The sequence below is a fragment of the Cervus canadensis genome, chromosome 2 (genome assembly GCF_019320065.1).
Source record: "Cervus canadensis isolate Bull #8, Minnesota chromosome 2, ASM1932006v1, whole genome shotgun sequence".
In the NCBI taxonomy this organism is placed as follows: Eukaryota; Metazoa; Chordata; class Mammalia; order Artiodactyla; family Cervidae; genus Cervus; species Cervus canadensis.
Window position 1 is genome coordinate 42,642,745 of NC_057387.1, and position 144,179 is coordinate 42,786,923.

The window sequence follows — 144,179 nt, forward strand, 5'->3', positions numbered from 1 at the left end:
AAGAGTGCTGGGAGAAATATCAATGACCTCAGATATGCAGATGATACCACCCTAATGACAGAAAGTGAAAAAGAACTAAAGAGCTTCGAGACAGGAGTGAAAGAGGATAATGAAAAAGCTGGCTTAAAATTAAACATTCAAAAATCTAAGACCACAGCATTCAGTCCCATCACTTTATGGCAAAGAGATGGGGAAAAAGTGGAAACAGTGACAAATTTTATTTTCCTGGGCTCCAAAATCACTGCAGACAGTGACTGCAGCCACAAAATTAAAAGATGCTTGCTCCTTGGAAGAAAAGCTATGACAAACCTAGACAGCATATTAGAAAGCAGTCATAATTTTGCCTATAAAGGTCTGTATACTCAAAGCTATGGTTTTTCTAGCAGACATGTATGGATGTGAGAGTTGGACCATTAAGAATGCTGAGTGCCGAACTGATGCTTTCAAACTATGGTGTTGGAGAAAACTTTTGAGAGTTCCTTGGACAGCAAGGAGATCAAATCAGTCAATCCTAAAGGAAATCAACCCTGAATATCCATTGGAAGGACTGAGGCTGAAGCTGAAGCTAAAATAGTTTGGCCACCTGATGTGAAGAGCCGACTCACTAGAAAAGACCCTGATGCTGGGAAAAACTGAGGAAAAGAGGAGAAAAGGATGACAGAGGATGACATGGTTGGATGGCACCATCAACTCAATGGACATGAGTTTGAACAAACTATGGGAGATGGTAAAGGACAGGGAAGCCTGGCGTGCTTCAGTCTAAAGAGTTGGACATGATTTAGTGAGTAAACAACACACTTGCACACACACACATATACAATAGAATATTTTTGACCATAAAAAAGAACAAAGTACTGATCAATGCTACAACATGAATGAAACTTGAAAATATTATGTTAAATGATAGAAGCCAGTCACAAAAAAAAATCACATATTATATGATCCATTAATGTGAAATATCTTGAACAAGCAAATCTATAAAGACAGAAGACAGATTAGACATTCCTTAGGCCTGGAGAAATGGGGAGAGGGGCTGTAGATATGAAGTGGTAACCAAAATGTATAGTGTTTCTTTTTGTGGTGAGATGGTAAATTAGAAGCAAAGTAAGTAGCTGCAAACAACAAAATGGCTCACAAATCACTACAGATTCACAGCATGACGTACTGTGCAGCCATTTAAAAAGTGCATAAGAGCTTCCCACAAGATACTGTGAAATAAGAAACAAAAGGCAAAATAGTAGGTATAATATGACTTCATTTTTATAAGAAAAAGCTATAAACTGCCTGTGAGGGAGTGTGTGTATGTGTGTGAGTCTGTACAGGATACTGTAAGTATCCTGTAAAGCAACGTATGGAAGGAGATATACAAGTTAACACATGTAACCTCTGTGGGCATATGGTGTGTATGTGGGATGTCACTCATGGATAGAATGAGGGACAGAAGAGAGGAAAGATATGCAGAGCTAAAGGTTTATTGAGGTATAATTGATAAACAACATTAAGTTTAAGATTACAACATAATGATCTATTTATACACTAAAATGACTAACACAGTAAGATTAGTTAATATCCATTACCTCACACTTGCAACCAAAACCTTGATGAGGATTTTTAAGATCTACTCTCCTGTCAACTTCAAACACACAATACAGTATTAACTACTGTCATGCTGTGCATTACATCCCCAGATGTAATTTATAGTTGGAAGTGTGTACCTTCTGACCACCTTCACCTAATTCCCCCACCCCTACTTCCCTCTGGCAGGTGTTCTAAGTTTTCTATGTCATTTAACAGGCTGTTAACTGGAGACTATTACCTCCATTTGAGTTCTAGATTATTCTCTCTGGATGGGGAAATGAAGTTTGGAGTGGCTAAACAGTTTGCAAAACAATACAGTTGGAGCCATCCTGATAAATAGGAAGGCTTCTCAACCCAAATTTGTTTTCGATGTCAAGACCAGTGGTGGCACAAACACACAGTGTATGAAAAGAGTTATCACATAATGAGGCTTCCCCATTACAGTTATCACATAATGGGGTCACAGGGCAGTCCTCTTTGAAAATGACCTGAGACCTGGGAAAGAACTGGCTTGGGGTTTTTATGATAGTTAGAGATGAGTCCCTGTAGACAGGGAGGAGGCTGAATGGTTTGAACTTCCTGTGAGTGCTGAAGGAGGGAACATTCTTTTGGCTTTCTTAGCAGCTTGTCCAGACATGGGGCAGGAGAGCAAAAAGCAGGTGAAGCTTAAAAGTTGTCAGCAGCCGAACATTAAAAAGTGAAGGCAGATTCTTCACTACAAATGGTTTGAAAATTGTACATGTCAGTATTTAAGAAAAAATGTTCAGTTTTATATCTGTATAAGTGATTGTGTATCTCTTCTTTTAGTTTGTTGTTGTTCAGTTGCCCAGTCATGTCCAACTCTTTGCAACCCCATGGATTGCAGGACACCAGGCCTCCCTGTCCCTCACCACTCACCATCTCCCAAAGTTTGCCCAAGTTCATGTCCATTGCATTGGTGATGCCATCCAGCCATCTCATCTTCTGACACCCTCTTCTCCTTCTGACCTCAATCATTCCAGCATCAGGGACTTTTCAGTGAGTCGGCTGTTCACATCAGATGAACAAAGTACTGGAGCTTCAGCTTCCTTGCTTTGGTTAAGATGATTTAAATGTCTAGTTTGTGTGTGTGAGACATTTATTTAAATGCTAATAACCAAATGATTAAAAATAATAAGCAAATTCTGGGATACAGTGAAGGACAGAGAAGCCTGGCAAGCTGCAGTCCCTGGGTTGCAAAGAGGCAGACATGAGTGACTGAACAACAACAGCCGAATGGTACAAGTCATACATGTAAGGTAATACACATACCTCAAGCTTCACTCCAAGTCTTGAGAAATGTCTATTTACAAAAATTAGCAAATGTTAGATAACTAACATATTCAATTTTTACATGGCTATAAAATGAATATAAAATCATTTTGTATGATAAGTATTACTAGACTGTGAGCCTGGAGAATGAATTGAGGTGTAATGTGTCTTTATCTCTGTTATTGTAACTTGTGTCTTTAACTTTGTTACCGTAAGTCACCTGCACTTGTGACTTAAAACAAACAAAATGGGAGGACAAATTTGATAAACACTGTGTACATTAAAAAATAAAGCTAGATGTGAATTGCAAAGAGTATGTTAAAAAAAAAATTCCCCAAAACATAAAGTTACTAGTGGGAAAATGACTGTATGAGTATTTCTAAATAATAACTCAAAAATAATTTATATTTATTTTGGTAGCCTTTAAACAATTTTTTAACTTTTAGCAAACCAACTATCAAAGTTATCTTTAATTGTTAAAAATATTTAATCTGTTTTGCAAATTTACTTTGAATTCCTAATATCAAAGTAAATAGTATTTCAGAGAAAATTATGATGAAATAAAGGTGAATATACAGTATACTTATTAATATACACTGGATTCATATTAGAATCTGTTTCAGAGACTTGAGTTACTAATAGGAAAAGAACACACAATAGTCAGTCATTTCATAATAAACTTTTTATTAAAACTGAGTCTTTACAATATATTTAAAATGACATGTTCCACAGACAAATATTTAAGAAAAAAACTATTTTATGTATAATTATTGGCATACAAATTTAAGAACATAGTTAAAACTAAGCTAAATATTTATATGTATGTATATGTGTGTGTGTGTGTGTGTGTATATATATGTATATCCAAATTTATATCAATGATCTGGCACACCTGAGCTTTAAGTTGTTGGTTTTCCAGATAGTGTGAAATACCTTTCATCCACTTTAGAAAGGATCCAGCCCATTGAGAAAGAATAACTTTGGTTAACAGACATTATCTTCCAAAGATCACATAGAGGTCTTCAATGAGATTACAATTTATCTTCAGAGGCTTCTTCCAAGTGGAGATCTGTCTGTGATGTAAGGAAGGATTCCCATGTAGCAAGGCACTAAATAATGGAAACACACCATCAGGAGATCAACAGTAGTTCACTTTCACTGTTAGAAAAAGTAGTAAATCCTTATATAACTGTTCTGATAGCAACGTGTCCAACTCCTTTCTCCCATTGGCTTGCCAGGATCCCTGTCACTTTTTACATATTTTAACTCTTAATGAGGGAAATTATTGCTAAATAAGATGAAAAGATAAAGGTTAAAAAATTAGCATGGATTAGTTTGTTGAAAAAATCTACTATTTCCCCACTGTCAGGGCAGAAAACAGATCTAAATCACAGAGGAAAAGATGGACCATTTGGATATAAGGCAGCATTAAGCATCTAGACAGAGGAGTAGTGATACAAGCATGGTTAATCAGATCTGAATCCTACTATATCACATATGTTTCTGCAAGTTGATTAATCTGTTATAGTTTCTTCAGTTATAAATTAGGTTAATGATAATACCACAAAACCAATCGTGAAAATTAAATTTACATAGTCTGTATAAATTTTTATGCAGAATGCCTGGCTCAAAGTAAATATTCAAAAATCAGCAATTATTATATTATAATGGTCTACCAAGACTAAGTAGTGAATGAAAGTGAAGTGAAGTCACTCAGTTGTGTCTGACTCTTTGTGACCCAATGGGCTATAGCCTACCAGGTTCCATCGTCCATGGGATTTTCCAGGCAAGAATACTGGAGTGGGTTGCCATTTCCTTCTCCAGGAGATCTTCCTGACCCAGGGATTGAACCCGGGTCTCCTGCATTGTAGGCAGATGCTTTACCATCTGAGCCACCATTAACGTGCCCAGGAAATGAATCAAGGTGATCTAATTGAGAACTATAGAACAAAAGAGAATACATATTTTTTTTCTATGTGCACATAAAACATATACCAAAACTCACCATATTCCAGGATATACAATAAGTCTCAATACACTTAAAAAGAGTAAATCATATGAGGTTTGTTCTCTGTGCATAGTGAAATTAACTTGGGAATCAGCAATTGAAAAGTATCTGAAAAATCCCCAAATATTTGAAATCTAAAGAAGAAAAAACCAGGTAATCTAGAAAGTATTTTATTTTAAACTGAATGAAAATGAAAACATAATATATTATAAAATTTTGGGATGCCACTAAAGTAGTACATAAAGAGAAATTTATAGCACTAAACACCTATTTAAGAAAAGAAAAAGGTCTTAAATGACTTCAATTTCCATCTTAAAAACTAAAAAAGAACAAATTATACCAAAAGTAAGCAGTAGAAGGAAAAAAACAAAAAAGATAGCAGTGTGAATCAATGAAAGAAGAATCACTGGATCTTTGAGAAGATTAACAAAATTGATAAAACTTTTAGCTAGACTGTTCATAATAGAAGAGATGACATAAACTACCAACTGTTAGGATTAAGACAGGTGACATTAGTCTAAAAATTATTGAAGGAAAAGTAAATATTATTGAAAACTTTATACCTATACATTTGAGAACTTGAATAAAACCAGTGAAAAGATACACACTACCAAAATTACCAAAACTCACTCTAGAAAAAATAATCCAAATAAATCTGAATGTTTTGTTAAATATCTTCCCATAAAGAATACTCCAGGTATAAATGGCTTCCCAAGCGAACTGTATCAAAAATTTAATGAACAATCATATTAATTCTACACAAACTTTCAGAGAACTGAAGAGAAAGGGAAGGTGTCCATCATACCAAAGATATTACAAGGGAAGAAAACTATAGATTGCTACCCCTCATAAATACAGATGTAAAAATTCTAAACAAAATTTTAGCAAATCATATAGAAATCTATATACATACATACATATATACATACATATACATATATATACATACATACAGAAATCTATAGAAAGAATTATACATCATGATCAAATGGAGTTTATCCCAAGAATGTAAGATTGGATTAATGTTCAAATCTATCAGTGTAACTAACTGTATTCAATGTAATATCATCTCAATTGACATGGAAAGACATTTGTCAAATTACAAACGTCCATCTCTTAGTTTAAAAAAAGTTCTCAGCAACCTAGAAACATATGGACAAATGTATTAACTATTAGCTATTATTAGTATTTTCTTTTGAATGCCAAGAAAAAAATTTAATTCAGCTTTATACTTAAAAATCTCTACCAAATTTTAAACATAAAAAAGGAAATAAGAAATACCTAAATATATATAATGTTTAAAAATCTTTATCCACAATGTATACAAAACTATGGAACTGAAGGGCTAATAGATAGCAGAATCATAGTTCACCTTTGTAAAAAGTTCTGTTTCCTATGTGAAACTCATTTCTGGCCTCTTCTGCAAATTCATACATAATCTACTATCTGGTAACCCTGCAGGGTAGCCCAAAGCAATTACTGCGCTCAGGAGATATCATATCTTTTTGATAAGTCTGCCAAACTATTATTTAAATAAACTTCTGAACATTCTCAAGGCAAAATTCAATGAAAATGTGAGCAGTCTACTCTATTTAAAATTCCTGTCAAATAGATCCGAACTGCACCTAAAATGGTATTAATCCTAATGTGGAGAAGCTTCTATCATTGTCATATTCTTCAACTATCCTAGTTTAATAAATGTCTAAGGGAGATCAGCCCTCCATGCTGATTACTGCTGTGAATTAATGTTTCCATTTCTAAAGAAAATCCTCAGAAGGACAGTGAAATGTGGTAAAAGAAACAAACTAACTCCAACATATGAAAGGCAGAAAAACAATTTATGTATTTTGAAATATAGATTATAGAACAGTAGCATAGAAAAACAAGTGAAGTATCATGACAGCTGCTGAATATCTATATGAATACTCGAAGAGGCATCATTATGGTTGTTTATCACATATTGGGGCTTTCCTTGTGGCTCAGCTAGTAAAGAATCCACCTGCCATTCAGGAAACGTAGATTCAATCCCTGGGTTGGGAAGATCCCCTGGAGAAAGGAAAGGTTACCCATTCCAGTATTCTGGCCTGGAGAATTCCACGGACTGTATAGTCCATGGGGTCGCAAAGAGTCGGACACGACTGAGCAACTTTCACATTTGACTATCACATATTACCTTCTTTAAACTTCACAGTGATGATTATGAACCTTATTTTACAGATGAGAAAGCTAAGTATCAATGGTTAAATATGCGATATTACAAATCTAATAAGAGGTACAGCCATTTAATAGCAAATGGAAAATAATTAATATCTTGAATGATCACCAGCGTACATTTAATAAGTCACTGGGCCATCAAGATGAGATACCTTTCTTTTACACAATGTAAGAAGAACCATTTTGGAGGAGAAGAGGGTAAAAAAAATGCCTGATTGCAGGTGGATCAACTTTTACGAAAGAGTATAAATGCAGGTTGCGTGTAGAAACTGATTCTTTACATGTCTCTTGGAAGTTTTTCCAGGTGTATGTACACTCTTTGAAGATGACTGAGTTAATAACATGCCAGGCAGGAAGTAAGTGTTCAGTAAATGCCGAGAGCTTAGGGAAGGAATGTACTCAACTGCTGATGCAAATACACGGGTCATCAGAAACACTGCATTTTTCAATCTGAATATTAATCAACTGACATCCTGGCTTCTATTGATTACTAAATGTGTTAATGTTAAGTTTTGCCATAAAAACCTGATCCCCAGTCAGGGTGCTGACCAATCAGTTTTCTGGGTCTACAAAGCTGAGACATGGCCCTGAACTATAACTCCTGATGCTACCATTCATCTTTTGGAATTTTGATAGCAGATATTTTTACTAACTAAATATGCTAATTGCCCCCTCCTGCCAATGTTTAATATCAACCTGTTAATATTGATATGTTGCATATTTATCCAGTTAATGTATATAAGTCTAATTTTTAAATAATCAAAGATAATCTCTAATGTTCTTTAAATCTATCTTTTTTTTTTAGCATGAAAAATGAAGTGAAAACTCAAGAAATGGATTTTTTATACCATAAGCAATTGGGATAATTGAATGATACAAAGAATCATCAAAACAACAACAACAATCTCAAAACCCAGTGTGACACTTGCTCATAATTGTAAATTATATATATATTTTAAAGTATTTCTATTATTTGGCTTCTCACTGTTTTCTATCAAGGAACTGATATATTCCCATTTTTAAATCATTATATTTAGTAAAGCAAGCTAATATCTATTAAAATTAAAGTAACAACAAAAAATACCCAGTGTCACAGTTGACTTGACCTTTAATTGTACCCCTTAGCTCATCAATGGCAACCCACTCCAGTACTCTCGCCTGGAAAATCCCATGGACGGAGGAGCCTGGTAGGCTGCAGTCCACGGGGTCGCTAGGAGTTGGACATGACTGAGCGACTTCACTTTCACTTTTCACTTTCATGCACTGGAGAAGGAAGTGGCAACTCACTCCGGTATTCTTGCCTGGAGAATCCCAGGGACAGGGGAGCCTGGTGGGCTGCCATCTATGGGGTCGCACAGAGTCAGACACAACTGAAGTGACTTGGCGGCAGCAGCAGCTTAGCTCATTCTAGTTTGATTATCATACTGTCATAGAGAATCAATAACAATTCCACATTTAGTTGAATAATGTGCATATTTTTTGTACATATTATTTTATTTGATACAACAATACTCTGACAAACTAGTAATTGCATCTTATAGATGAGAGAACTGATCTATTGAGTCCAGTATTCTTTTCTAATGCCCTATGCTTCTCACTGCAGTAAAAGAAAGCCCATAAACATGTTGACCATGCTTTTAGGCAAGATGTGGGGTGACTGGAAAGCAAGTTTATCACAGACCCTCATTAATTGAGAAGCCAGTGCACATTTTTTTTTTTCCCCTAGGTGGCTCCAGTTTGTAGCCAAAGACCAAAAACTGTAGCTTCTCTTTGAAGGCATGACTGGGAAAGACTGTACAGTTAGCAAAGTGAGCCAGAACTAGGGCAAACAGACCCAAAAGGTAAATAAAAGCCCTTTGTTCTGAAACATGCTTAAAGACTTCTCAAATAAACAGAATATGTAGAAAGTAAGTTTTAATTACAAAACTAGTCTTGAAAGTAAATCTCTTGCTACCTCAGTAAAAGCAGTGATGACATTTTGCCCTAAGAAAAGGTAAATGTCTCTTTAGCTCTCAAAAGTGACAGTGATCCACAAGTAGATGTGATTAAATTTTCTAAAGAATGAATGATAACAAAAATGGGGTTTCTGTTGGTATAACATAGCTTCCAATGAAAGCTTCCACATTTAAGAGTCACTATTTTCTCAAAATGGTAGGATATAAAGAGGTTCTGTCCCACAGTCTGAAAACATTCAAGCAAATGTTTTCACTTTTCTGGGCCGATTTACCCATTCACAGAAGAGGGGGCTTAAACCATGTGCATGCATCAACTTTCATCTGAGAACCTAAAATGGCCAACACAAAAATAAACAAATGCAACCTAGTTATTAACTTAAAAGCTTTTGCACAGCAGAGGAAACCATAAACAAAATGAAACGACAACTTACAGAATGGGAGAAAATATTTGCAAATGACGTGATCAACAAGCAACTACTCTCCAAAATACACAAACAGCTCATACAGCCTAAATATAAAGGAAAAAATCGAAAAATGAGCAGACATTCTAAATAGACATTTGCCCAAAGAAGACATACAGATGGCTACATGAAAAGATACTCAACATTGCTAATTATCAGAGAAATGTAAATCGAAATTACAGTGAGGCGTGACTGAGCGCACACACATCACCTCACACAGGTCAGAATGGCCATCATCAAAAAATCTAAAGCAATAAATGCTGGGAAGGGTGTGGAGAAATGGGAACCCTCCTACACTGTACAGCCACCATGGAGAACAGTATGGAAGTTCCTTAAAAAACTAAAAATAGAATTACCATGTGATCCTACAATCCCACTCCTGGGCATAGATCCAGAGAAAATCAAAATTCAAAAAGATACATGCACTCCAATGTTCATTGCTGTACTACTTGGAAGAACCAAGGCATGGGAGCAACTGAAACGATCACTGATGAAAGAATAAATAAGAGGTGGGATATACACACAATGGAATATTACTCAGCCACTATTCAGCCAAAAATGAATGAAATAATGCCATATGCAGCAACATGGATGGACCTAGAGATTATCATACAAAGTGAAGTAATTCAGACAAAGACAAGTATCCTATGATATTGCTTACATGTGGAATCTAAAAAAAAAAAAAAAATACAAGTAAACTTATATACAAAACAGAAAGAGACCCAAAGACATGGAATACCAATTTACGGTTACTGAAGGGGAAAGCAGTGGGAAGGGAGGGTAAATTAGGAGTTTGGGAATAACATATATACATTCTATATCATTACTATATATTTAACAGATAACCAGGAAGGACCTACTGTATAACCCAGGGAACTATACTCAATATTCTGTGATAACCTATAAGGAAAAAGAATCTGGAAAAAATAGATATATATGTAGGTACAAGTGAATCACATTGCTATACACCTGAAACTAACACAACACCGTAAATCAACTGTACATAAATCACATTTTTTTAAATTGGCAAATGAGATCACATATAATTGATAAATATGCCTTGCTCTATTTGGCTTAAGAGTGTGGAAAGGCATCAAATATAAAATTTCACCTCTTCCCTCAGTATTTGATATTTATAAGTTAATTGTCACTATAAATAATTTCTGAAGATTCAGAAATACATGAGAAATATTTTCAATTACTACTATTGCTATTAATAGTCTACATTTTTTGAAACCTTATTATGTGCTAGATTATTGTACTGAATTAAGAACTTAACATATATTTTACTTACTTATTTACTTATCCATCTATCTAGCAGCTTTGAAACATTTTCTAAATTGGCAATTTCAGGCTCAAGTGAAATAAGTAGTGGCTTAAGGGATAAGCTAGTTGAGACTCCTGAAAAGGTAATGAGTATGAAAGCTTCAAAATAATTTATTTTTAGTGACTTACTAGGAATATTAAATTTTGCCTCTAAGACTTTTCCTTCATCTTTATTTTATTATGTACATACATGTAAATATATATTTTAATATCAAATAAAATTTATGATGTGTATACTATTATTTTCAGCACTTTACAGAAGAAGATACTGAGACTCACTGAAATAATGAAAGTGTCTGAACTTAAAGTCACAAGTTACGCCTATCCAAGGCATGTTCTTAGTCACCAGGTGACAGAGCCAACATAAAGTCTGACATCTCCATAGGTAATGCTATGACCCTGTTCATGGAACAGCTGGTGGAAAACCTAGTCTCATGCAAATTACCATAAGAATCAAATTAATAAAATATTATCTATATATCTCTGCTAATGAAGTAAAATAACCATAAATTTGCCTAAAACAATAACAATGATATGTACTAATATAAAATATGATAAAAGCCAAACCTTACCATGTACTTTTTTTTAAACCAGAAATTTCCACATTAAGTCTAAAGTTGTGCTTCTAGTTTTCCTATTAACCCCAATGAAATAATAACTGTATCTCTCTTAAATTAGAGCTGAGAAATATGACTGAGCATCCTTTACTTATTTTAATGCTATCCCAACTATCTTGGGCACAGATGACATCATCTACATGTGAGGAAACACTGAAGCTCAAATATGTAAACATCTCCATACTAGGCCAATATCAATGCAAAATAAATTACATTGGGAAAATTTGTAGGCCAAACCTAAAATGAGGGCAATGGGGTGTGCAACATTTTAGTAACTGCTTTTTTAATCACCTAGACCTAAGAGCCAAATAGTAATGAAAACTTTTAGGAGCTGCATATTTAAACATTTTCCTGAAATATAACCAATGTAGAAAAAAATTAGAGATGATGTTATAAAAGGAAATCAACTTCTATTATTTTGCAATGGCTCAAAATTATTCAATAAATTTCATTTTTGGAAAAGTCTAAATTCAGAATGAACTGCTAATTTATAATTTGAGAAATATCAGTAACTTCAAAATGACAAGATTTGCATTTTTTTCTAAAATTAGTTTTACATATCAAGACTATAAGTAATAAGTCTGCACTTGTAAATACTGCAAATACTTAAATGATTGCAACAGTTAACACAAAAAAACTCATTAGCTACAAACGCCATCTTGTGGTCCTTTTAAAAATTATTTTGTAGTTTGTAGATCTCTAACTCAAGATCTTCTAAAGATAGAAAGAGCCTTAGATACAACCAATTCCATTTCTCTCATTTTTACATGTGGAAAAGTTGGGGCTCCAAAGATCTAATACACTGGAAATCTTTATAGAGAGAATACAAGAGCCAAAATTTTCACATTTTCAACTCATACTTTTATATACGGTATCATCATTCTTTTTTTTTTTTTTAACTAGTACCAAGCCAATTACATGAAGTCTGTCTGGTTTAGTACCAGAAACTTCAAACACTGAGCTGATCTCGTTCATCATACATGAAAATACAGTAAGCTAAAAGAAGAGCACATTTGCTTTTGGATTACTGCAAAATTATCAAGGCACAGCTATGATAAAGCACATTATTTTAAAGCATTTCACACACTTTCTAATTTTATTCTTCTAAAAACCTGTGAGGGATGTGTGTGGATAGTGGGCAGGGGCAGATGAAGACCACTGGTTTTCACCTTTTGACAGATTAGAAAGCTAGGCATAGAGAAGATATGACCAAGATTTTACATTTAGTGGCAGGCATCCTGATATCCAAGTTTAACTTGTGTCATTAGGCAATCCACCTTCTTTCTTCAAAGTGTTACAACATGCAGTGTGTGCATGTGTGTTTTAAGTCATTTCTTCCTTTTCTTTACAGGAACTATTATATCGGCCCATAGTACAGCAACTTACACAGTAAGTTGTAAGTTCTTGATTCAGAATCTAGATAATTTTAGAAATGATTTCATTATAAAATGTAATCACCTATTTAAATGTTTGACTAACAACTACAGAAAAACTACAGAAAAAACTCACCTCATTCAAAAGTTGGGAAAAGACAGACTGTCGATACTATGGTATAACTATCACTTATACGCCTAAATTCAACTTCACTTGTATAAATAATTGAGAAATAACTATATCTCAGAATATAAGAGATTAATGAAAATGTTTTTAATGTAAGTTTTTAAGAAAGAAGAAAACTACAAAACAACAAAAGCTTTAAAACTTACATGAACTATAATAAAAAATGTTCATAGTTGTTTGGAAACATGAACTATAGCTTTGAACCATGCAATTCAGCATAGAACTCATCACTTAATAAATAAAACAACACAGTTACATGATACTTTTGAATTCTAAAAATGATAAATATTTCATTTTTAAGGTTTCCTTAGAAGTATATAAAAGTCAGACCTTGTTGCCTTTAAACTGAATTCTATAATTAATCTTGCTTTATATACATTATAATACTTGAATATTAGTCAGATTATACATTTTAAATGAGAAAAAAACACTACCTATGTTAATTTGAAGAGATAAACAAACTTCTAGAAAACAGAAGGAACTTTATTTATTTTTTTTTTTTAGAAGGAACTTTAGAGCAGTGTTTCTCAAACTATCTGTGGTGAAGAAAACATCTTTTGTCGGCTAAGAACCATTAGTGATCCTACTGAGCTGACTAGTTCGCACTTCATGCCACAAAAGTCATCACAAAAGCTGGACAATACCCCAACTGGCCTATACTTGATTCAACAAAAGAAGTCTAATAATCACCTGGACATCATGACAATATCTAATTGCCCTAGAATATTTCAATTGGTTATATTCTATTTCTGAACTTATCATGTTGTAAATCTGTAATAAACAATTTATGAATTAGGCATTAGTCCACACCTTAAGTAACATAACTTTAGAGATCGATATAATTACCCAAGCTTTCCTAAATTGTGTTCCACGACAGGCTAATGCTATAAGAAGAAATGCTAACCTAGTCAAAGTTATGTCTTAGATTCATAAACCATTTAAGAACCTGTGCTAAATCACTTTAGTCGTGTCTGACTCTTTGTGACCCCACAGACTGAAGCCCTCCAGGTGTCTCTTTCCATGGAATTCTCCAAGCAAGAATACTGGAGTGGGTTGCTGTGCCTTCCTCCAGGGGATCTTCCCAACACAGGGACTGAACCCCAGTCTCTTACGTCTTCTGCATTGGCAACTGGGTTCTTTACCACTATCGCTACCCGGGAAGCCCATATAAGCACATAAAAGGTTCTAAGAACTTCTTTAGTAAATATGCCTATTTAATTCAAACTTATTTGACTACAGAATCTATCTTTTCGATCAAGATAAACACCCATTAACATTACAAAAACAAATTTCCTATAAAATGCATAGAGAAATTCTAGTTTAAACAGAACTTGCTGATGTACATTATTCAACAACTGCTTTAAAATTCCCAGTGGCAGAGAACTAATTTCTTTGCAATGCAATTTAATATAATTTAGAGAATTATAATACATAGGATATAATTCTCTTTTTGTGATTTCAAATTATTTAACTTCCAAAAGTTAGTTCTAGATATGCTTTCTTTTTTAAAAAAAATTTCATTGGAGTATAGTTGCTCAGAACTATGTAGTTTTTCCAGTAGTCATGTACAGATGTGAGAGTTGAACCATAAAGAAGGCTGAGTGCCAAAGAATTGATGTTTTTGAACTGTGATATTGAAGATGACTTTTGAGAGTCCCTTGGACTGCAAAGTCAAACCAATAAATCCTAAAGGAAATAAACCCTGAATACTCATTGGAAGGACTGATGCTGAAGATGAAGCTCCAATACTTTGGCCACCTGATGCAAAGAGCCAACTCACTGGAAAAGACCCTGATGCTATGAAAGACTGAGGACAAGCAGAGAAGGGAGTGACAGAGGATGAGATGGTTGGATGCCATCACCAATTCAATGGACATGAGTCTGAGCAAACTCTGGGAGATGGTGAAGGATAGGGAAGCCTGGCGAGTTGCAGTCCATGGGGTTGAAAAGAATTGGACACGACTGAGTAACTGAAAAAAAAACATAGTTGCTCAGCAGGTAAAGAATATGCCTGCGATGCAGGAGATGCAGGAGACAGGAGATGCGGTTTCAATTCCTGCGTCAGGAAGACCCCTTGGAGAATGTCATGGCGACCTGGTCTAGCATTCTTGCTTGGAAAATCCCATGAACAGAGGAACCTGGCAGGCTACAGTCCAAAGGGTCACAAAGAGTAGGACACGCCTGAGTGACTAAGCACTAAAATCGCTCTACAATGTTGTGTTAGTCTCTAATGTACAGCAAGATGAATCAGCCATACATGCACATTTAGCCCCTCTATTTTTCTTTTGGATTTCCTCTCCATTTAGGTCACCACAGAGCACGGAGTCGAGTTCCCCGTGCTATGCAGTAAGTTTTCATTAGTAATCTATTTTATGCACAATATTAATAGTGTATAGATACCAATCCCAATCACCCAATTCATCCCACCTAGATAAGGTCTCTGAAGCAACAACAAAACATGAACTCCCTCCATGACTGCCCTCCAAATACCTTTCTTCTTTTCCAATTCCTTCAATAAACATGCATCTCAAAGACCACTATCATCATTACCACCTTATTCTGAATACATCACAGTTTGTCAGTATTACTCCCAAATGCATCATCTGGACTGAATTCAGTATTCAGAAAAGCTACTGAAGAATGGAGATCATTACTGTGTTATAATTTTTTTTTTAAAGTGTCTTCTAACATAACAAGACCTCATGAATCTTATAAAACTTCAATTTTGAAAGAAGCAAATTTCAATGTGGTGACCAAGACAAAGACCTAGTAAGTTAAATGACTTAAACTTGACAAAGTACACTATCATTCTACATGCTGAAAATAATCTTTTTGCAAAGTATTTCTGGCTTGAGTATAAAGATTCCTTGGTACTAGGGTGCGGGGTGGGGGAAACCAGTTAGAAGTAGATTTACAACTTGGAATATGAAAGGACTTTGTCATCAATATAGAGGATAACATTTACCTTATTTGCTATGAGAGAGAAGAATCACTGAAAAGCTGTATCAAATTATTGAGGTGAAACTTTAAAGTAAAAACTTTAAAGGTAAAACTTTAAAAGGTAGTTGGCTAAAACTGAGCAGTTTTTGTTTTTTTTTAAGACAAGTGGAACTGAAATTTACTCTGTCAAGAGTTCATAGCTACTAAACATCTTCAGATGGTTTTACAACAAAGGCTTTAATGAACATTAGAAGTCTTACATTTTAATCAGTTTCTTAAGTATTTTCTAGACAACAATTCCATAGATATTTCAGATATGATCCCATAAATGACTTCTGTGAACAAATAAATCTGATATCTTAAACAAAGATGAACATAGTTTTTTTCCTAAGGAGTTTCTTAGGAATTTAATGTGCTAAGATGCATTGCAACCTTCTTCAATAAAATGAAACAGCATAACTTAGGAAGGCACTTGGCTATGAAGTTGTCATACCCAATAACAGCGAAAGTAAAATAAATGGGAGCAAATGATTGTGTGATCAAATATATCCTCAAATAAACAATTAGAGACTCAAAAACTATGCCCAGGGACTTCCTCCAGCATTTGTACTAGTTGATTTTAAAAACTTACAAAATGTCTTTAATGTAGCATTCCCTCAGCTCAGTTTATAATTTCACCTCTTCACTCATCCAAGATTCCTGGTACAATCTGAGAAGGCAGCTTCCCAGCCTCTGTGGTTGGTATTCTCCATGGATGCCTCTCCCATAACCAAACAACTAATAACAGAGGACCATAACAGCATCCCATGAACAGCCCAAGCAAGAGTTTATTGAAGATTTTGTTTCTATAAGCAGTGGTGAAGCCTCTCATCTGAGAGTAAGAATAAAAAGTTTTAAAGTCTTAGGATGCACAAAGTTATTTCTTCTCTGCTTCCCTTGTTTTAAGCATTATTATTATGTACCTTTAGATTCTATTTCAAATAGGAATTAATTGCTTATCAAAAAAAAAATAAAAGATTTTGATAGCATAAATGATAAAAAGGACAAGATTAATCATTAAATAATCAATAGTGTCGGTCTTTTTTATAAAAATACAAAGGGAAAAGCTCCTAGGCATTCAATGGAGCATTATGGCATTAAGAAGATGAAAACTTGGTGTTTTGATGAAGATGAATGTCCCTAAATGAACTGGATGGTCCCTAAACATGTGGTGTACTATAGCTTGAATTTGTTAATCTTGACATCAGGCTTCTGAGTACCTTTCAGTGAGTAAAAAAGTCAATAACGTGGACAAAAGAATGTAATGAATTGGAAATTCTAACTGGCACAAAAATGGTCAGGTTGAGTAAATATCTAAGCATCTTAACCTCTCAAGATGGTAGCAAGTTTACTTTTCAGGAAATCTATCCTACCCATTAATGGAAATCTACTGAATTCACTAGGGTGTATAATGTAGTTCTGAAACATTCTTCCAACAGTTCCAAATAGAGACTTGTATTTTCTGAAGGGTTGTTTTACCACCATCAGGAGATCTGTCTTCCTGAGTTCTAGAGATTAGGTAAGTTACCAGTTTAAGTAAATGTTATGAGGCATGATTGTAAAAAGAAAAGTACCCTGATATGGATTCCAAAATCCCTGTCCTAGATAACACTGAATTATTCTAGCTCTTTGTTCTTATGATTTTCACAGGGAGTTGAGACACACATTAACCTTAAAGAAAGTATCTATTTACTCCATTTTATCTTAAGAAACTGTCAATATAAAAATATAATTTAAATTGCTCGACATAGAGCAACTATTATGCCTCTCTCCCAACATTTAAAAGGAAAACTAAGAAACAACAGGTCCTTCTTTGTGACCAAAATGATACTAAAAACTATAGTTGAGTAAACCTTCAATCACTTCCATCCTTCTCTCTACAAGAGATACATAATACTGATGCTGAAATTAAACTTTTTTGTAAATTTTCAAATCACTTTATTAAATTCTAGGGAATATGGCTAGATAGCCAGGGTTTCCTTCCTTTCCTTTTCTTTGACTCCCAGAATTTCAAAATAGTACTTTGTCATCAAGTTTCTGTCTTGTTACATAACAGCTCCTCTTTGTTGGATGGAGTTAGATCTTGGGAAAGTTAGTCTCCCTCACTGCTCCTTTCATTTAATGTAGATGAACAGCAAGTCCATAATTTATCTGAGACCCAATTTTTAAGAAAATAATGAAATTTCAGACAGATACATAAATTCCACTCATCAGAATCTTCTTAGCTGGCAGTTTTATTACCATTATCAACATAGATTAACCTCTTAAAGTCACAATGTTTGGGAGATACTTTTACTTGGATCACGGTGTTTTCTTCACGAAAATTTTAAAAAATGTTCCAATGTATGTAGCACACCAATGAATGGAAAACAAAAAAAAATCCTTCGCCACAATTTATTTTACTCTTCCCCAATATAACAAGGAATATATTTCTAAATAAAAACAACTATACCTGAAAACTTCTAGGAGATTCAATGCTTATCTGTTACTTTGTAAAAGAACTTCTATGATGTGTATTTTTAAAATTTTCTCTGCTTTTTGAATGGTTTATATATAGCTGGACTTGGATTTCAGAGAAGCATTAGTTGTGTTATTGATTTGGCTAGATTGTGAACTCTTAAAATGATTTTTCTTTTCTTCTTTTATCTCAGAGAAAACATCCTATACTAGATGCTTTTCTGCTTCCTAGATACCCACATAGATATAAATATTTTTATTATTCAATCATGAGAGAACCCTTCTACTAAGTCAGTTTATTACGATTCAACTAAAAAAACTAATTCTAATACTCTTCCATTAAAAAAGTAATATATTATAAAGCTGTATCAATCAAATGAAAAATACATATACTTATTATTCTTCCCTAAGGGGAAGATTTAAGTTTGAATTTGAATGCTGCTTAGCATAGGGGTTTGATGTTAATAGAATCTAAAAGAATGATTTACATGAGGCAACTAACATTCTTAAATAAGACTGATAGCATTTGAAATGAAGTGACCTCTATCTTGGCTATTTCTTGAATATCTTATCAAGAAACATCTTAAGTCTAATGTTCATAATTATTTTAAATAGTATTGTTTATGAGAGCAAAAAATTTACATAAATGTTCAATTATTAGTAGTTATCTTCACTAATAAAGATATATGAACATTATGTACTATATAAAGATCAAGTTATACAGAAAAATGTTTAAACAAATGAAAAATATAGAACTCAAAATAATACATATCCACTGTAGTCATCATAACACAAATAAGTAATCATGTTTTTATGTTGACATATTTGGAAATGCAGAAATTTTTAAATATTTTGATCTGCATAGAGCAAATTATTTTTCTATAAATGCATTTCAATATACCCCTCTCTAGGAGATAAGGTTATGGGTGTTCTTTATTTCCTCTTTACACATTTGTGTACTTAACTTTTGTCATTTTTTGTTTGTTTTTCCTGTACATGTATTAATTCTAAAACCAGAAAATGAGGCCAAAAGACTTCCATATATTAACTCTAAAATAAATTATGCAAAGAAATAAGTTTTACTACTTCAAGTATTACATTCAGTTAACTACCAAATGATTTTATTTGGCATTAATATTATGTGATCTTTTCATGATTATAACATTAAAACTAAACTTTAAAGAGCATATTACTTCAGTTTCTGATATTTACCAAGGAGTCCCTCCTTTTAAATTTCTTCACCATCATCATACTTATCAGCGTCAGCATCATCAACAATAAAAACACTATTTTGTACCTTGTGTTGCTGTTTATTCACTAAGTTATGCCTGACCCTTGCAACCCCATGGACTGTAGCCTGCCAGGATTCTCTGTCCATGGGATTTCCCAGGCAAGAATACTGGAGTGGATTGCCATTTCCTTCTCCACGGGATCTTCCCAACCCAGGAATTGAACCTGCATTTCCTGTACTGCAGGCGGATTTTTACCACTGAGCCACCTGGGCAGTCTTATTTTGTACCCACTAGAGAACAATTAGAAAATGTCTGTGCACTTTATCCAACATGTCATAGTTCATAGTTTTAGCATCCCTTCATGTTTTAGCAAGAAATAACTTTCTTTGGTTATCTGGATACTAATATACTTTGAAATTATTCACTTTGAAATTTTTCACCGACGTTTAATGGGATTTTTGGTTTTATTGCTTTGTTCTTCTTATTTTTTCAAAAAAGATTCAAGTTTATTCTTAGCTACTGGTCATATAGAACACAATTGGGAATAGCTTCATTTTACCTAATCAGAGTTTATTTCAGATCCTTGTTTAATATTTGAGGTCAACTGTCTCTAAGTAAATTCACACATCTAAGTACAATATTTCAGTTAGACAATAATTGGCCTTTGATACAGACATATCTCATATCTACAAACTGCTTTTCCTCTGTCATTTTAATAGTTAAATTTTAAGTTATAAACAAGTTGTGACCATTTCACTTCATCAAAGTCCAAAGACAAATGTTTATACCCTATTTTTTCTATCATACTAGAAGCAAACCCCTTTGGGGGTTTATTATTTTTTTTTACAAATGTTGATGAAAAAAGAAGTATTTCCATAATAATGTTATTAAATTAAAAAGGAAATGGAAAGATTCTGAAACATCTTACTTCCTTATATATTTGACATATTCTGAAGTTAACAGATAACAGCAGACTGTTGCTGTTTCAGGCCATACAGTCTATGTGTTAATTAGGAAGCCTTGATTATATAAGGGCTTCAACTTCCAATTATGTCTGGAATGATGTGCCAAATCAGTTAAAAGTTATTCACTCAGGAAAAAACTCAATCAATAACTTGAGCTGTAGAGACCTTATGAAGCTATTATAAAGAAAACCAATGATTCCTCCAAACATCTCCATCTAAAATGCCATACACTTGATATAATTTTAGTAAGATTTAGAAATACAATTCACCTGGAGGAAAGAGTTAAAAACATAGATATAAACTGCTATGAGGGACAAAATTTGCAATAGGGCAATATGGCACAGTGATGCTAATTTAACTATTTCTTAGAAGATAGTATTTTGTATAAACTGAGCGCAATCTATGAAAATAAAAAAAAAATGTGCATTTATGTGAGAGGTATAGTCAAAATCTGAACATTTCAGTTGAACTTCAATGGAACTACTATGAACATTTTCTCTTAAAAAAATTAAAAATCCAAACTTAGAACTAAGTTTTACAGACATTATCATTGGGAGGACAACATAGTATGAGTGTTTGTCACATGATTTTTATAACCTAATATGTTTTATAATTGCAATCACATAGTATAATGTATATTCTAATTTTCTTAAAAATTATTTCAATTATTAATTGTCATAGCATTCCTATAATGTCAGTGTGGCCATGTTCTATCATAAAAGAGAAATGAAGTTATTTCTGTGGGTTTAAAACAGAGTTGTAAAAAAAAAAGCATATAGTGACATACGTGCTTTAACAGAAATATTTTAAATCATTTCAAAATCTGAGACTTATGGGGAGTTCCTTTTAGATATTTTAATTTACTTAAGGTTGTTAATACAGAATAAAAAGGGAATGTAGAAAACATCCTTTCCAACCCCACTTGCTAAAAAGAAAATCATTTAAATCTGTCCTCCAATCTCTAGCCTGCTGCCATGAAACCTCTATGTCAGTTCACCTCTATGTCTTTGTTGCCACACTTTCTAACCAGGCTCAATATGTTTCGTTTTGCTCCACTATGACCCATATACAGCCTGGTGACCATTCTAAAAGGCAAGTCCAAATTGTCTCTTCCCTGCTGAAAACTCTTTAATGGCATTTCCCATTTCCCTTAGAATGAGAAATAAAAGACAAAGCTTATTAAGGCCCTCTTCAGCCTAATTGGGTTCAGGACATACTAACACAAAATATGACACGCTGGCATATTAAGATGAATGAGTTTGAGAAATAGAAACGGAAAGGTCACTCTGACCTTCTTCCAACCCTTATCTCCTGAGGCAAGTCATAAAATCCTCAAGTAAGAGGTGGGATCCTCACCCCCAGAGGAAAGGTGCATCCTTGCCTCTGAAGCCAAAGGACATGAGAAGACTCCTAACAAAAAGGCCTTGCTAAGTCTCCCTCAGTTTACTGTGCTTACGTTATACTCCTTAACCTACCCCTCTCTACCTAACAACCTAATCTTCATCAAACCTGGCATAAAAATACTCAGATCTGTTTCTTCTGATCTTGACTTGTTGATGAAGGCTCCTGTGCCACAAAGAACTTACATTCATTCAACTTGTGTGCTTTTCCTCCTGTGAATTTATCTTTGTCAGTTTCACTTTCAGACCCAGCCAGGGATCCTATGAGGGTCGAGGGACACATTTCCCTCCTCTACAAGCCTCATTTTTCAATTCAACGCTATCTCCACTCCACCATTCTCCCAAAGGAACCTCGGTAATTTGAACATGTTCTCTCACCTCTCTGCTTTTGTGCATGTCTTCTCTGCCTGGAACTCCTCACATCTAAACCTCGCTACCTCTCATTCATTACTCAGGACTCAGCTTAAATATATCCTCTGAGGAATCTTCCTCTTTCCTTCTAGATTAGGTTAGATGCCCCTGCAAAGTCTTCCTGTCCTGGATCTCATTATACTTTTTACTATAATGTTTTGTGTTAATTGTAACATGAGGAAGAGATTGTGTTTGTCTTGCATACTGTGGTCTCTCCAGGACCCAGCACAGAGGCTGGAGGTTGTAGGGGCTCAGGTATTTCTTGCTGAATGAAAATATCAGTATCAGTTAGATAATCTTGCAAAATATAAAGTATTTTACAGTACCTTTAACCTGGCAAGCACTACGGAGTACAAAATATAGTTTTCTTAATGTATCAATTTCAAATAGTCATATATTCAGACAGAAATAAGGTTAAAGATGTATTTTAATATATACCTTCTAAGAAAAGTATGTTCAGAATATGCTAGGTAAAGCAAGCAATAGCATAAAATTCACTGAAAATAAATACTACTGTGTTCAAAAAAGACAATCATTTGAAAAGCAAAATGTTGATTAGGCACTTTTCCTAAGGTAAACAAAGAAAGAAAGAAACAAAACCAACAGAACTAAACTAAGGTGAACTAATGCTCTTTTTTGACCTTTTGAATAGCTACAGAGGAAAGGTGCGGATGGAAGGGACGTAAGGTATAAGCTCTGAACTAATTTCCTGCTCATTCAAACTTCTCTTTCTTTCCTGACTTTGCAAACAATACAAGAAAAGGAGCATGCATGCTCAGTGGCTAAGTCATATCCAACTCTTTGAGACCCCATGGACTGTAACCAGTCAGGCTCCTCTGTCCATGGAATTTTCTAGGCAAGAATACTGGAGTGGGTTGCCATTTCCTTCTCCACAGAATCTTCCTGACCCAGGGATAGAACCCGTGTTTCCAGTGTCTCCTGAATTGGCAGGAGGGTTCTTTACCACTGAACCACCTGGGAAGCCCGGGTAAGAAAAGAAGAGGAAATGAAATTTTAATCAGATAGGAGAATCGTTAGGAAGCCTGATCAAATGATTTTTGAAGATGTCAGATCCTGCCAAAGCAAGAAACTGAAGGGAAGACAAACAAAACAAAATGGTAGCACTTAATTTTTTTTTTCATATATCAGATTCTGTTCAGTTTATTTGTATTGTTTAAAATTAGGGAAATAATAGACAAGAAACTGAAGGGAAGACAAACAAAACAAAACGGTAGCATTTAATTTTTTTTTCTTATATAAGAGTCTGTTCAGTTTATTGGTATTGTTTAAAATTAGGGAAATAATAGGAAAATAAGAAAATAAAAAAATCAGTGTTTAAATAAGCTCAGTTGTAACATTTAAAATATTTGTAGCTTTTTATGTAATATATTATGAAACCATTTCAACTTGGCACTGGTTGAAACAACTTCAGTATAACTGCTAAAAGTCATGAATACAACTCATGGTGGTTTTTATATTTCTTGTCTGCTTCATTAATAAATATTACATTTGGGTTTTTCTTATGGCTACTTCTTAAACTTAAATCGCTTCCTTTCATCCTGAGTCTTAATCTTGAAAGTGAAAGAAAGTGAAGTCGCTCAGTCGTGTTCAACTCTTTGCGACCCCATGGACTGTAGCCTACTAGGCTTCTCCATTCATGGGATTCTCCAGGCAAGAATACTGGAGTGGGTTACCATTTCCTTCTCCAGGAGATCTTCCCAACCCAGGGATTGAACCCAGGTCTCCCGCATTGTAAGCGGATGCTTTACTGTCTGAGCCACCAGTGCAAAATGGCATTTACTTCTTTTCCTTTCTCCTATATTCTGAGTTTTACATAAAGATAGCAAAATTCTCTCTCACATCAAGCTCAGCTCAAATTAGGCACATGGGCATGCTGTGGAGGAAGGAAAGCTCATCACCTTCTTACAGGTAAACACAGTAGTGTTGGTGCGTGGGTTTAGTGATGCTCTATTAACTGGCAGCTCCACTGGCACTGAGCCACCAAAGAGGATTTTGAACGTGACACTTGGTTCCTGAACAGACTCTTTCAATACAAGACAAACAGAAAGTGAGAGAGAGGATAACTTTTTAAAAAGAAAGCAATACCGCATATCACTAATTACCTGTTCATAATAGAGGATGTTTTCCTCAGCCATATTTGTAAATGCTGACTTGATATCATTTTGCATGTTTTGTCTCCATCTTTCCCAATCTGCTTTCAGGGCATTATTAGCACACTCCACTTTATCTTCCAGTTTTCCAATCTCTTCCGTAAGCTGTGTTAGATCACAAAGAGAGATCAGCTGATCTATGCATTCCTGCCACTAAGTGAATTCTTTGAATCTAAGATGAATATTATATTTTTTTAAAAAAGCACAAGAATATTTTTTTTGAAGAGTCGCCAGTATAGTCAGAGATATCATGTAGAGGTCTAAGGTCTGCAACCAAAGCACTTGACTTTGGATAAATCTCTCAAACCTTGGGCCTCAGTTTCACTATTTATAAATCAAAGGAAAATGAACTACAAGTAATCTCAAAATTCTTTTGCAATAACTCTCTCTTTACCACTGTTTGTGGTGATAATATTTATGTTAAAAGATACAGTTTCACATCTTCAGCTTTTCTTTCCTGCTTCTCACTTTTCAACTGTTTTGAGCAGAATGCTCAATTAACTGACATGTTATAACATCCATATAGATTATTCAGTCCAGCCTGGAGGCCCAGGGGATTAACTGGCTACATTCCATTCAGCTGGTAACAGAGGCAGGTTTATATCTCAAGACACGTGACACCTAGTCCACACTCCATTAGACAAGCTGTATGTGACAGTCACACCTCCTCCCAAGTCACCCACCAACATTTGAGCATGGAACCCATCAATGTATTGCTTTAAATTTAACACATTATCTTTATACAAATTTTAATATATTTATCCATATTTTATTTATTTTTATATTCAGCATACATGTATTTACTAAGTGACTTCTCTGTATCAGGCATTCTTCAAGGGCCTGGAGATTCAATAATGAAGACAACAGACAAAAATTCCTGCTTTTACCAGAACTTATATTCTATTGGGAAAGACAAACCATAAGCAAGACAAATGAAATATCTATCATTTGATAATAAGTGCCAAAAAGAAAAATGAAGTAGAAAGGTAGATAAGGAGTATAAGAATAATGCAATTTTAGATAAGATGGCTGGGGAAAATCTAAGTAAGAAAGTGTCATATATAAAGTTGATGTTAGAGTGAATCACGCAGTTCTTAGCAGGAAAAGCATTCCTGGCAGAGGAAAAAAACAGGGCAATGGTCTAGAGGCAGAAGCATGTTTGGATGGTCCGAGAAGAGCAAGGAGACCAGTATGACTGTAGCAGATGGCAGAGTTAAAAAAGAGGGAAGATCCTAGGAGATGTAGTCAGAGAAGCAGCTGGGTGACCAGATCTTACTAAGCCATGCAGTTCATGGTAAAAGCCCTAGGTTTTGCTGAGTGAGACCAAAGGCAGGGACAATTAAGCAGAAATAACACCATTTCTCCCATGATTTATTAATAAAAGGGGCATTATACATTACCTTGACTCCAAGTATTCAAAAGAGGCTGTCATTAAGAAGGTCCCCATTACAGACATGTTAAAAGCTAAAATGTATGTCTTAGAATAAAAAAAAATGTTGTTTTACTTTCAATGCTTGCTTAAAATATCACTTTTTATTCATTCATTTTGTTATGAAATTTCACTCTGACTTTATTTCATTGCAGCCATATTTGCTTTTATTTCCCTCAGACTAGATGTTTGGTATTATATAAACCTTTTATTATCTGCAAAATGTAAAATGTTAATCGCTCAGTCGTGTCCAACTCTTTATTATCTATGGGAGATCTATTTCATATGTAGGGTTGGTTTTCATGGTTTGTGTGTGGTGGGAATGTGTAGTTTGTTTTTTTTTTTTCCTTAACTTTCTTGTTTTGTTTGTAAACTATCTCAGGGAGGCCATTTATTACTTTTACGGGTACCTGTGACTCTATGGGGTAATTATTTTGCTAAATCATAGAGGATGTCTAAAAGGGTGTTGTGTTGGTATGCATGCTCAGTTGTTTAGTCATGTCTGACTCTTTACAACCTCATGGACTGTAGCCCACTAGGCTATTCTGTCTACAGAATTTTCCAGGTAAGAATACTGGAGCAGGTTGCCATTTCCTACTCCAGGGGATCTTCCCAACCCAGAGATCAAACCCATGTCTCTTACAGTTCCTGCATTGGCAGATGGATTCTTTACCACTGTGCCACCTGGGAAGCCCAATAGGGCATTAATGGGATTCTAATGGTAGATTTTGGGAATAAGCTAAGGTAAAATTACTGACAGGCCAAACTCAAACAGGATCCATAGAAAGCTCATGTGCTGGTTACAAAACCTCATTTCCATGGGTTGTTTGATCAAACCTTCCCATTTTCACAGCCAGATGGAAATGATTAGAAAAGTGTCTTTTTTATATCTAGGATCAAGAAGTAACTACACCAACAGTATCTACACTTTTTCTCCTCTGCTTAGGTTCTGCAGGCTAAAATGGCCCTGCACTGGAGCGGGATGACCTGCAAAATTCTTTATTGAAAGTAGCTTCAGGAAACAGTATCTAAATCATATGTTCTAAATCTTGCTTCCCCTCCTGATAGAGCTTAAAATGGTGTCACTGCCATGAAGGCTTTACAACAAAGTCATCTCTTTACCAACCTGCAACCCCCCATCTTGCTAGCCCTTGTTAGTGGTGGTTAGGCTGGTTGGTGCTTCTGCTCTGGCCCAGGGCTACTGCACTCCTAAAGAAGTCCTGTCCTGTTCTCTGACATCACTCCAATCCACAGAAAGGTTTGTAGCCTCATCAGCATGGCACTGAGATTATGTGACTAATGATAGGTTGAACTGATCTCAGCCTCTGTATTGGTCTTTCACAAGCTGTATGACATTGGGTAGACTACTTTTTGAAGGCTTAGATTCTTCATCTACAAAATGAACATAAAAATAATGATACCTATCTCATAGGAATTTTTATTTAAAATTGCCTGAGATAATGAACACATTAACTGATGTTCACAGTGTCTGACAATTTATCTACTAAATGTTATCTATCACAACCATTACCAGCTGGTGAAATGGGAGCTGACTGCCTCTCCTCTTCCATTATTTTAGTCTCTGGAAATATGCTATTCCTCTGCCAGGATCTAGGTATGAATTTCCAGTGCAATTTCTTGATTTATTCTTACCAATGTAGATGATAATATATCCAATTCTATATAATTCATGCTAAATATATATTACCAATGCTTATTTTTGCTGGCTATATATTGACCATTTTTATTGATGACTCCATCATGACTCTAGTTTGAAAAAAAGGAAAGTGATATTAGGTATTTCCTCATACTGAATCATCTTCCCATAATTTTAATTTTTAGGAAACTCAACTGATAATAAGCACAAAACACTTAATTTCTTTCCTACCAATTTATAAAGACATATTATTAGATCTCCCTTCTTTTAGTTGACTGCAATTTTAGCAAGTTCTTGCTAAACTATGGACAGTACAAGAAACCGTCCATAAAGATGGCACAGTCAAGGTTATGAACATAAACACTCAATATAATTTCACCAAAGTGGGAAAATAACATGTTAGGTGCCTGGCAGACCAAAGAAGCTCCTCTAACCACGTGGCAAACTTTCAATAACTCTAAAAGTAGGAAATTCAATTCATAATTTCTACTGCAAAACAACATAAAGACTGAGTTTAAAAGGATTCAAGTTTGAATCATTCATTTCACAAATACTGGAAACTTGGCCCTCTGTTGGTGGAAAAACTAAAGAAGTAAACAGTCCTTTTTGCCAGGAAAATGTTGAAATATCAGAATAAGTAATAAAAGAATGTAACATAGTAAAAATAATGGTTTTGATTTAACCACAGGCTAATGTGGTAATCTCTAGCTTCAGTTATATTTGGCTAAAAAGGAGTCACACGATTAAATGAAAACCATTAATACTAAGAGCTCAGGAAAACAAAACAATATCCTTCTTCAATACTTTAATACTAGGAACAGCAACAATAATAATGAGCATTTATTGTATTTCTGCCACAGGCCACCGTATTAAGCTATATGCTTTACATACATTATTTCATTTAATCTGCATTATAATGTTGCACATTTTGTAATATTGTCTAGCTTCTGGGAGACATATACAAAGGAAAAACTGGGAGAAATATACAAAGGAGATCACATAACTTTCTGTGGCATCACAGAGATTCAAACCAAGTCAAAACACCTGTTCTTTCCAGAGTGACTATATAGCCCCAAGTTACCTTGCCTGTAGCTACCTGTAGCTGAATAGCCCCAAGTCACTTTACCTGTATGCCAAAGCCTTTGACTGTGTGGATCACAACAAACTGAAAAATTCTCTAAAGAGATGGGAATACCAGACCACCTGACCTGCCTCCTAGGAAATCTGCATGCAGGTCAAGAAGCAATAGTTAGAACTGGACATGGAATAACAGACTGGTTCTAAATCAGGAAAGGAGTATGTCAAGGCTGCATATTGTCACCCCGCTTATTTAACTTATATGCAGAGTACATCATGAGAAACGCTGGGCTGGATGAAGCACAAGCTGGATGAATCAAGATTGCCGGGAGAAATAGCAATAACCTCAGATAGGCAGATGACACCACCCTTATGGCAGAAAGCAAAGAAGAACTAAAGAGCCTCTTGATGAAAGTGAAAGAGGAGAGTGAAAAAGTCGGCTTAAAATTCAACATTCAGAAAACTAAGATCATGGCATCTGGTCCCATCACTTCATGGCAAATAGATGGGAAAACAGTAACAGAAGTTATTTTTGGGGGCTCCAAAATCATTACAGATGGTGACTGCAGCCATGAAATTAAAAGATGCTTGCTCCTTGGAAGACAAGCTATGAACAACCTAGACAGCATATTAAAAAGCAGAGACATTATTTTAACCAAAAAATGTCCATCTAGTCAAAGCTATGGTTTTTCCAGTAGTTATGTATGGATGTGAAGGTTGGACCATAAAGAAAGCTGAGCACCAAAGAATTGATTCTTTTGAACTGTGGTGTTGGAGAAGACTCTTGAGAGTCCCTTGGGCTGCAAGGAGATCCAATCAGGCAATCCTAAAGGAAATCAGTCCTGAATATTCATTGGAAAGACTGATGCTGAAGCTGAAACTCCAATATTTTGGCCACCTGATGCACATCTCCTGCACTGGCAAGTGGATTCTCTACCACTGAGCCACCAGGGAAGCCAAATCTAACAGAAAATAGATATGCAAAAACAAAACAAAAACCAACGACAGTCATTCAAAGCAGAATGTGATATATATAATAATGGAGGAAAAAAATTAAATTAGAATATAGAAAGATACAGAATGGAGGATTAATTCTAACAGGGGTAGGGGACATTCCAAGTGTGAAACTGCTAGGCAATGAATGGGTGAGGGTGTGGCATGATTAAAACCACAGGGATGTTATGGTATAGAGCATGATAAAAGAATGGATAAGAGATAGGTTTGGAAGTAGTCAGGAAGAAACATGGGCTTCCCTGGTGGCGCAGATGATAAAGAAGCTGCCTGCAATGTGGGAGACCCAGGTTTGATCCCTGGATTGGGAAGCTCCCCTGGAGAATGGAATGGCTACCCACTCCAGTATTCTTGCCTGGAGAATTCCATGGACAGAGATGCCTGGTGGGCTACAGACCATGGTGTCGCAAAGAGCTGGACATGACTGTGAGACTAATACACGCATAAGATGAAACATGGGAAGTACAGCTGGACAGGCCAACTGAAGACTGACGACTAGAGGGTATAAGTGATAATGAGCATAGAATGCATTCTGTAGGAAAAGGCAAGCCACTGAGAGATTTTGGCCAGTAGGAAAGGAAGGAGGACAGGAAGAAAGAAACCAATTAATCTGCACAGGAACTCTGGAAACAGCAAGCAAAATTATAAGGATTTGGCTCACTCCCTCTCACTCATCCAGCAGCACTCACTCAGCATCCATCCTTACTTCCTGTGTTAAGAACCAAGATGAAGGGTGAAAAAACTGACTCTGCCCCAAGAACTCATGCCTAAGGGGAAAAATAAAAACAACTAGATAAAATGTGATATACATCTCATGTAAAGCAAATAGGGTGTACAGTCCTAGAAGCAAGTTTACTTTGAAGTTTCTAAAAAATGCAAGTGGTTTGTCAAGGTTTGTACCTGGAGTGTGAGTGGGAGAAGAGCAAAAGAGGAAAAAAGAGATATTACTTTGCCTACACAGGTCCATATAGTCAAAGCTATAGTTTTTCCAGTAGCCATGTATGGACGTGAGAGTTGGACCATAAAGAAAGCTGAGCGCCAAAGAACTGATGCTTTTGAACTGTGGTGTTGGAGAAGACTCTTGAGAGTCCCTTGGATGGCAAGAGTCCCTTGGATGGCAAGGAGATACAACCAGTTCATCCTAAAGGAAATCAGTCCTGAATATTCATTGGAAGAACTGATGCTGAAGCTGAAACTCTAATACTTTGGCTACCTGATTCGAAGAACTGACTCATTTGCTGAGAAAGACTGAAGGCAGGAGGAGAGGGGGACAACAGAGGATGAGATGGTTGGATGGCATCGCTGACCCAATGGACATAAGTCTGAGCAAGCTCTGGGAGTTAATGATGGACAGGAAAGCCTAGAGTACTGCAATCCATGGGGTCACAAAGAGTCAGACACCACTGAGCATCTGAACTGAACTGAACTGAAAAGAGGAAAAAGACACATGCAACTGCCAGATACTAAAGGAATTTCCCGGGGGGGAGGGGGAATCTGGATTTTTAATTAAAAAAAAAAAGAAAAAAACAAGTGGAATCACTGAAGAATTTTAGAGAAGAGGACCAGGAAGGGAGTGTAACAATCAGGTTCCAGATACAAGGGGATGCTGAGAGGAGGAGACCCTGAGAGACAGAATCAGTAGTGGGTTGACAAGTAATTAAGTGTGGGCATTGAAAGAAAAGATCATGTGATCTTTTAAACTGGATAACATTCACTGGAAGAACCGGTCAGGTAGGGTGAGAGGAAATGAAGGCCTAAAGACAACAGTAATAGTCATGCAGAGTGAGGTCACTCCAAAACAACTTTTGGAGGTCAACCCTGTGACATATTTCGCTAAAAATTTACTCCAACTCTTACAAAGTGGAAAAAAAAATACTGATCCCTGAGAAGGGACAGGGTCACAGAGGAAAAAATAATGAAATAACAATGGGGAAAAAAAGATCGTGCTAAAAATAATCCACCATTAATATCAAGGCTTCAACAAGGGCTTCCCAGGTGGTGCTAGTGGTAAAGAACCTGCCTGCCAATGTAGGAGATGTTTAAGAGATACAGGTTCAATCCCTGAGCCTGAAAGATCCCCTGGAGGAGGAAACAGCAACCCACTCCAGTATTCATGCCTGGAGAATCCCATGGATGGAGGAGCCTGCCAGACTACAGTCCGTTGCAAAGAGGGGTTGCAAAGAGTCAGATACGACTGAAGCAACTTAGCACGCACACAGTATAAACATATTACATAATTACTATACTTCATTATTTCTCATCCAGAAAAGTACAATCTAAGAGGTGGGTGTCAAATCAAAGAATAAAAGATACATGAGGTTCATGTCATAGCCCATCAACTTGGAGGTATCCTAGATTCAGGTGAAGGGTGTTGCTTCTTGTTTTGTTTCTTTGATTCAGTTCAAAGATATCTAGAGAAAGACCTGATGGCTAAAGAGCCAAGAACAGATGTACTGGTTCCATTCACATCACTTATAGCTCTGAACCGTGGTTATATCACATTATGCATGTTTGTCACAGGTCAAGTGGGAAAGTGGCTAAAATGATTTGCACGAATCCACCCAAATCATTCATTATTGCTAGGAAATAAAAGCTACCTTCTAAGGGATAGCCCTGGGAACCATTAAACAGGTATAAACCATTCCACTATTTTTAATAGTTACTCAGTGTTTGAAGTACATGCCTGCTAAGGCATGCATCTGCTAAGGCAACCACAGGTGCAAAGTCCCTCAATCCCGATTAACCACCTTGGAGATTTTCCTCCTTATTCCCTCAAAGCTGACTTTAGAAAGTGAAACCAAGAAACCTTATAGAATTTTCATAATTTTTGTTAAAATAGGCCTTTTGTATATTTTATTGTTCTATTACATTCAAATTTGTAAGAACATACTTTCTTATAAGTACAATCATCAGAAATAGATCTAATTTTATAGAAAAGTTATATAAATCCATGCAAATATAGTTTATTACCTTTCTTCAACAAATGATTACAATTTTTCACAGAAATTTAGTATTTTATTAACTTAATAAAAAAGATACATGATAGAACATTTTAGAATCCCACAATAAAGATATTTAAATTTTTTTGTGACAAAATGTGGTCCTGAAAATTATATCAGAAATATCTATTTATAAATAAAATAATATAGATGAGAACTGTATGATCAGTTAGGCTAATGAATGAAATAGGATATAATCAAAGTTAGGGAAGTGAATAAAACAGGATTGCAAATAAAATATGAAAAAATATTTTAAAATATTGCTGAAAAGAACATATTCCACACAAATAAGTTGCCAAAAATATTTTATAATAAAGCTTGGACACAAATTTTATAAAATGGGATCACCCATGCAGTCATGAAATTAAAAGGCGCTTACTCCTTGGAAGGAAAGTTATGACCAACCTAGACAGCATATTAAAAAGCAGAGACATTACTTTGTCCACAAAGGTCCATCTAGTTAAGGATATGGTTTTTCCAGTGATCATGTATGGATGTGAGAGTTGGACTATAAAGAAAGCCAAGCGCAGAAGAATTGATGCTTTTGAACTGTGGTGTTGGAGAAGACTCTTGAGAGTCCCTTGGACTGCAAGGAGATCCAACCAGTCCATCCTAAAGGAGATCAGTCCTGGGTGTTCATTGGTAGGTCTGATGTTGAAGCTGAAACTCCAATACTTTGGCCACCTGATGCGAAGAGCTGAGTCATTTCAAAAGACCCTGATGCTGGGAAGGATTGAGGGCAGGAGGAGAAGGGGACGACAGAGGGTGAGATGGTTGGATGGCATCACCGACTCAATGGACATGGGTTTGGGTGGACTCCAGGAGTTGGTGATGGACAGGGAGGCCTGGCATGCTGCGGTTCATGGGGTTGCAAACAGAGAGACAGAGCTGAACTGAACTGAACTGATATGCTCATAAGCTATATGAGAGGTATTTACAGTGTATCCAGTGAGTATGTGCTCAGTCGTTTCAGTCATGTCTGACTCTTCAAGATCCCATGGACTACAGCCCGTCAGGCTCCTCTGTCCATGGGATTTCCCAGGCAAGAAAACCGGCATGGGTTGCCATTTCCTCCTCCAGGAGATTTTCCTTACCCAGGTATCAAATTTGCATCTCCTGCCTGTGTCTCTTGCACTGGCTGGGGGATTCTTTACCACCTCAGCCACCTGGTAAGGCCCCATGTATCCAGAGTGTATATATTTGATCTAATACTAAACATTTGAAAATAATTAGGCTTTTCTTCTTAGAGATTAAAGTGTGCTTAAAGATGATTAAGTGGGACTTTTGCTCTTAAGATTTAAGGTGATATTTTGATGCTATTTCTTTCAAAGTTTTTCCAACACAGAGGCAAGAACTTTTATATTTATCAATAGAGACAAGAATTATTTCACTGGATTTGCTTGGCTATACCATGGTCCAACATTTTGCCAATAAAGGTCCATCTAGTCAAAGCTATGGGTTTTCCAGTAGTCATGTATGGTTGTGAGAGTTGGACTATAAAGAAAACTGAGCACGCTGAAGAATTGATGCTTCTGAACTGTGGTGTTGGAGAAGACTCTTGAGAGCCCCTTGGATTGCAAGGAGATCCAACCAGTCCATCCTAAAGGAAATCGGTCCTGAATATTCATTGGAAGGACTGATGCTGAAGCTGAAACTTCAATACTTTGGCCACCTGATGTGAAGAACCGACTCATTAGAAAAGACCCATATGCTGAGAAGATTGAAGGCAGGAGGGGAAAGGGATGACAAGAGGATGAGATGGTTGGATGACATCACCAGCTCAATGGATATGAGTTTGAATAAGCTCTGGGAGTTGGTGATGGACAGGGAGGCCTGGCGTGCTGCAGTCCATGGGGTTGCAAAGAGTTGGACACAACTGAGTGACTGAACTGAACTGAAACATGCAAATGGACTTTTTCCTCCTACATTTGAACCATTTCCTCCTACAAATGGACTCTGAGATCTCATTAGGACTTTCTGGTAGGGGAATGCAGGTGTTAAGGAATTACTTCTGGGCTTCCCTGGTGGCTCAGATGGTAAAGAATCTGCCTACAATTCAGAAGACCCAAGTTCAAACCTTGAATCTGGAAGACTGTCTGGAGAACGGAATGGCAACCCACCCCAATATGCTTGCTGGGAAAATCACATGGACAGAGAAGCCTGGCGGGCTACTGTCCCTGGGGTCGCAAAGAGTTGGACACCACTGAGCACCTTTCACTTCACTTAGAAAGGCTTTAGATTCCACAAGGACTATGAAAGAAAGCAATTAACTTTTGGAGGGATGGCACAAAATATGTGTGACCACCTAGCCAGTCAGATGAGTGAAGTCACTGTTGTTATTAAGGAGATGACAAACAGCCCTGATCTCCTTTATATTTTTGCTGGAAAACATTTGGTTATCTTAGTTTTCTTTGTCTCTAACACTATCAAGAATGGTCTGATCGCAAGAAAAGGAGGGATTTACAAGAAGTGGCTTGCAGCTATGGAGGGGAGAGAGTTCGGGAAAGGAACTGTGTTTGTGTGTTTATGTTGCACATTCGCAATACCTGCCTGCTCACTTAACAATGCTGAGTTCCTTCTGTGATCAAGTCTGAAGCTGCATGTCACATATAGCATCTCATTTAACTTTCTCTATAACTCTTAGAGGTAGGTTTCTTCCCCTCAGTCTAGCTGGTTCAAGTTTTCATAATGTTAACAAACTCTGCAGACGATGAATCTGAAAAGCTTTAACATCCTTCGGCCAGTTCTCAGTTATGTATTTCTTCTTCTGAATTGTTTGGCAAACTCAATCCAAGTTTTTCTTTTCTTTTATTTTTTTAATGTTTCCTGGCCCCTTCCATTTTAATTTTATTTATTTGTACTCCTTAAACCTCTCTTCTCCTCCAATAGACAAATATAGTACAAAATATAAAATAAGAGTATAAAAATAAAATATAAAATACAAGTAGAATACAAATAAAATACAAATAGAGTATCAAAGTAAACATTTATTTAACAAATCTTTAAGTTCTTACTACGTGCCAGGCGCTGGCGTAGGCACATGAGCAAGGACATAGGGATGAATACGAGAGGGGAGGTTACTATAGCTGGGGGCTACAATCTAGGAAGGGTTTCAGATCCACACTGCATTGGGCATTCCCTCTGTGTCATCTGACCAACTGCCTTAGAATCTATCAGTGAGTCTGTGTTTTGCTCTGTTTCATAAAATAAGGAAGTACCTTCCAAACAAAATCTGAAGAAATCAAGGCCATCTAGACTCAAAGTTTTCCCTAAAAGAGGAAATCTAGCTTTATATCCAACAAATAACCTTATTTCATCTTTTTTAGTTGTCTTAGAGTATGGATAAGTTGTATTTGGCTCCTCTCCTTTTTTTCCTGAAATTTAATAAATTCATAATCACACACACTCTAAGCGATCTAGAGGTTGGGCTCTGAAGTCCATGGATGGGAATCCTGTGTCATCTTAGCTAAATTTAGTTCCTTGATAGGTTGCAGTTTCCTCGTCTATAAAATGAGGAGAAAGAAAGTACCCACTTCATAAGACTGTGTTGAATAACGTGTTAGCAAAGCGCCTGGGACTTAAGCACTGAATACATGTCAGGGTTAGAGTGGCACTCTGATGTGATTATGAAAGGATTATTGCAGGGTTCAGAAATGTCCTGACTGAATCTGCCAGTTTACTTCTACTAAGTTAGGGATTCCTTACTGAGGGCAGGCATGTAAAAAGAACAACTTTGGAGAAACAAAGAGATGGTAATAGGTCAGAAAGCTCCCCAAATGTCCCCAAGATGTCCAGGAGTGTTGGTGACTGAAACGGACAATGTAGTCAGGCATATATAGTCTATGCAAGGCCATTCCATCAGGCCCTTCTCCAAATCAGATGAACAAGACCAAAAAGACCAGAAATTACCTCCATTTTGAGGAACTACGTTATCACATCACATCAATACATTATTCCACTCTAATACAAGATATATTAGTATCTTGCTAATTATGGAATGATAAATCCTAAGATAAAAAATGCAGGTGTGGACCTTAGTCTAACTGACCTTTAAAGTATACTACCTCGTAACTAAAAAAACCTGTCCAGCAACTTAAGAAGACCCCCTGTACTTCGAAACATTCTCTTAAGCTTTTAGTTTTTCTTATTTACCAGAGATTAGTTTTTAGAAACTATATTAGTTCATTCAAGAACTATTCGTTGAACATCAGCTGTGTGTCAAGAGTACCTGCTAGGCACAGTGCCCCTATGTGAATGATTTCTTTTTTCTCACTCAATTTTTGGCATACTGATGTCACAAGGGTAAATCTTCACTTAAAGTGGAAAATCCTCCCAATTCGGATAGTTTCATGATGAGACAAGTTACAGAATGCCTTGATGGGTGTTTCTTAAATTGGGATTTCTATATCCACATCAATACTCAGTGATAATCTAGAGGATCATCAATGTCATAAATAAACATGGCATAATCTTGATATAGATATTTTATGGAGATCAGAGAAAAATACTTAACACAAACATAAATATATTATGGAACAGTGATACTTATATGAAACTTTAATAAAACAGGAGATCGTAAAGAAATTTTAAGCTTGCATTGGTCATAGATGTGTCTCTAAGACTACTGGGGTATACATTCCAACTTCCCTGTACCAAAGAAAATAAACACTTTTGATAAGAATGTTTGAACTACACACTGCATTACAATGTGTTAGAAGTAAATCTGCTTGGTTGCTGAACTACATACTTATAAGGAATTAATACACGTTGGCATGGTAATTCTAGGTGAGTTAACTGCGAAGATTACCAAGTTTTATCAAAATATCATTAATAAAAATTACAGATTGAGAAAGAAGTTTCCTCACAGTCTATTTCTTCAGGAATAGTGGCCAGGATGATAGAAGAAAAGCCAAACTTTTTTCAACTACTTTGATCTATTACTGCTAAACAGCAATCTAGGGAAAATTCCACTTACCTCTCTAAGAAAAAACCAACTTCTCTATTTAGTCACTCACCCTTCATCACTTATCCCTGATATTACTAGGATAGCAAGTAAGCATCCCTTTTCCTCACCCTGTGACTGTCTCTATCCAATACTATGACTGAGCTCCTAATATCTGAACACTTAAAAGGCTCTGCTCCTAATGCATTATTGGAAGAGTTCTCTTCCTAATGAATAATCACAACGTCACACAAATTACTCTAGCATGTTGAAATTAAGGAGGATAGCATGACCTTGATACAAAAACTCACATTTCTAATAGAAACAATGGTAATTACAAATCATTCTTTCCCCTGTTCCCCAGCTTTATTATGGGGCGGAACCGGGGTACAACTGACCCCAGAAAATGTATAAGTTTGAAATACACAACATGATGACCAATCATTCTTATTCAGAAATGTAAACACAAAAGTCCTAAATTTTAAGTTGAGCTAGCCAAATTGAACAAGGGCCAATTTGAATTTATCTCAGTGATACAAGGATGGTTAAAATGAGAAAATGTCTTAGTGTAAATCACCAAATTAAGTGAATAATGGTGAAAATCATACTACACTAGCTGGTACAGGAAACCATTCAATAAATTTCAACACCCACTTATGAATCAACCTGTTATCACATAGGAGTAAATAAAAACTGCCTCAGCCCGATTAAAAATATGTAATTTTCAAAGTTTAGCAAGCATCATTACCAATGGAAAAAATCCCAAAAAAATTTACTTTAGCCTCAGTAAACCAGTCAATTCTAAAGGAAATCAACCCTGAATATTCATTAGAAGGACTGATGCTGAAACTGAAGCTTCAATATTTTGGCCACCTGATGTGAAGGGCCAACTCACTGGAAAAGACCCTGATGCTGGGAAAGATGGAAGCCAAAAGGAGAAAGGGGCAGAAGAGGATGAAATGGTTAGATAGCATCACTGACTCAATGGACATGAATATGTGCAGCTCCACGAGACAGTGAAGGACAGAAGGGCCTGGCATGCTGCAGTCCATGGAGGTCGCAAAGAGTCAGACATGACTTAGCAACCGAACAACAGAAACAACAACATAGATAATACAAGGGTGTCCCATCACTAATAGCTTTATAATGCATCTTTTAGCCAGATCAATAAGAATGAAGAATAAATACAAGGTATAAAGATTGAATAAATAGGACAAAACTATTAATATACACCCATAAGATTTTCTACATAAAAAATTTCAAATATTATATAAAGAAATTATCAAAAATTATTATAAAAATAATTTAGATATTGCTGATAAAAGATAAATTGAAAAAGTAAATTATATTTCTATACTCTAGCACAACCAAAGTTAGAAAAATTTTAAATACGTAGTAATAATTTATGACAAATACAAACAAAATATAAAATACTCTGGAATAAACTTATGAAAACTGTAGAAGACCTTCTTGAAAAAACATTCTAAAACTTTATTGAGAGATATCAAAGAAGACAAAAAAAAGCATGTTTTATAAAAATTATTCTACCTTAAATCTTCTATTGAGTCCCTCCTTTAATTTCAGATTAAGTACCAGTTCCTCAGGTAGTTCTTATCAGAATAGCATTTATGTACAATGTAGGTATTTTTTCACTACTCTTTCCATCTCAGTCCACTGTTCCTCTCCTTAACATTGATTAGGACAATCATTTTATGTATGTTTATGCACTTTCCTGTTACAATATAAGTTGTAACATGAGCCATGTGTCTATCTTTTGACCATTCTATCCTTAGTACTCACTACTTAGAAATGTGATAAATATTTGTAGAATAAATTAATGATTTCAGAAAGGTGAAATATTAGTAACAAATCTAGTCTTGTTTCACCATTCCTTTCCAAGGACTGTTTCATTACACTGTGAAATACCTCAGAAACTTACAAGCTGCCTGTACCTTATCCTAAAGGTATGTATCACCAAAATTTCTGAGCAAAACAATACAACTTGAGGATAACAGCTATTCTTACTTAAGAGTATCTTCACTTTTTTCTTTTTAAGTAGCTTCTCTATTATTGCCTTTTATGGGAAAAAAAACCATTCAATCTATTTATTCAAATGCTAAAAATTTCTCTTCATAATCAGAAAAGCTGAGGAATTATCATTTTGAAAGTACTTGAAAATAATATACCTAAATAAAAAGATTTAGATTGCCACTCCATCAGAAGACAATAGAAAATTCTAAAATTCAGTTCTAATCTGACAGCTACCTCTTCTTAACAAGTATTAATTAAATTGCAGGGGAGGGAGAAGAGGGCTCTTAACAATAAAATTACATTATTTTCTGATTTGTGAGAGAGGTAAGATGTGTCTGAAAAATTAGATGCTTGATTACACAATGCTGCTCAAGCATACATGTGATTACTACACGTGCGTACCTTTTTTATATACTCTATAATACACACTTTTCTTAAAAAGTAGAAACCTCTCTTCCTGAAATTCACTGCCACTTTTATTATCCAAATGTAACTTGTTCAGTAAAACACAATGCATTCTCTTAAAATGACAAATTAAGTCATAAAACACCCACTAACGCAGTTGACACATCACCTTTCAAGTCAGTACCTCCAGCACCATTAACATCCTTCAAATAAGGAATAATCATGACACTGGGGGCAACAGAAAGCCGATTATTTAAACAGCCCCATTTTAGGAAGTATAGTGATCTCTTCTGCACAACAGAAGCACAGTAAAAACATACAAGACAGAAGAGGACTAATCTTTTTTCCTACTGCTTCCCTGAGCCCTATTAATATAAATCTTTAAAAAAGAAATGATATGGCTCCTGAAAAAAAAATTTTTAATCAAGTCTTTTAATTCTTTAGGTATAATTTCCTATATTTGTTTCCAAAGAACATAATTGAAGCCTAGAAAGATGATATGCCATACTATCATTAGGTTTCAATAAAGTTAATAATTGTTTCAAAGCCAAATCTAAGCATGTATTTTATAGACCTTCACAGGTCATCCAATTTTCTGCCATTAAATATTTTTATTCACTACTTAACCAAACAATATCTCACATATTATCTCATTCAATTCTCACTATACATCCATAATATGAATATTATTTTCCCCATTTTACTAACAAGAAAAAGGAATGCTTATTGAAGTTTAAGTTACTTTTTTGTAACTTTCTCCCAGAGTTTCCAGGTTCCCTAATTTGTTATCCAACTCTACTATATTACAAAATTCCATAAGGGGTCCATAAATTTCAGGACATATATCAGATAGCTCATAGGCTACATGAAGGAACTTCCATTTATATTTAACTCTTTTTTATTGGGGGCTTCCAGGTGGCTCAGTGGTAAAGAATCTGCCTGCCAATGCAGGAGACACAGGAGATGCAGGTTTGATCCCTGAGTCGGGAAGATCTCCTAAAGAAGGAAATGGGAATCCACTCCAGTATTCTTCATGGAAATCCCATGAACAGCGGAGCCAGTTGACAAAAAACATTACATTAGTTTCAAGTGTTCAACAAAATTATTTGATATATGTACATATTGAGAAATGACTACCACAATATGGATGTCTAGCTAACATCCATCACCACACATATTTACCATACTTCTTTCTTGTGATGAGATCTATTGAACTTTTAAGATTTACTCTCTTAGCAATTCAAATATACAATAGAGTATTATTAATTATAGTCACCACCCTACACATTACATCCCCATCACTTATTTGATAACTGGAAGTTTGTACCTTTTGACCACCTTCTATTTAACTCATGTAATGTTTTTAACTTACATGCATAGTTTATGATAAAGATAAAATATATAAGTATAGTAGTATAAGTAGAGATAATTAGTAAATTTAAAATATATACATGTGGGGAAATGTGCTCAAAAATATTTAGGTGATAGATCAAAAAGTCTAGTGACCGAAATGTTATCTTTGCTGATGTAGTGTGTACATTAGACTTTTAATCAAGTGAATTCTTGAGGTTTTTTCAGACATTAATTTCTTTTCCATCAGAATCCCTATCAAAGATAAGAAACAAAGTTGACAAGAAATTAGCCAACTTGTTCAAGACTGAACAATTAATAATGAACTATCAAAACTGAATAGTCTCTGGTTCAGCAATTTCATTTTTAGGTATTTATTCCACAGATCTACTGGCACATTCACAAATAATGCATGCACAAGGTATTCACTGAAGCGTTGCTTAGAGTAGCAAAAGGTTAAAAATAAATTTTCACCAGTAGGAATCAGATTAAATAAATTTTGGTACATGCATATATCAGAAGATCATGTAGCTATAAAAGACTAACAACTGGAATGATATAAGATGTGTTATATTAATAAAGCAAAGTACAGAAATCTTTATAGCATATTATTACATTCATTAAAAAGTAAAATCAGAATGCATATTTCTATTTGTTGCACATCCATAAAGTAAACTGGAAGGCTACAAAAGTAACAGACGGCAGCATGCATACAAGTGGGGAGTGGGAATTGGGGAGACAGAATATAAGACAGGAAGGAGACTTCATTAAATGTGTGTTCTAAAATTTATGAATATTGAACCATGTGAATTTATTACAAGCTTTCCAGGTGGCTCAGTGGTAAAGAATCTGCCTGCCAAAGCAGGAGACGCAGATTCGATCCCTGGGTCAGGAAGATTCCCTGGAGTAGGAGATGGCAACCCACTCCAGTATTCTTGCCTGGAAAATTCCATGGACAGAGTTGCAGGGTAGGCTATAGTCCATGGGGACGCAAAGAGATGGACATGACTGAGCACGCACACACACACACACACACACACACACACACACACACTATATGATATGTTCAAATCAATCATTTTGGTGGGTTTTAAGCAACATGCTAATTGCTTATGTTAGAGATCAAGAAATACATTTTTGGGAACAATGAAATGTTGACATTCCTAATGTTCTACAAATGAGAACTGGTGGTTGGAGACAACATTTGAAGGACACATACAGGGACTAAAAATGAGACAGAGACACAGAGACTCAGCTCCTTCTTTCTGGTTGTTGAAATGTATAACCATATCACTTCTTCCACTGAAAAGAGAATGTTAGATGACTCAAAGGGGTGTTGAAGATGCATGTGGAAGTGCAAAAGGTGATATTTCTACATTAATAAGTCATTTAATGTGTAAACTGAATTACACATTCATATATGTATGTGATCTTAAATGTGTATAAGTAAGTTAATCTAAACATCACAGCTAAAAATTTGACATTGGATGAAAGTCTTGTCTACTGGTGTGGAATCATCTTTGGGAAATTTCTGCCAAGGTAACCTTACATGTGGACTTCCCTGGTGGCTCAGAGGGTAAAGCATCTGCCTTCAATGCAGGAGACCTGGGTTCGATCCCTGGGTGGGGAAGATCCCCTAGAGAAGGAAATGGCAACCCACGCCAGTATTCCTGCCTGGAAAACCCCATGGATGGAAAAGCCTGGTGGGCTACAGTCCATGGAGTCACAAAGAATCAGACATGACTGAGTGACTTCATGTCACAACCTAACGCGTGCATTTCTACATGTGATAGTGATGACCCTATGTGGTATACATGCATGCCCTGTTATATCCTCATTAATGGAATATGAAGAATGTGTCCAGCATTTTCCTGATGCGAGGGACTGTGAAAGGTCTTTTAATGCATTAGAGATTTGTTCTGAATGTATTTTTTTGTCCTTTCTCTTACTCATTTTAGATTAAAAGCTTCTCTGTCAAAGGGTTTCAGTAGCAACAGAACCTGCCTCCAGGAAGGACAGAACCTCTGCAAGTTTGCAGTTTATTTTGAAACTGCACCTGGGGATCCAAAACTCTTACCCTCCTGCCCAGCCACGCTGCTACTAGAACCACTGACATACACTATGCCTCCTTAACTCATTTCATATTCTCTTCTTTTTTTTTTTTACTGAGAGATAAGCAAGGCAGGTCAATTTACTCTAAATTTCATACCATTAAAACTGCCAGCTCACTATCACAGAACATTTCAAATCACCAATAATGTCCTGTAGCAGGCATGGCAACAAGACTTTACATTGAAAACTCTAAATGATCCATATTCGTCATCTGAAGCATGTGATAAGGATCTTTTCAGAGGTTACCTCAGAATATAGTTTTCAAGTTATTGGCACAATTTCTGGAGTCCTGCTTCAACAACCTCTACACATGCAATACTGAGCCAGTAACTTTTCTCTGTACCTCAGTTTTCACATTTGTAAAATGAGGAAAGTTATACTATCTATCTCATTGCATTGTGTGAGACTTAAATAAGGCATTTAGAGTACTTAGAACCCTGCCTAGCAGATGGTAAGTGCTTAAAGAATATTAGCTCTTATTATCATCATCATCACCCATTAGTTTTAGTGTAACTAAAACTACTGACTGGTTAAAATAAAATTCTATATAATAATTCCTTGAAAGAAGGGAAAAAAAGAATTTCAGCTTTCTGAAATCACAGCTCTACATGCTCCAAATGTGCTTCCAAGTTGCAATTTCTGATTTATTGTGATTCTAAATATATATATTTTTTGAAGGGATTAAAAAAAATCACTAGATTCTTAAAATTCCTTTTTTGTTTTGATCTTTGTAGAATATAATTATTATCTGCCTTCATAGTCTTACACCCTAATAGATTTCAAACCCATCTATTAGGGGGGTAAAGGTATTTATAAGAGACCAGGGAGAACAGTGCCAGGTTATAGTTCTTGTTCTATTAATTAACAAACTGTACAACTGTGGACAAATCACTTAACTTTTCTGATCAAAATCTCCCTACTATCACCTTGGTTTATGCCATCCTCATCTCCTTCCTATCGCACTGGACTCAATAGTTTTTTTGCTTCCCACGCGGAAAACAAAGTGAGCACCTGAAAGCAACCATCAGTTCTTCCTCTCCCCTTTCACTTCCCGAACAATTCAGTCCTAAAGCTTATTTGGTAATGCAGAGCAAAGATGGTGTCCATGCTGGGGGAGGAAGGGAGGCAAAGGCATGGTGGCCCAGAGCAGGATGTGAAGGTGTTGGCAAGATGGTAAGGTCGTCCCTGCAAAGAGTGGTCCGGAATGGGACGTAACAGCCCAGTCAGGGGGAGAAAGTGCATACTCCATGTGGGCAGCATGGGGGAGCCGAGGCAGCGTGGAACAAGATCCTAGAGTAGAAAAGAGGATGCCCCTCTCCCTCGTGGTTGTGGTCCAGTGGGGTGAGGTGAGGAGTACCTCCACTTAGGAAAGAAGATGACATGAGTTATGCAGGATTGCTTACAAACAGAAAATCAATCAAATAAGTTGATATGCAAAGGATAATGAGAGTCTGTTTATCATAGTCAGAAAAGGAACTACAAATATGGAAAGAAAGAAAACTAGAATGAAGTCTCATGCTACCGGGTTTAAGTTGGAGGTGCTGGTATGAAATTGCTGTTTTTAATACATATAAATAGACAATATAATATAGATATAAAAATGTATGATTATACAGAAATGTTTTGTATCTATGTCCACTCAGATCTCAGAATAATGATATCTAAAAAGCAATGAACATATCTAATGGCAAGATATTAATACTATGTCCTAAACATAATTTTTTCCAAATATACTAACCAGGGCTTGTTAGAGAAATGGCTGATTCCAGTGCTCAGGCAAGAAAAGTGCAAGAAGAGCCTAGAATGTCTTGTTATACCAGAAACAAGCAAAGAATGATGGGAATGTGTCAAAAGGTAATAAAAATGTTTGAAGATGGTTCCATTTGCCAAACTGGTCCTACTAGTCAAACACGCAATTAATATATCAAAATACATAGGGATAGTAATGGACTAAAATCCACTGACTGAAATAGAAAATCAACACACATACACTCACACAAACATATCAATTTAAAGTTTAAAGTAAGGTAAGGAATGAAATAATTATACAGCCTCAAAGGTGCACCCCACAAAATGTTTACTACTTATAAAAGGAAAGGAGTGATTTTACAATGGAGAAGCTAGGCACACATCACCTTAACCAAGTGGAACCAAAGAGTATATTGTTCAGTCATGTCCGACTCTGCGACCCCATGGAAGGCCTCCCTGTCCATTATCAACTCCTGGAGTTTACCCAAATTCATGTCCATTGAGTCGGTGATGCCATCCAACCATCTCATCCTCTGTCGTCCCCTTCTCCTCCTGCCCTCAATCCTTCCCAGCATCAGGGTCTTTTCAAATGAGTCAGCTCTTCCCATCAGGTGGCCAAATACAGGAGTTTTAGCTTCAACATCAGTCCTTCCAATGAACACCCAGGACTGATCTCCTTTAGGATGGACTGGTTGGATCTCCTTGCAGTCCAAGGGGCTCACAAGAGTCTTCTCCAACATCACAATTCAAAAGAATCAATTCTTCGGTGCTCAGCTTTCTTTATAGTCCAACTCTCACATCTATACATGACCATTGGAAAAACCATATCCTTGACTAGATAGACCTTTGTTGGTAAAGTAGTATCTCTGCTTTTTAATATGCTGTCTAGGTTGGTCATAACATTCCTTCCAAGGAGTAAGCATCTTTTAATTTCACAGCTGCAATCCCCTTCTTGCAGTGGTTTTGGAGCCCAAAAAAATTAAGTCTGATACTGTTTCCACTGTTTCCCCATCTATTTGCCGTGACGTGATGGGACCGGATGTAATGATCTTAGTTTTCTGAATGTTGAGCTTTAAGCCAACTTTTGCACTCTCTTCTTTCACTTTCATCAAGAGGCTCTTTAGTTCTTCTTCACTTTCTGCCATAAGGGTGGTGTCGTCTGCATATCTGACGTTATTGATCTTTCTCCCGGCAGTCTTGATTCCAGCTTGTGCTTCATCCAGCCCAGTGTTCTTCATGATGTACTCTGCATGTAAGTTAAATGAGCAGGGTGACAATATACAGCCTTGATGGACTCCTTTTCCTATTTAGAACCAGTCTGTTGTTCTATGTCCAGTTCTATCTGTTGCTTCCTGACCTGCATACAGATTTCTCAAGAGGCAGGTCAGGTGGTCTGGTATTCCCATCTCTTTCAGAATTTTCCACAGTTTGCTGTGATCCACACAGTCAAAAGCTTTGGCATAGTCAATAAAGCGGAAATAGATGTTTTTCTAGAACTCTCTTGCTTTTTTGATGACCCAGCGGATGTTGGCAATTCAATCTCTGGTTGCTCTGCCTTTTCTAAAACCAGCTTGAACATCTGGAAGTTCACGGTTCACGTATTGCTGAAGCCTGGCTTGAAGAATTTTGAGCATTACTTTGCTAGCGTGTGAGATGAGTGCAATTGGGTGGTAGTTTGAGCATTCTTTGGCATTACCTTTCTTTGTTAATGGGACAAATAAATTTCATGTGCTACCAAACACATAGATCACAGCATCACTTGAATAATATTCCTGTCAAATATTGACAATTCAATAATAAGGAAGTATCAAACAAGTTACTATAACTGGCCTCAATCTTCAGCATAAAAGGTCACAAAAGCCAAGGGAGGGAATTCACAACTCTTGGCTGATTGACAATCTAGGCCTCTATTTTCTCATATATGAAAATGAGACTCAAGTATGAGACTCAAGACCTTATAGTATTATTCATTGTATGCATGTGTGCATGCTAATTTGCTTCAGTGTGTCTGACTCTTTGCAACCCTATGGACCAGGCTCCTCTGTCCATGGGATTCTCCAGGCAAGAATACTGGAGTTAGTTGTCATTTCCTATTCCAAGGGATAGTAAATGTAAACTACTGGCACAGTGCCTGTCATATAATAGGGACTGAACAAACGCTAAATATGCTTCAGAAAGGAAAGCAAGAGAGAGAGTCTAGAACCTCTTTGAAAATTGAATGGAACTTTGATTGGGGCATTCCCCACTAAGTTCGCTTCCCTATTGACTAAGATTTAGTAAGAATAAAAAGTTTACTCTCCAAAACTGAGAAATATAATAAATCAAAATGCAGTTAATTTAGTCATATGGCACTGTACAGAAGAGGATTTCTAGTTCTTTGTAGAAATAGGCTTTTTTTAATTTTTAGAAGTATTATTTAGAAAAGATTCATACTTTAAATAATGTTCTATGATATCATTAGATATTTTGTAATACATTAGTCTTTTATACTTTCTTCTTCTAACTTACCAAAATTTTTACTGACACAAGCTCTAGATTTATAAACATTAATTCATCTTCAAAAAAAGTTTCTTCAAAGTAAGCATTATTTCTGCATGTTCATGGGTAAAGAATACTAAACGTGTGATTAAAGTCACAAGTTAAGTAAAAGCAAATCAAAGCCCTCTGCAGGCTTCAGACTCCCAGTGTGTTCCTGCTCTAAGCATAATCAAATATTTATTGATGCCCAGGCAGGGCTGGGAGTGAAAGAGATATGTAAGATAGACCCTTAGGACACACTTCTTATTAACAAAAAGTCTAAATTAAAAGGAAATTGAATCTATTTTGAGTTTCTATATGGGACAGCTATTTAAACTATTATATCTATGGTAGGCAGAACTCCACAAACCAAACCACAATTCCACAAGGACACTATACATAGAATTTCTTAAATCCTGTGAAGAAATGACTGGAATTTTAAACTATTCCTTTTACTTATCCATCTGTTATTTTTCTGTTGCAGTCAAGACAGTGGAGAGGAAAAAAAAAATGTTCCTACAGAAAGACACAGAGCTTACAACCCTCCCTTAAAAGTCATTTACCATAATGTTCCACTGCCTCTCTTTCATTTTCTCCTCCACCAACTCCATCCACCCTCACCCACCACAAAGGTACACAGGCCTTATTCATCAAGACCATAAGTTTATATGTTCCATTTTCAAATCAGTAAACCTTAGTAATGCAATAACTTCCCTAAGCAAATGTTATGGGTAAAAATTTTGGAAGTAGTACAATTTTTTCACTTCACCATCAGACATCTCCTAATTTTCTGGGTTAATACTGTTAACACAAGTAGTTTGATGTTCAAGTTTGTGTTCACATCAGATATGCTGGGGTTGGAGGGTTCTTAAAAAAATAAGAACACATTTTGGAGGTGGGAGGTCATAAATATGTTTTTAAAAGTGTGATCTTTGAAATTATCTGGAACATTTTACTTCAGTCATTAAATTTATTATTTCTGCTCCATGTTAGATTTAAGATGCCCTCCACAACTAGATCCTACAACTAGTTTAAAGGAGTGGCGAGCTGCAGCTGAACAGCGCTGGAGCTGCTGGAGCAGCAGAGAGGAGATAACCCACGTCCGAGGTCGGGAGCAGCAGCCGAGAGGAGATAACCCACGTCTAAGGTCAGGAGCAGCAGCCATGAGGAGGTACCCCACGTCCAAGGTCGGGAGCAGCAGCCAAGAGGAGATACCCCACGTCCAAGGTTGGGAGCAGCAGCCATGAGGAGGTACCCCACGTCCAAAGTCAGGAGCAGCAGCCATGAGGAGGTACCCCACATCCAAAGTCAGGAGCAGCAGATGTGCTTTGCTGGACTGGCTATGAAGAGATACTCCACATCCAAGGTCAGAGAAACCCCAGTAAGATGAGAGTAGGGGCAAATTTGCATTTAGCCTCAAACCCCATTCCCACCAGAGACACTGAGAGGACTCAAACAAACCTTGTGCTCACGAGGACCCAGGGACCCACAGAGACTGAGACAGAACTGTGTGTGAGCGTCTCCTATGGAGGTGCGGGTCAGCAGTGGACTGCCACAGGGACAGGGGCTCTGGGTGCAGCTGACTTGGGTATGGCATAAGCCCTCTTGAAGGATGCTGCCATTAACCCCACCACAGAGCTGCCAGAACTTACATAGGACTGGGAAATAGACTCTTGGAGGGCACAAACAGAACCTTGTGCACCAGGATCAGGAGAAAGGAGCAGTGACCCCACAACACACTGACCCAGACTTGCCTGTGAGTATCCAGGAGTCTCCAGTGGAGGCATGGGTTGGTGGTGTAACAGTACATGCATGAGATCTTTTGAAGGAGGTCACCATTATCTTCATTACCTCCACCATAGTTTGGCCCCAGGTAAATAGCAGGGAAGGAACATAGCTCCACCCAGTAACAGAAGTGAAGTGAAGTGAAGTGAAGTCACTCAGTCGTGGCTGACTCTTTGCAACCCCATGGACTATATATAGCCCACCAGGCTCCTCCGTCCATGGGATTCTCCAGGCAAGAATACTGGAGTGGACTGCCATTTCCTTCTCCAGGGGATCTTCTGGACCCAGGGATTGAACCCAGGTCTCCCGCATTGCAAGCAGGCACTTTAACCTCTGAGCCACCAGGGAAGCCCATCAACAGAAAATTGGAATAAAGATTTACTGAGCCCAGCCCTGCCCATCAGAACAAGACCCAGATTCCCCCTCAATCAGTCTCTCCCATCAGGAAGCTTCCATAAGCCTCTTATCCTTCTCAATCAGAGAGTAGACAGACTGAAAACTACAACCACAGAAAACTAACCAGTCTAATCACATGGACCACAGCCTTGTCTAACCCAATGAAACTATGAGACATGTCCTATAGGGCCACTTAAGACAGACAGGTCTTGGTGGAGAGTTCTGACAAAATGTGGTCCACTGGAGAAGGGAATGGCAAACCACTTCAGTATTCTTGCCTTGAGAACCCCATGAACAGTATGAAAAGACAAAAGGATAGGACACTGAAAGATGAACTCCCCAGGTCAGTAGGTGCCCAACATGCTACTGGAGATCAGTGGAGAAATAACTACAAAAAGAATGAAGAGATGGAGTCAAAGCAAAATCAACTGGATAGTTATGGATGTGACTGGTGATGGAAGCAAGGTCTGATGTTGTAAAGAGCAATATTCCACAGGAACCTGGAATGTTAGGTCCATGAATCAAGGCAAATTGGAAGTGGTCAAACAGGAGAATGCAAGAGTGAATGTCGACCTTTTAGGAATCAGCCAACTAAAATGGACTGGAATGGATGAATTTAATTCAGATGACCATTCTATCTACTACTGTGGGCAAGAATCCCTTAGAAGAAATGGAGTAGCCAGCACAGACACAAAAGAGTCTGAAATGCAGTAGTTTGATGCAATCTCAAAAACGACAGAATGATCTCTGTTCGTTTCTGAGGCAAACCATTCAATATCATAGAAATCCAAGTCTATGCCCTGACCAGTAATGCTGAAGAAGCTGAAGTTGAATGGTTCTATGAAGACCTACAAGATCTTTCAGAACTAACACCCAAAAAATATGTCCTTCTCCTTATAGGGGACTGGGATGCAAAAGGAGGAAGTCAAGAAACACCTGGAGTAACAGGCAAATTTGGCCTTGGAGTACAGAATGGAGCAGGGCAAAGGTTAATAGAGTTTGGCCAAGAGAACGCACTGGTCATAGCAAATACCCTCTTCCAACAACACAAGAGAAGACTCTACACATGGACATCACAAGATGGCCAACACTGAAATCAGATTGATTATATTCTCTGTAGTCAAAGATGGATAAGCTCTATACAATCAGCAAAAACAAGACCAGGAGCTGACTGTGGCTCAGATCACGGAACTCCTTATTGCCAAATTCAGACTTAAATTGAAGAAAGCAGGGAAAACCACTAGACCATTCAGGTATGGACCTAAATCAAATCCCTTACAATTATACATTAGAAGTGAGAAATAGATTTAAGGGATTAAGATCTGATAGACAGAGTACCTGAAGAACTATGGACAGAGGTTCCTGACATTGTACATCCCCAAGAAAAAGAAATGCAAGAAAGCAAAATGGCTATCTGAGGAGGCCTTACAAATAGCTGTGAAAAGAAGAGAAGCCAAAAGCAAAGGAGAAAAGGAAAGATATACCCATTCGAATTCAGAGTTCCAAAGATAGCAAGGAGAGATAAGAAAGCCTTCCTCAGTAATCAGTGCAAAGCAATAAGAGGAAAACAATAGAATGGGAAAGACTAGAGATCTCTTCAAGAAAATTAGAGATAAGGGAACATTTCATGCAAATATGGGCACAATAAAGGACAGAAATGGCATGGACCTAACAGAAGTAGATGATATTAAGAGGTGGCAAGAATACACAGAAGAACTGTATGAAAAACATCTGCATGACTCAGATAATCAGGATGGTGTGATCACTCACCTAGAGCCAGACATCCTGGAATGTGAAGTCAAGTGGGCCTTAGGAAGCATCACTACGAACAAAGATAGTGGAGGTGATGGAATTCCAGTTGAGCTATTTCAAATCCTACAAGATGATGCTGTGAAAGTGCTGCACTCAATATGCCAGCAAATTTGGACAACTCACAGGACTGGAAAAGGTCAGTTTTCATTCCAATCCCAAAGAAAGGCAATGCCAAAGAATGCTCAAACCACCACACAATTGCACTCATCTCACACACTAGCAAAGTAATGCTTAAAATTCTCCAAGCCAGGCTTCAGCAATATGTGAACCGTGAACTTCCAGATGTTCAAGCTGGTTTTAGAAAAGGCAGAGCAACCAGAGATCAAATTGCCAACACCCGCTGGATCATCGAAAAAGCAAGAGAGTTCTAGAAAAACATCTATTTCTGCTTTATTGACTAAGCCAAAGCCATTGACTGTGTGGATAACAGCAAATCGTGGAAAATTCTGAAAGAAATGGGAATACAAGACCACCTGACCTGCCTCTTGAGAAGTATGCAGGTCAGGAAGCAACAGATAGAACTGGACATGGAACAATAGACTGGTTCTAAATAGGAAAAGGAGTCCATCAAGGCTGTATATTGTCACCCTGCTCATTTAACTTACATGCAGAGTACATCATGAGAAATGCTGGGCTGGAAGAAGCACAAGCTGGAATCAAGATTGCCGGGAGAAATAGCAATAACTTCAGATATGCAGATGACATCACCCTTATTGCAGAAAGTGAAGAAGAACTAAAGAGCCTCTTGATGAAAGTGAAAGAGGAGGGTGCAAAAGTTGGCTTAAAGCTCAAAATTCAGAAAACTAAGATCATGGCATCTGGTCCCATCACGTCACGGCAAATAGATGGGGAAACAATGGAAGCAGTGACAGAATTTATATTCTTGGGCTCCAAAATCACTGCAGATGGTGACTGCAGTCATGAAATTAAAACACACTTATTCCTTGGAAAAAAAACTATGACCAACCTAGAAGGCATATTAAAAAGTAGAGACATTACTTTGCCAACAAAGGTTCGTCTAGTCAAGACTATGGTTTTTCCAGTAATAATGTATGCATGGGAGAGTTGGACTATAAGGAAAGCTGAGCACTGAAGAATTGATGCTTTTGCACTGTGGTGTTGGAGAAGACTCTTGAGAGTCCCTTGGACTGCAAGGAGATCCAACCAGTCCATCCTAAAGGAGATCAGTCCTGAGTGTTCACTGGAAGGACTTATGTTGAAGCTGAAACTCCAGTATTTTGGCCACCTGATGTGAAGAGTTGACTCAGCTGAAAAGACCCTGATGCTGGGAAAGACTGAAGGTGGAAGAAGAAGGGGACGACAGAGGATGAGATGGTTGGATGGCATCACCAAGTCAAAGGACATGGGTTTGGATAAACTCCGGGAGTTGGTCATGGACAGGGAGGCCTGGCATGCTACAGTCCATGGGGTGGCAAAGAGGTGGACATGAGTGAGCAACCGAACTGAACTAAACAAAGTAGATAAAGACAATAGCACAAAGGGAAAACAAAAGTAGGGGAAAAACAAGGTAAATCCAGGAGTGAGTTAGAAACACAAAACACATTGGCCAGATAGAAGTAGATCAGAATTGGGGTTCTCAACATTCTAGAAACTAATGTAAAGAGTGGGATAAAGAATGGGCTAGGAATAGGTATAAAACCTAAGATGTGCACACACTGAAAACAAGTTAATGGCTCCAGAGAAATTAAATCCTATTGCTGGTGCTGATACATAAATGAATCTTTTCTCAGGGGTCCTCATAAAGGAAAACAATTAGAAAGTAGTCAGTGATGCTGATGCTTATAAGAAAGAGATTAATGGTTCTCTTTTTTAAAATGTCCTTTAATCAATGGTACAATGCTAAATGCTGTTTAGTAAAACAACTGTTTGGAGTAAAAATCACAAACTTTTTAAGGGTCAGTATATATTCATATACATTTTAAATTATATATTCAATTGCCTAGTGATCAGGTGGGGCAACGGGAGCAGTCACTATTTAACTCAAGATAATTACTACGTCATTTTTTTTTAAAGCAATGTAAAGATCTAACAAGCAGGATTACAGTTACCACTTTCCAAACTTTGAATGAGACATCCAATATATATTTCAAATACAAAATATTTACAATCTACCTAGCTAGATACTGCACTCATAGTATTCACAGGCTGACTTAACAATACTCTAAGGAAGGTATAACCCACAACTTTTATAGTTGAGGAAACTAAAGCAAGGAGAATGTAAGTAACTTGTCCTAAACTACAAAGGCACACAATGCTATGGCTAAAATCACATGCAATTCTACAACTGGGTTTAAGATCTTTTATTAAACACTTTTCAGATACTACTCTACTTGCAATGCCATGAGATAAATAACAGAGGAGAAAAGTAACCTGGTAAAATTTCAAATAAAGATCTAGGCTCAATAGGCTCTTATTCATAGAACTGACATGATTCTTTGCTTTTTAATCAAATACTTGTTATTACCCTCTACAAGATATATAAATAGCAGCAAACAGTTTTTCTCCAACCATTTGAACCAATGATGCCCTAAATGAGAGGCTTGCCAGTGATGGTTCAGAGGGAGAGGGATTCTAGGCACTGCCTGGTACTCTGTTCTGGGAGGACAGCTACTGAGGGCTTTCATCACTCACTCACCTGGATTCCCAACCAGTAGTGTGTCTACAACTCCAATGTACAGCTACACTGTGTATGTGAGGCACATATTTATTAACTATTTACTTCAAATCCATTCCCCATTCTCCCTCTTACTACAAAAAGCCCCAGTTTGTTCGTTTTTATTTTTTAGGTATTTGCATCAGAGGGCAGCTTCAAGCTGGTCTAATTCAGTACTGATGGTCACATTTCTACTCCAAAGTACTAGTTTGATCATGGACTCACCATGAGATGGGAGAAAAAGTCTGTTGGATATCTTCTAGGATAAACTGATAAAAGGAAACATACAAAAAGAAAGTCCTTTCTTCTTTCACTGTATAACATCATGTCTTTCACTGCTGTGTGAGTGTGTACATATGTACATATGCATATCATCTGTGTGCATGAGAAACCCAAGTAGAAGCAAACAGACACAAAAGAAGCAGAGAGAGAAAAATAGACACTAGAAAATGAGGCCTATAGAAAGGAATAAATCTGTTAAAAAATCAGAAGAGAGAAGTGAAGTAACAAATATGCAAGAAAAGGTAGAGCCAACCTCTGCCCTGACTCCAAAAAAAAAAAAAAAAAGCTATGTCAATGTTATATCTTTAAAGTTTAAAAAGCATTTAGTACAGTATCGAGAACATTTCAAGATTAATAACCACAATTTCAGTATAGGAGTAAAAAACCAGTTCAAAAATAGCAACTCACATGAAGCAAGGACCAGATTAAATAAATTTGGTGTCTGTTTGTATCTTCTGAATGTGGCTATATGCAAATCCAAACTGTAACGATCTTATGAAAATGCATTTTTTATTTTTGCTCACATAAATATACTGCTAAACGGCTATGGCATATATCTAGATCCAACTCTCAGATTCCATGCACATATTGCTAAATGTCAAATGTATTCATATTCATTTATATTTGAATGCTGCTTTGAGTGGCAAACTATAAATCATCCATTCAAAAATAAAAATAAAAATAAAATGGATATGCAGCATTATTTAGCAGCACAGATGAACCTTATTTATCTTACAGTTAAACAGTGAAATGAATAAGCATTTTCAAACAGAAGCTCTGACTCTGAAAACTTATAACTAAACTGCAAAAACCACAAGTTCCTCCAAATATTTGAGTTTTCCTCAAAATCTCAGTTACTGTTATACCTTCATCACAGGCAGAGATTTCCTTACTTTGACTGAATATCTGTTTTTTAATATCTTCTTTATCAGAGCATATAACTCTCAGTGTCTATTAAAATATCTTACTATCTACACTTACCTTATTCTGTATCAAATTGTTTTACAAATACCTCATAAACATGAAGTGATTAAAAAAGCTGAATGACCCTAAGTAAATCTGTTTGAAAGTGAAAATGCAAGTCGCTCAATCATGTCTGACTCTTTGCAACCCCATGGACTATATAGTCCATGGAATTCTCCAGGCCAGAATACTGGAGTGGGTAGCTTTTCCCTTCTCCAGGGGATCTTCCCAACCCAGGGATCGAACCACGGTCTCCCACATTGCAGGTGGATTCTTTACCAGCTGAGCCACAAGGGAAGCCCAAGTAAATCTGTTTAGTTCATCTTATTGGTCAAATTATCTACCCCCAGCCAAAGCTATATAAATTCCCTTTCTTTCTCATAACTAGCCATCTCATCTCTGATTTTTTTTTTTTGCTGGAATATATCACGGCTCAGTCCTATGAAGTCCTGGGGCCTCTTTTTCTCATCCCTTAGTGATCTGAACAAATGTCATGGCTTTAACTACAACTTATCTGCTAGTAATTTCCAGCTGGGTCCCTCCCTGACCTCTGGATTTTTATACAGATTTCCATATGTCCCTGCTCAACACGTCACTTGGATTATCTCCAGGTACACCAACTTCATACACTCAGATCTGATTTACTCACCTTCTCCATGTTCTTCCCAAAGTCTTTGCCATTTCAGTGCCAACACTTAACTCCCACTTGCTTGGTTTGAAAACCGTGGTATAATCCTTGTTCACTCACAATTCATAGCACAGCAAATAGCAACAGCTGTATCTGCAAAATATCCTCAGCACCTGACCACTCCACACTGCTTCTGCCCGGGTCCAAGCTAGGGTGTGCCCTGGGATTGGAAGAGCTAGTCTGCAGCTCTGGCCTCCCGTTCCATGCACACCCCACATTTGCACTACCTTTTGTCTTTCCCAAGCACGGTAGTCATTTTAGAACAAGTCTCACCAGGTCACTCCTCTGTTCCACTGTGGTCTTCCTAACTTGTTGAGACCAAATCTTACAATCTTACATGATCTGACCCCTGCTTACCTCTCCAACCTCATTTCCCACAGCTCTTCTGCATCCTCATTCCACTCCAGCAACACTGGTCTCCTTGCTTTGCAGGAAACACACAGGCATAACTCCACTTTGCATGTACTGTCCCCACTGCCTGACATGTTCTGCTAGGTATTCATGAAGCTCAAGACCTCAACTTTCTGGGGTTTTACATAAACAGCTTCTTAGTAAGACCTTTCCTGACCCCTAATTTTAAATCACACTGCTCCCCAACACTGCCTCTTCTCCACACTTATCATATATGACAATACACTATAAATTTTATTTGTTGCTTTTGTCTCTGTCTCTAGAATTTAGGACTCACGAGGGTCTTTCTTCACTATTTTCTCCCTAGTGCTTGGATTAGTATCTCTTATATGTTAGGTATCCAACAACATTTGATAAAATGTTTCGTTGAATATTCTGCCTTAAATGTTGTCTCATCATGACATAAAGTTCCACATCTCCAATTTTCTTCTTCCCTTATATGCTACAGTTCAGTTTATTGAGCCACAATCTGCTTTCCTTGCGAACTAGAAATGTTAAGGGTCACTGAGAACTTGAAACAAGGGCCACCCTCATTCTTTAAGTGTTTCAGATTCTATCTCCCACCTACGTCTCTCTCAAATTTCTCTTCTCAGCAACTCTGGAACCACCACTTCAGGCCCTTGCTGGAACCACACAGTCCAAAGTATAAAGCCCATATGCTTCATCCTGACAAATCAGGCTCCTCTCTGATCTGACTGCAATCCACCTTTAGAGCGACATCCTGCAAAGGATTCTTCTGCTCCACATTCTCTGGCACCCTGCTCACTACATGTCAACAGGGTTGCTCACACTTGTTTCAGCTTTTACTACTCTTCATAATTGCCACTCACTAGTCTTCAAGGAACAATTCCTTACTCGTTTTACAGGACCCAACTCAAGTGTTAAATTGCTGTAAAGCCATCAAAATAACTACAGCTAACAATCACTGTGCGCTTTCTATTCACATGACCCAAGTAACTGACTTGCATTTTATCACTGAATCCTTAACAAGGCTATTAGAAAAGCACTAATAATCTCCCCCTTTATACAAAGATAAAATGAGGCTTTAAAATGTTAGCAAGTGTGTCTTAAGATTTAATAAGCAAATAAGACAGGATTTGATATTAGGTTTATCTAACCCCAAAGTCTAAGTGACAAAACACTAAATGAACAGCTGAACTGACCTTCACATGACTATTCTAGTCTTTATTAAGTTGAGGTCATTTTGAAACCATTAATTTTATTGTTGTGAGACAAGAAGTACAAACCGCAACTCTAAGAAGCAGCCACTTTACAACTACTCAGGTAATAAATCAAGGAATTCACTCTAAAACATTATTTTGGTTTGCAGGAAAGCATATAATTTTTGTGGGCATATTTATGTGATGAGAAAAACTAATAATAATGCCATAATTGCCAGTTTACAGCACATACAAAGTTACAGGCAAGATAAAAGACAAGAGCCTTGCATTCACATGGCACATAGGCCACATAAAGATCATCTGATATGTCTAACATGACCTCTGAAATGTTAGTTGCATCAGGGCTCTATTTCCACCCAATAATTATAATTCCCCTAGTCTTTGCCCTCCTTGGCAGAGGTTCATTTCACTATCCTTTGCATTACAAGCTGCTTCGTCGGGTTTGCACATAGCATCCCACCCAAAGGCGACTTTGATGGAGCCTCTGAAGGCATCCCCAGCAGGTCTCCAAAGAAATGGCCCCAGGGTTGTCTCCAAAGTGGCCCTGCTTGAGTTGCCATGGTAAACAACCAGGATAGATTGCTCTATTCAGTTCTCTGCCAGGGTCGCCATGGTGACTGCAAAGGAGGGATCCTTAGAAGGACCTCACAAGGGCACGTTTCCATGGTGACCCTATCCTGCATATTTCTAAGCAACTTCCCTTTGGTTGTTCCATGACCAATCACAGCAGGTTCATTTTGAGAGTAACCCTGGAAGGTTGCTTCCAAAGATATCATCATAACACAGGTATTTCAAAGTGAGGTATATAAACAAACGACATGAAAATGTAAGTGGAACCATTCACAAATCATCAAATTAGTGCCTGTGCATTTTAGGGTCTGTTTTTGATAGGTAACAAAAAAATACTTGTAATGTCTTTGATAAACATCTCTTTTTCAGATCTTAATAAAAATTATCTTACAGAATAATGCAGATAATTAAAGCTTCAAATTTCTCCAATCTCACAGCATAGAATCTAAGTAGGTAAAAAATACTTTATAGTGGACACGTCTCTCTCTCACACACACACAATGAAAGCAAAAACACAGATGGCTCATCAGGTTATAACGGGATATCAAGGAAATTTTTATAGAGCAAAAAGACAAAATATTTGCAAGTCAAATGAAAAGAAAAAATGTGTTTTTTAGTTGAGTTGGGAAAGCCTAGCCATATTTGGGCCTAAGCTATTTTTTCCTGTATTTCTGTGGTTGGAACAATCCCAACTACTCTTCCTTTCAATTTAAAATACGAATATAAGCCATTCTGAACAGATGCTTGGTTTTTAAGCCATTTTACTATTCTCCTGAAACTTTAAAATACTGTACTTTTTTCTAGTATCTAGTCAAGGGCAAATTTTTATCTAATCACAAACTTCAACATCTCATGAATTTAAATATCTTCAAAAACTATCTAACAAATTAAAAAATTCTACAGTTCCAATGATACAATTATAATTTTGTATTACATGTGCTCACCCATTTTTGTTCCTTCCAGTTGATCCTTTAAGTTAAAAAATATATATGCACATATATACATATATATATTGCTTATTGTAGAGTTTCCCAACTGGTACAGTGGTAAAGAATCACCCTACCAATGCAGGATGTGCAAGAGATGAGTGGGTTGCAGGGTTCCATCCCTGGGTTGGGAAAATCCCCTGGAGCAGGAAATGGCAACCCACTCCAGTATTCTTGCTGGGAAAACTTCAAGGACAGAGGAGCCTTGTGGGCTGCAGTCCATGGGGTTGCAAAAGGTCAGACATGACTGAGCAGCTGAGCACATCCCTTATTGTATTGAAAAGGTTAATCTTGGTTTTCCTCTTTTTTTTCCTTTTTGTTCTCCTCTGTTGAGGTTAAAGCAAATGATTTTCCCCTCAAGCACTGGTTTCATTTGTTCTACATTTTGTTTCTCTCTTTCACAGATTCCATTCTCCTACTCTGTCCATAACAGCGTACCACTCCCCACTCAGGTTCTATTCAGGAGAATAAACTTGAGTTTGAAAAATAAAGATAGTTAAGAAAGATGAGGGTAATTCACAATCATTATTTAGTGAAATCTCAACATTTAACAGAAAGCCTGACTTTGTAGAGACATTGTCTCAAGCCTTCAACACGTTTTATCAATTAGAGCAATCACTGCAATTCTTATTTGTTCACAATTATTTATTCATTGTCCACCATGTACCAGACATTGTTCTTTTGGCTGAGAATGCTTCAGGAAACAATTAAAAAATTCCTACCCTTTAAGTATTTAGATTATGGACAGGGGAAAACAGGAAGAAAGAGAAGATAAAAGGAAAATCAGTAAGACTATCATCTTTTGTGTCAGAAAATTATTAAAGCTAGAGAGAAAATTAGAGCAGGGAGGAGAGAGGTTAAGCCCCAAGCCAAGTTGGGATGGGCAGTAATAGTACTATGGATTAACAGGGAGGGTTTCAAGGATTCACCCACTCAGATGACAGAAGTGTGCTCTAATTTCTTAAATTAAAAATAAAATTAGGGAAAGCTCTTCCATAGAGAATTCAATGAAAGTTAACAGGGTAATGAGCAATTTTTCCTATATTTATACTTGCTCTCCAAGAGGCAGCATGGTCTGAGGCAGGTAAGTGATCCCATCACCTCCAGTGCCACCACTGTTTCAAGAACTGTACAAATTTGGACAAGTTACTCTACCTTTCAAGCCTCTATCTCAATTTTAAAATGATAATAACAATTCTGATTGGATAGTATTACTGTGAAAATACACAAAGACAATAAAATATAAATACTAACCTATTCTGGGTGAAAATATAATGTCTGAAAATTGCTTTTGAATATTTCAAAAAAAAATGAGAAAAGAGTTTAAAAAAATAAACAGGCAAAATGTTGGGAATTAATGAAACCCAGTGATAGATATATGAGTTTATTATGTTATTAGATCTTTTTCTATGTTTAAAAATTTCCATAAAAAAGTATTTTATGGAAAGAATTAAACTTGAAAACAAATATACTTCCTTTGTAAAGATGTTTATAATAACTAAAAAATATATATAAGAACACCAATTTAGCTTATAAAATTTTCTTATAAAGCTAGTAAAAAATAGATTTATTTACTGAGTACTTACTAACCATCTGGAACAATGTTAAGTTCTTTTTTCCATAGCTTATTCAAACATTCTAATTTTACAAAATTAACTTCATACTTTACTCACTGTAAGAAAAAAATGTAAGACAGAAAGGCAGAAAAGCATCTTAAGTTTACAGACTCACATGGTATGCAATGTATAATCAATTTTCGGAAGGAATTTTAGCATCAGTTACTGAATGCTTAAAACAAGCATGTAATGGAGCTAATAAAATCTTAGACAATGAATTCTACACGATTATAACAGGAAAATTAAAAACTTACCAGATCAGTATCTGCCTTTTTGGACGTCAAAGCTTCAACTTTGGAATCCAGTTCTGCCTGTATTTGGTCTCTTCTTTTCATGACAGCCTTTGTATTAAAACACAGGAAGGAAATAGGCTGTACTTTGTTGTAATAATCTTTGTATAGCAAAAATATACATTTGCGAATAGAAGTAGCATCTCTTCCCCAGGCCATCAGTCATCTGGGGGTATAATGCCTTAAAATGTTTTTAATCTCTAAAAGCTAAACAGATAGCAAGTACTTAAAAGAAACTTGTTCATAAATCTTCTCTTCGTTTTCGCAGTGTACATCTTACTAATTTAAGTATTTCATGTACAAAATACAAATGCTTTGGTGGTGTACTCAAGGCACATATAGTTCTTCAAAAAGACCAAAGAATAAAACAAATTAACAACAACAACAACAAAAAAATCAGTAGAAGCATTGAGAATACATGCTATGGTGTAAACTAGTTGCAGTTGTGAAGGCATATGCACCACGCATCTGAAAGTATCTACAATCAGCCTTCTTACTGGACTCCAAAAGCTAATAACTAAACAAAGTCAATTACAGTGGGGAATCAAAATGGAAGTGTGCATTCACATCTTAAGATTTTATTTTAGCTTAAAATATATAAGTGTTAACCAATTAGCCAAGCTTTTAAGGAAGAAATATGGCCTCTACTCTGACTGATAGGAGTTCCACCTTATTTACTCGAATAATCATGATTATATGTTTCAGTTAAAACACCCCTGTGAGGGCTTTTAAGTACAGAATTCATCTACATCTTTTACAATGTTTTCCAGCATTTTACAATGTCTTTCCCTTGGTGACTCACTTTTCTTCTAGACAGTCTACCTGGACTTTGCAGATGCAAAGACTGTACCCATCTTTCACTGGTTTTCATAGTATTAATTAAATAGCGAAATTATAATAATGAACACAAGTGGCCTAAACAGTTCAAGGCAAAAATAAACTAACTCTGGGTAAGCAAACAGTTCAACCAGAAGAGTGGAGTTGTAGGAAGTATAAGAGAAGAACCTTAATGCGGTACAGGTCTTTTGAGTGTTTTCAGAGGAAGAGAAGAACCTAAACCGCAAATCAGTTAAATGGAACCAAACAAGCTCTATAGAAATTGTATGAAAATTGAGTCATTAAGGATAGAAAGCTGACTTTGCAGGTGGCGCTGGGGGTAAAGAATTTGCCTGCCAATGCAGGAGATGTAGAGATGAGGGTTTGATCCCTAGGTCAGGAAGATCCCCTGGAGGAGAACATGGCAACCCACTCCAGTATTCGCGCCTGGAGAAGCCCTTGCACAGAGGAGCTTGGTGGGCTACAGTCCAAGGGGTCGCAGAGAGCTGGACAAGGCTGAAGTGACTGAGCACAGCACAGCACACAAGGATAAAAAGCATCCTGAGAATAACTCACCCTAGTTTTGTGCCTGGTGGAGTCACTCTTAAAATGTTCAAAAGAGATTAACATCTCTCTTGTGTTCAAAGAAATGAATAGAAAATTCAACTAATTGTGACAAATTCTCTTATATTTACTTAAATGTTTAATTGCCATTAATGTCAGGAACTCCTTCCTTTTTCTAACCCAAATGGCACATACAATAATTTAGACCCATTAAGATCTGTTTCCATCAATATGAAATACTGTGCTTCATATAGATAGAAATATTTTAAGTAAGAGGTGGCTTCCGAAGACAACTAGTGAAAACAGCAAAAATTTAATCCTTTTGTCAGAGCATATACTTTTCATTATTTTAGCTCACACTGAAGAAAATATTCCAATATAAAACAGAAACAGATCTGCAATGTAAGTCCTACTGATTATACCCTAGGAACCTACAAAATAATACTATCAAATGAGGACTTATAAAATAATTCAATTCTGGTTGCTATTATCATTTTTCCACACCTTTAATGATACATGATTTAAACTGCATAATTTCCATCTTGACATAATAAACAGCAAAACACATCTAATTAAGGGAAAATAATACTATATTTTTAATGATAAAAATCAGATCTCTTTTGAATAGCCACACAAGAGGGAGATCAATAATGAAGTAAACCAATGGAATGTAGCCAAGGGAAATGAAGGCAAAGAGGAGGTGCCTCAACAGTGAAACACTAGAGGGCTTTGGGAAGCAGGGAGGATGTGCTTATAGGAGGACCCCAAAAGAGTCAAATAACAGCAGAAGCCTGAAATACCTTCAAAATATTTAATGATTCTGTGAAGGAAAATCTAAACATAATAAACATGAAAGAGGCAGATATTATGCTGAAAGGTTGGGAGAGTTTTTCTTACTGAGACAGAAACAAAAAAAATTTTTAAATCCTCCTAAATCAAGAGTACATGAAAACAGAAACCAGACATAGATTCAAGCATAAATGGCAAAAAAAAAAAAAAAATGGATTACCAGTGAATGCAAACTGACTTCTTCCACCACTGTCACCTACAACACCAGAAAGCTGAGGGTGTCAGTTCAACTGTGTGAGGTATTAGGCAGAGAATACAGGATGAAAAACATTAGCTTTGCAGATAACATCACAAAATCCCAAATATCTAGAGACCTAAACTTGAACTTAGGAGGCTACATGTAAAACTTTGATATAAAAGGAATAAAAGCCTTTTCAAGTCATGAAAGAAAAACATGGTAATTTGGAGGATTTCTTTTTAGAAGCATCCAGAAGATAGAACAAACATCAAGATCCTTCTCAAGTACTTTCTACATAACCATACAAACAAAACAAAACATACAAAATCCCTATATTATAGGGATTTTCACACAAATATGAAAACAAAACGTAAAAAATATGTATATTCATATAAATCCCTATGTTATAGACAATAAGAAAAGACCTTATTTTTATCATTGTGCACATGCTCCTGTACATGAACATTAAGAATGTGGATATCATCCTTCAAATGTACTAGAAGCAAGAAAGCAACTTGTCCATGAAAATAAATTTCTAAAGTGCTGAAAATTCTTAAAGGAAAATTTTAAAATGCTGGAAAAACTAATCAAACTCTCTATGTAAATCTTGACTGAGGATGCTTCAAACCTATGTTATAAACTGCTGTTACTACTGTTGAATATGCCTGTCTTTTATTAACATATTCTTCCACTCATCAATTCATTCATGCAGTAAACAAATATTTATGAGCATCTACATGCAAAGTATCTTTCTATGAGAGGAAGATAGTGGTGAACAAACAGAAACAGCAGCTGCCTTTATAAAGCTTATAAGCAAGTCAGGGACTCAGGTGGAAGTATAGTTAGGAGTCCTTACCATTAACATTTCACTATAAAGCACATACTCATGTACAACGGGAAGCAGAGCCTCTGAGAGTCCAGACATCCGTTTTTCAGTGGCCTTACTGCATTTGTCAATGCAGCTGGCAACACTTTTTAGAGTATCAGCCAGATCTTCTTCCGATGCCGACCACAGAATATGAATTGGGCCATATTCTTTCATTTCATCTAAATACTCTAAAAAATAATAAGTTCTTCAATTTATAATATGCTCTTTCAATATATACGTCAACATAATTTCAATCATATACTTAAAATATATTAAAATTCATAAATTTATAAGTTTCAAAATCCCTATATTATAGACAATAGGAAAAGACCTCATTTTTCTCATTGTGCACATGTTCCTGTACATGAACATTAACAATGCAGATATCGTCTTTCATTAAATTGACCTGTCCTCCCAGTCTGCTCAGACCAGTCCCTGAATAAAAGCTTTCCAGGCATAATCAATAACATGCTTTTCCATTGTCAAAAGTATCCTGGCTTGGGCAATAAATTATATGATCACTGTATCTATTGTATCATGGACTACTGCCTACCAAACAAACTATACCTGAGTATCTCATTGGCAACATGATGTAAACAAAACATGTCTTCTTTTCTTCTTCTCCTGTTTACATATCCTACTTACTGGTAATTGCTTCCAGAGATCTAAGCAAAAAATGTGGAGTCATCCTAGACCCTAAACTTACACCTACAAAGAGACAGTCAATCACTAATTCCAATCTTTCTAAATCTGTATCTATTTATCTACCCACCCATCCATCCATCTACCCACCCATCCACCTATCCTCATTTGTAGTCATCAGCATCTCTAACCTGCACTACTGCAAGAGACTTCTAACAATTCTCCCTCTCAATTTTTGACACAGTATATGAACATTAAAGCCTCTTAGCTGAATTAGAAAGTCCTTTAAGTCCTTCAGTCCCTACCTCGCCTTTCCAGGTCTAACTCCTGAAAATCTCCCTCACAGGTATTTTAATTCAAGGCAAAATAACAGCTCATTCATGAATATCATGATTTCTCCTAAGTTAAACACTGCATATGTCTTTTAGTTGCCCTCTACCATTTCTATCGTCTGACAAACTACTTCTAACACTTTAAGTCGTAACACAAGTAAATCTCTTCTGTTTCTGTTCCAAAGGATTCATAGATGCTTTGTCCTCAATGAGTGTCATAATTTTATAGTTCTATTAAAGCCTATCATAATTTAATACTATTATCTCACTCTATTATAACTGCTTGCATAACTCACATACTCTGAGGCCATACGCTCATTACAATAGGGCAAAGTCATTATTTTTTTAATCTCAAAGTCTAATACATAATATATTCAATAAATATTTTCATATCAATGAAAGAATGAACAAAAGACTATTCAGTGCTTGATAAGCCATTTATCCAAAAATTTGGATTTCATTTTAAAATCTGAATATTTTTATACGTTTGCTTTCACACTATCAATGTTTAATGACAGATGGCTTTTATGGTAGAGGATGCATGAATAGTGAGAATTTTTGGTCTAATATCCACATAAGTATAATTAAATTCTCTATATTTAATCATCTTACTAGTCATTGGGGTTAGTTGAAATATGTCATATTGCTCTAAATTAAACTTTTTTACTAAACTATTAAATTTTTCAAAAGCTTATATGATCAGGTAAAGTAAAAAAGACTTAAAAAATTTAAAAACAATAGAAATACTAGTTATCACCTAAGGAAGATACTAGGTTTGAGAACCACTAGGATCCTTCCACAGAGGAGGCAGTGGCACCCACTCCAGTACTCTTGCCTGGAAAATCCCATGGACGGAGGAGCCTGGTAGGCTGCAGTCATGGGGTCGCGAAGAGTTAGACATGACTGACCAACTTTACTTTCACTTTTCACTTTCATGCACTGGAGAAGGAAATGGCAACCCACTCCAGTGTTCTTGCCTGGAGAATCCCAGGGACGGGAGAGCCTGGTGGGCTGCCGTCTATGGGGTGGCACAGAGTCGGACACGACTGAAGTGACTTAGCAGCAGCAGCAGCAGCAGAATCCTTACAAATCACCTCCTGATCTAGGCCTATCTTTTATTTTAGATAATGGCCATGTGACACTATCCCTTCTCCAGGGGATCTTCCCTTTGGACCGAACCTGGGTCTCCCGCATTGCAGGTAGATTCTTTATTGTCTGAGCCACGAGGGAGGCCCTGATATTTCTAGAAAAGAAAACATTCTCCTTTATTTCTTTTCTTAATTTCTGCATATATCAAAGTGTGTTGTTTACCATGTGAAGTATTTATTTTAATATAAAGAGCTTCCTTGAAATTCTAAACTGTGGTTATATAGCACTCAAATTGCATCTGTATGGAAACACTTAATGAGCTGCACTGTAATTTGTCTGTTAATATATCTGTTTCCCCAACTAGACTGTGAACTCAGGGACAGCTACTATTTTAACCTTCCTTCAATTTTTAGCACAAAACATTAGCACATGATGTGGTCAATACAAATTTGCCTGATTAGGGAACACAAAACAAAGTCACAGAACAAAAAAAATAGAATAAAAAGCAAGTCAAAAGAGAAATGACTCATTATGATAACCAAATTCTTCATGATTTAAATATGAAAGAAATGCCTTATATATCTTAGACTCCCAGAACTCAAAAAGAAAAAAAAAACCATCATTTTAAATGAAATCTTGATAAATGAGCTTTACATTTGAAATACCAAGAAATCCCTTAAATTTGTGCCAGTGTGCCTCCACTCCTTGAAACTGAGAGCTCAAATTTATAAAGTCCACCACAAAAACCCAGTTTTCCTTTTGAGAATTTCACAAATACTAGAGCAGATTAGAGATTTGAAAACTAGTCCCTTGCACCAGTAAATATAACACATAATGATGATATTTGATATTCTACAAAACTCATAAATGTCAAGAGTTTCCAGAGGTCTCTTTGAATTGCCATACCACTTAACTATCCATCAAGAATTCACTGAATAGAATTGGAATCACTGAACCTAGTTAAAACAATTATCTTCTAGATTTTTTTAAAATTACAAATGGTAAATACAAAGACAGACCAAAAAGGCATAAATCAAATTATTGTCAGACTTCGCCATCTATTTTAAAGGTAGGTGAATGCAATTTTAAAAAATTAGCAAAAACTCATCATAGAATTTACAGAATTCAGAGAATCACGAAATAAAATCTAACTTGAAATAGGAAAAGAGATCTATTTTAAATCTCTCTGCCATTGCTTGGACAGGTCTAATATAGTGTTCCTGAACCTCCTCCCCCGCCCCCCGCCCAAGTAAATGTGGAAACCCTATTTCCTGAAACATCACTTCTTTGATTAAAATGATGGTCCATGTTGAATATTTGAGACCGACTGCACCCAAAATATTAAGCTCTTTATCCCTATTATTTATAAATGGAAATAAGAATGTGCGTGTGTGCTCAGTCATGTCCTACTCAATGCAACTCCATGGACTGTAGCCTGCCAGGTTCCTCTGTCCATGGGATTCTCCAGATAAGAAGGCAAGAATAGTGGGGCAGGGTGCCATTTCCTCCTCCAGGGGATTGTCCCAACCCAGGGATCAGACCTGGGTCAGGTCTCTTACATCTCCTGCATTGGCAGGCAGGTTCTTCACCACTAATGCCACCTAGGAAGCCCCTGTGTACTATGTCATGCCAGTCACGTCTGACTCTACAGCCCCAGGGTCCGTAGCTTTCCAAGCTCCTCTGTCCATCAGATTCTCCAGGCAAGAATACTGGAATGGGTTGCCATTTTCTCCTCCAGGGGATCTTCCCAACCCAGGGATTGAAACTGCATCTCTTACGTCTCCTGCATTGGCAGGTGGGTTCTTTACCACTGGCATACCTGGGTATACTCCAATAAAAATTTTTAAAAAGAAGAAAGAGAGAGGAATGCCCAGCCAATGCCCAGGTTGGGAAACTGAAACTGTCAATGATGAACTGCTGGAGTCTTAGTATGGACAATTCAAGGAGTTAAAAACTCCAGAGAAACCCAGCCATGGGTGAAATCCCACAATATTGTGAGATTTACCTCCAAAAGCCTGCACAGTAAATATTAGGTAAAATTACTTATGCTTCCTGCAGGAGGTGAGAAAATAAGCCATTTTGTAATAACCAGGGTACTCTACCTAATGGCCAGGGTTCTTCTTTTTTTTTTTTTTTTTCAGGGTTCTTCTTAACAAGGCCTTCCCTCGTGGGAAACTGGCTACCCAGAGCATAACCTGCTGGGGTATTATCAGAGAGCCTAACTGACCTGGTAGCTTCCCTGGATGACCCAGTGGGCAAAGAACCTGCCTGCAATGTGGGAGACCTGGGGTCGATCCCTGGTTGGGAAGATCCCCTGGAGGAGAGCAAGGCAACGCACTCCAGTATTCTTGCCTGGAGAATCCCCATGGACAGAGGAGCCTGGTGGGCGACAGTCCATGGAGTCACAAAGAGTCAGACACGACTGAGCGCCTAAGCACAGCTGAGCTGGAGGAAGGGAAACACCTAACTTGAGCCCACCCTGGTCATCCTGTCTCAACTAAGAGGGGGAAGCAGAAACCCTGAACTTCTGTGAGGCTCACAGTGGTCCAGAGGCACAGACTCACGAAAGGACTGAGACCTAACCACAGGTCTCCAGAAAGCTTCTCCTCCCCACACCTCGCCACCACATTACTAAAGGCCTGTTCACTTTTATGAGTACATCATGTCTGGCTACCAGGGGGGAAAAAAATTACAAGACATACTAAAAGGCAAAAAACACAATTTAAAGAGAGAGCAAGCATCAGAACCAGATGTGGCAGAGATGCTGGAATGAGAGCATGATTTTAAAACAACTATGATGAATATGCTAAGGGCCCTAATTAGATACAGTAAACAGCATGCAATAACAGATGGGCACTGTAAGCAGAGACAGAAATCCTAAGAGTGACCAAAAGAAATGCTAAGTTGATGCTGCCTTACCACACCAGCAAATGGAAAAGATTCATCAGAAATGCAACAACTTTGAGATCACAGTTCAGCAGTTCTACATACCCCGTTCTTCCTTGTAGATTCTCTGAGATATTTTATCTATCAAATTTATTTTCTGGCTAAATATTTCAATGAAGTTATTCATTTCCATGAACTCCTCAGGGCGACTTTTAACTCCTCTCATTGACAATGCAACCGCTCTGACTGACTGTCCCATCCTGCTGAGTAATCCAGGCCCTTGCTTCTTGTGAGAAGAGAATTCCTAGGAACAAAAAAAAAAAAAAAAAAAAAATCAGTGATGAAGCAAACAATGATATTCTAAGATCCAACAACAAAAAAGAAATCTAATCGGAAGAATAAAGATGATAAAAAGGTTCCATATACATCTTTTTTATTTCATGTTAATTTGAAGCAGATGAGTTAGGGCACACAGTCTTTTCTCTAAGTCTCAGTCTCCTCGATAACATTCCTTTCCAAAGTGCTCCTGTAAAACATGTAATCATGTTTTCTCAGATCCTTCAATCAGCAAGGTATAACAGAGGGAACTGCACTTACAAAGATACTGGAGAAGATACGAAGAATGATATGAGATGAAACCTGTATTTTATTAACAGGAATTTAGAAAAATGATTGAGAAAAATACCTCTCAGGGTCTAAGCTACTCCCTAGGAAGAAAAATTGGGAAACTTTGTTAATCCTTTAGTTATAATAATGGCTAGCATTTATGAAGAGCTTAATGTTATTGGCACTATACCTGCATGTTTATATACATCACTCACAATAACACAATGAAACAGGTTCTATTATTATCCTCATTGTACAGAAGAAAACAGAAGCAAAGGAAGGTTAAAGAAGCTTGCTCAAGGTCCAAGAGCAATGAATTGGTGGGTAGGGATTGAAGTCCTGGCAGTCTGACCCCAAGGGCTTCATTGCTAAGCACTAACTGGCTCTGCTTTCTTAAAGTCACTGGAATAGTTGGGAAATAAACTCCCTGACCATAGCTCTGCAACCAACTTAACTGGATAAACTGTTATACTTTCTCAACTGACTGGCTGTCTTTGGAGAAAGATTTTTAATAAAATATGTAATAGATGGTTCACAGTTAATTTAGGAGAGTCAGCTACAGATTTGCAAAGTAGAAATGTTATAAAAGGATACACCGCACAGAAGTATCCCTTCAGAAGTATGGCCTACTAAAAAAGAACACCAAGAAGGACAAGGGATTCTGACAATGGGTACAGCACTTACTGAAACATAGGTTTGAGATCAAAGACGATCTGGAAAAGATAATGTGTTATTTAATATCTGGATAAATAATACATAATAATATTTTTATCTGTGGATTTGGCAGTCAGCATTGTTACTGAAGAGTAACAATGTCAAAGTGTAACATAAACATTCACACAGGTACAAAAATCTATAAATAATAATGCTGACTACCAGATCTATAGATAAAAACAATATTATGTAATAGTCACCCAAATATTAAATAATATATTATCTTTACAAGATCTTCTTTCTTGAAGGTCTTACCCAAAATAACATATAAACTTGCTAATTTCCAAGTCAGTATGATTTTGTGTGCAAAGAATATAATAACAAATGCCACCCTTGACCAGGCACTACGTCTATTCAGGAGGGCTACTGCATCATTTGATAGAGTAAATATTATCAGAAAGAGCACAAGTCACAACTAGCAAGCTGTTACTGCAACTGCTGACTGTAGAGAATGTTTCTAACAGCTTCTAAGGGTCTGGAGTCAGGCCACAAATTCTTCTCACATAAGTCACACAGGGCTTCCAGACACCAAGTACTGTCAAAATTGAGATGAATCACTTCTTTAGCTTCAACACTTTGGCAACAACTGAGAGACAGAAAACTCAACATTGGTCATTAAGTATTTGATATTGACCGTCTGTCCTACCTATCATCTTTCGTGGTGAATTATATCTTAATAGAAGGAAAGGAAAAAAATAAAAGGAATATAAAAGGAATCTGTATTAGAAATTAGATCCTCTAAAATTAGGTAATTGAAGGAAAAGTAAGAAAATTATAATCATCCATCCATCTATTAATAAAAAACTTTTAACTTGAAAAAAACTGACTCATTACTACTCAAAGCAGTGTCAATTTTTAAATGTTTTTATATTTTCAGTGTTAGCTATATGCAAGGAGTACCCAGGCAGTTTAAAAAATATATCAGCTACCAAGAGAAATATGAGGATGTATATGTGAGAAAGGTATATTATTTTCATAATGTTCGTATGTAGGCCTGATACAGGGTTGTATCTGAAGGATATTTCTTAAATGTTTAAAACTCCATCTTAATTCAAGGTTACTACTACCTGATTTAAAAAGGTAAATAGAGGAAGTATACAACCTACTACATGTACAAATACTGAAGGATTATATGAGTATAAATTAAAATTTTTTACCCAAGCTTCTGCAGTAAGAAAAATTTTAAAGTCTTCATTAAATGTCAGAGTCGGATGATCAGCAATTCGGTTCAAAAATTTGTGCAATGCCTTCCTGCGAGTCTCAATGAAGTCATCATTAAAGCGTTCCACCATTCCTTTCACTATAAACTTTTCTGGCAATGGCTAGGGCAAAAAAAAAATTAAAAGGTATCTGAGCATTTTGTGGCACAGGATTATAAGGAATTCTACACTTTTTCTTTTTGGAAGACTATTTGAACATGTGATCATTTCCTATAAAAATAATTTTTCAAAATTCACAATGCTAGAGCCAAATACCAGAAAAACTTAACACATTACAATAGTTAAAAAAAACAAATCTGTACATAGATTGAAAAGTTTAAAAACAAATGTTTCCCAGATAAACGAATTGCACTGAATCAAAGGTCTGAAATTGGGTGTTAAGATATTCTAATGATTCACAAGACAAAATGGCAGCTATTCCGTGAAAAAAAAAAAAAAAAAAGTAAACGTACTGGAATAATCAGAGTTGGGTGTGCTTCTTCAAGTTTTTCTTTCAACCAAAGGAAATCTTGATAACGTCTCCTAACTTCAAATTCACTGGAGTCAAATTCCCCACGAGATGTCTGAAGAAAGTAGGAAAAAATAACAGCACATGCAATATAAGACAGAAGACATTTGCCTAATGTTATTTTAGACATTCTGAAATAAATGGGTCTCTAAGAAAAACTAACAAATTCTAATTATTCAGTGTTTGTCAGCCTGTACATTTTTTTTTCTTTTGCAGTCATCAATTCATGTAGCAGAAGCAACAAAGCAAACTTTCCAGTATTCCCAGAAAGAAAGCAAACATCACGCTCAAATTTAAAATCCAAACTGAAAAATCTGTCTCAGAGCCACCATCTGTCTTCCACAAGATTTTAACTACTATTATCTTTGGCATGACTTTCTTGCTAACAAGAAAGTGTGTTCTGACTTTAGGTTTCCAATATATTTCATTTCTCAAGATGATCAAAATTCAGAATTTGAGGAAAGTCCTATTTTTGCAACTTGGAAAAATAACCTGAACATAACTGAGAAAAAAAATGTTTCCTTGGAATATGCTCAAATGAATTGCTTTGCTAAAATTTGCTTTTAGTATTTGAAAATTCTAACATTAACCAGAGTGATTTTACCACTGTTTAAAAATGTTATTAATGGAAATTTAATGTGAAAAGCAAATCTTTCTGTCATTTCTCAAGGAATTTTGAACTATATGCCTAAACTCCTAAAAGTTAAGCAAACACATTAAATATCTGTTCTCAACAAACCAGAATCTATTCCAACACATATGACAAGAAGAACATGGGCACAATATCAACCTCACCTCTATTACCTGAATTACAAGCCAAACACAAAAATAGCTTAGACAATGCACACTCACCTCTTATAAGAAAAAAGTCACTTAAATCGTTTTTAAGAAAATTACACAGAAATATTGTTTGAGATTTTCCTGGAGGAGTAAATATGGAATAAATAACACATTACATTATTTCACACTCACCAGAAATATCAATCACCCACACAGATGAACACAATTGTAAAATTAAGCAGTTCAAGTCAAAATAAGATGCAATCTTAATTGTCATAAAATAAAGTTCACAAAAGCTACACTTGCCAAGGTTTATTCTCATAAAGTGAATGTTTAGAATATCATAAAATATATCTTAGCAAAACACTCCCTTTTTAGTGGGAAAAAGTAGAGGTAAATGAGATGCAGAAGTCTAAGGAACTACATGTTCAAAAAAAACTACAAAATCTATTATGCAAAATGGTACAAATTGTGGAAGTGGTAAAAATAGGCCAACTAAATCTAGTGGAAACACAGTTTAACAATATATATACAAGTTGGTATGTGTACATATATATGCAAATACACACACATGCATACATACCCATATACACAAAACATGGTTAAAGTAACTCGTTAAACAATACTCACTGACACCTATTCAAACCAGGTACATGTGTACAGGTTTACTACCAATTTCCAAGAAAAAATAAGTTGCCATAATTAACAATAAAAACACTTAAACACTGTGAAGTTAAAATAAGACTGAACATTACATGTCCTTAAGAATTCCCAAAACTTCAAGTTGACACAAAAGAAACTTGTATAAATTCCAGCAACAGGAAGATATAAAATCATGTCAAATAATTGGTTGCTTCTGTCCTCATCACCCTGCCAGTGACTTAAGAGTTCTCTAACATACCACAATAAAGAGAAGAAAGAAGAGAATAAGTACAAACCTTAAGGACAGTGCATTCGTTCTTCCTACTGTAAGACTTCATTGGACTTCTAAAGGGTTATAAGTTACATATTATTTGTCCTCCAAAACAACTTTTTAGAACACAAATCCTTTCTAAGTTGGAAATTTGTCATCAAATTTTCCTGTTGTTTGGAAGCTTTATCTCTTTTCTAGTCTAGAACACATTTTCCCATGGAAGGTAAACCGTAAATGGTGTTAAATTTTTCATGTCTGACCATAAGAGCCTGAGTACTTGAAGTTTAGGACTAAAAGACTATACCTCAAAATGCATTTATTTAGCCAATACTGACCTTCAGTCATGGGCAAATAGTTACTCTAAAATCTGAGGATTTCGAAAACTATTTTTCTGAGGGAAATGAATTTAGAATCAAGAATATACTTTAATCACCAACTACTGACACAAGCCGGCAGGCATTTATGAGTTTGTCTTCATGATGAGGATGTGAGAGGGCAAACCTTTATTAAACCTCTTGAGTTCTTACTCCCACATGTCCTAAGGCAAGGCACATCTCTAGATCTCTGAAACTGAAAGTATTTCTTCAGAGCAGTTACTTTGGATATTTCAACCTGGAGAATCAGGGTCATTTCTCATAAGGGGATGCCAGGAACGTGGGCTTCCTGATACAATTATTTACAGTCATGGTACTCTTAAGTATTCCTAAGTAGGGACTGCCAGTGTACATGTAGGCACAAGAGTATGTGCATTTATCCTTATGATCTTAGTGTCCATGAATATAAATGTTCATAAAATGAAAACTTTCCCAGGGTAGCCATCCTTCAATCTAATTAGATGGAGTACCTGCTGTGAAAGCCAACAACAACCATGCTCATAAAATTCTGTATTTTTCTGTCACAATATTTATAACTATAATTAACTAATAAGAGATACAGTTGTTTAATATCCATTGTCAACGCCATGCCCCCTCATACTGAAAACTCCCACAAAGGCAGAGGGTCTGTCTCAATCGCTGGCATAGTCTCAACATACAACATGGTGCCTGAAACATAACTGGCACTCAATAGAATTTTAGTAAATATATCAGTAAATAAGTGATACTAAGTAAACAACAAAGAAAAGACTACTTGCTAATGCAATATACATCTACCAAAAGTTTATATTCTTGTATCTGTAATACATATTTTAGTATATATAGGTACAGTTTATAAACTCAGTTCAGTTCAGTCGCTCAGTCGTATCCAACTCTTTGCGACCCCATCAACTGCAGCACACCACGCCTCCCTGTTCATCACCAACTCCCGGAATTTACGCAAACCCATGTTCATTGAGTCAGTGATGCCATCCAATCATCTCATCCTCTGTCATCCCCTTCTCCCCCTGCCCTCAATCTTTTCCAACATCAGAGTCTCTTCAAATGAGTCAGCTCTTCGCATCAGGTGGCCACAATACTGGAGTTTGACTTTTAACATCAGTCATTCCAATGAACAGCCTGGACCGATTTCCCTTAGGATGGACTGGTTGGATCTCCTTGCAGTCCAAGGGACTCTCAAGAATCTTCTCCAACACCACAGTTCAAAAGCATCAATTCTTCTGCGCTCAGCTTTCTTCATAGTCCAACTCTCCCATCCATACGTGATTACTGGAAAAACCATAGCCTTGACTAGACGGACCTTTCTTGGCAAAGTAATGTCTCTGCTTTTTAATATGCTGTCTAGGTTGGTCATAACTTTCTTGCCAAGGAGTAAGCATTTTTTAATTTCATGGCTGCAGTCACCATCTGCAGTGATTTTGAAGACCAAAAAAATAAAGTCTGCCACTGTTTCCCATCTATTTGCCATGAAGTGATGGGAACAGATGCCATGATCTTAGTTTTCTGAATTCTGAGCTTTAAGCCAACGTTTTCACTCTCCTCTTTCACTTTCATCAAGAGGCTCTTTAGTTCTTCTTCACTTTTTGCCATAAGGGTGGTATCATCTGCATATCTGAGGATATTGATATTTCTCCCGGCAATCTTGATTCCAGCTTGTGCTTCATCCAGCTCAGCGTTTCTCATGATGTACTCTGCATATAAGTTAAATAAGTAGGGTGACAATATACAGCCTTGACGGACTCCTTTTCCTATTTGGAACCAGTCTGTTGTTCCATGTCCAGTTCTATCTGTTGCTTCCTGACCTGCATATAGGTCTCTCAAGAGGCAGGTCAGGTGGTCTTGTATTCCCATCTCTTTCAGAATTTTCCAGTTTATTGTGATCCACACAGTCAAAGGCTTTGGCATAGTCAATAAAGCAGTAATAGATGTTTTTCTGGAACTCTCTTGCTTTTTCAATGATCCAGTGGATGTTGGCAATTTGATCTCTGGTTCTCTTTTCTAAAACCAGCTTGAACATCTGGAAGTTCACGGTTCACATATTGTTGAAGCCTGGCTTGGAGAATTTTGAGCATTACTTTACTAGCGTGTGAGATGAGTGCAATTGTGCGGCAGTTTGAGCATAATTTGAGCATTATCTTTCTTTGGGATTGGAATGAAAACTGACCTTTTCAAGTCCCGTGGCCACTGGATGCAGTAAAATTAACCAAGTGTATAACAAAGGGACACACTTTATAACAGTTAAGCCGAAAGATAGTCTGCCACAATCACATACAGATGCACAAAAGTATAATGAAAATCTATATAGTTTTGTTGTTATTGTTGTTATTAAGTCATGTCTAACTATTCGCAACCCCGTGGACTGGAGCCTGTCAGGCCCCTCTGTCCATGGGATTTCCCAGGCAAGGATACTGGAGTGGGCTGCCATTTCCTTCTCCAGGGGATCTTCCTGCCCCAGGGATCGAGCCTGCATCACCTGCCCCGCAGTCGGATTCTTTACTGTTGAGCCACCAGGGAAGCTCTCTATATAGCATAAAAATAAACTGTCTAGATTTAAATCTCAGCTCAGCTAACGACTATGTTGTGTAACCTTTGGCAAGTTTTAAGTTTCAATGTCCTCACCCACAAAATGGGGGTAAATCATAAGATCTAGGATTGTTGTAAGCTTCAGATGAGTTAATATTAATATGTATCAAGTGGTTAGAACATTGCCTGGCACAAAGAAGTCCCACAATAAAAGTCAGTTTAACACACTATAATCTTCTCACTATCACTACTACTACTATAAAAGCAGCACATTTAAAGCATGATGCAATACAGATAACTCCTAAGAATAGTATGTCTGATCAGAATGAAATCCATAGGATGGCTTATAAAGTGTCTTGCTGCAAGAAATAAATGAGGGGGAAATCATTCAGTCACAAAATCTTTGCTAGGAAGGATAATGAAAATGGATGATTACAATTATAATAGCAGTAACAGGAGAAATATGGCTCTGCTCTTAGCAGTGTGTCTGTAGTAACACACGGAATATTCACAAAGATCCTGTTAGGTTAGTGTTATTGTCTTATTTCCAAACCAGTTAACCAGCACACAGAGCTTAATTAAACAGCAAGAAAAGGTGACAAGAAGGTTCTACTTCATGCTGTCCTGCTCTGTAGCCTTTCGACAGGGCTCTGACACCATAAATGTCTTCACTCATCCACTCACCAAAAGGTTAAATGACTTAGGTGCTACATCCCAAGGACTGTGTTCACAATTATGGATAATTTAAGATACGATTACCTGCCTTGAGAAGCTCACAGACTCAGTGGGAATAAATAAAAACCACACGTGTTACTGACATACACACAGGCAGGTAGCAAATACTGAATACTTATCATGTGTCAGGCACCCTGTTAAGGGTTTCACATTGAGTACCCATCCTAAATGAATTCTTACAGCAACTGTACAAAACCAGGTCCTATTTTCAGTTCAGTTTTAAAGATTAAAAAAAAAAAAACCTGAGGCTTAGAAGGATTAGGCCTAGGCTTTTCATTTCTTTGCTGCACTGTCATATCTTATTTTCTTTAGGAGTTCAGTTAGAACAGTGTGAGCAAACAGTAGAAAGAGGATTTTTAGCTTGTGGGAGCAGAGGGGGTGAGCATCGTTTCGAATTGCATCTTGAAAAATAAACAGTAGTTCTTCTGTCTGAAAGTGGGAAGGGCATATCAGACAGAAGAAGCAGCATATGCAAAGTTATGACAGCAAGAAATACCCTAGAATATTCAGATAAAAGAGGTAGTTGTATGCGAGTGAAGAGCAGGGGTATTAAAAGTAGGCAGTAAGAGGCGAGTCGTATATAGTAGGCTGACTCCAGACTGACAGGGTCTCTGAATGTCATACAAAGGAGTCTGCACCTTATTCTGTAGGAAATGAGGAGTCAAGGGAAGATTTTAAGAATCTGAGTGAAGAGCTGAGATACACACATCTTAGTGCAACATAATTAGCAGGCCGTACTGAAGGAAGTGATTGTATGTGGAGGGTCCAAAAGATTTTCAGCTACAAAAGGCATGCACTTCCAGAGTCAGAGAGTGAGAATTCACAAACAAAATGTTATAACGTATAAACAGAATTCTTAAAGGCTGCTGTTACACAAAGATTATAATCGCAAAAAAGATTATACTATTTGGCTGTTTTGTTAGTGTAAGCTGTCATTTCACAGAGCCTTGTCTGAGGATTAAGGAGACTTGGGTTCCAGATCTGTTCTGCCTTTGCATCACTAAACACCTAAAAGCATCTCATATATAAGAGAAAGAAATAAAGTAACCATTTGCTTTTTTTTTTTTTCTTTTTGGCTTTGCTGGGTCTTTGCTGCGGTACATGGGCTCTCTAGTTGCAGCACATGGGCGTCGGTGCCCCACAGCATGTGGGATCCTCGTTCCCTGACCAGGGATTGAATCCATGTCCCTCTGCACTGGAAGGCGGTTTCTTAACCACTGGACCACCAGGGAAATCCCACCATGTGCTCTTATTTGGAAAACAAATGAAAAAAATTTTTGTAATCTTCAGAAGAAATGTGAATACAGAATACTGAGTTACGTTTTGAACCAGTTGTTTTCTTTATTAGCAAGTTCTTTCCCAGATATGTTTCTTTATAATCTTTAAACTAAAACATTAAGATGTTCCTATTTTAAGAAGCACAACTGCTAAAATACAAGTGACTGGTACCCAAGTTAATCCAAATTCATATAGGACAAGTGACGGATAGATAAGATGCAATGTCTTATTCAAAATGGCTGAAAGACCAGCACTTAATTCTGCTAAAATTCTCTAACTTGAGTGTCAAAGTGAACAAAAAGTAGTTCTAAACATTCAAAGAAGCAAGTATGGTCAAGAAAATGTTCGTTAAATATTTACCTTAGTAATAATCCTATAAGTAATAAAAGTTTCAATTGTAGTAACATGGCTTTCAGGTTCATCAACTGTAATAAAAAGATCTTTCAAATCTGGCTCATCTTCAAACTTGACTTGGTTTATCATTGATAAAGGGGATGTCGGCATCAGAGGGCTGAAGGAATTCATGTCCATCAGTGAGGCATCCTATGAATAAAACATTCAAAAATTAATGTTTAGGCGGAAAAGAGTTGAAATCCTCTTTTTCTTAGACACCACAAATACTAATCAAATATGTCAAGAACAAAAAGGATAGCTGGACTCCTGCTTAAATAAAGTATGTGGAAATATATGTTTATTTGTTTCCTCACAAAATCCCACTTTAAAAATGACAGTAAAGAAACAAACAAAAAACAAGACAAAAATCATAAAAAGGTACTAACCCTCAAAGTAAAAAAATAAGCTAAGCATGAAGTAAACTATCTTTTGGAGACTGGAACTCTGATGGTTGAGTGGTAACTGAAAAGCTACCACTAAAAAAAAAAAAACAACAGCTAAAGTAAACCTAGGATAGGATGGTTAACTGGGAGGAAGGAGGCATACTGATGACAGAGGATCACATATAGACTCCAGAAGCAGAGGCACCAGAAACCTGTGGACACAGAACGCTGGGAGAGCTAAATGAGAGGACTGGCTGAAAAGCTCACAAAAGAAAAGAGAGTTGGCACCTCAGATTCCCTCACACACCCCATGCAATCAGGTGACTTTTCGTTCCCAGTTTTGCAGAAAACTGGAAATTTACCGGAGTGCCTCTGATTTCAAGGACACCAGGTAGGGTGGAGGGAGAGACAGGCCCATGGGAGTGTCTTACATACTAGATGGAAAGATATCCAGTCCTTTCCCGTCATTTGGCCCCAAGAAAGGGGCAGCAAGATGGAAAACTGCACATAATAGTTGGAGATTTCCTCTCTTAGCTGACCATTCCAAGAAAAAACTGACAGCCGCAGTGCCCTGGGGAATCAGCCAAGCCTCTGCATGCTAATCCCACAGGGAAGCCCCTTCCTGGCAACACGCTACTGTCTACTTGGCTTTTCGTTACCTGGTGCAGGAACCACCAAATATCTCAACATGTGGGCAGGCTCTGAGGCGAAAGATTCACAAAGAGAATACGAGAGGCAGACAGAACAGAGAATAGAATGCTTTACCAACAGAGGAAAGCATGAGAGGGAAGAATGATATCAAACTCATAAATGAAAACAGGTGTTATATTTTTTAAGAATTCAGAGAACAGCAGAGAAACCAAAAAAAGAGGAGGCTTATGAAAGCTGAAATATGACGAAAGGTTAAAAACTCAACAAAAAGTTCCAAAGATAGAACTCAGGAACTAAACTGGACCAAAAGAACATGAGAAGGAAAAGAAGATATTTTTAAAAATTAAAGGATCCAGGCAGATAGAACCTGAGTGAAAATAATTCCAGAAAATGAAGAAGGTAAGTCCAAACTGAAGTATTTCCAGATTGACAGGGTTTATCAGACCTCTTCAAAATGAACAACACAGTGGTGGGGTGGGGAATGCTCCCACAAGTTTCCATTACCATGACATTTCATAATTGTAGAGGTTTTTTAATTCCTAAAAGCTTAGGGAAAAAATTTAGGAAAGCCTAAATTCCAGAAAGAATATAAACAGGCAAAATACAACAGGAACATCAGGAATCAGAACGCCTTCAGATTTCTCAAAATGATAATAAATTAGTATCTTCAAAATTTTTAGAGGAAAATATTTTCTACATAGAGCTATTTATACCCAGAAAAAACAGTCATTCAAGTATACAGGAAAAATAAAGCCATTTCTGGTGTGAAAGATTTCAAAATCTGACTTCCCATGCATCCATTCTTTAGAAGACTTCGCTTTTCCAAAATAAGGGCATATACCAAGAAAGAAGAAATAGGATCTAAAAGTAGGAGATTCAACAAAGAGAATTAAAGGAAATTCCTTAGATGACAGTGGAAGAATGTCCCAGGTTGACAGCTTTGCAGCAGACTTAGAGAACAACCTATACAGACAGGAGCTGAAAGACTTCAAGAAAGCAAGGTTACAAAGAGGAAATAATAAGAGAGGGAGGAAGGAAAGAGAAAGAGGAAAAGAAGGAAAGAAGGAGACTGACAGAATATCTGCTACATCTAAGCAAAATGAAAGGAAGCATGCCATGTTAGACTTTGTAAATCAAATATGATTGATGTAAAAAAAGTGAAAAGGAAGAGAAAACAAGACAGGGAGAAAGGGAGGGCCTTAAAAACATGAATAAATGAATGAATGATGAACTCTAAGGAAAACAAAATGTAAAGAATGAAAATGTAAAATCACAAGTCATCACAACCCTTGACTGTGAATAAAAATAAATTGTTCTTAATCCTAAATTTAACTAAAAATGGTGATATAGTTAGATTAAGATAGTAGGAAGAAAAGCATTAATATGTTTGAGAAGAGGAGACTTGCTAATACCATGACAGAAAAGAAAGAAGACAAACCGTTCCAGACTGCTGATGACCATCTAAGAGACAACCACCATGCAACACATGATCTTAGACTGGATTCTGTACCAAAGGAGGAGAACCTTTGAGAACCTTTGTTTTTTTCCTCTCTAAGAGCTATCTTCGGTACAACTGGAAAGTTTTGAAAGGGTCTGAGGATTAGAATATATTAATAGTATTATGTCAATGTTAATTTCCTGATTAAGATACTTACACTGTAATTATGTAGGAGAGCGTCCCTGTTTTCAAAAATACACAGAGATTTAATTATGAGAAATAAAATATGTTTCCAATTTACTCAATTTACAGAGAGGCAGAAAGCAAATGTTGGGAAATGGTAAACAACCAACAGACCTAGATTCTTTGTGGCATTCTTGCAAGACTTCAAGTCTGAAATTATTTCAAAATTAAAAAATATATTCATAGTTTTCAAAAGTCAACTCATTCGACAAGGCTTAAAATAAAATGTAACAAATTAAAAATAAAAATGCAGTATACCATGTTGTGGTATTGCTATTACCAGTTCATACTCCTTAGAATTAAATTCAGAACTCTTGGCTATATTTGTTCCTTGCTACATTCTTTATTTCAAAATAACACATATACTCTTTTTCTAGTTTTTCAATTTTGATATTATCAGTAGATTTCCTACTAAGGAGGACGAAGAGTATTTATTTAGCCAATTAATTATGAGTATAGACTCAGAGACCTACTTTACTCAGTGGATTATAATTCATTAATATAATTCATTGTAATGCTCTAAGTGTCCAAAACTTGCCTAGTAGGAGTCCCTTAAAACTGGCATCTGTGTGTTTTTGATGTCTTCATTACTCCTTGAGCACTTTATTTTCAGGCATATTAAGATATTTCAGATTTACCTTATACTTATTTTCCCTGCCTTCAGTCATGGGATCAGACATTTATCCAAAGAGCTCTGGTTCCTTTAAGAGGAGACTGGTACTTAAAATATAAGATATAAATGCTAGAAAATATATGCATGTTAGACATGATTTAGACCAAGGAATAGAAAACAAATCACAGTTGGGTTGATCAGACACACAAAAAACACGGAGATAATAAATGTCTTGCAACAAAAGTTCAGTGAGATAAATTACAGTATATCCCTATGATAGAATACAATAAAGTCTATCCATGTAACAGAATACAGTAAAGTGATTAATGTATTAGAACAATATACAGAAACTTGGGAAAAGGTTCACAGTATGTTATTAAGAGAAAGCAGCAGCTTATAAAATTTGTATTTAACTAGATTCTAATGCATGCATGTGGGCTTATGTGTTTATGACAGAGGGGGGCCAGAGGGTATGAGAGGAAAAGTAACAAAGAGTGACTCATAATATGCATGTGCTCAGGAACTTGGAAGTTATACCAAAAAGTTAACAGAAGTTATTTCAAGTGTTGGGATTCCTCTTGAGCTTAATATTTTCCTGTCTGAGTTTCTATGTTTACAAATATTCTAAAATAAATGTGTATTATTTTGCAAAATGATTTTTAATTGTTGAGAGTCAACACTGTATCTAATGTGTTCATAAACAGTAAGAACTATTGTAATAAGTTAAAAGAGTATCTAGGGCCATTTTGGCAGAAGACCTTGAATTACACATTTAATTGTATGATTTTTTTTTCTGAACTCATCAAAATTGTATAGTTAAAAAGGAAATTTAAAAATATGCCCAGAATCACAAGAAAATGGGATTGTCAAAATTATGGGATGCTAACACAATGGAATACTAAGCAGCTATTACAACAGAATTTAGAGGTTCCAAATAAACATGCTATCAGCAAGTACAAAAATCTCTCTCAATATTCATTTCATATAAATAATAGTTTTCTAAGCTGACAAATTTTAATTTGATGGGCAAATGTGCTTTAAATTTCACTGACAGTGCATACAACCATGCGCTCTGGCATTCTTTGTAGTCACCCTCTTGACTTACCACAACCCACTTCTTTTACCTACTACATAATTTAGCATTCTATTTCTTCTGCTTAAAATGCATCCTTTTGTAGCGTGGGAAAGATCTGCATGAATTTACAAAGGCTCACAATTCCAATGAGTGTAGTGTGGTGTCATAAAAATATGCTTCAATATCTAGCAAAGGAAGAAAATTACAGGCTGAAATTTAGCAACCTCCAAGATTTCAGTAGAAAGATTTAAATTACTATGAATCACTCAGAAACATTCTTGAAACCTCAATAAAACTGACTGTTCAAAGAGTTTTCTATTCACTTCAAAGAAAAAGGAAAGAAAATACACTGACGATACTTAAAAGATTTACATTTGGACATGAATAAGGGAAGAAAATAAGTGTTTGAGAAGATCCAAAGAAGTAATTAACCAAAAAGAACTCCATTTAACCTTTTGTGGTTGATGCTTTTCAGGAGAAATGGATCGTTAAAATTTGTTCTTTCCAAACAAAGGTCTCACCTCCAGGATAATGCATGCCTCTTTCTCCTGCTAGTTCTCTCTCTTCCATCCCCGGCCCTCAACTTCATTTATACATTTGTTCATTCTTTGTATTTGGTTATATGTCCTTTATCTTATGATATTTCAGACAGTGAAAATACATCTTTTCATTTTTTTTTCCTTCAAGAGATTAAAGCAGAGCGGAAATTATTTGCATGCTTAAACTTCTTAAATAACACTGAATACTTATAGCTAGCATAGTGAACACACACACACAGGAATGCACCGAAACATCTAGGGATGGTTTCAGGCTAAAATCTGAATATGCATAATAGAGAAGTCAGTCACATTGTTGCAGAAAGTCATTGCCTGTTTTTCTCTCTCTCTTTTTTGATAGGTCCCACCCACCTTTGGAGGATAACTGCTTTACAGTATGTTGGTCTCTGCCATACATCAACACGAAATCAGCCCCAGGTATACTTACGTCCCCTCCCTCCTGAATCGCCCTCCCACCACCCACCTCTCTAGGTTGTCACAGAGCTCAAAAAATAGGTGGAAGACCTAAACAGACAATTCTCTAAAGAAGACATACTCGTGGTTAGAGAAATGCAAATAAAAACTACAATGAGGTATCACCTCACATCAGTCAGAATGGCCATAATTAAAAAAATCTACAAACGGATGCGGAGAAAAGGGAACCCTCTTGCACCATTGGCAGGAATGTAAATTGATAGAGCTGCTATGGAGAACAGTATGGAGATTCCTTAAAAAACTGAAATAGAATTACCACATGACCCAGCAATCCCACTAACGGGCATATGCCCTGAGAAAACCATAATTCAAAGAGACACATGCACCCCAGTATTCGTGGCAGCACTGTTTACAATAGCTAAGACACGGAAACAGCCAAGATGGCACTGCCTTTTATCCTTATTCCAATTAGTACATTCATAATAAGAAAAACTATGTAAATAACTTTCCTAAAATAAACGGACATTAGCACTGTGCTAGCATCATGCTGCAATTTATTGACAAACTCACTTATGAAATAAGGGTAAGTTTTCCTTGTCGTTACTTTTGTTTTATTGTAAGTATCTGCTGTGAGTTGAACCATGTCCTCCCAAAATTCATATGCTGAACTCCGAACCCTGCCACCTCAAAATGTGACCTTATTTGGGGACAGGAGCTTCACAGAGGAAATAGAGTTAAAATGAGGTCATTGAAGTGGGTCCTGATGCCATATGACTGGGATCTTTACAAAAAGGGGGGGATTTGGACAAAGACATGCATGTTATAAGACACAGGGAGAAGACAGCCATCTATAAGCCAAGTGGAGAGGCAGGGAAGAGATCCTTCCCTCACACATTCAGAAGGAACCAACCCTGCTGACACCTTGATTTCAGACTTTTAGCTTCCAGAACTGTGAGAAAATTAATTTATCTTTGTTTCAGACACTTAGTCTGTGGTACTTCATCATGTCAGCCCTAGCAAATGAAGAGCACTTCTGTATACAGAATGGCACACAATAATTGTGTAAAGAAGAAAGGAAGGGTAGAAAGGAAGGAAGGAATTCTAATTAAAACATTACATCTTTGATCCATTCATTTTTTTTAACCAGTTAATAATCAACTTCAATAATTTCTGAGAAATGTTTTTGCCTCCCTCCTTTAATGCTATTTGATGGTTCCAAAGTTCTACTACGGAAATAAATAAAATACACAGCTGAAATTTAAAACAATGGCCTGCCAATATTTGAGTGCTCAGGAGATGAACTCCATAAGAAACAGGCTGAAAGGTGAGCTATGACCTCTCTGAGAGGTGTCCTTCCTTAATATCCCTCCCTAAGATTCAACTCCAGAACATCTCATAAATATAACATGAATTACTCTGATAATACTAAATTGCATCCACCATCTGTGCACAAACAGCTATTTTCTTTTTACAACAGAGGGGGGAAAAAATCAATGTGAGAAGTGTGATAAATCAGAATACTGGCATGAAAAGGCCATGCAAATAAAATTGCTGATGTACAAGAAACATGTACACCAAGAGACATCTGGTAAAATGCAACTTGCAAGGAAGGAGTTTGAGAAACCATGTTGTTATGAGGGACACTCATCTTGATGGGCCTAAATTTAGACTTACCAGCTGTGTTTTGGTTTACAACTCCTTCCAATCTGCCTGCTTATAATAATAATAAAAATTAGAAAGGCCTTCTGTGGAACACTGTTGAAAATGTGATTGGGGGAAAGCCAGCCTGTGTTGGGTTCTATAAAGGGGCATACAACACTCAATAATCTTGTTTGATATAATTTCTAGTGCGATGCAGTATATATACCCTTGTATGCATATATCATAATTTATTTATCCATTTTTTTTTCTATTTTCTAACAGTGTTGCCTTGAATATACTTGGGCTTTTTCAGTTTTTGCACTATAAAGTTAGAGATTAACCATAGAAATGTCACAAATAGTTTTATTTGATAAAATTTTCCCCTCTGGACAAAAAGAAAAGTGGTAATAGAAAAAGGCTAGGCAGTCAAGGTGTTAGTCGCTCAGCTGTGTCCGACTCTTTGTGACCGCACAGACTGTAGCCCACCAGGCTCCTCTGCCCATAGGATTCTTCAAGCAAGAAAACTGGAGTGGGTTGCCATTTCCTCTTCAGGGGATCTTCCCAACCCAGGGCTCGAACCTTGGTCTCCTGTATTGTAGGCAGATTCTTTATTCAAGTTTAGACATATACTAGCTGTGTGAACCTGGTCAAGTATTGTTACTTTTCTGAGATTCAGTTTTCTCCTTTGTAACCTCAGAGAGGTCATATCTCACCTTGGATTCCAGATGATCAAGAAGAGGATAAAAAGGGACAAATAAATGTGATGTATATAGACACTGTCTGCTTGAAGGCTTTATGTGAGTTATGCAAACATTACCACAATCCTGTAAGATATGTGCTATTTCTTCCCTTTTTTTAAACTAGGTAACAATACTACTGAGGAGCTGCTATTTTACCTCTTGTTTTCAAACGAGGAATCAGGTTAAATCACTTATTCAAACTCTAACTGCTATTTTAATAAGTAGAGGAGCCAGCATTTGACCACCCCCTAACTGCCAGTGGGCTGATCTTAAGGGAGATCAACCCTGAATGTTCACTGGAAGGACCGATGCTGATGCTGAAGCTGAAGCGCCAATAGTTTGGTCATCTGATGCAAACAGAGGACTCTGGAAAAGTCCCTGCTGCTGGGAAAGATTGAGGGCAGAAGGAGAGCAGGGCATCAGAGGATAACATGGCTGGATGGCATCACCGATGCAATGAACATGAACTTGGGCAAACTCTAGGAGATGGTGAAGGACAGGGAGGCCTGGCAAGCTGCAGTCCATGGGGTCACAAAGAGTCGGACACGACTGGGAGACTGAACAACAATAGCCAGTAAGTCAAATGTACTGGGCATCATCACTGAATTCACTTTTTCAGTTTCCCATGAAACTAAGTAGAAATCTAAAACAAGAATACAACAATCTCTATGGTTAAAACATTGTCATGTGGTACGTACAACCTAAGGCACTACAAACATTCAGGGCAGCCCAGAATAGATAGATAAATTGTGGTATGCACACAAGGTTACATATAATACACAGCAATGAAAATCAACCACAGGGACTTCCCTGGTACTCCAGGGGTTAAGAATCTGCCTCACAATTCAGGGTACATGGGTTCAATCCTTGGTTAGCAAACTAAGATCCCATGTACCACAACTACTGGAGCCCGGCACCACATCTAGAGAATCCTTGCTCCACAATGAAAGAACCTACATGACACAACAAAGATCCTGTTGCCACAACTGAGACTCAATCCAGCCAAATAAACAAATGCAATCTTTTAAAGAAAATAGGAAATCAACTACAACTTCATATAAGGCCATTGATAAATATAAGCTAAATTATAAGCTAAATATTAGGGAAAAAAGCAAATCAGAGAATTCATATAGGACAACATCATTTTTTAAAGTCCTAAACCATACAAGGTAAAAATTCAGAAAAATCTTTAACAGATGTTGCTTCAAATACATACAGATCTTCCTCAACTTACAGTGGGGTTACATCCCTATAAACCCACTGAAAATTGAAAATACTGTAATTCAAAAAGTATTTAATACACCTAACCTTCTGAACATGACAGCTTATCCTAGCCTATCTTAAATATGATCAGAACACTTACATGAGTCTACAGTTGGGCAAAATCATCTAATACAAAGCCAATCTTGATGAAAGTGAAAGAGGAGAGTGAAAAAGTTGGCTTAAAACTCAACAATCAGAAAACTAAGATCATGGCATCTGGTCCCATCACTTCACAGCAAATATATGGGGAAATAATGGAAACAGTGAGAGACTTTATCTTTTTGGGCTCCAAAATCACTGCAGATGGTGACTGCAGCCATGAAATTAAAAGATGCTTGCTCCTTGGAAGAAAAGTTATGACCAACCTAAACAGCATATTAAAGAGCAGAGACATTACTTTGCCAACAAGGGTCTGTCTAGTCAAAGCTATGGTTTTTCCAATAGTCATGTATGGATATGAGAGATAGTCATGTATGGATATGAGAGTTGGACTATAAAGAAAGCTGAGCGCCAAAGAATTGATGCTTTTGAACTGTGGTGTTGGAGAAGACTCCTGAGAGCCCCTTGGACTGCAAGGAGATCCAACCAGTCAATCCTAAAGGAAATCAGTCCTGAATATTCATTGGAAGGACTGATGCTGAAGCTGAAACTCCAATACTTTGGCCACCTGATGCAAAGAACTGAATCACTGGAAAAGACCCTGATGCTGGGAAAGATTGAAGCCAGGAAGAGAACAGGACGACAGAGGATGAGAGGGCTGGATGGCATCACTGACTCAATGGACATGAGTTTGAGTAAGCTCCGGAAGTTGGTGATGGACAGGGAAGCCTGGCATGCTGTAGTCCATGGGGCCTCAAAGAGTCGGACGAGACTGAGCAACTGAACTGAGCTGAATCTTATAGTGTTGAGTAGCTCATGTACTTTATTGAATGTTGCCTGAAAGTGAAAAACAGAATGGCTGTACAGGCACAGAATGTTTGTAAGTGTATGGTTGCTACCCCTGTGATGGTGTGGCTGGCTGGGAGCTGTGGCTCGCTGCTACTACCCAGCTCCAGGAAAGCTTATCTCCTACTACCCAAGAATAGATCAAAATTCACAGTCTGGTTTTACTGAATGTGTAACACTTTTGCACTGTGAAGTCTAAATATCATACGTCAAACCATTTTGCATTCAGGACCATCACTTTTATGAAAACCAAATGAAAACCAAATGAATGAAAAAAACAAAACCCAAATTATTATTTTCTTTTAAGCAGGAGAGAGACAGGATCTTGGGAGGACCACACAGAGAATGCAGGTTTACCTCATTTTATCTTGCTTCACTTTACTGTGAAGCATGTTTTTCACAAATTGAAGGGTTTTGGCAAGTCTGCATTGAACAAGTCTATAGGTACCATTTTTTCCAACAGCATTTGCTCACTTCATGTCTCTGGGTCACATTTGGGTAATTCTTGCAATACTACTTCAAATGTTTTCATTATTACTATATGTTATGGTAATCCGTGATCAGTGATCTCTTATTGTAATTGTTTTGGGACACCACAAACCACGCCCATATAAGATATGAACTTGATAAAAGTTTCTGTTCTAACTGCTTTCCCCTTTGGTTGTCCCCCCATTTCTCTCCCTCATCTTGAGCCTCCCTATTCCCTGAGATACAATATTGAAACAGGTCAAATAATAATCCTACCATGGGCTTCCCTGATGGCTGAGTAGTAAAGAATCTCCCTACAAAGCAGGAAATATGGGTTCAATCCCACATTCGATACCAGAGTCAGGAAAATCTCCTGGAGAAGGAAATAGCAACCCAGTCCAGTATTCTTGCCTGGGATATGCCATGGACGGAGAAGTCTGGAGGGCTACAGTCCATGGGGTCACAAAGAGTCGGACACAACTCAGTTCAGGAAGCCATTAGTCCTTCTGAAGTGAAAGGAAGAGTGTCAAGACTCAATTTAAATAAAAAACCAGGAGTAATCAAGCTTAGTGAGGAAAGCAAGCTGAAAATCAAGATGGGCTGAAAGCTAGGTCTCCTGTGCCAGTTAGCCAAGTTGTGAATGCAAAGAAAAAGTTCTTGAAGGAAATTTAAAGTGCTACTCTAGTGAACACACAGATGATAAGAATGCGAAACAGCCTTATTACTGATACAGAGAAAGTATTAGCGATCTGGATAGAAGATTCAGCCACAACATTCCTTTCAGCCAAAAACTAATCCAGAGCAAGGCCTTAACTCTCTTTAATTCCATGAAGGCTGAAAGAGGTGAGGAAGCTGAAGAAGAAAAGTATGAAGTTAGCAGAGGCTGGTTTATGAGCTTTAAGGAAAGAAGCCATCTCTGTAACATAAAAAAATACAGGGTGAAGCAGCAACTTGCTAATGTAAAAGTTGCAGCAAACTATCCAGAAGGCCTAGCTAAGTTCATTAATGAAGGTGGCAACACTAAACAACCGATTTTTAATGAAGATGAAACAGCCTTATATTGGAAGAAGATGCCATCTAAGACTTTCATAGCTAGAGCACAGAAGTCAATGTCTGGCTTTAACGCGCTTCTCAGTGGCTAATGCTGGTGGTAACTTTAAGTTGGGGGTCAATGCTCGTTTATTATTCTGAATAGCTTAGGGCCCTTAAAAATTATGCTAAATTGATTCTGCCTATGCTCTATAAAAGAGATTTTCCCAGTAGCTCAGTGGTAAAGAATCTGCCTGCAATGCAAGAGACACAGGAGACAAGGGTTCAATTCCTGGGGTGAGGAAGAGCCCCTGGAGGAGGGCATGGCAACCCACTCCAATATTCTTGCCTGGAGAATCCCATGGGCAGAAGAGCCTGGTGGGCTACATATAGTCCATGGGGTCGCAAAGAGTCACGACTGAAGCAACTGAGTATGCAAATGCTCTATAAATGGAACCACAAAGCCTAAATGAGAGCCCGTCTGTTTACAACATGGTTGTAAAGCTCACTGTTGAGACCTACTGCTCAGGAAAAAACATTCTTTTCAAAAGATTACTGCTCATTGACAATGCACCTGGCCACCCAAGAGCTCTGGTGGAAACGTTCAATGAGATTAATGTTTTCATTCTTACCAATACAACGATTCTGCAGGTCATAGATTAAAGACTTCCAAGACTTCTCAGACTTACTACTGAAGTACATTACTGAAGCACATGTACTGAAGTACATTTACATTCAGTACTGAAGCCTACCTTTCACAAGGCTCTAGCTGCCATAGACAGTGATTTCTCTGATGGATCTGGGCAAGGGAAAGTGAAAGCCTTCTGGAAGGATTTCACCATTGTAGATGCCACTAGAACATCTGTGATTCATGAGAACAGGTGAAAACATAAACATTCACAGAATTTGGAAAAAGTTGATTCCAACCCTCTTGGATGACTTTGAGAGGTTCAAGACTTCAGTGGAGGAAATAATTGCAAATGTGGTATAAATAGACAGAAACCTGGAATTAGAAATGGAGCCTGAAGATGTAACAGAATTGCTACAATGTCATGATAAAACATGAGTGGATGAGAAGTTGTTTCTTATGGATGAGCAAAGAGGTGGTTTCCTGAGGTGGAATCTATCTCTGGTGAAAATGCAGTGAAGATTGTTGAAATGACAACAAAGGATTTAGAATATTACATAAATCGATACACTTAATGATAAACCAGAGGCAGGGTTTGAAAGGACTGACTCCAACATTGAAAGAAGTTCTTCTGTAGGTAAAATGCTACCAAACAGGATTGTATGCTACAGAGAAATCATTTGTGAAAGGAAGAGTCAACTGATGTGGCAAACCTCATTCTGTTGTCTTATTTTAAGAAACTGCCACAGCCACCCCAACTTTCAGCAACCACTACCCTGATCAGGAAGCAGCCACCAAAACTGAGGTAGGCTCCTCAAGCAGTAAAAGGATTATGGTTCATTGAAAACTTAGATTATGGTTAACATAATTTTTAGCAATAAAATATTTTTAAATTAAGGTATGTATATTTTTTTGCACACTTAACTGACTGCAGCATAAACATAACTATCATATGTACTGCAAAAAACCAAAAACTGGGTGGCTCATTTCATTACAATACTGGCTTTATTGTGATGGTCTGCAACTGAACCTGCAATATCTCTGAGGCATATCTGTACCAAAATTTGAGATTACGCTTTATTTCCTAAGCTAGTGGTGGGTGCAATGTTATTATTCTATTACTAAGAGTCTGCAAATATTTTCCATAAAGGGCCAGATAGTAAATTTGGGCCTTGCAGGCCATCTGGTCTCTGTTACAATTACTTACCTTGGGCACTACAGTGTGAAAATAGTCACAGACAACACATAAATCAATGGGTGTGGTTATATGCCAATAACCTTTATTTGTGAACAAAATGCAGACTGGATTTGGCCACACAGGCTGCTTGCCCCTGTAGATATTGTATTGTTATAGATATTATATAAATAGTTATATTACCAATAGTGATGGATGTAATATGGATACATATGTATATACACATATTCTTTTGTATACATGAAAATATTCTATATTAAAAATAATTTTTAAAGTTTTATAAAAGGCAGTTCAAGTAGGATAAGGATATATTCTTGATTACTGAAAACTGTCCACTAATTTTCTTTTCACAATTTTCTCATCAAACTTAAAACTAAAAATTAAATCCTTTTCACCTTTAGTACATATATGCTAAGTCGCTTCAGTCATGTTTGACTCTTTGAGACCCCATGGACTGTAGACTGCCAGGCTCCTCTGTATATGGAATTCTCCAGGCAAGAATACTGGAATGGGTTGCCATTGTTTACTCCAAGGGGTCTTCCCGACCCAAGGATCATACCCGTGTCTTTTGCATCTCCTGCATTGGCAGGCAGATTTTTTACCACTGTGCCACCTGTGAAGCCTATTGTATAGCAGACACACAAAAAAATTTTAGTAAGATTTTTTTCTTGCAAACAGCCATACAACCCAGGGATTGAACCAGCATCTCTTAGGTCTCCTACATTGGCAAACAGGTTCTTTACCACTAGCACCACCTGGGAAGCCCTTTGGTAGGTAGGTAGAAGTCAAAAGAAGTTTCAGATTTTTAGCATCTTGATTACTACATATGAAACAAGGACAAGTAAAAAAGAAAGAAAAAAATAAGTAAAACATTAAGACTGAAAGACCCTTAAGAATCTGCCCCTGTGTCCTTCAAATCATAGGTGCATTTATATGTATGACTTAGAGATATGTCACATCATTCCATGTAAAAGACATTTAAAGCCATGAATGTCAAATCCATAAATGATAAGAGTCTACTAAATTTGTTTTAAAATAAGTCTGTGGTAATGGATACATATATGAAAGAGTGTCAGCCAACTGCTGCTACTACTAACCTACTATTGTTCTACTATTGTAGATTCCTGTGATGGCTAACTGGAAGCAGAGCAAGCCAAGAAAAACCAATTATACTAATCAGAACTCCCAAAGAGGTTGAAAATATGTCCCACGGGGATATAACACTGCACACCCAACTCAGGGATATACTGAAAAATGGTTCCCAAGAAGTGCACTAGTTGGCTAAAATGGATTTTGCATCCTCAGTTGCTTCAGTAACTGAAGCAATGTATGACTCTGTGCAAACCCATGGACTGTAGCCCTCCAGGCTCCTTTGTCCATGGGGATTCTCCAGGCAAGAACACTGGAGTGGGTTGCCTTGCCCTCCTCCGGCAGATCTTCTCTACCCAGGGATCAAACCTGAGTCTCCAAGGTCTCCTGTATCGGCTGGCAGACTCTTTACCACTAGTGCCACCTGGGAATCCCGTAGTATAGGGATAATAATTATCTCCAAATCACTTATTTCTTAATTGGAAGGGCCAAGAATTGGCCGCCACCAGCCATATGCACACACAAAAAGCACCGAGCGCAGCAGTATTATTTCATTTAACAAAGATTCATAGAATGTCAACAACGTGTTAGGCACTGGGCTGGGGATTCTATAGTGGTCAAGACTGGCTGCCATGATGCCTTCTCTCATGAAGCTTACACTGTAATTAGCAGGGTGGGTAACAGATAATAAACAAATAAAACTACAGAAAAATAAATAAGTCCAGATACAAAGAAAGAGCGTAAATTCCAGAGAAAGCAGAGTGATATGCTGGAGTGTTTAAGGCAAGGAGCGAGAGGAATGCTTTTGAGAGAGCTATTAGGGAGGGTGTCTTTACGGAGGTGAAGTGAGAAGGAGCCAGCCATGAAAGACAAGGAGGCAAGTGGATTCCAGTCCAGGAATCCAATAATGCCTACGGCAGGAAAGCACTTACAAAGCTGAGGGACCAGAAAGGAGGCAAACAGGTAGAAGAGAGGATTTGATGAAGGTATAACCAACAAAACTTAAATTGACATTTACTGTGGCAGAATTTGAAGTATTCACATTTTCATCTGATAGGTCTTGAAAAAAAAGGGAATGGAGAACTCCAGGATAAATGAATGCTGCACCTGAAATCCAAAGTAAGGCGCCAGCTGCACGGCTAGAGGTTGTTAAGGATCTGTATGATCTTCCCCAGATTATTCATGAGCATTAACCAATTGCAGGATATTAATCATGACTAATGCCTTTCCATTTATCTCAATTATGTTGAGTAATTTCTTATCTAGTGGAAAATTGTCTTGCTTGTATTTAATATGCTATAGAAAAAAATTCGCTTTCCTTATTCAGAAAGGTTCAACACACCATTTACATAGGATTTGCCACAAAACCTTTGTGGAAGATGGCATCACTTCTTCAGTCTTGATCCCCAGATGAAGTAGATCCAAAGCCTGGACCAGACTCACAGTCAGTCACAGTTGACATATACACGAGGAAAAAAAGAAGTCTTTCTTGCAGATAAGCCACTAAGAACTTGAGGCTGTTTGTACTACAGCATTATCTAGTGGAGCCTGACCAAAAATACCATTCAAACTTCATTCAGGTTAAATACAGATGTATTCATGTACATATGTGTTATGTATGTATGCACACAGATGCACACACTTAACCTTTTCAGAGTTAGTACAAAAGAATGAATGAGGGACTTTTTTCCCCCAATTTTGAAAACCAATATAACAAGAGTTTACCTTTTGTTTTTGGTCATGCATAATAAGGTTTTCATTTTAATTCTTAACAGGATTTCTATTCCTAATGTTTCATTTTAAACGAACAAGCTCTGATTCTCATTTTAGAATAAAACTTCTATTTCTTATAGCAAAAAAATTTAAATGATTAGAAAAATAAAATATTATGCTAAATAAAAGAAACCAGACACACAAAAAAATGTATGATTCCTTTTATGTGAAATGTCCTAAAAAGGCAAATTTACAGAGACAGAAAATAGGAGATTAGTAGTTGTCTATGGCTGGGAGTAAAAATGGGTACTAACTGAAAATGGAATGACAGATTTTGGGTAGAAAATGAAATTGTTCTAAAACTAGTTGACAGTGATGGTTGTACAACTCAGTAAATTTACTTTAAAAAAAAATCATCTACCCAAAATGGATGAATTTTGTGGTATATAATTACATCTCAATAAAGTCAGTTAAAAACAATTTTCAAAGGGTATGTCATACCAAAGAATTTCTCAAAGTCAAAAAGAATTATTTCAGTATCAGTTTTAACAACTGCCAATTTAACCTTCTGTTCTATTTTATCATAGGTGTGTTTTATTGATTTTTATATCAGTATTTGCTAATAATTTTGGTTGTCTGACATCCTTTTTTATTAATAGTACAAGCAACACTGCATTATCCAGGGTGACTAGATATATGTAGTGTCAGAGTTAATCAAATATTTTGTTTAAAACAGACAAAACCATTCAAGCCTATAAATTTTTATTTGTTCATTGAGACAACTTTAAAGTATCTTCTTAAAGTAACTGTAAATGTTTAACTTTTAGTCTAATATCCTCTTTGAAAAGTGTTTGATACAATTTTAAAATGCATAAAAAAATAAATTTTGAACACTACAACTACATAACTATTGAGTCTGTGTTTTATTTTGATCATACTCAGTTCAGTTCAGTTCAATCGCTCAGTCGTATCCGACTCTCTGCAACCCCATGAATCACAGCATGCCAGGCCTCCCTGTCCATCACCAACTCCCGGAGTTTACTCAAACTCATGCCCATCGAGTCAGTGATGCCGTCCAGCCATCTCATCCTCTGTCGTCTCCTTCTCCTCCTGCCCCTAATCCCTCCCAGCATCAGGGTCTTTTCCAATGAATCAACTCTTCGCATGAGGTGGCCAAAGTACTGGAGTTTCAGCTTCAGCATCAGTCCTTCCAATGAACACCCAGGACTGATCTCCTTTAGGATGGACTGGTTGGATCTCCTGGCAGTCCAAGGGACTCTCAAGAGTCTTCTCCAACACCATAGTTCAAAAGCATCAATTTTTCGGCACTCAGCTTTCTTCACAGTCCAACTCTCACATCCATACATGACCACTGGAAAAACCATAGCCTTGACCAGACGGACCTTTGTTACACTAGCCACTTGTAAAAACTAGCAGGCTATCAGGGTTACACTAGAACATCCTATCAGAGCCCCCAAACTGCAAAAATAAAACGCCATCTTCAAAACTCAATGGAATAAAGTATATTAAATTCAAATCTGGTCTTCTAATATTATTTTCCTGAAATGCTTGTAATAATTTTCTCCAGTGCCACTGACCAATAAACAAAATAATGTTATCTGCACAAAAGAAATATATAGTTCTTCTCCCTAAAGGTTTTCATGGATTTTATTTTCTTTTAGCTACACAACATCCAATCTTATTTCCAAATATAAAACTGGGTATAGATTCTGCTGTTTCCCTGGTTGGTCAGCAATAAAGAAGTTACCTGCAATGCAGAAAATGCAGGTTCAGTCTCTGAGTCGAGAAGATCACCTGGAGAAAGAAATGGTAACCCACTCTGTTACTCTTGCCTGGGAAATTCCATGGACAGTGAAGCCTGGCAGGCTACAGTCCATGGAGTTGCAAAAGAGTTGGACACGACTTAGCAACTCAACAACATAGATACTTCTAGAGCCTGCCCTTTCCTGTATCTGCATTTCCAGCCTTCAAATCTACTCTGCGAGCTACTATTTCATTCTTCCTGCCAGAGCTGATTTCCATTGCTTGCAACTAAGCCCCCTGATTGAGACAGGTGTTATTGGCTTAACAGGATTTATTTTTCCAAATAAAAGGTTTCTAAATGATTTCCTTGGGTTTTTAAATTCTTTGTGTTTATCTCTCCTAATGAAATCTAAATAGGAGATTTTGTTAGGACTGATGCTCAACACAGCTTTGTGTCATCCATCAATAACATTTACTCACCATTTATCAAGACAAATTTATTTTAAATTCTATTTGGTCTAGTAACCTGACTGGAAAGACCAATACAATACAAACCAAATTTACTGAAAACAGATCAGTGGCAAATTACTGTGATAACTGTGTCAGTCTGTATGAAAAAAAAATGCACAGGCCATATAATTCATTAATGTATTTATTCCATTAATATTTAGAGTTCCTATTCTTCTACCTTCAAGGAGTTTAATTTATTGGAGCTAGACAGGCAATCAAGATTTTAGAGAGGAGAAATAAACATACCTTTTTATAAGGCAAAACATATTCTCATATTATGAGATTCAGAACACTATTACGGGAAGACCAGAATGGGAAGAAATTAATTCTAGCTGGAGAATGAAAATGTCCTTAGGAAAGAGGTCGCTTTACAATGGACCATAAAACAAAAAGGATTTTGGTTTGTTGAGACCCAACAGTAAATTGTAAGGTGCAAACAAATCACTGAGGAATCCTGTTAAAATACTGATTCTGATTCATTTGGTCTGGAGTGGGTTCTGAAACTGCTATCCTAACAAGCTCCCAAGTAACCCAACAGACTCATGGAACATATTTTGAGTGCTAAGGAGAGACAGAAAGGTAGGTGGGTGAGGGAAGAGGCAAGGAAAGCCAGGGTGTAGCCTAATCACCCAGAGCCTGGATGACACAATGTGACAATATATTCAGTATGTTCAGAGCTGTGTGCTCTGGAAACATCAGTTCTCTGTGAGGATGTAGGTCAGCCTACAGGCAAAACATCAGAAGAATGAGGACCTTCTGAGGCTATATTAATGGTTCTCAAAGTGAAGTGAAGTGAAGTGAACTCGCTCAGTCGTGTCCAACTCTTCGCGACCCCTGGACTGTAGCCTACCAGGCTCCTCCATCCAAGGAATTTTCCAAGCAAGAGTACTGGACTGTGTTGCCATTTCCTTCTCCAGAGGATCTTCCCAACCCAGGGATCGAACCCAGGTCTCCGGAATTGCAGGCCAACGCTTTAACCTCTGAGCCACCAGGGAAGCCCAATGGTTCTCAAAGGTAACCACAATTCTACTTAGGGTTGGAGCACCGGGAGTAAGAAGAAGGCACTAATTCCAGAGATACCAAGAAGATAAAACCAAGCGGGATTTCTCAGATATGTAAAGAACAGAGAGAGTGAGTGAAAGGCATAATTAGAAGATAAGACATAGCACTGATATTTTATCCTAGATAGCTAAGAAATTGCCACACCATTAACAGAGAACTAAATGAAAAAGATAACAGGTGTGGGAAGAGAAATATTAGAATTAGGGAATTGTAAAACACAGGCGCAGAGTTGACTCATTGGAAAAGACCCTGATGCTGGGAGGGATTTGGGGGCAGGAGGAGAAGGGGATGACGGAGGATGAGATGGCTGGATGGCATCACCGACTCGATGGGCATGAGTTTGAGTAAACTCCAGGAGTTGGTGATGGACAGGGAGGCCAGGCGTGCTGCAATTCATGGGGTCGCAAAGAGTCGGACATGACTGAGCGACTGAACTGAACTGAAAACATAATTTAGTTTGGAAATTAAGCTGCACTGATTAGTTGAAGGGATGAGTAGGACCACCTATGTAAGGTTTCCTGTTGCTCTCATGGTTAAGTCTGGCAAGTTTAAATTCCATTTGCAACAGCCTCTTAATAGTGGGAAGGGATTGTGCAACTGTCACGTGCTCGTCTCCTCTGAGACAGTTAATCATTCAGTCTGTCCTAGAGCAATTACAGTGACAGAATTTATGGCCTAGCTGAGTATGACTTTTATTCTGGAACCTTCAATTAGAAAACTATTCCATCAACTGACCTAAAACTGATCTCCATATACTTTGACCTAAGTTCTAGTTGTGCCCTTCAAACCTATAAACATTTAATCCACTAGAAGAACTCTTCATAAAGTTTGTTTAAAAAATCAGCCCAAGTCTTTTTCCAAGCTAAACTACATTTTGCTCCTCCCAGCCTTTCTTCAGGGGCCATGGTTGCCAGAACATATCCCCAGTGAAAGCCCTTAGTTTATTCTCCTTGGCGATGGCAAATGTACAGTGAGACTGTCACTACTGCAGCCGCCCGCCCCACTCCTTCTGCCAGTGACAGTGCTGGTGGATCCAAACCCTCTTCTGCCAAGCCCAGACTCAGTCTAAGACTCTCTTGCAAAACAGTATTCCAAACAATCAGGTCACTGGTAACCACAGAAGACATAATATCCCTTTGCTGTTTTCTGACACAGACTATCAACTCTCCTTTAAAATGCAGAAGGTGGAATGGAACTTCAGCTGCATAGACAGTTCAAATTACAGTACAATTAATACTCCACATGACCTTGAAAATATGTTATTTGTTCAGAAACTGTGTCATCTGGGTATATTATCATTCAGTCACTGGAAACCACTAGGAAAGCTTGAACATAAAATGATCCTCTACACAATCTATCCAAATTTACCCTGCAAGTTCCTCATTTGTTTTAATTCTATTGTTGACCATATATGCTCACTCATAAGGAGAACTTGAGGATTTTTCATCTTTCTACTTCATTCACCTACTCTTCCTCCTCTGGAAGGCATATAAGAGTACTTAACATATAAGAAGGCTGAGCTGGTAGACAGTGGAGTGTCTACAGGGAGGAACAGAAATAGTTCTGGATCAGCCCTATTTTCCTTTATCGGTTCCTCTTTATTTAACCATCAAAATGCTAAGGCTCATGGAGGCAGGATCAAGATGAGGGTCAGAGAAAGGGGAACACGTGACTTGCCTGTTGTGATCCTGTATTTATCAAAAGATCCGAAAGACCAATTATGTTTTACAGACTATTAGCTTTTATTATAGTTTCTACTGCTGAATAACAAAACAACCCAAGATATTTTGTTTTTATATTTCATTATGCTCAGTGGTTTATTGGGTCAAGAATTCTGACAGGATACAGCAGAAATGGGATGTCTCACCTGCATTATGTGCGGGGCCTCCGCTGAGAAGATAACATGCCTCAATGCTAAGGACTGACATCATGCTAGACATCTTTACTCACAAGCTAGTCATTTAATGCTGGATGTTGCCTGGAACTTTAGCTGAGGCTAAAGTGATTTTACACACACACACACATCAGAGCTGAATGTCTCAACAACTATAGCTTTTGGAAAGCTAATTCTTTCCAAAATAACCTTTCCAACCAAAATGTGAGTGATTTCTTCGTTTGTTCAAATAAACATATACACTGCTACACTTCCTCCCTGCTTTGGGACCACACTTCAGGCACTGGAACATTTCTAGCTTCATCTCTGTGTCAACACAGCTCATGTGGAAGTGGCCCCTTCTACACAGCTTGGGTTCCAGCAACACTATTTCCATTTCTCTTCCCTTTAGAACTAGGGGTTCTAATGGCTTTTTATTACTGCAAGTCTGTAAATGCCTCAGTATCCTTTCTTTGTTCCTGAAACTTGCCCAAAATGCTATAAATAGTCCTTGCATTAAACTCTTCATTTAAATCAATGGAGAGAATTCTGATTCTTATCATGATCATGACTAATAGAGGCAAACAATAGGAGCTAAATAAAGATGGTTCCGAGAACATATGTGAAAAATTAATAACCAGACTTCCAATATCTTCTAAGTATTTGATAGAATTGTTAAATAGTATAATTGTCCCTCCATTGATAAAGATTATACACACACACACACACACACACATATACACATACAAACAGACACACATATCAGAGCTGGAAGTCTCAACAACAGAGCTAATGATTCTTTCAAAAATAACCTTTTCCACAAAAATATGAGTATTTCTTTCAAGCTTTTGAAATAATATATACATTGTTATATATATAACATATACACTGTTATATACATAACATATAATATATACAGTGTTATATATATAATATATACAATATATATAACAATATATACATTGTTATATTTCTAATTTACTATAAAAATAATCTTAGTTATCCACCATTCTCATTAAAAATGATCTCCTTCTTTTCAAAGTGTTTATACTAAATATACTAGATAGTTCTGTTGCTTTTAAAGCTTTGTCAGAACTTGAAATTAATTCTGTTTGTCTGTACCTTCCAGATGGAGAAGGAAATGGAAACCCAATCCAGTATTCTTGCCTGGAAAATCCCATGAACAGAGGAGCCTGACAGGCTACAGTCCATGTGGTTGCAAAGAGTGGGACGTGACAGAGGACACACGCGCACACCTTCCAGAACCTTTTTTCTGCCCCATTATTTTTAAGAAGAATTTTTACCTCAGAAGTTCCAGCTTCTGAGCACTAAGCCTACATACCATGACTTCTCGAGGTCTACTAGTGGTGATGACAATAATTACATCTGTAAATTCCCTGATTATCCTAAATAATATAGATCTTCACTGTATTAGCTATTATATACTGAACTATTATTTACTGAGTAACACATGAATATCTCAGTGTTTCACTGTGACATATTCACCTATGCTCTGTTTCAACTCCTATTTCTTCTACACATTACAGTATTTAATAAAAATAAAGGCAATTTATTTTAATATATTCTTTTCCCCCAAAAGAACTTTTTCTTTTATACATGGACAAGTTTGTCCCTATTCTCTAGGTAAATTGTTTGCAAGTCTCATCTTATTTTGGCCCAGTTCTAAAACTATTGCTATACTTTTTATCCTTTTCTTATCTTTTTTTTTTTTTTTTACAAATTATCATTTATGTTCTCCTACCTTCCACATCTATTCTTGTCCTTTTAAGTCAATATCCTCTGCATTCTCTATGTTCTATTGAGAGCTGATATCATTTTCTCCTAACTGGATTATTTGAAAACTTAGAACAATACTTTGTTTTACTTTCCTATCTCTCTTGATGTATACTGTCATTTAGAGTTTCTGTCAATCTTCCAGCTGAACTCCAAGACTGTGATAACAAGATATGAATCTTGCATTTCTTTGTTCCAAAGAATCCTTAGCATAGCATCTTACACAAAAATATTTAACAGGTATTAAACAGGTACTTACTTGTAATGCACTGAGAGAAAAAAATAAATGATTATAAGCCAAAGAACTTACTCTTTAAAAAGCTTCTGATCTGCAAATGTATCCCAATAAACCACATTAAAGACTTCCTCAGTGACTCAGCAGTAAACATTCTGCCTGCAATGTAGAAGCCTCAGGAGACAAGGGTTCAATCCCAGGGTTGTGAAGTTCCCTTGGAGAAGGGCATGGCAACCCACTCCAGTATTCTTGCCTGGAGAATCCCATGAACAGAGGAGCCTGGTGGGTTACATCCCTGAGATCACAAAAGTCAGACATGACTGAATCAACTGAGCACAGACACGAACCACATTAACAAAATGAAGAATGAAAATCATATGATCATCCCAGTAGATAAAGAAAAAGCATTTGACAAAATTCAACATCGATTTATAAGAAAAATTCTCAAAGTGGGAATAAGGGAACATACCTCAACATAATAAAGGCCATATATGACAAACCCACAGCTAACATATACAGTGGTGAAAAACTGAAAGCTTTTCCTCTATGATCAATAACAAAATAAGGTTGTCCACAACAACACAAGAGAACACTCTACACAGACATCACTAGATGGTCGACACCAAAATCAGATTGATTATATTCTTTGCAGCCAAAGATGGAGAAGTTCTATACAGTCAACAAAAACAAGACCAGGAGCTGACTGTGGCTCATATCATGAACTCCTTATTGCCAAATTCAGACTGAAATTAAAGAAAGTGGAAAAAACCACTAGACCATTCAGGTATGACCTAAATCAAATCCCTTATGACTATACAGTGAAAGTGAGAAATAGATTCAAGGGACTAGATCTGATAGACAGAGAGCCTGATGAACTATGGATGGAGGTTTGTGACACTGCACAGGAGACAGGAATCAAGACCATCCCCAAGAAAAAGAAATGCTAAAAAGCAAAATGGCTGCCTGAGGAGGACTTACAAATAGCTGTGAAAAGAAGGAAAGGGAAAAGCAAAGGAGAAAAGGAAAGATATTCCCATTTGAATGCAGATTTCCAAAGAATAGCAAGGAGAGATAAGAAAGCCTTCCTCAGTGATTGATGCAAAGAAATAGAGGAAAACAACAGACTAGGAAAGACAAGAGATCTCTTCAACAAAATTAGAGATACCAAGGGAACATTTTATGCAAAGATGGGCTCCATAAAGGACAGAAATGGTAGGTACCTAACAGAAGCAAAAGATATTAAGAAGAGGTGGCAAGATACACAGAAGAACTGTACAAAAAAGATCTTCATGACCCAGATAATCACGAAGGTGTGATCACTCACCTAGAGCCAGACATCCTGGAATGTGAAGTCAAGTGGGCCTTAGGAAGCATCACTATGAACAAAGCTAGTGGAGGTGATGGAATTCCAGTTGAGCTATTTCAAATCATGAAAGATGATGCTGTGAAAGTGCTGCACTCAATATGCCAACAAATTTGGAAAACTCAGCAGTGGCCACAGGACAGGAAAAGGTCAGTTTTCATTCTAATCCCAAAGAAAGGCAATGCCAAAGAATGCTCAAACTACCGCACAATTGCACTCATCTCACATCTAGTAAAGTGATGCTTAAAATTCTCCAAGCCAGGCTTCAGCAATACGTGAACGGTGAACTTCCAGATGTTCAAGCTGGTTTTAGAAAAGGCAGAGGAACCAGAGATCAATTTGCCAACATCTGCTAGATCATCGAAAAAGCAAGAGAGTTTCAGAAAAACATTTATTTCTGCTTTATTGACTATGCCAAAGCCTTTGACTGTGTGGATCACAATAAACTGTGGAACAGTCTGAAAGATGGGAATACCAGACCACCTGACCTGCCTCTTGAGAAACCTGTATGCAGGTCAGGAAGCAACAGTTAGAACTGGACATGAAACAACAGACTGGTTCCAAATAGGAAAAGGAGTGCGTCAAGGCTGTATATTGTCACCCTGCTTATTTAACTTATATGCAGAGTACATCATGAGAAACGCTGGGCTGGAGGAAGCACAAGCTGGAATCACGATTGCCAGGAGAAATAGTAATAACCTCAGATATGCAGATGACACCACCCTTATGGCAAAAAGTGAAGAAGAACTAAAGAGCCTCTTGATGAAAGTGAAAGAGGAGAGTGAAAAAGTTGGCTTAAAGCTCCTCTTTAACGAAGATCATGGCATCTGGTCCCATCACCTCATGGGAAATAGATGGGGAAACAGTGGAAACAGTGGCTGACTTTATTTTCTGGGCTCCAAAAACACTGCAGATGGTGATTGCAACCATGAAATTAAAAGACACTTACTCCTTGGAAGGACAGTTATGACCAACCTAGACAGCATATTAAAAAGCAGAGACATTACTTTGCCAACAACGGTCCATCTAGTCAAGGCTATGGTTTTTCCAGTGGTCATGTGTGGATGTGAGAGTTGGACTATAAAGAAAGCTGAGCACAGAAAAATTGATGCTTTTGAACTGTGGTGTTGGAGAAGACTCTTGAGAGTCCCTTGGACTGCCAGGAGATCCAACCAGTCCATCCTAAAGGAGATCAGTCCTGGCTGTTCATTGGAAGGACTGATGTTGAAGCTGAAACTCCAATACTTTGGCCACCTGATGTGAAGAGCTGACTCATTGGAAAAGACCCTGATGCTGAGAAAGACTGAGGGCAAGAGGAGAAGGGGATGACAGAGGATGAGATGGTTGGATGGCATCACTGATTCGATGGAGATTGAGTCTGAGTAAACTCCAGGAGTTGGTGATGGACAGGGAGGCCTGGCATGCTGTGATTCATGGGGTCACAAAGAGTCGGACACAACTGAGCAACTGAACTGACTCTCATCACTTTTATTCAACACAGTATTGAGAGTCTAAGCCACAGCAATCCGACAAAAAGAGGTAAAAAGAATTATAAATTGAAAAGGAAGAAGTAAAAACTATCACTGTTTGCAGATGACATGACACTATAAAAAGAGAAAAAAAAAACTCCACCAAAAAACTACTACAATAAATGGATTCATTAAAGCTGCAGGATACAAAAATCAACATACAGAAATTCGTTGTGTTTTTATACACTAATATGAACTATCAGAGAAATAAGAACATAATTCCACTTACAGTAACTTCAAAAAAAAAAAAAAATACCAAGGAATAAATTTAACTAACAAGGTAAAAGAGCTATACTTTGAAAACTATAAGACACTGATAAAAGAAATTGAAGACAATATAAATAAATGGAAAGATATACCATGTTCATGGACTGAAAGAATTAATATTGTTAAAATGTCCATATTACTCAAAGCAATCTACAGATTCAATACAAGCCCTATCAAAATATGAATGGCATTTTTCACAGAAGTGAAACAAATAATCCTAAAATTTGTATGGAATCACAAAAGACCTTGAATAATCAATGCAGTCTTAAGAAAGAAGAACAATGTGAGCAGTATCGTGTTCCCTGGTTTCAAACTATGCTAAAAAAACTATAGTAAACAAACAGTATGGTACTGGCACAAAAACAGATACATAGATCAGTGAAACTGAACAGAAGTCCAGAAATAAACCCATGCTTACATGGTCAATTAATTTATTAAAAGTGGTACAAGAATATATAGTAGGGAAAAGACAGTCTGTTCGATAGATGGTGATGGGAAACCTGGACAGCGACATGCAAAAGACTGAAACTGAGCCATTTTCTTATACTAAAAAAAGAAGTAAACTCAAAATGGATTAAAGAATGTAAAAAAAAGAAAAAAGAAGACTTAAATGTAACACCTGAAACCATAAACTCCTAAAAGAAAACAAAGGCAGCTGCTCTTTAACCTTGGTCTCAGCAATCTAAGAATTTGTCTCTTCAGGCAAGGGTACCAAAAGCAAAATTAAACAAATGGGACTATATCAGCTAAGAAGCTTTTGCATAGCAAAGAAAGCCATCAACAAAATGAAAAGGCAACCTACTGAATGGGAGAAGTTATCTGCAAGTGATATACCTGATAAGGGCGTTATATCCAAAATATATAAAGAATTCCTTCAACTCAATATAAAATGAATAATCATGAAAAAGAAAATAAGCAAAGCAAAAGAAACAACCCAATTTAAAAATGAGTAGAAGACCTGAATAGACAGTTATCCAAGGAAGACATAAAGGTGGTCAGAAGACAGAGGAAAAGAATGTTCAATGTCACTAATCACTAGGGCAATGCAAATCCAAACCATAATATGGCAGACATCACCTCATACCTGTCTGAATGGTTTTTATAAAATGAACAACAAAAAACAAGTGTTGGTAAAAATTTGGAGAAAAGGAAACCCTTGTGGACTATTGGTGGGAATGTAAATTGGTGCAGTCACCATGGAAAACAGTATGAAGGTTTCTCAAAAAATTAAGAATGATCATATGATCCAGCAATCCCACTTCTGAAGAAATGAAAACACTAATTTGAAAAGATATACACACCTGTACATATCTTCGGGCTTCCCAGGTTGTGCTAGTGATAAAGATTATGCCTGCCAATGCAGGAGACATAAGAGATGTGGGTTTGATCCCTGGGTTAGGAAGATCCCCTGGAGAAGGGAATGGCAAACCACTTCAGAATTCTTGCCTGGAGAATCCCAATGACAGAGGAGCCTGGTGGGCTATGGTCCGCAGGGTCACAAACAGTTGGACACAACTAAAGCAACTTAACATGCATGCATGCACGCCAGTGCTCACTTGCTTCCCTAGTGGCTCAGACAGTAAAGAATCTGTCAGTTCAGTGTCAGAATCTGCTGCAGTGCAGGAGACCGGAGTTTGAACCCTGGGTCAGGAAGATCCTCTGGAGCAGGGAATGGCTATCCACGCCAATGTTCTTACCTGGAAAATTCCATGGACAGAGGAGCTTGGCAGGTACAGTCCATGGGTTTGCAGAGAGTGGCACAGAACTGAGCAACTAACACTTTCACTACTTTTTTTCATTCTCACAGTAGCATCATTTGCAACAACCAGGTTATGGAAGCAGTCTAAGTGTCCATCAATAGATGAACAGACAAAGATGCTGTGTATATATGTACACAACTGAATATTACTCAGCCATAAAAAAGAATAAAAATTTGCCACCTGCAACAACAGGGGTGGACCTAGAGGGTATGATGTTAAGTGAAATAAGTCAGACAAATGTTTTATTATTTCATTTATACACAGAATATTAAAAAAAATAGAACAAATGAACAAATAAAACAGAAACAAGATCCATAGATACAAACTAGCAGTTTGGAAGAGGGAGGGAGAAATAGGTAAAAGGGATTAAAAAGTGCAAACTTTCAGTTATAAAACAACTAAGTCACAGGTATGTAATATACATGTAGAGAATATAGTCAATAATATTGCGGTAACATTATGATGGTTACTAGACTAGAGAAGGAAATGGCAACCCACTCCAGTGTTCTTGCCTGGAGAATCCCAGGGACGGAGGAGCCTGGTGGGCTGCCGTCTATGGGGTCACACAGAGTCGGACACGACTGAAGCGACTTAGCAGCAGTAACAGCAGACTTATTATGGTGATCAATTCATAATGCATATAAATGTCAAATCATTACATTATACAGCAGAAACTACTATACTATTGTGTATCAACTCTACTTCCATTATAAAATGATTAAAAGAAAAAGCACCTGGACAGGGGTATGGTATATATACTCATAAATAATATAAGAAAATAACAGATACAATTATAAATATAAACTGAATATGAAAATTGTCAATCTCAAAGTTCTGAAGGGTAAAGTTAGTACACTTCAAAAGCAATAGCTGACACCACCTTAGGGTATGCTGGACAGTGGCAGTACAGAGGAGCAGGCTAAAAAGGCAGCAGTAGAGATAGCAGGACAAATGAAGACGAGTTTCTTAACTTTGCTTGTCGAACTGCAGTTAATGGTTGCAAAATTCAACTTACTAAAATATAATCAAGCAGGACTCACACATGTGGATCCATCCTGCTTGCTAGTGTTGTACTGGACCCATAGAAAAGTTAAGGCCCTCTTCTATAGAAGCCAGACACATAGGTTAAGGTAAAGATACAATATTGCATATTATTACATGCACTGCTGAATAATGCAGTGGTTAAGTATATTGCTGAAACTTACATTCTTTTAAAACAGAATACACAATTACAAAACAAAATTAGCTGGAAAAACAATTGTTTTATTTAGAATGAGAAAAGAAAGCTCAACAGCTGCTTGGAGTTACAGAGTTCTAGATTCCTTTCTTCTGAGATGGCTTTAAGCAATTCACCAGAAATGCTTCCTTAGATATGCTTCTGGCTACAATCTGTCATTCCTGTCCCACCTAGAACCTGTACTACTCCCAGTATCTTACATTTTCCAGAGACCTAGGCAAAAAAACAGCCCAAACTCAAATTTCATTAGCTTCATCTAAGAATGGCCTCAGACTAAAAGAGGCTCATTAAAACAGTGATTCTTGGTGGAGGTCAGGACACTTAGAATCTGGGGAAAGAGAAACCACAGGACAAATGTAAACCATTCCAGATGATCCCACTTGCCACTCTCTACACACTCCCTGTACTCATCCTCCCCACCCCAAGCTTCACAGTGCAGAGCCCCAAAGGCTAACGCTCCAGTGGTAAACAATCCTCCTTCAAAGCAAGAGACACAGGTTCGATCCCTGGGTCAGGAAGGTCCCCTGGAGAAGGAAACAGCAACCCACTCCAGTTTTCTTCCCTGGGAAACCCCATGGACAAAGAAGCCTGGTGGGCTATAACCCACCAGGTCCCAAAGAGTCAGACATGACTTAGCAACTAAACAACAGTGGTATCTTAGAAGGCAATATAAATAAGAACTGATCAACTGTCCTTGATCTGAACATAAAGTATGTGTGGAACAACAACAACAGCAAAAAAAGTCAGTGTAAACTTTTTACAAGTAAACAAAAAATAATTCCACTGTTTTACAATTTAAACACACTGAAAGGTCACGTGATTTCATCAAGGGTATAAAGCAGATACTCCATCTGAACTTCCCCAATACACCTGTGCCTACCACTTCACTTAATCCTAAAGGGAAAAAGGGAGCGAGTTTTGCATATTCCTCTTCGGGGTCTGAGTATGCTTGTTCACTTTATAACTTTTCTCCCAGAATAAAGCAGTGGTGAAGTCTGTTGCTTTGCTTAACACCTCAAGGTAACACTTAACCTACTGCGCAGGCTTCTTAGTCATGAATACAATGTTCCCATCTCAACTCTTCTACCAGCAGCAACTCAGAGAAGCTGCAGTGGCACTGAACGGCCGGCCTCGCAAGAATGGTATTTTTCTTTTCCAAAACAAAATTACAGCCATCAGCTTACGGGCACCACAAGTCTGCCAGTCGATTTCTCTCCAAATATCCTGCAAGTTCAGAGGGCCCCTTGGTCTCTGGGTTGGCCTCGGGTTAGGTTTAAAAATGAAAGCGCCGGCGGTGAGTTGGGTGGCAGGAGCTAAAAAATCCTGAGCTCCGCAGCGCAGGAGCTTCCTAGTTGGACACACGAACTGTTTTCTCCTGAAGAGGGATTCCCTCACGCCTCTTCCCACTAGACTTAAGACTCACCTCCGGCGCCACCCAAGTCTCCAATCCAAAACCAGCAACAACACTAAATCAAGAATAATTTCCCTAGACTCGGGTGATTTCGCTCCCAGGGTTCAGGGCTGGCTGCGCCCTAAAAGAAGCTTCCAGGGGCGGGGGCACTTTCGGGCCACCGCCTCCCCGGTTCCAGCACTGTCCCTGGAAATATCCGCGTCAGAGAAGGAAAGAGGAGAAAAGTGGGCAATGGCACTTTGCAGACTCCACGAAGCTATGGCCCTGCCGAACGCAAGGTCAAAGTGCAGAAGAGTGAACTGCTGCAATTCGGGACCTGCTGGGAGTCAGTCCCGGGGGCGGCGAGCAGCCAGGCAGGATCAGGCGGCCTGGGCAGACCCACCCACCCGCCGCTCCGAGCCTCCAGCGGGGCCGGGGGAGCGCGCTAGGGCGGCCGCCGTACGGCGGGGCCAGCTCCGGGAGTTGACTTGGAACTTTCCCGGGACGCGCCGCCCTCACCTTACTGAACACCTCCAGGTCGTCCTCGTCCTCGTCCAGATCCAGCACCTCGGCCTGCAGCAGGGCGGAGGAGCCGATGCTGCCGGGGAGGGGGGCGTCACCCCCCGGGCTGTCCCCGCCGGCGCCCCCAGCCGGGAGGCCCCAGGAGCGCGCCTGAGACGCCCGGCACTCGCCCTCCATCCCCAGAGTGCGAGCCGGTCCGGCCGTCGCCGCCAGCCCGGCTTCCCCGAGCTTGCCCATTGGCTCCCGCGCATCCTGCGCCTCCCCGGCCGGCCCCGCTCCAGCCCCACGTCCGCTGCGCAGACGCGGAACTGCTGGAGCGAACGCCCGGCCTGGGCTCGTCCCCACCTGGCTTGGGGCCTGCGGGAGGCGAAGGGGTGGGACTCGGGGGCTCTGGCTAGGGTGGGACCTGGGACGCGACCCCCTGAAGGTAGGGAGTGGGACCTGGCTGCTGAGCTACGCTGCGAGGGCTTCTGCCGGGGCGCAGGTCTGGGCAGAAGCGACAGAGCGAACCGCGAACTTCAGAGGATCCACAGCGGGGCTGGAAAGCAGTCGACCCATCTCGCCAAGAGAAAAAAACCATTACTGTATTTCCTGTAGTTTAATGGTTGCTTTTTTCCTCCCCGGTTGTGGTTTTCGAGTCCGTTTTTTACTAAGGCTAATGCAAAAACTCTTCTGTTTTGTAATTGATTTTTGACCCAGTGACCAGACTGTGTGGTCATTTCACTATCAAGCCAGGAAAGTTGGATTTTAAAACTATTTTCAGCCACTTTCAAATGTATCTTTACTCCTGGAAGTCTTCCTGAAGTCAGTGAGCAAGAATGTTACTAAGGGTCAAGGACAGCAAGCGTGACTGGACATTGCCATCGAGAAATAGTCTTCAGTCTTTACACTGCCAATGCAAAGCCATAACTGTTTAGTTGTTCGCTGCTTTTTATTAATATTAAAAATAATTAAAAAAAAGAAATTCCAAAAATAAAGGAAAATTGAATGTAAATCGATATATTTGGAACTATGTTCAGGTTTTATTACTTACTCACCTCCGCCCCAACACTTTGCTCCCATCAGCCAGGAAAGAATAACTAAGAAGTTTGCACAGAGAGCAGAGGCTAATTCAAACTTGGTTTCTAAAATGTCTGTGGCAAAATGTTTAGCCTAATGTTTAACATGTTTAACTTCAGAAAAAAATTTAGACGTGTAAGAGAATTTCTCTGATTAGAAGACAAGGCCTTAGTAATATGTGCCTCTTAACCAATCATATTGGTTTCAGTTCATAAACACACTTCTTCAAGCAAGCATGTCTCCCTGCTGGTTGAATATCCAGGCTCCTTCCTATGCTTTATGGTTCCTGTACCCAAAATGCCATCTCCTGCCCATTCTTCAGGAATTAACTGTAATCCCATGTCTTTGAAGAAGATTTTCTGATTGACACTGTCTGTTGCCAGTTTAGCGTTTACTTTTATTTCATGTAATAGATTGCATTTATTTTATGTAAATGCCTTACATTCTTTATTAGATTATAACATTTTAAGATTAGAGATCACATTATTTATTAATAAACCACAGTAGCAGATGTACTCACTCAAAAAGGCTCTCTGCTAAGAGAATAGGAAGGATACAAGTTATTAAAAGACGTTTTCCTCTCTAAGCTCACACTGGCTAGTGAGAAAGATTCAAGTTTTTCGAACTGCAGTCTGAACCAGGAAATTCTTAAGGGTACTGTGACTCAGAGGATTGCCAGAAAGCATAGAGATAGGCTCAGAAAATGGACAGAACATACCAAGCTTGTATCACGGCCAAACTCATACCACGGAATTAATACAGCAGACCTTGCCACCACCAATACTGAGCCCCAGATAGCACACCGCCTCCGCGCACTGCCACGGACAGTGACATCACTGAGTCCACGTGCTGATACCCACGACAGTACCGCAGCTGTCTCTGAGAACTTCTTTGCTGTTACACCACAGAAGTGCCCACAGCCCTGTTTCTCTGCTAATTACTCTACTTCCAAAACCCCAAAAGGGGGTTAAAAGACAAATTAGACATTTAAAAGACAAATTAGATTTCTAAGCATATTAAGTCCAGATTGATACTAGTCAGCCAAAGACAAAAAAACAGTCCCTACTATATAACTCACTCCTTTGGCCACCCAACATTAAAATCACAGTTCCTCACATACTTTTTATTTTTTTTCCCAATTTCTGCTACATACACTTCAGCTATGCTTCAAACTCCTGGGAATATAGTCCTCAGCTCCCCAAAGGAAGAAAATCCAAACCTGCTCACACCTGGGGTAGCTCTAAGTCTAAAGGGCTTCCCAGGTGGTGCAGTGGTAAAGAATACACCTGCCAATGAAGGAAACACAGGTTTGATCCCTGGGTAGGGAAGAGGTCCTGGAGAAGGAAATGCCAACCCACTCCAGTATTCTTGCCTGGAAAATCCCAAGGACAGAGGAGTCAAGTGGTCTAAAGTCCATGGGGTCACAAAGAGTTGGACCTCACTGAGCACACACATGTCTAACATATCTATTCTTCCTGTGGTTCTGCTGTAACTCTGTTAATATTTTATACCTGATGGACTACATTTTAGAGTTTAATTACCAACATGCCATGCCTATGTATTCAGTGGCATGGAAAATACTAAATTGCCACATAACAGTCCCAAATTCCCATTAAATAGGATGATCACTGGGTCCTTTAATGAAAGAGTTCTTAGTTGGGTACTAAACTCTCTGAATCATTATAGTACAAAACTTTAAATACAGATATAGTACTAAGAGAAGTCCTACCCAGTTTTGTCCCTTGGTTTTGGGACTCTTCTTCTGATTAATATCATATATTAATTTTTGGTTCTGAGAACATACATCTTGTCAAAAAGCTCCCTCTTTCTCATATTTTCCAGGTAGGATCTCCAGAGACCATAACTGCCTGTTAATATGCCATTCAACCGTTCATAAAGTCAGCTGTTTCTGGTAATGAGACCCATGATAAGACAGGTCACCCCATGAGCATTGCTTGTTTTACTGGAGGTGATTTAACTGATCAGGAAAAAATGTGTTGTGCAAAATCTAATGGGAAATAAACCAGTCAGTAAGTTCATGGATGATTGTGTTGGGAGAAAAGCAGGAGAAGCAAACCCAATGTATCTTTTCCACAAAGGACAAATCATGACTTCTGCCAGATCTTGGGGCTTCAGGAGGGAGGACCAGGAGTAGTAGCTGCCATGGCAAGTTGAGATTTAATAACTTACCCAAGGTAAATAATAACTGGTAAATAAGACTCACTGAAAGAAAGTGTTATGCATGTTGCCTTAAAAAATAGAGGAGAGGGCTTATAAGGATATTTGGGGACTATTGGTTCTTGGATTGTAGCAAAATATATAATTCTACAATCCTTCCGCTAAATATCCTGACAAACTATAACAAGAATCTTTTTAAATGCACGGATGAGCTTTCAAGGAAGTAATTGACTTCTAGCATTGAGAAACAAAGAATGCTTAAGTGAGAGAATGAGACTAAACATTTGAATGATACTCTGCCAGCTCCCAAGGGTGGGGTGGTAGGATTGGCCTAAATAATCTAAAAGTATGAGTTTGAATTGTCATGAGAGATTAATGGAAATGGAAATTTGTAAATTATTCTCTCGATAACCAAACTCTTCCGGATCAGCCTAGGCTCAAAGTGGGAGAGACCTCTCCCCCTGAAATCCTAACTATGGTTCAGGAAGCCACAATTCAAAAACTTCAAGAAACCCTGGTTGAGTAATATATCCCTGGGATCTCTGGCACAAACAAATGCAAAATCTCTTTTCAGTTCACTTCTGGCAGAGCCACTTCAGAAAAGCGATACTGCAGATTAGATCACAATCCAAATGAAATACATTGAAGGAAATGATCTACCATGTACCAGGGTTACTATACAAAACAGGATTAGAGCTTCCCAGGTGGCACAGTGGTGAAGAATCCAGTTGTCAGTGCAGGAGATACAAAAGACATGGGTTCGATTCCTGGGTCAGAAAGATCCCCTGGAGTAGGAAACAGCAACCTGCTCCAGTATTCCTGTCGGAAAATTCCATGGACAGAGGAGCCTGGAAGGTTACAGTCCATGGAGTCACAAAGAGTTAGATAGGACTGAGCACTGAGCACATACACCCATTAAAATCATTAAAGGATTAGAGCCCCAAAGAACTTTAAAGAATACACCAAAGATAAATATAATAAATAAAAAGAATAAAAATAACTACAGGATGCTACCAGAAAATACCAAAAATCCAAGAATGAATAACAGTTATCATGAACTGATGGTTGATTTTTTTGCCTGTTCACTTCAAATGAACTCTTGTTGCTTGCTTTGTAATAATGGTGTGTGCGTGCTAAGTTGCTTCAGTTATGTCTGACTTCTTGTGACCCCAAGGACTATAGCCCACCAGACTCCTCTGTCCATAGGATTCTCCAGGCAAGAATGCTGGAATGGGGTGCCTTGCCCTCCTCCAGGGGATCTTCCAGAACCTGGGATTGAACTCGCATCTCTTACGTCTCCTGTATTGGTGGGTGGGTTCTTGAAAGCTCAGTTGGTAAAGACTCCTCCTGCAATGCAGGAGACCTGGGTTCAATCCCTGGGGTGGGAAGATCTTCTGGATAAGGGAAAGGCTACCCACTCCAGTATTCTGGGCTGGAGAATTCCATGGACGGTGTAGTCCATGGGGTTACAAAGAGTTAATGACTGAGCAACTTTCACTTTTACTTTCTTTACCACTAGCACCACCTGAGAAGCCTGGTAATAATGGTGTTGGGCTTTACAAATATTTCTACTTTGCACCCTAGCATAATGTTAAGCTTTGTCAGTAGAGGGCTTGGAAGGACACTAGAGGAGAAAGCATTTTCCTTTTCCTGTTTTGGGTGTGTTCTCTTAGCTAGTGTCCTGCAGAAAGCTTTTTTCGTCCTTTGTTCAGCCCCTGCATAGTTTCTAGAATGTAAAGTTCCTGCAGGACACATGGTTTCTCTATGTTTGCTCAGACTCGTGCAGCTGCAGAGGCATAGTCTAGAAATCCAGACACTGTGGCAGTCTCAGCCCAGATTGCTACACCCCATATCCTCTCTGCAGTCCCAGTCATGGACACACACCAGGCGCACTGGAGGTCAGCCATTCCCTAACCTTTGTCCTGCACAGCCAGCCCAGAACTGACCCAGTCTGCTGGACATGGAAGTGCGCTTACCTTCAGGAGACCAGGACCTACAAGCCCCTGACTGACAGTGTCTAGTAGCTTTTCCTGGTGCCTAACAAGTTCTTCCTTGGTGGCTCAGAGGGTAAAGCCTTCAATGCAGAAGACCCAAGTTCGATCCCTGGGTCGGGAAGATCCCCTGGAGAAGGAAATGTCAATCTACTCCACCATTCTTGCCTGGAGAATCCCATGGATGGAGGAGCCTGGTAGGATACAGTCCATGGGGTCGCAAAGAGTCGGACACGACTGAGCGATTTCACTTTCTAACAAGTAATGAGGCTCAACACCTCCCAGAGGCTGGACTTCCAACAGGTTCCACTAATAAAGTGAATTCACTGACTTACCATTCAGGAAGCCAAGGTGGTGCTCTTTCTGATGACATCTGCATCTCAACCACAGCAAGAAGGCTTTTTCTTGGGTACTTATCTCAGCCATAGGTGTAGAGACTACATCTTTTATCTGCTATTCCTGGATTCTTTAGAATTCTTTTTAACTCTCAGTAGCCAATTCCTCCTTACTCCAGTCCCCTGTTAATAAAGCTTTATATTAAACTTTCCCTATTCAAATGACTCTATAGTGTCATCTCCTTACTGGACACCAAACAATACAGGAATATTTCTGGGGTGGGGGGGGGAACCCTGCAAAATGGCATTCTAGATTTCTTCTTAGAACCAGTTGACTGAGGAAGAAAACCCTTGAGCCTGGTTTGCAGATGGGTCTGTATTAATTTATAGGTAGTTGCAAATGGCTTGGTTGGAATGGTCAGGGAGTTGAAAGGACCAATATTGGAAAATTGATTAAAAGTAAGCTTAGGGAAGAATAAGTATGTGGGTGGACTTTAGAATGGGCACAGACTGTGGAGGTATTAGTGAATGTGAAATGTCCACCAAAGGACCACTACCACAGAGGAGGCTCTTAGTGATCAGGTGAACAAAATGATCAACTCTGGGGATGTCAGTCATCCTTTCCTCCTAGCTGTCACATCCCTTGCTTAATGGGCCCATGAACTAAGTGATTGTAGTGGCAGAGATGGAATCAATGCACAGGCTCGATCGCTGTTTTTCTGAGAAGCAGGTCTATGGAGCTCCTCATGTAGGTGTTCTGGAAGTTGTTGCTAATGCTCACTTTCTGTAAATAAAAACCATCTAGAAAATTGCTCAGAGCTAGAGTAGTTTTTACTTCCTTTCATTATGATGCTGAGTTTGAAAGATACAATTTTTGTAATGTAACATGATCCCAGGGAAATCTTTCATTTCTTTTTCTTAAAATTGCATTTTTGTTTCAAAAAGAAACCTGTCAAGAAATTTCCTTAGTATCAGAACTTAGTATCAACACTTTGGCCTGGGGAAATATTTTTAAATGATCTACATTAGATACAGTTTCTGAAAATTAAAGTGTTTGTTTGAAAAATTAACTCTTTAATATACCTGGACTGTAAAAAATGATGATGTCAAATAAATATATAAAAGAGGGATAAATAAATAAGTACATTAAAACTCTCACATTTAATAGCTCTAGAAAAAAGAGAAAAATTACAGTGAATTATTAATATTCTTTGAGAACAAGAGCAACAGTATTGAATATTTATAAGTATTAAATAACAATTTTAACCTTAACCTTATCTTTTTGAAAAAAATTGCAGTTATTATCAAGAGACTGAATATTGCTTCAAATATGTTATGTAAATGTTTGATCTTGTATAGTAGAACTATTTTTTTTAAAGATAGGAAGAATTTTATGTGTAGAAGTCTCAAATAAGAATATTTCTCTCTCTTTGAATGGTTGTATCAAAAGAGTGATTTAATAGTGACAATACTGGTGAATGCTCTGACCACATACTCTTTGAAGGCAGAAACCTCGGCATATAGTCTTTCATAAGAATCTAGAGAGTATTTGTTAGCTGGGTGACCCTGCATATCAAAAGCCACTGAGACAAAGGGCATGGGGATAGAGCATACTCCTTCCATTCTTGGTAATGCCTTCCACTTACTTCTCTATCTCTTCCCTAAAGACATAACCATTTTGGCTTTAGGCCAACAGTTTTTCCTTATATTCAAAATCCTACAGTCATCCTGAGCGAATGTGTTCTTCAGGATTACTTCTAAGTTCTTTATCTTCTATAACACTGAAGATTTTCTGACCATTTCAACTCAATTATTTTGTCAGAAAGATGTATATATATATATATATATACACACACACACACACACACACACACATACACACACACACATATATATATGTGAATGGACTTTAAGTATTTAAAAAGACACTCAAACATAATAATTTAAAAAATAGATAAAATTCACAAATTCCAATTTTTTATCTATGTAATTATCTAAGATCTTGAAGTTTTTTAAAATTTTTCAAATTTTGTTGTTTAGAGAATTTGATATATTTGGCTCAATTTGATAGTAATTAGAAAAAAGAAGCCTAAAAATAATTAGCAAGTAAAAATTTTACATACATAATATGCGCTGAATTGCCTCGTTCCAAAAATCCATGCATTGAAGCCCAAATCCCCAATATGACAATATTTGGAAATAGAGCCTATCAAGAAGTAATAAAGGTTAAATGAGGTCACAAGGGTAGGGCCCTAATCCTATAAGACTGATGTCCTTATAATAAAAGCCCTTATAATAAAGAGACCCCAAATGATTGTCTGTGTCCTCCTGTGCACAGAGGAAAGACCTTGTTTGAATACAATGAGAGGATGACTGTCTGCAATCTGGGCACAGAGATCTCATAAGAAGCTTGCCTTGACAACACCTTGACCTTGGACTTCTGGACTCAAGAACCACGAGAAAATACATTTCTGATATTTAAGTCATTCAGTCTGTGGTATTTTGCTATAGCAGGCTGAGCTGATTAATGTGATAACTTTGACCCACAAATTCCAGTTAAGTCTTTTCTCTAGATTAAAAACACAGAGACACATACAGGGATGCTCATTATAGAATTTTTGTAATTAAAAAGAACTGGAAGTAATCTGTGTACCCTTCTTCTGTGCTGTACATTATGGATCAGCTCACTTAAATCTTGTTTTACCGCCTATTCTTTGAAATCAGAAAGCTAACTAGACACTACTGCAGCTAGAGCTTTGAGTGCAAATTGGGTTCATTACTTAGATGTGTTCACATGGGGTTTGGAAGTGAGGTGGACACCATCTTTCTGCTTTTACTTGGTAATTTCTAAAAGGAAGCGAGGCAGTGAAAGTGTACAGGTTTTGGCTATTGCTATTGTTGTTTGACTGACTGTCCCTACAGTAGTATTATTCCAGGATCCTTTCCCTGGCTTCCTGGGTGTTAAGCTGGGGTGGAAGCAGTAGAAGCAGTGTTGGCAAGCTGATTTTGGCACAGCTTCAGAAGTGGTTTCAAGGTGGTATCTGCCTTAGTTGGTCAATTTCGTATTGTTTTGGAAGATATTTCTGAAATACCTGATGAGAACTTTCTCTCTTTAGCTTTTCTAATAGTTTTGTAAGCCCTGATTCCCTGTATGTTATTTGTACATGCTTAATATACATATGGCTATTTGTTTCCTGTACTGAACCCTGACTGATGCATATCCAATAAGGAAATGATTCAATAAATTATGATATATTCATGTAATGAAATGATGTATGGTGGTTAAAGGAATGAAAAACAGCTCCATTTATCAACAAAGTCAGATATGATGGTTGAATAAAACATCAAATGAAAATAGCAAGTAGCAGACTATGTATAAACAACAGTTCAGTTCAGTCGCTCAGTCGTGTCTGACTCTTTGCAACCCCTTGAACCGCAGCACACCAGGCCTCCCTGTCCATCACCAACTCCTGGAGTTTACCCAAACTCATGTTCATTGAATAGGTGATGCCATCCAACCATCTTATCCTCTGTCATCCCCTTCTTCTCCTGCGCTCAATCTTGCCTAGCATCAGGGTCTTTTCCAATAAGTCAGCTCTTCACATCAGGTGGCCAAAGTATTGGAGTTTCAGCTTCAACATCAGTCCTTCCAATGAACACCCAGGACTGATCTCCTTTAGGATGGACTGGTTGGATCTCCTTGCAGTCCAAGGGACTCTCAAGAGTCTTCTCTAACATCACAGCTCAAAGGCATCAATTCTTCTGTGCTCAGCTTTATAGTCCAACTCTCACATCCATAGATGACTACTGGAAAAACCATAGCCTTGACTAGACAGAACTTTGTTGGCAAAGTAATGTCTCTGCTTTTTAATATGTTGTCTAGGTTGGTCATAACTTTCCTTCCAAGGAGTAAGCATTTTTAATTTCATGGCTGCAGTCACCATCTGCAGTGATTTTGGAGCCCCCCAAAAATAAAGTCAGCCACTGTTTCCACTGTTTCCCCATCTATTTGACATGAAGTGGTGGGACCAGATGCCATGATCTTAGTTTTCTGAATGTTGAGCTTTAAGCCAATTTTTCCACTCTCCTCCTTCACTTTCATCAAGAGGCTCTTTAGTTCTTCACTTTCTGCCATAAGGGTGGTGTCATCTGCATATATGAGGTTATTGCTATTTCTCCCGGCAATCTTGATTCCAGCTTGTGCTTCCTCCAGCCCAGCGTTTCTCATGATGTACTCTGCATATAAGTTAAATAAGCAGGGTGACAATATACAGTCTTGACTTACTCCTTTTCCTATTTGGAACCAGTCTGTTGGTCCATGTCCAGTTCTAACCGTTGCTTCCTGGCCTGCATACAAGTTTCTCAAGAGGCAGGTCAGATGGTCTGGTATTCCCGTCTCTTTCAGATTGTTCCACAGTTCATTGTGATCCACAGAGTCAAAGGCTTTGGCGTAGTCAATAAAGCAGAAATAGATGTTTTTCTGGAACTCTCTTGGTTTTTAGTAATAAATCTATATACATATACACAAACCAATAATATATTGTGTGGGTACTTGGGTATGTATGTGAAATAAATATCAAATCAAGATCATGATTCTCCTTTCTGGAGAGGAGGAGAGGATGTGAGTGACCAAAGGTGATTTAGCCTTTATTTAAATGCATGTAAGCATTTAGGCTTTTCTCCAAAATTTAAAGAATGCCTTCATGTTTTCATGCTTTATAAAGAATTAATTTTTTCAAAACAAGTAACATATGATTGAAGTATAGTTGATTCACAATGCTGTGTTAGTTTCAGGTATACAACAAAATGATTTAGATATATATATAGATAGCTTCCCTTGTTGCTCAGTCGGTAAAGAATCTGCCTGCAGCGCAGGAGACCCAGGTTCGATCCCTGGGTTGGGAAGATCCCCTGGAGAAGGAAATGGCAACCCACTCCAGTATCCTTGCCTGGAAAATCTCATGGACAGAAGAGCCTGGTGGGCTGCAGTCCATGGTGTCGCAGAGTCAGGCACAACTGAGCGACTAACACATATGTACATATAAAATCTTTTCCAGATTCTTTTTTTCCATTATAGGTTATTACAAGATATTTAATGTAGTTCCCTGTGCTACACAATAAGTCCTTGTTGGTTACTTATTTTATATATAGAAATGTGTATCTCTTAATCCCAAACTCCCAATTTTTCCCTTTCCCCTTTCCCCTAAAATATTTAATTTTTTAAAAAGTTTCTCTACTACCAAAAACACTGTGCTTTAAACATTGTGCTTCCTGAATACAACCTTCTATTATGCTGGCTTATTCTTTCTACTCTCTCATGACCATTATTGTGTCTCACTGGACCATCAGGATAGCCATCTCTTTACTTCTCTCTAATAGATCATCATTCAGCTTAGATTTCCTGATCCTTTATTTCTGTTATTCTAGTCATCTGTCCTCTTGTCCCTTTTTTCTTTTTGTATGTGCCTCTAATACAACCTGGAGTCCTGCAGTCCATGGGGTCATAGAGTAGGACACGACTGAGTGACTTAGCAACTAACACCTTCACCAGGTGACTGTAGTGACAAAGAACCTCCCTGCTGCTTCCCTGGTGGTTCAGATGGTCAAGAATCTGCTTGCAATGTGGGAGACCTGGGTTCCATCCCCAGGTTGGGAAGATCCCCTGGAGGAAGACACGGCAACCCCAACTACAGTATTCTTGCCTAGAGAATCCCCATGGACAGAGGATCCTGGTGGGCTACAGTCCGTGGAGTACACAGTTGGACCCGACTAAGTGACTAAGCATAGCACAGCACAGCCAAAGCAGGAGACACAGGAGAGAAGGGTTCCATCCTTGGGTTGGGAAGATCCCCTGGAGGAGGACATGGCAACCCACTCCAGTATTCTTCCCTGGAGAATTCCATGGATAGAGGAGCCTTACAGGCTACAGTCCAGAGGGTCGCAAAGAGTCAGACATGGCTGAAGTGACTTAGCACGCACAGGCACTAATACCCTCAATGTGACAATTACAGCTGGTTATTTTCTCAGTATTCACACCTGAGTACTGAGTACTATTGAAAGAGAGAATTATTGAACGTGTTTTTAGCAACTTCATAATTACCCATCTCAACTGTGTTCTCACCACTGCTGTTATTCTGCTGCTGCTGCTGCCAAGTCGCTTCAGTCGTGTCTGACTCTGCGATCCCATAGACGGCAGCCCACCAGGCTTCCCCGTCCCTGGGATTCTCCAGTTATTCTACTGTTTCTTTATTCAGTTTTCCTTCTTACTCACTGCAATGGTTATTTGAAAAGTCAGATGTCACTTAAAAGCTCAGAGAAGATTCTGAACCCAGCTTGCATAAACTCCTTCCTCACTTTCAACAGATGACTTATCTCTTAGTTTACAAATAAAGATAGAAACAAAAGCTTCTAGTTGTCGAACACAGACCCACTCACTTCTGCCTGCATGCAATTCTTCTTCCCTTTATTAGGAATCTTGGGCTTCCTTGGTGGCTCAGTGATAAAGAATCCACCTGCAATGCAGGACACCTGTGTACAACTCTTTGTGACCTATGGACTGTAGCCCACCACGCTCCTCTGTCCATGGAATTCTCCATGGACAAGAACACTGGAGTGGTTGCCATTTCCTTTTCCAGAGGATCTTCCTGACCCAGGGATTGAACCCACATCTCTTACGTTTCCTGCATTAGCAGGTGGATTCTTTACCACTAGTGCCACATGGGAAGCCTTACTGAGGAATAATTAATATTCAATAAATTTTACCAAATTTAAATATACAAATAGATGAATTTTTATAATTATATATGACTATATCCCAGGGACAGGGAAGCCTGGTGGGCTGCTGTCTATGGGGTCGCACACAGTCGGACACGACTGAAGCGACTTAGCAGCATCAGCAGCATATAATCCCAACCAAAATCATGACATAGAATATTTCCATCAGAATAGTTAGTTGGTAGCCGTTTGTCATATATAAAACCTGGACTCACAAATTTTGGCTTCAAACCATAGTACTTTCTTCTTATGTATATATTCTTTAAATTTATTACATCTGTGAATAGTTTTAAACAAAATTAGTTTTGTTTACTCTCTTTTACCCTCTTCTTTTCTATGTACTTTAAAAATTGTATTAATTTTGAGATTGGTTAAGTGAAGGAATGAAAAGGGCTCACATATAGAGGAGCATGTTGAATTCAGTATAAAGTTGAATCCTTTAAATGAATGTATGAGCAGATGCTTGTGTTAACTGAAGGAGAGGCTGCATGTTAGGAAAGGAATAGGACTAAAATTCTTGAGAGTCTACTGTGGTAGACATTGCATATATCATCCCTTTTTGTACTCACAAATAACCCACAAGATAGTTTTAAATCATTACACTAATTAATATATAGAAGCTCAAAAGAAATAGGTAAATTCTCCCAAGTCACAGGGTTATGAATGATAAATCTGAAATGTAGACCCAGCTATAATTACAAAATATCTCCTTTACTATTTCACATATCTTTCAGTATATTTGAAATTTAAAACACAATAGTTCTTTAAAGACAGAAACTTCCCAAAGCACCATTTGTTGTTTGTATGTGAGTATGTATGTGTGTATATATTAATATTTTTATATATTTCCATTCATTCACTCCATAAACAGTGTTCAGTATATACTATGAGCCATATAATATACTTGGTTTGGGGGATACAAAGGTAAACAAAACTGACAGGAGGACTGCCCTTGAAGAGTTTGCTGTATAGACAGAGTGGCAGAAAAGTAAGCAGGTGATGACAACACAGTGTGATCAGGATTGTAGAGGATAGGTAGAAGGTACTCAGGGTTCACGTAAAGGAGGCATCCATCCTGGATATGTTAGTTCTGGGAAGGCTTCTTGGACAAAGTAGTATCTAAGTAGATATAACAGAAAGTTATATGAAAACAGAGATTACCTGGGTGAGGTAATTGGGATGTAGAGCTGAGGAGTGAGTTCTAGGAAGAGAAGATTGAATTTGCAAAGGCATGGAAATAAAGAGCAGCATTCTCCAGAAATTTTGGGAATAGAGATAATGAGAGAAGAAGCTAGAAAGTCATGTTAGTCAAGTTGGGGTCATGACAACAGATACCATTTCCATGGGAGTATCTTGAATATTTTGTCTGTTAAATTGTGTTTGGGGTATATATTGTCATATTGGTTGTATAGTGTCTAGAGTAACTTTAACAAGTAAGGAGTGACTATTATTATTAATAGTTTTAGACTCTAAGAAGTCCATGGAGGCATTCCAAATTTTAGGTGGCTAGATCAGAAGATTTTTCTGTCTGCTTGGCAGTCTTACCATGTAGCTTCTGTTTTCATCGTTTCATAATGGCAACTTTACTTCTGTGCATTGAGTCTACATTCCAGCTAGGAAGAAGTGATAAAGACAAAGAATAAACTGTGGATGTCATCAGTCTATCTTTTTTACTTTAATCAGGAAAAGACATAGTATTTTTGGAAGCCCCAACAAGCAGCCATCAACTTATACATCGTTAGCTAGATTAGTGTCACAAGGTCATCCCTAGCTGCAGAGTAGTCTGGAAATTTTAGCTTTTAATCTGGAAACATCTGGATTGGTTGGCAAGATAGTGAATGAACACTAGGAGTGTTCCCCATACCTACCATATGAATCCTCGAGCAAATGAACACTGCAAATAAGTTAGTTTTAGAAAAACAGGGGAGATGTGATATCCAGAGAAAGGATGGAGTGCACCTTACTCATTTGTTAGGGCTGGTATTTGGGGGCTCCCTTGGCATAGACTATGTTATAGCAAACATAGTGTTATAACAAACTGATCCTAAGATAATTTGTATTACTGAGTGGTAAGAAATAATCATCCATAAAAAGCAAGTCAACCAAAAAGATGAACCTTCTAGTTCACTCAAGTTTAAAATTCCTGGTAGACAGTGTCTGATCCATCCTGTGTCACATTTTGCAGATAGTGTAGGGGACCTACACTAGGGTGCAGGGTGACAGGGAATAAGGATGGGGGCAGCTCATTTATTAATTTATTAAATATTTACTAAGTAGATGGCATGATCACAGCTGGTAGATGGGATCATGGCTGGTAACTAGGATCAGGGCTGGTTGATCACAGCTATAGTCATTCTCCCCTTTGTTGTATTCCAGTTCATAGCAGTATTTTGTTTGTTTTCTTTGCTTTAGAAAAATATTTGGTTTATTCACACATATCCATGATCTGCACTGCAGTTTTATTCAACCTTCTTATCCCACCGAAAAATTGATGCTTTTGAACTGTGGTGTTGGAGAAGACTCTTGAGAGTCCCTTGGACTGCAAGGAGATCCAACCAGTCCACCCTAAAGGAAATCAGTCCTGAATATTCATTGGAAGGATTGATGCTGAAGCTGAAGCTCCAATATTTTGGCCATCTGATGTGAAGAACTGACTCATTGGAAAAGACCCTGATGCTAAGAAAGATTGAAGGCAAGAGGAGAAGGGAACGACAGAGGATGAGATGGTTGGATGGCATCACTGACTCGATAGACAGGAGTCTGAGGAAGCTCCAGGTGTTGGTGATGGACAGGGAGGCCTGGCATGCTGCAGTCCATGGGGTCGCAAAGAGTCGGACGTGATCGAGTGAGAGAACTGATCTCACAAGTTTCCATCTCTGTTTCCTTCATGAAAGGGCCTGTTTGCCTGGATTTTGTGGACTGTGCTCCTGATTTTCCCTTCACTTTCTGGGTGATCTTTTCTATTCTCTGTGAGGCACTTCCTCAACTCATTCTTAAGTGTCAGTACTACTCAGAATTTTACCTTTACTCTGTTTATACACTCTTCCTAGGTCACATTATTCAGTCAAAGTGCTTCAATTTCTTTTATATACCAGTAATTATTAAACCTTATACTTTCAGATTTCTTTCTTCTAAGCTTCAGATGAATAAATCTAAGTGGTTTGTAGGACACCTTTCTGTTTTAAAACCTTGAAAATTTCCTGGGTAAAACCTAAATGGGCCCTAAATACAGAGAGGAAGGAGAGACCCAAGAAAGAGGCAGATCACTCCAGATTTGTAATGGCAGGTTTAATATGTAAGAGAATTTACATAGGAGGTTGGTCTTGGGCAGCTGCAAAATGAGTAGATCTCTGTACCCACCCACCACAATCTTAAAAGTGTATATAGAGGTCTTAACTGGGTTCAGTACCATGTACTGTCCAGATTGTCTCAACAACACATTGTTTTCTCAAGGCTACATCCTTAAAAACAGTTCCCACTGTGAGAATGGTGGGCAGTATGTACCTTCCAAGTACAGGAGATGGGTAAAGAGTCTCTGATTGTCCAGGTCCAGTTCTAGGGTCAACAGGAAGTCATGTCCTCTTGATGACTTCCTCTAATGCCTTCTCTTTCAGAATCCTTAAAGGTAGCATAAATAAAGTTGAATTTAGACATACTTACAGATCTGTAGTCAAAGAATTCTCCCTATTACAAAAGTCTCCTTCCCTGTATGCAGTAGTCATTTTCTCTGCCTTGTAATAATCCTTTTAAATAAATCTCTCTTTACTAAAGAGTTGTATGTCATTTGGCAGTTAATGGTGCCATGCTTCGGATGTAGTGTTGATTGCCCCTTGGATCCTCTTTTCTTCATCCTGTATTCCTAGTGGCTTCTCAGGCCCTCTGTGTCCTTTGCTAATTAGAGAAATCAGGATCCATGGTGAAGAATCACAACTCCTAATCCAATCCAGTGCTCAGGAAATTTGTTTGTTGTAGCATGGTATTGAAGAGTTACTTTTATTCTTTCTGGCAAACAGATTTTTTCTTTGCCCCTTTTTGGGAGCTTCTTTTATTTTCCCTCAGATCCTCTAAACTGAGATTGGAATGTAGGAATTTCCTCAGCTCTTAGAACCAAGAAGATTGTGTGTGTGTGTGTGTGTGTGTGTGTGTGAACTGGGGGTGGCGGTTCCCTCAAACTCTGTTTCTCTGCTAATACCATGTAACTCTCATTCCATAAGGCCCGTTTTTTCCTCTTATTCTCTGTTGACAGCATGAGACTACATGCTTTCTACTCCGGCAGTGATTCAGTTTAATATCTTAAGAAAGAGCCAAATTTCCCAAAAGGCTATTTAGAACTTCAGTTGCCTCTTGGGAGATCTTGACAATCTTCAAACTGGCTTATCTAAGTGATCATCCCTGTTCCTCATTCTTCCTTCTAAACACCTTTTAATATTTCTGATTTTTCTCAGAAATTAATGAAACTGAATTTATTCTGGAAAAACTTTATTTCAACAGTAATTAGTTTCTATATGTAGTGTGTCAACTTGAAGGTAGTTTCTAAGGTCTTTGGTAACTTAAAACCCTAGGTTTATGCTAAATTAATTATGCAAAATATGTAGGTTGTGTTTCTGTTAAAAAAAAGGGTAATTTTATACTAAAGTAAAATTATTAGTTGCTTCAGAATGAGGAATAAGAAAGGGTAGGATAAAGTCTGAATGAATATGGAACTTAGAAAGCTTATGGGAAAGGAATTTTATTTCTATGGCTAAGATAATGGCTAAGATTATGGGCTTATTTATAAGATTTTAAAAAGAAATTTTAGTATCAGTTATTACATTGACATAAAATTAGAATTTGGTTTTCTCTCTGTGAAAATGACAAAATTTTCTTAGATGATTGTTGTGCTCTTAATAATAGGTAATAAAGGAATTTTCTTTACCTTCTGAATATCTGCCCAGAAATAAAGATTGTATCTTACTAAAATATTTTTCCATGCTTTATGTTAACTTTGAAATTTAATTTATCATCTTTTCCACTATATTTTCTTCTAGTTTCCTTATCACAGCAAATGACATGACTATCAAACTATTTACCCAAATCAGAAATCCAGATGCAATGCCCTTTCTTTCCTCCCATCCCATCATCCAACATATCAAAAGATTCAATTGATTCTATCCTTAAATATATTTGGAGACTGTCCTAAAATACACGTTTTACCATGGTCAGCACATTGTATCCCTAAAGTGAAGCAACAAAAGATTCCAAATTACAATAAGACGCAACTGTATTGATTTACTATAAGATCTGTCTCTCATAGCAGTGGAGTCTCTCCATGTTAGCAGACCAATACAGATATCAGAAAGTGTGTTTTGATTTTGAAATTGGATTAAAGGAAGTTAGAAATAATTTGTTTAATAGCATTAGGCTAAGAAAGACACTCTCATATATCCAGTTTATAATAAGGTGGTGTTTCCCAGGCAACTGAAAAGTTTGAAGTCATTAACTATAATTTGACACATTTGTCTCAACAAGGTTAGCTCACCATTGAAATTTAACATACTCAAAGCTTGATGGCTGAGACTCTCTATTTCCTATAAAGTACTTGGATAGTCATAACTAATATTTGTTTCCCTCACTCAGATTTTTTTTTTTAATACAGCTGACCCATCTCTTCGACCAACATGTAGCATTGCTGACAAGGAGGATGTTTACAATGATTGCAATTGACCATGAATTGTGAAATGAACGATTCCATTCTTAAAGGAATATCTGTTTTCCTCATCACCAAAAGATTAGAATTTTTTAACTTTTAAAAGTTTTTTTTAAAAAAAGTTCATTTTAAATCCTGACATTATATTTATCTAAATACCAACACTTAATAAACTGTGGCTGCTTGTGACGGATTTGAGCTTTTTCCTTTTCCTATTTTTCAATTAAAAATTTTAAAAAGCATATATTATGCAAGAACTAAAGTGAGACATGGCTACTTTCCAAAAAAAAGTATTCAGTTAAATTGACAGGTAGTGACCCTTCTTGATTTTTCACTCATCGAAGCAATTATTTCATGTTTTCCCTTTTCTTTTGAAACCTCTAATGCTGACAGCCTACCCTCAACAGAAACAACAACAAAAACCTAATTGGTACCATATTTCATTAAAAAAAAAATGGAAACTATCTGATGGAAATTTAACCATCCTCCACTAGCAGGTGCGTGATGCCATATGTTGTGAAGAAGCAGCCTTCCTCTTATAAAGAGTTAGTTCCTCCTCATATGCTTCTGTCCCCCAGCCTTCTCACTGTCCCACTGGCTTTGATTTAACATTATATTAGCTTATGAGGGCTGTCATAATGGCTTAAACAATAGAAACTTGTTTTCTCACAGTTCTGGAGGTAAGACATCTTAGACAGGGTGTGAGCAGGTTTGAGACCTCTCTCTCTTATAGATGGTCCTCTTCTCCCTCTGTCTTTACATGGTCTTCCCTCTGTACCTGTGTCATAATCTCTTCTTCTTATAAGGACATCAGTCATATTAGATTAGGGCCCATCCTAATTATCTCATTATAACTTAATGACCTCTCTAAAGACCTTGGAGGACTTCCCTGGTGGCTCAGACGGTAAAGCGTCTGCCTACAATGTGGGAGACCCAGGTTCAGTCCCTGGGTTGGGAAGATCCCCTGGAGAAGGGAATGGCAACCCACTCCAGTATTCTTGCCTGGAAAATCCCGTGGACGAAGGAGCCTGGTAGGCTACAGTCCATGGGGTTGCAAAGAGTCAGACATGATTGAGCGACTTCACTTTCATTTTCTAAAGACCTTAACCCCAAGGATGGTTATGTTCTGAGGCTCTGGGGTTAAGACTTCAATATATGAATTTGGACCATAACAATCAGTTATGGTCTTTTCTTTCAGCTTTATCAAGTGTTTTTCTCTTTTTCTCTCATAACTAGATTATTCCCCAAAGTGTAAAATGTGTGTAAACTTTCCTATTCTAAACAAAATCATCCATTGACCCCATACCCTGTTACAACTACAGTTGCATTGCTGTGCTCCCATCCAAGCCATGTTAGTATAATCACCTGTACACACCATCCTTTTTCTGTATCACACTTCACACCTCTGTCCTCTCCAGTATGATTTCTGCCCATCCAACTCCATAAGATTAAATATAGTGGATAACTGCTTCATTCTTGATACAGTTACCTACCCTGATACCCATAACAACTGCAAAAGACATTTTGGTTGTATGGTATCCACTCCATCCCTCTCTCATCATATAGCATAGGTGAAGTTTAGGTAGGACTAAACCAACCCAGTTTTAGGAGTGGGTTTGTATTAGTCTCCTTGTTCTTGCCACAGTAATTTATTCAATACTGGCTAGGGATCTGAGGCCTATGCCCATAGTGACATCCACATGATCACACTGAAGAGTGATCCCTGTAAGTGGTCTTCTCTCTCCCTCAGAATAATGGAGGACACAGCCTGTGTTCTGCTGAACTTCATTTAGCATAACAGTGAAACAACCCTGTGGAAACACTACCATGAGAGACTCTCCAAGAAACAGAATGAGAATCCTGAAGCTTTCTGTATATCTGGACTTCTAACTCAAGAGGGTCAGTCAGACTAACCACTGCCTGTTAGTTTGAGCTAGGTTTCCCCCTTCTAATGGAAAGCGTAACTGAATCACACCAGACTTGCCTGGTCCTCACATTCATCTGTTTCTTTGTTTCTCATTCTCTGTCACAGTCTTCATCCCCTCAAGTGAAATATTTCAGTGTTAGTTCTCAAGGACCTGGTTCTGGGCCTTGGTTACTTCTTTACAAACACTCTTCCTGCAGAGTGTAGGTTGAGAAACAGATTATGCCTGTAGTGGGCCCCTGGGGGGATCTGGTGGGATGACAGGACAAAACAAAAAGAGCTGCCGTAGTCTCTCAGGGATGGGCTGTCTCTCAGGAATCAATATAATTTTTGCTTGTCTGTGTTGAGGGAACAAAAAAATGGGAAGTTAGCTAAAGAACAAATGATTTGAGTATAGTTAATTATTTAAAAGAATTTCCTTACTATAATTATATTATTTATTGAATCAAAAGTAATTTCTATTCAAGTTTTGAATTTCAAATCTGGAGTTGAATAACCAAGGCATATTCGATTTTCGTCTGTGCTTAATCTGTTTTCATGTACACTTATGAGAATTCCTAGAATTACTTAATTGAATTACTGATGATTAACAATTCTGAACAGAATTCTAATGTTCTAATATTGAAATTTTATTAAATTAAAATTTGGGATGTTATTAAAAAATTGATTTTTTTCCCTTGATAAGAAGGCAAATTTAAAATGTAGAAATACTATTTTAGGCTTTGTTTAAGGTGGTATCAAGGAAAGAAAACATTTCAAAATATCTCTATAGTAACACTTGGTGTGTTTTCAGTTGAAAATAAGAGAAAACCCAACAAATATTGATGAATAAAAAAGGGGATTTATTAGTTCTCTTAACTGAAAAGTATAGTAGTTCTTACTGTAGATAAAAGTTAACAATTTTTGCTTGTTTGATGGCTGTGGAACACAGTGAGTAAAAAATATGCCAAATTGTTAACTCTAAAATATGAACCATATTAAAATGTTTCTGAGGAAGACTCCAAAACTGTATAGCCCCAAAGGTTATTTACCTTAGGTTAGCACTGTCCACTGTATTCCACAGAGCATGAGTTTCTTGCAAGGTCTTCAGGGAAAGAAATTCATAGTCAAATGCATTCTTGAGAGTATGGAGTGGTTAGCCACATGGGTGTCAGAGAACACTTGGGTTGAAATTCTAGCTCAAACAGAGACATACTGCTCACTATCTCCAAGTTTCATTTTCTCCTACACAAACAGAATGGATGTCATGGAATTATAAGCATTGCATGAGGTAATATCTCACAGTATCTAGTACTCATGGTACACAACTCTGTGCCAGACACATCTCTAAAAAGTTCATGCATATTAACTTATTTAATTCTAGCAACAGCCCTAGGAGGTAAGTAATTTTATTATCTCCATTTTACAGACTAGTAACTTGAGGAATATAAAAATTGATTAACTCCCCAAGATTACCCAGCTAGTAAGCAGCAGGGTCGGGATCATTCCAGGGCAGAATGCATCAAAAATCCCTGCTTTTAACTAATGTGTTATACTTCTTATTTGACGGTAAAGAAATGTATTTTATAATTCTCATTTGATGGTAAAAAAAATTCTAGAAAAGCCTAGAATTTTCCTCAATAAATTTGGTCACTGAACAGTTTGTGATGCTTGTTAACATGTTTAATTTGAAAATATTACTGTTATAAATGCACTTGGAGAGATGAATAAACAAAGAAGACCATCTCAGTATGTAGGTCCCAATGCTTCCAGGTCAGAATATAGAGGCAGCCTCAAGAAGAGTTGTATCAAGTGTCCATAATCATCCTGGAGATGATAGGAGCTTTATTAGCTCAATACCTCTGACCATTATCTTCTTCTGAAGAAGTGTGCACACTTCTTTTGAAGTGTGCATGTTTGTTACTTACTGTTCACTCAAAGTGAATCTCAATTTCAGAACTTCCAAAAGAGATCTGTTTGGGATGATTTGCCAGTTTCTAAGTATCAAGACATAGTTTCCTGATAACCTTCTTAATGTCGACCCTGTTTCTCCTCATTCACTGTTTACCTTCAGCAGAATCCCCAACCCTATTAGTTGTGGCCCCGGGAGAGAAAGTCCCGTGACCGAAGGCTCGGCACATTTGTTTGGAAGGAGTGGCTTCTGGTTGTTTCCTTCAGAAGATAATTCTAGGCTTAGGAGACACTTATGATTCATGATGTATTTAATACTAAGCCTAAGAATAGTTTTCTTGTTAATACTGTAACTATCATATACATACATTTTGAAGTTTTCATCATTGATGTATATGTGTGTGGTAGTCACATCTGACTTTTTGTGACCCCCATGGACTGTAGTTCACTAGGCTCCTCTATCCATGGAATTCTCCAGGCAAGAATACTGGAGTTGGATTGCCATTCCCTTCTCCAGGGGAGCTTTCCAACTCAGGGATCAAGTCTGGGTCTCCTGCATATAGGCAGATTCTTTATGGTCTGAGCCACACTGGGAAGCAGCTGGTAGCATTCATTATATTAACATATATTAAAAATAAAATCAATATTACTTACTTTTAAATTATTGCAATTTTAACAATTACTTGCTGAGCATCTATAACTTGACAGACTGAAGTTTTAGTGCTGGGATTACTGCAGCAAACATAACAGAGACATAAAAACTCTACCTTTTTGCAGCTTCCATTTCAGTAGATGGAATCAGACAATTAAAAAAGAATAAATGTAAAGTATATCAAGTGGTTGTATGCACAAGAAGAAAAATGAAGCTTGATAAGGGAATTAATATTGAGGAATTCACTGTTTTATAGGATAATCAGGGAAGGCCTTTCTGATAAAGTAATATTTGAGCAGAGACCTTAAAGATAGGAGTAATGACACACTTGGAGAATAACATTCCTGGTAGAAGGAACAGTAATATGAAGCCCTGTGGCAGCTTAGCTCTAGGCAAAGTCATGAAGGTAAGTAAGGGAAAGACTGATAAATATGAGATTAGAAAAGTGGCCAGGGATCAGATCACCTAGGCTTTTGGTTTTTAATCTGGGGAGGATGGAAAAATAGCAAGAGACTGATTTGAGCAAAAGAATCTGTTATATTTTGAAGAATCACTGTGACTATTGTGTGAAGAGAAGACTTTAGGAGGGTGAAGGTGGAAGCTGAAACACCAGTAAGGAGACTTTTGCAGTGGTAAAGAGTCCACCTGCCAATGCAGGAGACACAGGAGACCCTGTTCGATCCCTGGGTAAGGAAGATTCCCTGAAATAGGAAATGGAAACCCATGTCAGTATTCTTGCCTGGAGAATTCCATAGACAGAGGAGCCTGGCGTGCTACAGTCCATGGGGTCACAAAGAATCAAACAAGACTGAGCACACGCACACTCACACACACACACACACACACACACACAAGCAAAAGATGATGGTTGCCGAGAACAGTGAGGAAGTGGTGGATTGCTGAATAAATCCTGAAGATTTAACCAACTGGATTTCCCATCCAATTAGATCTTGAGACTTGGGTCATGTGGTCCTTCTTCCCAGAATACAATTGACTGGGCCAGGGATTCATGCCCGAGAAAAAGCTGGTTGTAAAGGTTTTGGGGATAAGTAGTTGGAGGAATGGTGTTGCTATTTACTGAGATGAGAAAAATATGTAATAAGTATGTTTGAGGAAGGGTGGAAATCAGGAGTTCAAATTTTGGCATGTTAAATTTGATAGAATTATTAGATACTACAGAGGGAATGTTGAGTAGGCAGTTAGATATTGTGGCTAAAATTTCAAGGAAAGTCTAGGCAGGAGATAAAAAAATGTGAGTCACAAGTATAGGGATGGCATTTAAAGCTCTAAGATTTAATGAGCTTGCCAAATGTGTAAAATAAAAGAAATCTGAAGATTGAATCTGTGGTACTCCAATGTTTAGTTTGGGGAGATGAAGGAGAACTAACAAAAAGAGAAAGAGCAACCGGTGAATTAAAAGGTAATAGTTTTTAAAGGTTTACAATTTTCAAACACAGATATGCACTGTGAGGATAACTAATCTCTATGTTAAAATTATTCAATATTCAATATTACGGTAAGTAGAATAACAAGTATTTTAGATTCATAAAAGGAAAAATCTATCCTATATCTGTATATTTGCTTCTGTAAAAGCAAAAATAAGCTGATTGCTTTGGATAAGTTAATAAAACATGTAAAGTAGTTTTAAGGCAAATTTGAATGTCTTTCAAACTAACACTAAAAGTCTCAAAGTCTAAAATGAAGTCCAAAATAAAATAAATATAAAAGTCAGACAACCCAATATTAAATAAATCTTAACAAGGGCTTCCACATTTCCCTTTCCTGAAAGAAACTTGATTTTCTTTAACTTTTATGCTCAATATATTCACCAAGGAGACATTTATGAGCAATTCCAGCTTCTCAGGTTTTTCAATTCTGATTTCACCTAGAAGTATTATCAGAATGATAGTGGAAACAACAAAGAAACCATAATTGCAATCTTGTACAAAACCAATTTGGTTTGGATTGTCACTTACAAAGATGTCTTTCATTCAAAGATAAAACATTAGAAACATTTCATCCCAGAAAATGAAAGTAGACGTGGGATGTTTTGATGTCAGAGCTAGAAAAAGGTTTTTCTGAGTGCTGGGCAGAATTCTCATCTTCTCTTAAGTTTTAGAGTTAATGTAATATACACCCAGATGTGAACACACTGCCATCCACTCTATTCAAATTCCTTCAAAGTATTATTTCCTTTGTTTTTTCAGTTTCAAAGTTAATACACACAGCCAAATATATACATAGCAGATTGAAATACTCTAAGTATCCCAATACACTTATTGAACTGTATTAGCCTGTATTCGCCTTTGTCAAAAATGTTTTATATTTATTATCTATTGTGTGAGTGCATTCTGTGCTACAGTAGACACAAAAATAGATAAATTACAGAAAGTCAAGGAAATCACTATTATTGAGAAAGACATTTGGATCTGTAGCATGATGCAAACACATGTTAGTAATAAAATTACAGCACTTATAACTTCTGTGGGTAAAGCAACTTTGATGCTTTGAGACTTCAAATAAGTCTCATCTCCTAGTGTGCTACCTGGCATTCAGAACATTTTTGTTGAATTCTTTAACTAAGAAATAATCCTGACTAGTGGAAATTGAGAAAGTTCTAGTGGAGGTATTATCAAACGGGGCTTCCCTGGTGGCTCAAGTTAGTTCTTAAACACAAGGGGCCTTCCCTGGTGGCTCAGTGGTAAAGAATTTGCCTGCAATGCAAGATGCAGGTTCAATCCTGGGTAAGGAAGATCCCCTTGAGAAGGAAATGGCAACCCATTCCAGTATTCTTGCCTGGAAAATCCCATGGACAGAGGAGTCTCGTGGGCTACAGTCCATGGGGTTGCAAAAGAGTTGGACATGATTTAGTGGCTAAACAATAACAACTAAACTTGAGGGACATTTCTAAGTGAAGAAATGGGGCTCTAGCATCTAGGCAGAGAAAACAAGCTCTTAGAGGGATTTGAAAGTGCAGAGATCTCTTGGGAGCTTTGGGTCTGATATAGGGTCCTTCTTCAAAGATATAAAGAAATGAGGATAAATATGGGTGCTAAGATGAATGCAAGTGCTTTAGGGTATTGCACCCCGCCCCTTTTTCTAACATGTGTATCCACTTACCCTGACCTCAGGCCAAATCCCAGCCTACTTGTCATAATGTGAATGTTAACAGCCCAGCTTACAGAGTTCTGAAGCAGACACCATATTCACAGCAGAGAATGTGTGGTAAAGAATTAACTTAGAAGGCCTGGGACTATCATTATTAGAAAGCCTCATAGCAAGGGTGGCCCTTTACTGGCATCTGGGAAATTGGCTCTCATAGTGTTTTCAGTCACTAGTTGCCTGATAAGGTGGTTCACTGTGCCTAGACTTTATGAACAATGCAGTTTATGCTGTCTATCTTTTCCCCTGAGAGTCTGGAGTTGTGGAACAGTTAGCAGAGTATGCTATGTGACCATATTCCAATAAAAATTTACGGTGCTAGTCTCTATTGAGCTTTCCTGAGAGACTTTGAAAATGTTGTCTCAAATCATTTTTGGGAAAATTAACTGTCATGTGACTTTCCTCTTGCAAGTTTGTGCCTGGTTTCCTCTAGACATCTCCCCATGTGCCTTTTCCCTTTTCTGATTTTGCTCTGTATCCTTTTACCAAAGTAAGCTGTAACTGTGAATATGGCCATATGCTACATTCTGTGATTAACTCTATTGAATTACCAAACCTGAATGTATTACTTTGTCAGCAAAGGTCCGTCTAGTCAAGGCTATGGTTTTTCCAGTAGTCATGTATGGATGTGAGAGTTGGACTATAAAGAAAGCTGAGCACCAAAGAGTTGATGCTTTTGAACTGTGATGTTAGAGAAGACTCTTGAGAGTCCCTTGGATTGCAAGGAGATCCAACCAGTCCATCCTAAAGGAGATCAGTCCTGCTGTTCATTGGAAGGACTGATGTTGAAGCTGAAACTCCAGTACTTTGGCCACCTGATGTGAAGAGCTGACTCATTGGAAAAGACCCTGATGCTGGGAAAGATTGAGGGCAGGAGGAGAAGGGGACGACAGAGGATGAGATGGTTGGATGGCATCACCAATTCAATGGACATGGGTTTGAGTAAACTCTGAGAGTGAGTAATGGACAGGGAGGCCTGGTGTGCTATGGTTCATGGGGTTGCAAAGAGTCAGACACAACTGAGCGACTGAACTGAACTGAACTGAATGTGTCTTTAGGGACCCCTCAACACAGGGACCTGAGAGAAAAGGACAAGCCTACAAATATAACCCATATCAGCTATTCAGAAATGTCAACTGAGTTTTGCCAAATATATAAATAATGAATTATAATATTGTACACTTGAAACTAATATAATGTTGTATGCCAATTATTTTGTTGTTGTTGTTGTTTAGTCACTAATTGTGTCCGACTCTCTTGAACCCCATGGACTGTAGCCTACCAGGCTCCTCTCTCCATGGGATTTCCCAGGCAAGAATACTGGAGTGGGTTGACATTTCCTTTTCCACAGGATCTTCCCTACCCAAGGATCAAACATGCATCTTCTTCATTGGCAGGTGGGTTCTTTACCACTGAGCCACCTTGGAAGTTCTGTGTAAATTATACATCAAAAAAAGAAAAAGAAAAACCAAGTCCTCCATTTAAAAATATACATTGAAGTGATATAATGGCTTTGAAGAATGAAGTATTATAATAGCTTAAAAGAGAATACATACTAGCAAAGCAAATCACTTAAGAAAAATATCCAGATAACTCAGAGAAAAATAAGAAAAAATATAAAATAAAAACAAAACTACTCTAACTGACTTGAAAATATTTGAGAAGGTATTTTATCAAAAAATCTTCAAAAGAGGTTAATCAGAGAAAAATAAAAAGCTCTCAGAAAGTAAAACGTAATTGAATAATTTTAAAAATGCTTATTTTGAAAGTATGTTAAAAATGCCTTAGGTTAAGTCATTATTTCTTAACATAGAGAAAATAACAAAGAAATTTGGAGGAAGTAATCAGACATAGATAATAAATGCAGGTGGTTCTAAGTCTTGTAAATTCCAAAATGAGAGAGAGGAAAAATAGAGAGGAATAAATTTTCAGGGAAAATGGAAGCAAAGTTTCCAGGGTAGAAAAGAATCATTGATCTTCAAATTAAGATGTTCATAGTGAACATAATAAAAAAAGAAAGATCCAGAGACAGACATATTATGAAATTTCAGAGCACCAAGGATGGAGAAATAGTGTTAAAAGGTAGCAGAGAGGAAGAAAAAGTGCCAGCTATACAAGAATGTGATTTAGACTGGCATCTGATATCTCATCAGCAAAATTAAATTCTAGAAGGCAAAAAGGCAGATCTCCCAAATTTTTAATTACAATTATTTTTAACCTTTAATTCTATACCCAAACTATTAATAAAATAGGTAGACAAATTATGTCTTCCCTGAAATGCAAGAATCAATTAACTACTTGGGGATTAGTCTGAACAAAAGGAGGCAGAAAAACTAGAAAAGGAAAATATTCACTGAAATGAATGATGAAACTAACCCAAGAATCCAGTAAAAAGGATCCCAGAGATGGCACTTTTATAAGAGTACTTGCCATAATTAGATTAGAAAATCAATGGATTAAAAAAAAATTTTTTTAAAGGTGATCTGGAAGAACAGTGAAGTAGATGGCAAGAAACATAGAGCGTAAGTAAAACTTTCAGTACACATGTTATGAGCAGTAAGGCATATACTTTTTCTCCCAATAAGAAGAAACACAAGAAAAAATGTAAAACTGTATAAGGTACTTACGATACAGATAGGCAGAAAAGTAAAATATAGTAAAGTATTTGAAAATGAATAATGTATCAGGAAAGAACATCCTTTTGGTCTGGAGTGTCTTCTTATATTGGAATTTTGATGGTTTCAGTATACGAGCTTGCTTTGAGGTGAATCACATTTCTATGGACCTAGTATGTAAATATCATATATTGCTCTTCAAATTTTGAAATAGACCTAGAAACAAAGCATGAGAGATTTCAAAATGATTATAGTAAAACATATAATATAGAAAACAGTATAGAAAACAGTAGTGGGATTGCATAGTGAATCTATTCACTGATGAATTTCAGGCATCACAATTTTTTCTGGTCATATAGTAGCTACACAGTGAGCATTTTTGATTGAATGAATAAAACTAGATATAAAAGAAGTATGCAAAAACCATAATTTGCTTACAAATTAGAAATAACACTCTACAATATTTTGATAAATGAAATTTAAAAGAAAACAGCAAACTCTCTAGAAAGCAATTGCTACGGATTGAATGTTTGTGTACTCTGCAAATTTGTATGTTGAAATTCTAAACTCCAATTTGATGGTAATGGTAGATGGGCCATTAGGAGGTGATAAGGTCGTGGAAGCGAAACCTTCATAAGTGGGATTTTTGTCTTGTAAGAAGAGACATGAAGAGCTTCCCAGCATCAGAACTATGAGGATAAATGTTTGCTGTTTAAGCCATCCAGTCTATGGTATGGGCTTCCGTGGTGGCTCATCGGTAAAGAATCCACCTGCAACACAGAGATGTGGCTTCATTTCCTGGGTCAGGAAGATCCCCTGGAGAAGGAAATGGCAACCCACATCAGTATTCTTGCCTGGGGTATCCCATGGACAGAGGATCCTGGCATGCTGCAGTCCCAGGGGTCACAAAAGAGTTGGACACAACTTAGCAACTAAGCAGCAGTCTATGGTATATTTGTTATATTGTCTCAAACTGACTAAGGCAGCAATGAAAGAAGACATTACACCAAAATCTGCAGACCCAGGGAAGTCTGTATTCATGAGGAAATGTTTGGCTTTGTTTACCTTTATCAGTAAAGAAGAGAGGAAAACTAGAGAACAGAACAAAATAATTGTATACACACATTAAGATAGTTGGATGACATGGGGGTAGGGTGGGAGGAGGCTCAAGGAGGGAATGCATGTATATTACAGTTGATTCATGTTCTTTGGCAGAAAGGAACACAACATTGTAAAGCAATTATCCTCCAATTAAATATTTTTAAAAAGTTTAGTACACAATAAAAAGATAATAATATTAAGAAAGTATATAATAAAATCTAAAATAGCTAAAAGCAAAACAATAAGATAAAGTCAAAGTAAATACAAAGGCTACTTTTGTGAAAGACTAAGGAAAACAGATACTCTCCTCATTGGAATGGTAAAAAAGAGAGAAAACCAAATACACAAGATTAAGAATGACAGGAATAACCACGAGGTTATATCTTAACACAGGAGGTTAAGATAATTATAAAAGAATATTGCATGAATTTTATGGCTACACATTTGAAAAACTGCAGAAAATAGATAGCTCCTAGCAAAATATAAATGATCAATGTTTACAGGAGAATGCCAAAGAAAACCAAAAAGGCAAAAATATACACAACTAGCATAGACACTACGACCTAAAAAGTTGACTAAATAGCTACCAATGAAAAAAGCAGTATAAGAAGACATTGCTAAGTGTATCAGTTGCTGAATACAGATTGTAAGTGTATCAGATACAGAACTGGAGATGTCATTCTAGAAATTCTGTCCCCACAGAAGACTAAGAAAAGAAGCAGCAAGGTTTAGCATGCAGAACATGAATTCAGAGAACTGGAGGCTGAGGAAGAGCTTCTCCTATAATCCTGGTGAAGAAGCGAAAGTTGTTAGTCACTCAGTTGTGTCCGACTTCAAGCTCAGCAGGCTCCTCTGTCCATGGGATTCTCCAGGCAAGAATACTGGAGTGGGTTGTCATTCCCTTCTCCAGGGGATCTTTCCAACCCAGTGGTCAAACTTGGGTCTCCTACATTGCAGGCAGATTCTTTACTGCCTGAGTCACCAGGGAAACCCTATATTCCTGATAAAGATGGCAAAATGAAACATCTAAGAACCCTGGGCAAAAAACCCCAGCTGTCCTATAGGAGTTTGGGAAGAAGCTGCCAGATTTAGCTGCTTAGCTTTAGACTCTTGCTCAGGAACAGTGATGACAATTTCCCGAACCTGCTGGTTTATGGGGCTAATTCAATAAGGCTGAGCAGCTTCACTCAGTGCCACTGAGCCTAGGAGAAAAAGAGGTAGCTGATAGCACTGAGTATGGTTTGATCTAAAAGTCAGCATACCGGGCCTCCCTGGGGGCTCAATGGTGAAGGACCCACCCATTATTGCAGGAGACGTGGGTTTGATCCCTGGTCTGGGAAGATCCCATATGCCGCAGAGCAACTACACCTGTGCTTTAGCGGCTGGGAACCGAAACTACTGAGGCCCGGGCACCCTAAAACCCGTGCCCCCTAAAACCCATGCCCCTTAACAAGAGAACCACCACAATGAGCAGCCCAAGCACCACCACTACAGAGTAGCCCCTACTCATCAAAAAAGCCCTGTCTAGCAACAAAAGACCCAGCACAGCCAAAAATAAATAAATACAATTATTTTAAAAATAAATAAAAGTCAACATACTGGACAGATAAAATGAACGCCTTTTATTATCATGCTCTGTAAGACTAATTGTTAAAGTTTTTCACATCAACATACTCTAAATATGACAATTTCCATTTGTGACTACTAAAAAAAACTTTTATCAAAAACATTTTCCTAAAAAAAAAACATTTTCATGACTTACATTGTTATTTGATGCAATTACTGGGTATTCATTTGTATTTCAAAAAGAAATTTTCTATAAAGGTTTTCTTTATTAGTGTTTTAAAAAAATCAATTTAGACTACAAAAGCAGTGACTCATATTTTATTTTGATATTATTTGTCAGTTCAGTTGACAATTGAGTAGCTTTTAAAAAGTAATTGATGTTAGTGATTTAGGAATTGAAATATTATGGACAGATCATATGAGAGAAAGTGAAGTGGCATTTGCCTTTCATTAGTATCTATAAATGGAAAAAGAAAAGCAGAATCTGAAGGTGGTACAAACTCTAGTATATGAATATATAATAAAGTCAAAATCTTTTGAAAAATAATAGCAATCTTTTCAACAGAATTAACTTTTTCACATGGTATCACATTTTAAATTCACAAAAGAAAAATAATCATTCAGAATAATTATGAACATTTATGCATTCACTTAAGTAATTAATATGTAGGTAATTCCAGTTTTCCAGTGTTATCAAGTCAGTAAAACTTTAGAAAAATGAAGCAATTTCAGTTTAGTGTAAGAATTCAATTGTTTCTTGCAACTTTAAAAATGTTCTATTATAACCAATTTGTTTCAAACTTAAACAATGACATGGAAATGACTATATCAATTCTTTTTAACCGTAACATATAAATATTTTTATTCATTTGGACCCTTAGGATGAAAATACCCTTCGCCACAATAATGCTTAAAAATACCTCCTTATAGGGGATATTAGAGGCTTCCCTGGTGGCTCAGCAGTAAAGACTCTGCCTGCAATGCAGGAGACCTGGGTTCGATCCCTGTGTTGGGAAGATCCTCCGGAAGAGGGCATGGCAACTCACTCCAGCAACTCTTCCCATAGATAGGGGAGCCTGACAGGCTACAGTCCATAGGGTCATACAGAGTCAGACACAGCTGAAGTGCCTAAGCAGTAGCAGCAGGGGATATTAGAGTGTCATGATTAAGTATGTGGGCTCTGGATTCAGCATGCCTGCTATAAAATTCTGACTTTGTCCCTTCCCAACTCTCTGCTAATTACTTAACATCTTCAAGCTCTAGTTTTCTCATCTCTAAAGTGGAAATAATAATAGTTGGAAGAATTGAACGAAATGATCTATGAGAAACACTTAGGAAAATGCCTTGCAAATAATAAGTACCAAATGAATACTACTTATTACTATAGAAAGAATGCCATGCCTATGTTTAGAAGACCCCATGGGAACATGCTATGACCTGACAGGATTACAAAACTCTCTGCCTCCAAACAGCTTTTGTTTGCAATTAAAGGTCACATGTTAGAGTGAACAATATACTGGATTTTATAATACACTGGAATCTGTCTCTTACAAACTACGTGACTTTAGAAAACCTATATAAAATAGCTACACAGTTTACTTCACTGAAAAGATCAAAGTGGATCATATACATGAACCACATAGGTTCACATATACATCAACAGGATTGAATATAATTGTTCCCATTCAGGTTTACATCTTTGGATTAGGGCAATATTTCTCAAACTTTATTTTTTTTTTAAGCTGAGGAATTCCCCATTCAAATGAATTCTTACAAAGCTCCAGATTGATTTAGATCACCATAAGTCATTAGTAACTTGATTGAAGTGGACTGATTTAGCTCATTTTTTGCTTTTTGAGGTCTCTAAAGTTTTCTCTAGCTTTCTGACATATTCTTTATAAATCAGCTCTAGCACCATATTTTCTGTAAGAAGAAAGCATCTAGACAAAATATATTAGTCTCAGGGTCCAGTGGAGTAAAACAAACCAAAACCCCAACCAAGCAATTTCATAAAGGGAATGTAATAGAAA

General features: G+C 37.5%; 1 protein-coding gene across 4 annotated transcripts; it reads right to left on the bottom strand.

Annotated features, from left to right (window-relative positions):
• Positions 1-3,535: 3,535 nt before the first annotated feature.
• Positions 3,536-111,484, bottom strand: SNX7 (sorting nexin 7). Of its 4 annotated transcripts, none has more exons than XM_043460568.1 (9): positions 111,214-111,477; positions 79,793-79,975; positions 72,774-72,884; positions 72,259-72,423; positions 69,887-70,085; positions 64,821-65,020; positions 61,522-61,608; positions 24,577-24,729; positions 3,536-3,977 (listed from the first exon to the last, which is right to left on the bottom strand). In XM_043460568.1, exons 1-9 carry the CDS (start codon positions 111,451-111,453, stop codon positions 3,900-3,902), a joined length of 1,416 nt encoding a protein of 471 aa, XP_043316503.1. In that variant the 5' UTR covers positions 111,454-111,477; the 3' UTR covers positions 3,536-3,899. The 4 variants fall into 4 exon arrangements, with proteins under 4 accessions (XP_043316503.1, XP_043316506.1, XP_043316505.1 ...); XM_043460571.1 differs by lacking the exon at positions 111,214-111,477 and adding an exon at positions 84,750-84,905; XM_043460569.1 differs by lacking the exon at positions 3,536-3,977 and adding an exon at positions 4,773-4,808 and having other exon boundaries at positions 111,214-111,484.
• Between the last annotated feature and the right edge of the window lie 32,695 nt (positions 111,485-144,179).

Bases quoted from the DNA above. Each gene is read 5' to 3' on its own strand.
- SNX7 (XM_043460568.1), bottom strand. From the start codon at position 111,453: ATGGGCAAGCTCGGGGAAGCCGGGCTGGCGGCGACGGCCGGACCGGCT. The intron at 72,885-79,792 runs GTAAATATTTAA...TACTTTCTTCAG, and splicing joins CTTATAGGATTATTACTAAG to ACATCTCGTGGGGAATTTGA. The intron at 24,730-61,521 runs GTAAGTTTTTAA...GATCTAACACAG, and splicing joins AAAAGGCAGATACTGATCTG to CTTACGGAAGAGATTGGAAA.